At 39.8% G+C, this 144179-nt stretch overlaps 1 protein-coding gene across 1 annotated transcript; it reads left to right on the plus strand.

Moving 5' to 3' along the window:
- Positions 1–10453: 10453 nt before the first annotated feature.
- GPC4 (glypican 4) lies at positions 10454–119949 on the plus strand. The gene is made up of 9 exons (XM_045852266.1): positions 10454–10617; positions 84508–84666; positions 98866–99257; positions 111334–111499; positions 116286–116416; positions 116510–116656; positions 117527–117663; positions 118298–118473; positions 118568–119949. The coding sequence occupies exons 1-9, from the start codon at positions 10458–10460 to the stop codon at positions 118768–118770; spliced, it is 1671 nt and encodes a 556-aa protein (XP_045708222.1). The 5' UTR covers positions 10454–10457; the 3' UTR covers positions 118771–119949.
- The last annotated feature ends 24230 nt before the right edge of the window (positions 119950–144179 follow it).

Raw genomic sequence — 144179 nt, forward strand, 5'->3', positions numbered from 1 at the left:
GTCCCATGTGGGTCAGTTGGTTGGGGCATCATCCCATAAACCAAAAAGTCTTGGGTTGAATTCCCAGGCAGGGAACATGACCAGGTTGCAAGTTCTGCCCACAGTTGGGGTGCCAATCGAAGTTTCTCTTTCACATTAATGTCCCTCTCTCTCTGTCTGTCTCTTTCTATTTCTTTCTCTCTATCTCTATCTCTTTCTCTCCTCCTCCCTCTCTCTCTAAAATCAATAAACATGTCCTTGGGTGGGGATTGAAGAAAAAATACTGGTAAGTGGCAGAGTTAGGACTCAGAGATCTCTGGATTCATAGCCAATGACATCTAACTATGCCATTTTCAATGATCTGCCAAAGAAAGACTATTCAACCAATGTCTCACAGAGGACAAGATTTTAGAGCTTTCTTTTATAATGCCTGGACACAATCCATGATAAAGAAAATATATCAATACCCAAAAGAATTGGAAACTGGTGCTCCAATATACATGCATGCATGTTCATAACAGCATTATTCAATAGGTTTATAGTATAGCTAAAAGGTGGGAAAAGCCCAAATATCCATCAGAGGTTAAATGAATTAGTAAATTCTTGTATACATGCACAATGAATATCCTTATAACTAATTATTTATGCATTTCCTTTGTTATTTCCTTAGGATAAATTCCTGGGCATGCAAAACATGGAAACAATGCAAATGTCCATCCACTGATAAATTGATAAATAAGATATGTATATCCATATAATGGAATTGAAAAGCCATGTAAAGGAATGAAGTACTGATACATGCTAAAACATGAGTGAACCTCAAAAACATTATGCTAAGTGAAATGAGCCAAATGCAAAAGGAACAATATTGCATGATTTTACTTATATGAAATATATAATAGGCAGATGTAAATGCAGAATAGGCAAATTTATACAGATAGAAAGTAGAATGGAGGTTACCAGGGACTGGTAGAAAAGGAAAATGGGGAGTTATAGTTTAATGGGTGTAGAGTTTCTTTTTGGGGTGATGAAAAGGTGGTAGTTGTACAACATAGTGCATGCACAAAATGCCACTCAATTGCTCACTTTTAAATGGTTAATTTTCTGTCAATTTCAACTCAATTCCAAAAAGGAAGGAAGGAAAGAAAGAATTTTAGCATTTTAACTGATGAGTCTTAGCCATAACTGACTGCTGGTGCCCAACACCAAATGGGGTCTCTTTGGGATGCCAATAGCCTTGTATGGAGAGCAAGGTGACCAAGAGCATGGGCTTCAATGTCAGAAATGGGTGCAACTCTCAGATCTGCCACTGATCAAGTGGGTGCCCTTGGGCATGTGATTTAAATCCGTGAGCCTCTGTTTATTCATCTGTGAAGTGGAAATAACTTTAGAACCTACCTCATGGGATTGCTGCAAAGATCAACATATAGCAAGTGCTCAAGAGGTGATAAATAATATGTTCCGGGAGGGTGTGTAGATGAGAAGAACTCAATAGATAGTAGCTGTTATCTAGGATAGGGCAGCAGCCTGGAAGAAACAAACAACAATAACAACAACAAGCAAGTATTGGGCCTTAAAAGTGCAACATTAACAGTATTCAGTTCAGAGAAGCTGACAGCCTCACCCTATTACATTTATACAGTCTGACATCCAGGCACCCAGATTCTTCTGATTAACAAAGATGGGACATGGACTTCCAACCAAGTTTTGCACTTTTCACCTGGCTTTCTATTTTTGGCTCTGTCATTGGTAATGCCACCTGTTTGGCCCTGTGGTGCTTGTGTGGTCCTTGTGTACGTACAGTCACTTACTCTTCATCCTCAGATCTCCGTCTAGGACTTGGCTGCATTCATGCTTCCAGCTCTTCTAGCTTCTAAGCATCCTGGGCAGGCCTTGATAACCCAGCACAGAATTTTAAAAAAAGCTTTTATTTCTTTAATTTTTAGAGAGAGGAGAAGGAAAGGAGAAAGAGAGGGAGAGAAACATCAATGTGTGGTTACCTCTCATGTGCCCCCTACTAGGGACCTGGCCTGAAACCCAGGCATGTGCCCTGACTGGGAATAAAACTAGTGACCCTTTGGTTCACAGACCCGCACTCAATCCACTGAATCACACCAGCCAGGGCCCAGCACAACATTCTAATCATCACCCAGCCCCATCCCACCTGAGAGCCCCAGAGTGATGAATTTGGAGAGTAGCCATTTGGTAAATGTTTGAGAATCATGCAAGAAGAAAAAAGACCTTTGTTTAATGAGCTGAGATACGATATAATTATAAATAGGGAATATTAGGGCAGAAAAGAAAAAGCAAGTAAGAAAAATGAGAGTTTCTCTTCAGCAGGGCAGTGAAGTTCATTTAAAAATATATATTATTTTTAACCATAAAAGTCACATATATTTACTATAATATAGAAAAGTCTTCAAGTCATATACATATACATTTATATGTATACACACATACACATACATTGTGTGTATATATACTCTACCCCTAAATTCATCCACTGAAAAAATATTGTGGTAGTTTTCTTGTATCCCCCATTTTGTATAACATACATTCAATAGAGTGCATAAATCTGAAGTGTATAGCCTGATGAATATTTATACATACATATACTCAGGTAATTACCACCTGGATCAAAATATAGAATACACACTCCCAGAAAGTTTTATCAAAATCCTTTATTCATAGTACTAAAATATTGACTAAAACCAGCACATTTTTAAAATCATATTGTTTGTACATATTTACTACAGACAGACAAACTCATATGAATCTATATTTTTAAAGGAAATAAAGTTAGGAGTCACAGAAATTAGATTATTCAAAATAAAAAATCTGCTCTGGCTGGTGTGGCTCAGTGGATTGAGTGCAGGCTAAGAACCCAAAGGGTTGCTGGTTTGATTCCCAGTCAGGACACATACCTGGGTTGTGGGCCAGGTCCCCAGTGGGAGCCACAAGAGAGGCAACCACACATTGATGTTTCTCTCCCTCTCTTTCTCCTTCCCTAACCCTCTCTCAAAAAATAAATAAATAAAATCTTTAAAAAGATAAATAAATAATCTGACTTATAAAACTTTTCTTCATACATTTTTGAGCTGCCTACTTCCCTTGACCCTGACAAGTCAAGGAAAGGAAGGCAGGGTTCTTTTTGGGGTAATGAAAGTGGAAGAGCATGGAAGAATCTCTTTCTCACTTCTGTCAAGTTTGTGCATCTTCCCTCCTCCCTGACAAGCCTCACGTATGCTGCAATCCAGTACTGTGTACTCTGAGAATTAAAAAAATGTGAGTTAAAATTTTGGGAAAGTCAGTCTGGGTAAGGGAAGCTTGTAAATGTCAGTAGAGAGAGACATGTGAAAGGCTATGCTCTCTGTGCTGTGTATGCAGCCTGGATTCAGCTAGATGCTCGGGATGTCTGTCCAGGTTTAATAGTCTTCTTGATTGTTTAAATGTTTTATTGTTATAGCAGCAGTAACAGCAGCAGTTCTGTAGACATCACCCATCAGTGGGTAGAAAATGACAAATGTCAAACTATGTCTGACCCTGACTCTCTTCAACTCTTTATCTGTGGTATCTCTTTGGAATAAAAATGCCTACTCCCTGCTGTGTCTTCTTAAAAATGGACATTGTCTCTTTCACATAAAGGCAGAGATGATGGTGCTATGGAAAAAGAAGAATAAAAAGAAGAGGAGGAAAAGAAAAGAGAAAAAAGAAATTCATTGAGGTTTCTCAGGTTTGAAGTGCAAGTCCAAAAACCTATCAGGCTAAGTTGGTAGTTCATAAAGAACTTTCTTATGTTGCTTAAAACATTTTTTCCTTTTTCAATGAGGCCTTGATTTTGCAGCTCAGATTCCTGATAATCACAGACAAGAAACAGATTTCATAATATTCATGGCCAGGGTTGGGGAGGGTGTCCTTCAGCTCCTTGGAGGCCTGTGAGAGTGAAGCTGACACCAGATAGCTTGTCTGTTTTTCCAAACAAGGTAGAGAATGAATGTAAAATACAATATTCAGTACCAAATGTCACTCACTGGTTGTCCTCTGCAACCTTGCATCACGATATGTCTAATACCAAGGAAACCTTGTTCTCAGGTAAAATCCTGAGTAGAAGCAGCAGAGTTGCTGCTTTGCTACTTTAGTACCACCATTACCACTGCTACTGTTCTAGCCTCTGACAGTCTTTCACATGCTTGAAATTTCAAAAATAGGAAAGGTCAAGTTTAAGGTAGATTGACTAGGCAAATGCCAAGGTCTCTTTTAGATTTCACATTCTCGTAGTGTCTGCTCATACAATGCTAGGTTCCTTACCTCCACCCTGTCTTTTTGCCGTGTGATTATCTCATCAGACGGGTGAGATGTGGAAGAGCAATATAAAGCAATTTTGAAAAATGAATGTTCCAGAAGTACCTTCACAATGTAAGTGTCAAACACAAAGTATCAGTATTTTTATTTAATCAAAAGCAAGTGAAGAAATAATTTTCTTTCCAGGAGTAAACCATTTATGCACAATGGGTAAATTAGAAAAGGACTCTCTCCCAATTATATTGAAATGCATGTTTTCCATTTAAAGCTGTAGGTCAAATCATGTGCAACAAGCTAGAGTAGTAACTATCTCTGGCAACTGTTTGCCATCACGTGGAAGTGTAATCACTAAAAAGTGGGCTTTTTTCTTTTTTAGTAACTAGAAATACTCTTTAGCCCTCATTGGTGTGACTTGGTGGACTGAGTGCCAGCCTGTGAACCAAAAGGTTGCTGGTTCGATTTCCAGTCAGGGCACTTGCCTGGGTTGTGGACAGGTCCCCGAAGGCGGCGGGGGTGGGGGGGGTGTGCAAGAGGCAAACACACGCGGATGTTTCTCTCCCTCTTTCTTCCTCCCTTACCCTCTCTCTAAAAATAAATAAATACAATCTTAAAAAAAAGGACTTAGCTGAGAAAACCTGACTGGGTAACTCAGCTGGTTAGAGCATCCGCCTGATACACTGAGGTTGCAGGTTTAATCTCTATTCAGGGCACATATAAGAATCAACCAATGAATATATAAATATGTGGAACTAAAAGTCTCTCTCTCTCTCATCAATGAATTTTTAGAAATTAAAAAATTGAAATCTTAAAAAAAAAAGACTTAGCTGAAATATCACCTCTTCTGAAAAGCCTTCCTTGATTCCCCAAGCAGAGCTAATGGCTCCTGCTTCTAGGCTTCTGAAGCACTATCTATACAAGACAACTACCACACTTGCCATTCAGCAGAGGTCTTGCTTTCTCTGAGGATTCCTCTACCCCTAGTCTCCAACAGCTCTCTAGACTTTATTTTTACTTGAATGTCTATGCCTGCCAGTGTGCAGGTCTGCTCAGTGTGCAGGAAACTGCACAGTGGGCAGTTTCCCAAGGGAATAGACCTAGGATTAGATCTGAAATATACTGATTTTAAAAAATTACTTATTTATTTTTAGAGAGAGGGCAAAGGAGGGACAAAGAGAGGGAGACAAATCTCAATGTGAGAGACAAACATCAATTCCTAACCAGAAATCAAACATGTGACCTTTTGCTTTGCAGAACAATGCCCAACTGGTCAGAGTTGAAATCTCCTGATTTTTAAATATTAATGAGTAGTTCAGAACACTTAAACGTTTACTGGCCCACAATCCAGGCACATGGCATGTACCCTAACTGGGAACCAAACCAGCAACCCTTCGGTTTGTGGGATGACACCCAACCCACAGAACCACATCAGCCAGGGCTTGATGGATGAATACAAAGTTTTCCAAGGGATGGAGAGGAATGGAAAGGTGTTCCTAACATGGTCAGGGTAAGGTTGCAAGGAAGGGCATGGCATGATGGAGAATGATGACATGTTCTTATGGGACTGAGTATAAGATACAGAATGGGAAGGATCAGTTAGAAAGCTGGTAATATAGACTACGGCCTGATAGCAAGGATCCAGATCTATTGAATGACTTGGAAGTTGATCTGGAAAGCAATGGAAGCAATGGAGTACTGAGGAGGAGGGAAGGCCATTGTTCAGGTGATGTTATGAAAGGCATACTCTGATGGCTATGGCACAGATGGGCTGAGGAGGGGAGAGACTGGAGGGCTGCAAGACAACCACTTATTCTAAGGGGGGAGGTAATTTCTGTTCCTCACCCCATATTTGGCAACTAAGGTAAGTCCCCAGCAGGCCAAGAGAAATGCCCCAATAGCTGAGACAGAGGACCTGACTCAAGCAGTTCTTGGCTTGGATGTTAGCAGTAGTGAGGGCCTACTTTGTTCTGTCTGCCCATCAGTGAATGTACCTCAGTGCCACATCAGGGGAAACACCTCACTTGGGAAAACCAATTATATCATAAGTGCATTATACATAGGCAAGCCTTTACATATAGGTCTTACACAGTACATTAAACTGTAAATTCCTTTTGGCTTGTACATCTTCCTCCTAGGTCTGAGCAGCTTCTGGCAAATAGTATGTCCTCAATGAAATTTATTAATTTGAAACAGGGGCATTTTTATAAGATCTGGGCAGATGCACATTCATTGCTGATCCTAAATGTGACCCAGAGAATTGTGTTTTCTAACAAAGAAAAACTGCATGGGATTTAGTCAGAGACCTTACATTTTTCAGTCTTGGTTTAGCTACTTAAGAGCCCTGTGGTTGTGGACAAGCCACATAAGGTAGCTAAGACTCAATTTGCTTATCTATTTTTGAAAAAATCCTCATCCAAAGATATAGGCACTGACTTTATTTTTTATTTATTTTTATATGAGAAATTATTTTCTCTTTTTAAAAGAGTTTATTTATTTTTAGAGAGAGGGGAAGGGTAGGAGAGAGAGGGAGAGAAACTTCAATGTGTGGTTGCCTCTCAGGTGCCCTGTGCTGGGAACTTGGCCTGCAACCCAGGTAAGTGTCCTGACTGGGAATGAACCATGACCCTTTGGTTCGCAGGCCCATGCTCAGTCCACTGAGCTACACCAGCCACGGCTGCGTTGACTTTAGAGAGAGAGGAAAGGAGAGAGAATCATTGATATGAGAGAAAAACATCAATTGGTTGCCTTTGTATGCACCCCAAACCCGCAACCCAGGTATTTACCCTGAACTGGAACTGAACCTGTGACTCTTCAGTGTACGGGATGACACTCCAACCAACCAAGCCACACCGGTCAGGGCTTGCTTATTCGTTAAAAACAAACAAACAAACAAACAAAAAAAACAACCAAACATTAAAATTTTCTAAGCACATGAGAGTACACCTGGAAGCACTTTGCAAACTGTAGAGTACTATGTGACCAAAAGTGGTCTATCCATAAAATGGAATACTATTCATCCATAGAAAGAAAGTACTGATACATGCTATCACATGGACAGATCTCAAAAGCATGATGCTGGGTGAAAAAATCCATACACAAAAGTTCACTTACTGAATGATTCAATTTATATAAAATGTCCAGAATAGGCAAATATATAGACACAGAAAGATTAGTGTGGGGGGGAGGGGATGAACTTTGATTGCTGACTGGGTATGAGGTTTCCTTTTGGGAGGATGAAAATGTTCCAAACCTAGAGAGTGGTGATGGCTGCACACCATTGTGAACGTGCTAAATGCCACTGAATTGTATACTTTAAGATGATTAAAATGGTAAATTTTATGTTCATGTATTTTACCACAATAAAAAAAGCAAAAAAGTGCTAAATGAGAGTTAATCATCCTGAGAAATTGATTCTTGCATTCTACATGCAGCCCCAATCCTTTTTTTTTTTTTTTTGGTGTTCACAAAACTGTACTGAGTGGGTATATCTCTACTAAGAAGCCTTTTTGGAAGAGGAGCTAGAGAGGGGTGGGGGAGGGAAGGTGTAACTACAGGCCATCTAAAAGGGAAGCTGGATGGTATTTGTTTCGCAGATTGCCAGTTGTTCACCCTGTTTGTATTTAAATGAAAGGAGGCTTTGAAGTGGGAACCGCCTCTGAGCAGAGCTTGGGGTTCCTGCCTTTGTGTGGTAAAGTTCAGACTTGTCCAGATATGTTCTTAGCCAGAGGTTACTGTTTCTGGTGGAAAAGTCTCAAGTTTTGGCTAATAATACATGAACAGAAAGAGCAGGAGTAAACTGGGAGGACCGGAATGACTTCCTCCTGGACTTGGTGTGAAAAGAAGCTTTCTGACTGGGGCTTCATGGTTTGAAAGTGTCTTTTTCTCATTTATGGTCACTGGATTTTATTTTAATATTAATCTTGGGCTTGTGTCAGATTATATTCTCTTTGGTAAAGAACATGTTTAAGTAAATGCATCAATCAGTGAAAGTTAAAAGTGCTGGGCTAAGCCAGAGCAATGCCTTGAGGACTTGATGGTTATCAGTTTGAAGGAAACCTGTACTATTTGAAAGTCCATTGGAAATGGCTGGAAATTCATTTGTCGTTAAGTTTGCATGTTTAGAAAAACTCCTTTCCTTCTCTTAGAGTTAGTGTTCTGCCAACCCACAGAAATTCTATTCTAAGTCCCACTTATAGACAGGTCACAATCTGTCTGTTTGTGCTGGTGATCTCCAAGAGCTAATAAAATGTAGAAGAGCCTGCAGTGGGCATTCAAAACAACAGCTATGCTAGTTTCTACATCTCTTCATAGCCAACCTTGTCAACGTGGTTTGCAAACAACAGTGGAGGAAGTTTCAACAAACCCTAGGAGGATGATAATTGTAATGATGGTTCATATCTTCACCCTATGTAATTTTATGGGAATCGAGAGTCTAGCCAAATAATAAGTTCCAGCCCCTTTTATCTGCCCAGTTCCCAGCACGCTCCCGAGGTGTCTGATGCACTTCTCACTGCAACCTCTTAAAGCAGAGTGTAACAATAACAACTGTAATGACAAGTTCCCAATCTGCACAGTTCCCTTCATTAAAGGAGCCCTGGGAGCTTCAGAAACACTCATTAATGGAATATGACAAAGCTTGGAAGGACAGAAGACTCGCCCATTTCCATTTTTCTGACGGCTAAAGGGAGACTGGGTACCAGAGTGGTGAGAATAGAGAAGAATTGGGAATCTTTGGCTACCTTTATTCCCTGTGGCCCGAGAGCTGAATCCGGATTTTGGACCCCCCACCCTCTAGCTGCATGCTATTAGCAAGTCGCTACCCTTCTCTTGGCCTGTTTCCCTATGTGCAGAAGGTTGGTTTGGGCCAGGATTCTAAGATCAACCCTAACTTGGTTTCATAGCCTCGCAGTTGATCCTCATCCCCACTTCAGGGTTTAGAAAACCAGGGTTCAGCAGAATTAGGCATGGTGGAGAGGGGTGGAGGCAAGCAGACAAATGCTAGCCAGGGTTCCAAACAAGGTGGTTTTCCAAGAGCGCGGTTTGATGCTGCGCAGGTTTGAAGAGGCCAGGTGAGGAGGCTTTAGGGCTAGCTTTGAGTCTCAAGTCCTTGAGGTACTTGCAAGAGAAACAATGCGAGTAATACCAGCGTTTTCCCCTGACCCAGGTACTAAGTGGTTAGGAGCGTCCTCAAGGCAGCTGGGCGGGGGCGCGGGGGAAAAGGCGCAGATATCAAGGCTAGAGGGTTTTCGCCGGGCTTTGACCCACAGGCAGCGGGTCAGGTGGCAGCGCGCAGAAGGCCTAGGACTCGATCGTGGGCTTTAGGCCCCAGCTGCTCGGTACCCCAGGGACTTGGCGCCTTTATCCCAGAGAAGTTAGCCTTTCCTCCACGGTGGGGGGCGGTGGGCAGGCTCCCCGCCTTCCCAGAGGAGAGGAAGAAGGAGGAGCCCGGCGGGGCGTGTCTCTAGAGGGAGCACCGCGCGCCCGGTGCGGCCCCCTAGGAAGTGGATTTAGCTACTCCGGATCCAACCCCGCTTCCAGGTTTTCTCCTATCCCGACCTTACCAGCTCCCGCCTGTCTCCCGCCCCCCGCCGCCCGCCCCCACCCCCTGTGCCGCCCGCAGGGCCAAGTTTGCCGTGCGTCGCTGTGCACGCCGGCCAGTCAATCAGCCGCGGAGCTGAGGAGGGTACAGCCGTGTGGCCGAGGGCAGAGTGAGCAAGCCGAGTGGAGTCAGGAGAGCGGAGCAGCGCCCGGCAGCCCGAGCCGCGCGCAAGGAGCGCCAGCCGCCGCCGCTCACACCCTCCGCGGTCCCCGCGGAGCCTGCCACCTTTCCCTTCCTACCCGCGTCCCTGTCCCGTCGGCCGGCCAGGTCGTTCCCGCTCACTGTCCTCACGGAGCTCCGAGTTACCCGTCCACGCCTTCGCTCCCTTGGGCTACGCACTGCCTCTACAACCTCCTTCTTCTTCTCTCTCGGCTGGGCGCCTGGCACCGGGGACCGTTGCCTGACGCGCGAGGCCCAGCTCCACTTTTCGTCCCGCGTCTCCTCCTCTTGCCGTTTTCCCCCTCCTCCAACTCCTACTCCAACTCCCACGCCCTCTCCCTTCACTTGTGAGCCCGTGGGTCCGCGCCCGCCACTTTTCATCCCGTCGCGAAGGTGAGAGCGCTACCGTCCTGCCCGCACCATGGCACGGTTTGGCTTGCCCGCGCTTCTCTGCACCCTGGCCATACTCAGCGCCGCGTTGTTGGCTGCCGAGCTCAAGTCGAAAAGTTGCTCGGAAGTGCGACGTCTCTACGTGTCAAAAGGCTTCAACAAGAACGATGCCCCCACGCATGAGATTAACGGTAGGTGGGATATCCTGAGGGACAAGCGCCGAGACCAGTACTCAGAGAAGGGGCCACAGGAGCCCCGCGTCCTGCCGCTGCCCCCCGCCCCGGACGCAGGTTGCCTAGAGGGAGAGCTAGAGAGCGAGCCCTGTCAGCGTAGAAGGTTCCCGTGGAGCCGCGGCCCCCGAGGCGCTGCAAGTGGCCGGGCACGGCAGAATTGCCCGGTGCCACTCCTGCTGTTTGCTCCCTCGCCCCCTGTAGTCTCCGGATTCCTAGGAAGCCCCAGAGGACTCTGGTCCGCAGAGTGCACGTCGCCCGTTCCGTCGCCCTTTCCGGGTTGAACTTCTTACTGGGTTCCCCCGCTTTGTTTTGTGGGTGAAGAGAGCCGGTTGGGGGGTGGAGGTCACCAGTGGGGTGGTGGTGAAGGATCTTTTAGAGGTTGCCAGATTCCGGCGAGCACAAAACGTGGAACTTGAATTGATGTTTCATTGATATTACTTAAAAACCCTATCCCTATTTCTTTTCCACCGTTGACACGGACTAGTCCTAGTAGATACAGCGGTTTTAGGAGTCACCTTTAAAAAAAGACTCCACGACTTCAAACCTGACTTTTGGAAACTCTTCTATTTTCCGGAAGGTGTTGGACGAGAAAGGGTATTTCCTCCCCTTTCTTTTCTCACCTCATTTTAAGGGTTAATTGCACATTGAGTTACAAACCTTTGAAAGGACTGATTACAGGAAACCTGAGTCTCTGCTAGGAGATGGTTATGCAAATAGGACTGTTTAGCCTGTGAAAAAAAAGTTCACCGGATTTCGGCGCTTGGGGGCTCGTGGGGGTAAAGCCTTGCTTGGAGTGCCGGGGAGGTAGCTTTCCAGCCGGTGCCCTCAAATTTCTCCTTGCGAGGCCGGCTGAGGTGGTAGGACCGGTCCTATCCCTGTCTCTCTCTCCTTCTCAGAGGCTAACCGTTGCGTGCAGCCCCGTAGGCCAGCGGCGGCGCAGGTAGCCTGTTCGCCTGGAGGGTTCAGAAAGAACCTCGAATCTAGCTGGCTGGTGGCCAGTGTAACTTAACGTTGAAGTGAGTGATTTGAGCCCTGGGGCCCAAACCTCCATTCCGAACCTTTCATGGAAGTGAGCAGAGTACGCCTTTGCTTCTAGGTGTCGGTCACTTCGGTGGGGCGGGCTGGGGGCCGGCAGTTGGCAAAGGAAATACTGTAATTTCAACCAGGCATTTCCAACGGTTTAGTTTAGGAAGACTTGAGGGTCATTTTTTGGAAAGACAATTAATAACCTCGTAGATTAAGTGCAGTCATCAATTACATATAACTTGCAAAGGTAATTGAGGGAAGGTGCTGGGCATTTTCAGAGTGTAACTGGCAACTGTGTAGAAATAGAACCCCAGAAGTTGTTGGTACAACCTAGAAGCCCACTGCACCTTTGCAGTTATCAAATAACTCACACACTATACTGACCAGAAACTGTTTGGTCTTAGCTGCTGGTCTTCTTGGGAGCCCAAGTATGTCCTCATGGAGGCACGATTTTATTGGTTGTATAGCCCTGAAAAGCCCTCTTTCTTTCCACTCTTCCTCCCGCCCAGACAGAAAAAGTGAAGTGAACCAACAGTTACTGAAGCTTGGGGGCTCTGCAGGTCAGACCTGGGGTCTTTGTGCCCTGCATGGTTTGGGCCCTGGCCCAGCGGAGATGATTGGCGTGAAGGTTACAGTTGTCATTCCCACATTTTGAAGGGATAGATGCAGTGATGCACTTAATGGGAATGTGACAAGTTTTCATCTTCTGCTCATGCAAACAATATGTGCCTTTCAGATGGACTAGAGGCATTCGGGGAGTAAGTTGTGAAACGGCCCTCCCTACTTTCTCCAACTTTGTGCAGTCTTGCAGCCACAGGGTATCTTCCCTAGCCAGCTTCTCAGGGAAAAGGAAGTTTGATGGGTGCTCAATGGCTGTTACTAGGTGTTCCCTTTGATTGTCATATGATGTCCAGAAAACACCTGAGGAATATTTTTGCACGTGTTCATCTGGATATTTCCCCCCAAAGATAGGAGAGTTATTAGTGACGAGCAGCAGGAAATGGAAGCTAATGTGCTCACACCCAAAACATTTTATTCTTTTTGTCTTGTCCTTCATCTCCCTCCCAGGGCTGCTGCTTTTATTTCCCCTTTTGAATGACCTACTGGACTGCATTCTCCTGAGGAACAAAGGAAGTGCCTTTTTAGCTGGAATCCTTGGAAGACCACCAAGGATTTTAGCTCATGCAGTGCAATTTCGCACCACTTTCAACAATAACAAAAATGCATGACTGAATGGCTCAAAAATGTGGAGTGTTAGAGGCATTCATTTGAGTCTAGGACACTGTCACAACACAGACAGACCCAAGTAAATACCTTTAGACGGCCAGTATAGAAACAGGGGTAATCTTTACCATTGGCCTGGCCTCTCAAGATGCATACATTAGCCTTGTCTTCCCTGGGCTACACTCAGAAAATTTTGGCCATTTTGGGGAGTATAGTCACTACAATGACTTGTATTCAGCTTATGTCTGAACTAATTCATTGCCAGGCTTTTTCCCTGGTGGTGGTGGTGATATATAAATGCAAAAAGTCCAGGGTCACAGTGTCTGGGTACCTAGCCTCAGGCTTAGCCCAAGTTGAAGGTTTTGTTCCTGAGGGCCTTTCACTTGCCTTCGAAAGGTTTGAACAGGCTTTAAGAATACTCCATGTTCTTAAGTGCTCTCAGTCTTTTTAGATCATAATTAAGATAATTTGATATTCCCTCAAGGGCTTTGGTGGGTATATTATGCTGACAGGGCTTCTGGTTGAAGTCCTGCATGTACCCTTGTACTTATCAAGTAATGGGTAACCCAGATGCTGTGATCACAAAGGGTCTTTAACACAAAGGATAGGTTTTTGTTTAGCTTTCAATGGGCATGTTTTTTTGGAGTTCCTACTATGCGCAATATTCCATGCTTGGCATAGTGGAGGAAAGAAAGGCAAGAGGGGCCTCTGCCACCTGGACCTTTCCAGGTAGGGGAGAGACAAACCATGCACACACATAATAGGAATACAGCAGGGTATGTGATAAGTACCGTGTGAGTGGTGGCAGATGAGGAGAAAGGAGTGCCCAGATGTTCCAAGAGAGAATAGATTTGGGACTCAAGTAGTAGCTAGGTAATGCTAGTTCACTAATACTAAAATAATATTTTTTAAAGATTTTATTTATTTATTTATTTTTAGAGAAGGAAGGGAGGGAGAGAGAGAGAGAGAAAGAGAAAGAGAGAGAAAGAAAGATCAATGTGCGGTTGCTGGCGGCATGGCCTGCAACCTAGGCATGTACCCTCTGGGAATCGAACCAGAGAGAGAGAGAGAGAAAGAGAGAGAAAGAAAGATCAATGTGCGGTTGCTGGCGGCCATGGCCTGCAACCCAGGCATGTACCCTGGCTGGGAATCGAACCTGTGATACAGGTTCGCAGCCCATGCTCAATCCACTGAGCTATGCCAGCCAGGGCTAAAATAATATTAATAAATTTCAAAACCTAACAATTCTCCTGTACCTTTCTCCATAAAGACAGGATAATTGGCTTTTTATTACTAATCTAATTTTTGTTGAAATTGTCCTTAAGAGTGAGGCAGTTGGTTAGAAATGTTCTTAAGCTTGCCAAAGGTCCCTTCCATAGTGACATTCAATGATGTCAATAAGAACTTTGTGTCATAGTTGTGATTTTGGAATTGTTTTGTTCCCATTTATGTTCATGAGCAATGTGCCTGTGAGTGCACTCATGCATGTGCACACATACACAAATGTATACCCCGAAGGATTCTGGGAATGACATAAACTATGTTGGGATTACATGGCAAAATGTGTTAGCGGGGAGAGGTAGGAATACTTTCTCATACTGAGTTGATGATTACATGTAGGATGCACAGCATGTCTTCAAGATTTGCATTCCTTCTTTTTCCCAGTTTATTGCAGAGAACTTGTGATCTATTCTTTTGACATCATCAGTTTGGTTCCTTGTGTTTCATTTAAGAAGAGGTGTAAGTGAGCCACAGGGCCTGTCAGTATAGAAGTTGTCCCAGGTAGTAGTATAGGAACCACCTCCTGGACATGCTTATAAAAACAAAACAACAACAAACCTCAGTAAAAAGTTCTGGCTTGTGCAACTCAATGTCCAGTTAGAACATACAAATATAAAATGTTTGATTCAGCTTAATTACTATTTTCCTTTTTTATTAAATCATGTTGGGTTGCATGTAATTTCAGGAGTAGTGGAAGACTAGACTGAGGAATTAGAAAGGAAGTTTTTGTTGTCTTTACACGGGGAACAACATTGGTGCTAACCAAAATCATTTGAAAGTGTGAGTCTCTGGCTCCCCAATAACAGTAACTGTTTTACTACTGAGCTTGTTTCCATATATGTTCACAAAAAGTACATTTTGGTCTCATGAAAAGAGAGTAGCTATTCAGTGCTTTCTCTAGGCCTGGTTCTACCCTAAGGGCTTTACATAAGACCATTTATAATCCACAGCAACCATATGATGGTCAGAATTATTAGCTTCATCATCCCTATTTTACAGACCAGAAAACACATCCCAAGGGATTTATACATAGATTCAGTCTTGGCTGGTGAATGGTAGAGGTGGCATTTGAATCCAGGTGTTACCTGACCCAGAGTATAGCTTATGCTATGTTGTACAGATAGTAAGACAAGAAAGTACCTTCCCAACTCCCATGAGGGCTGATGTTAGAAATATAAGCTGTGAGAGGATCATCAATTAACTAGTAAATGACCATCATCATATCACTATTATGATACTGTAGTAGAGAGGATTCAACCATGTCCTTTGCACGCAACATATTAGACCCAGACATAGACAATCTAGTGTTAACAGTAGAAGCAATATATTGTAAATTGTAATTTATGGGCCATGTGGAGTCATCGATGATTTCTGAGGAGGTAAATGTAATTAGTCAAGCTGTTTCAGGAAAAGAGCTAGTGGCCCTGCTAGTTAAGGTTGCAGAGGCAAGTGGTGGGGGGGATAAAGCAGAGAGAGCTGTTAATGGGCTGTTTTCAGTCATTCTTAACTGGTCTACCCGCCATTGTCTGTTATTCTCCCATTCCATCCTGCACATTACCAGCTTCATTTCTTTTTATTTTATTTTTTTAAAGATTTTATTTACTTGTAGAGAGAGGGGAAGGGAGGGTGAAAGAGGGAGAGAAACATTGATGTGTGGTTCCCTCTCCCATGCCCCCTACTGGGGACCTGGCCCACAGCCCAGGCGTGTGCCCTGACTGGGAATCAAACCAGCGACCCTTTGGTTCAAAGGCCCACAGTCAATCTAGGCCCACACTCAATCTAATGAGCTACACCACCCAGGGCCTCTTTTTTTAAATATATACTTTATTTCTTTATTTCCAGATAGAGGAGAAGGGAAGGAGAAAGACAGGGAGAGAAATATCTGTGTGGTTGCCTCTTGCACACCCCCCACTGAGGACCTGGCCTGCAACCTAGGCATGTGCCCTGATTGGGAACCGAACTGGTGACCATTTGGTTTGCTGGCTGGCACCCAACCACTGAGCCACACCAGCCAGGGCACCAGCTTCATTTCTTGACAGCAGTATTTTCTTTCTTTTCTTTTTTAAGATTTTTTTTTATTTATTCACTTTTAGAGAGGGAAGGGAGGGAGACAGAGAGAGAGAGAGAGAGAGAGAGAGAGAGAAACATCAATGTGCAGTTGCTGGGGGTTATGGCCTGCAACCCAAGCATGTACCCTGACTGGGAATTGAACCTGGGACACTTTGGTTCGCAGCCCTCGCTCAATCCACTGAGCTACGCCAGCCAGGGTCGGACAGCAGTGTTTTCAATGGAATCATTCCTCTACTTTGGGCTTCAATGGCTCCAAGTATTTCAAATGATACTTTTGTTGTCAGAATCCCCCAGGGTTATGTATCTTCTTCCTAATTCCCTGCTTGAGTTAGGTCCATGATCTTTGCACATAACTGTGCTGTATTTTAGTTAATTTTGTGTTCAGGCACATGTATGTCTTTTTTAACTTAGCAATCTGAGAACAGATGGCAGCTCCTGGTGTGTTGTGTGTCCAACAGTAACAAGTGCAATAGTTAAAAGGATGTGGGGGGGAGATGATAGACAAATCCTACTACATTCATTTCCATGACACCAGTGCTATGATGATATACTGCTTTGATGATAGATTGTCATCTTGTGGTCTCTTGCTTTCCTGGGAATCTTTTGGATCTCAATTTCTCAAGTGAAATAAATGCAGGGTTAAATATACATGATATGTTGGTGTAATGTAAAGAATATTTTTTTTATTATTTATTTTTATTTTATTTTTTTAAAATATTTTATTTATTTATTTTTAGAGAGGGAAGGGAGGGAGATAGAGAGAGAGAGAGAAACATCAATGTGCTGTTGCTGGGGGTTATGGCCTGCAACCCAGGCATGTACCCTGGCTGGGAATTGAACCTGGGACACTTTGGTTCCCAGCCCGCGCTCAATCCACTGAGCTACGCCAGCCAGGGCTAGAATGTTTTTTTTTTTTTAAATAAAAGATTTTATTTATTTATTTTGAGAGGGGAAGGGAGGGAGAAAGAGGGAGAGAAACATCCATATGTGGTTGCCTCTTATGCATCCCCAAACTGAGGACCTGGCCCATAACCCAGGCATATGCCCTGACTGGGAATTGAACCAGTGACCCTTTGGTTTGCAGGCTGGCACTCAGTCCACTGAGCCACACCAGCCAGGGCATGCGGAAAATGTTATATCCTTTGGAGGGAGGCAGTTGTCTTTACCACTGCATTAATAACTGGCCGTTATAGGAATTTTTGAGGAAGATTCAGAATTCTGTTTTTCTTCCCACTTTGAAGAAAATACTAAGTAACAGTTGAGACTTTTGTGACTAGGCAGTTTAGAACAAATTTAGAAGAGTAGTTTAGCTCTGGCTGGCATAGCTCAGTGGATTGAGCATGGGCTGCGAACCAAAGTGTCGCAGGTTCTATTTCCAGTCAGGGCACATGTCTGGGTTGTAGGCCACAGCCCCCAGCAACCGCACATTGATATCTCTCTCTCTCTCTCTCTCTCCCTCTCCCTCCCTCCCTCCCTCCCTCTCCCTCTCTCTTCCTCCCTTCCCTCTCTAAAAAATAAATAAAATCTTTAAAAAAATTACAAAGATTAAAAAAAGAAGAGTAGTTTAACACATTAGATTCAGTATATAGAGCTGTTGAATACACACTGGTTAACTTTAAAAAAAAATAAAACTTTGAGTTTATTTTCCTTACCAAACAGGAACACAGGCTTAAGGATATCAGAACATTTTATATAAGCAGACGTACTAAAATACAAACAAGTAAGAACTAGCATTTTCAGTTCCACTTGGTTAAACATCTGTTGCTTACTACAGAGCACATGAAAGTTCAGAAATTCATGAAGTGATTCCATCCTGGAGGTAATTTGAAATATTATATTTAAGTTCTGATGCATTTAATTCAGCAATCTGGTGGAAGAGAAAAATCAAAGAGATCTATCAGCCAGGTATTCAACTTTTGAAAAAGAAACTCTAACAAATGTTAGAAATTAGGAAAAAAATTGAATGGAGGAGTTAAAAAAGTCAATAACCTCCAGGAAGCCTGGAAACTATGTAAAAACATCTTATTGGAAGCCCAGATAAATGTGTGCCAGACATCAAAAAGACCAGCTGCTTGGGGGAAGAAAAAAAAAAAAACAACCCTGCATGACTAACTAACTGGCAGAGTAGAAGAGGCTGCTTCAGGGAAAAATGCATCTTTCACAAAATGGAAAGAGTTTAAGCCAAGAGAAGATGGAAGTCCACAAAGTATGGCAGGGCAGGTACAAACTGGAAATTAAGTGAGGCAAAAGAGAATCAGAGGTAATAGAAATTAAGTGGGCTGAAAGAGCATTGGAGATAAAACTGGCAAGGTATTTGAAAGAAGACCCATGTGATGATAATGGTGAAAAGAATGGGTGAACTGATTGTAACTTATCAGAGGAAAAGCAGTATGGTTCTTTAAGGGGAAACCATGCCTGATTAACCTCCCAGAGTTCTTTGAGAAAAAAGAAGTGGATACTATATTGACACAGACATACATAGTTTAGGTTTTCTAGAATTATGCAGTGGGGTTCCAAGGCAAAGAATATTCAGAAAATACATTTGCTTTGGAATAGGTGGGGATGTTGGTTTATTGAGGAGAGAAAACGATAGAAAAGAAACACCACTGTCCTATAGTAGTTTACATGGAGAAGACATGGTTTCTTGGAAAGAGCAGTTCTAGCTTGCTTTTGTGACAAATTTGTCACCTCATAGCTTTGGTAAGGTTTTTCTCCTTTGTCTGAAAAATGTGAGTGGGGTGTTAAGAGTGCTGAATTAGGTCAGGGATTCTCAACCCTGGCTACCATTAGAACCACCTGGAGAGCTTTTAAAATCCTGTGTCTGGGCACCACCCCAGACTAATTAAATCATACATTCTGACAGTGTGACTAGGTTATAGTAATTTTCTAAAAGCTCCCCAGTGGTTCTGATGAGCAGCCATGGTTCAGAACCACCACTCTAGACGACCTCTGAGGTCCCTTCCATCTCTGAGATTGTGATTCTAAATTTTTCTTTTTTTATTTTTAAAGACTTTTTAATTTATTTATAGAGAGGGAAAGGAGGGAGATATAGAGAGAGAGCGAGAGAAACATCAATGTGTGGTTGCCTGGGGTCATGGCCTGCAACCCATGCATGTACCCCTACTGGGAATTGAACCTGTGACACTTTGGTTTGCAGCCCGCGCCCAATTCACTGAGCTATGCCAGCCAGGGCTGATTCTAAATTTTTCAATCAAATTCATTACAAAGTTTTATCTTCATAGAGAGCTTTAATTTGGACTCAGTACAAATTAACACTTAATTGTGTTAATTTCGGCTAACTTGGACTTAAGAGGAAGGTTTGTTAAACTTGGAAAATATTTTTGATGAGGATACAGTATATACTATGCAGTGATGCTTTGCCTGGTAAAGAATTAAGACTAGGGCATTGAAAGTGCTTTGGAGAGAATTAGATAGAAAATAATCCAGTCTTGTTGTCATTTATTGATTAGGTGTCAGTATTCTGGGTGATATTTTCCCTCTTTGTCTTTATTGGTAAAATAAAAAAAATCCCTTTATCCCTTACTTTAATGTCCTCTTTGCCATGTGTTTATTCTCTTCAAGTATCTTATCAAGAAATAGAAGTACGGTAAATCCCTAGGCTTCTGGCCGGCACAGCCATCCAGAACACAGCTGGGAATGTGGAAGCAAGCAGGAAAGCTAAATGATGGAAACAGCTGTCATAAAGCCCATGCATTTTATCTGCTTGTAGAAAGAGCCTTCAGAAATTTATCATCTGCAATCATTGATTGAATAGTTATTCCCTCAATAGCAGAATGCTAGGTGCTGAAGATTCAAACAAGTTTAAAACAGAAACCAAGCTTTTGAGGTGCTTACTTACACTCAAATTAGGCAGATAGGGTTTAAAAATGGAAGTTAAAGCTCAGGTTATCTGGCTTCCCAGGTCCTGGCTGATTAGAAGTTAACAAGTAGCACTGGTTGTGGAGTGGAGGGATTAGAGGAAGGGGTGGTTTGAGAGGCGGGCAAGGTGACTTCTGGGAGAAGTGAACAATGGCACTATGAAACAGTGGGGAGGCCAGAAGCTGAACAGTAGACCCAGAACTTGGCTTACCTTGGCAATTTGAGACCTTTTAAGATGGGGAATGCTCAAGAGGCACCTCTGTAACCCTTGAGAACACTAGTACATTTCACAGCAGTATTAAATAATTGTGTTTGGTATATTCTGATTGCAAAGTTTAGAAAGTTACACATATTTAAAATGCAAAAATTGCTCTTGAAAGAGAGAAAAGTCCAGTTGACTTACATGTTTATCTGTTTAGAGAACCTAGTTTGCCAACAGTGGTGGATCAATAAGGAGTGAATTCTATGTGCCACTTTCTCCTTTTCTTTGTACAATATCTTAAAGGCTGTACATTATAAGTTCTGAGGCTTAAAAGAACTTATACGCATGATCCATGGACATAAACAGTGGTGTCCATGGGTCACTCCTGAGTCACACAATGGGTCACGTCCATAGGGGGATTGCCTGAGGGAGTGGAGGGTGGGGTGGAGGGGAGCAAAGGGGGAAAACAGGGATAACTGTAAAAGCATAATCAATAAAATATAATTAAGAAATAAATTCAGAGGCTTACTTGCTTGAGAGCTTTTGGTTGGTGATTTTGTTCCTTAGCACCTTCTGTTCTAAGCATTCTAGGATATCTAAGGTACATGTAGTTCCTAATACTGTTACTGTACACTCTGCTCTGATTGGGAAATGGACACTCTGACCTAAAGTCACAGGAGGCAAGAGTTGGTTTTTAGTTACAGTGACAGGTTTAAATATTGGAATATTGGTTTCCCTTTTAAACATTTACCAAACTAAGTAAATGTATAATCATAATTTAAGCAACACTAGAAGTTAAGGATTGTACTGTATTAAAAGTGAGGATACATTTGATGGTCCTTGTCTCTGACCTTGTGGCTATTTGAACTTAAAAAAGAAGCCCTTCTTGCCCAATCATGCCTGATCCAAGAGGCACCGTATCTCTAATTTCTATCACATGGTGTGGTACGAGGTAGGTGTTTGAGAATGTTTTCAACTAAAAAAATAACTTCAAACATGATTTTTGACTTTTGTATTTATTCCAGGAATGGATATTTCTATCCCCATTTGATTTAATTAATGTATTTTAAATTTTCTAATATATTGAGCCCTCAGTGGCTAAGTAAAAAAAGGGAAAGGAATCTTTCTTTTATTTTTATTTTTTAAAGATTTTATTTATTTTTAGACAGAGGGGAAGAAAGGGAGGGAGACATCAATGTGTGGTTGCCTCTCGCATGCCCGCTACTGGGGACCTGGCCCACAACCCAGGCATGTGCAGACTGGGAATCAAACTGGCGACCCTTTGGTTTGTAGGCTGGTGCTCAATTTACTGAGCCATACCAGTCAGGGCAAGAATCTTTTTTCAAATCTAGAATATAGTGTTGTTTATTTCTCGGCTTGCCTAGGGGTAGGATCTGAGTATTTCATGTGGTTCGTTTTAGTTCTGGTAGACAGATGATCTTTTCTTACATTGTCTATTCCAGACATGAACAAGAATTTAGCTATACCTGCAGAGATGCTTTTAGAAACAAGAGTCTGCCTTTGCTCCTGTTCCTTGCTTTAGCCTTTCTACTAGGTGCTTACTGTCTCTTCCCCAGGAAGCTCAGGTCAGGCCCCAGGCAGGATTGCTGTCTTCGTCTAGAGTAGCTCCTGGTCACCTGGTTTCAGTGTCATTCCAGCCATTCTTTTCTTGTTAGTCCTTTCTTCTCACAGATATTTTGTCAGTTGGCTTTCTTAAAGCCTCTTTCAGCCTTGCTTCATTCTTATATGATGAGCATCTGTCTGCAGGACCAGACTGGAAGTGGTTTCTCTTGGACCTCAGAGGTTTTCTTAGTTCTCCAAACCCTTGACGTAGGCATTCCAGCAAGCATTTAGCCACAAAACATTTTTTTTCATTCAGTTATTGTTTCTGTTCCAGCACTGGGTTTGTCTCCATTGAGTTTCCAGTCTGGTGTTTGGGTAAAGATGAAAACAAAGCACTGTGTCCTTGCAAACTGCAGTGTAAAGCATGTGGTTAACAGTTACTACTTGCAGTGGTCCAGTCTGAGTGGGAGTATCATTTTTCTTGGCAGTCACTTCACAGCAAGTCCTGCTTCTTTGGTGCCAGAATAAGCAGTCATTACATTCCTTACAATTTATAGTCAAATTATTATCTACTATTGTTAAAATTGCCTTAATTATAGAATATTTCCCCATGCTAGGATTTTAAAAAGGAAAACAGGACAACTTTTCACTGGTGTACTTTAGAAATAGTCCTTAAAAATCACTGCCTAGGGTGTTGAAGGCTCTGATGAGGAATACTTTCTGTGTGTGTGTTTATGGGGAGAATTTTTGAAAGGGGAGGGATGCAGTGGGTTCACTTGAAACTGAATTTAAACTAAATGCCTCCAGATGGCTGGATGGTTAATATTCTGACTTGTTTATCCCCACTTTGGAATTAACTTTTTTCTCCCTGCCCCTTTTGGTCTTCTGGGAGGAAGGTTCTACTGGTAGGAGGTCCTTTGATCATTAAGGAGCATGACAGTCTTAGAAGATGGTTTTGTATCTTTCAAGTTGGAGGGCAAAAGAAGAAATCACCACCTTCCAAAATAAGGGACTGTGTCAGTTTTTTTTTTTTGAGATCTGAACAAAGATTGAGGTGACAGGGTGGGAAATGTTCTGTTTACATGTTCTCTCATAATCTCTACCTTTGGGTTCTGCTTTCAAGATGTATCTAGCATCTGTTCTCCTCTCTTCCCACCTTGGCTACCACTATCCTGGTCTCATCCCTATAACCTCTTGCCTGGATTACTGCAGTTGCCTCTAGCTCATCTGGTCTGGCTCTTGCTCCCTGCTCCAGGCTATTCTCAGCACAGCAGCCAGCACAATCCTACTCTGTTAAATCTGACTCAGATCATATAACTTCTCTGCTCAAAATGCTTCAGTCAGTGGTTCCTCTTGCCACCCATAGTAAAAGCCAAAGCTTATTAGGCCTTACACGATCTGCCCATTGCCCCCTCCCATGCCAGTTTGCACTGGCTTCTCCCATGTCATTCACCCCACTGGTCCACCCCATATGGTGGTATCTCACATCCTCAAGCATACAAGGCACACTCAAAGGGGCCTTTATACTTACTCTCAGTACCTAGAACATTCTACTCCTATATAGCAAGCAGCTCGGCTCACTCCATCACATGACTTAGGGCTTTGCATACTTGTCGCTGTAATGGAGAAGCCTTTCCTGACATGTATAAAGTTGAACACCCCACACAATTTGCCAATCTCCTTTATTCTTTGCATCTGTAACCATCTGACTGGAGGGCAGAGACTTTGCCTCTTTTATTCACTGTCCTATACCCAGTGGCAAGCATAGTGCCAGAAATATTTGTTGAACAAATGCATGAAAGAGTACTCCTTGCAAATAGGATGATCTTAGATAGGAAGAAACCTTCAGAGGGCACAATTGACTCTTTACAACTTTTGAGTGTGAGGATACACATTTGAACCTCCATCTGTAGAAAGGGGGTACTTCATAAGTAGTTGCCGAATTCATTCATTTAGCACCTATTTCTGAGTGCTTACTAATTGACATTGTGCTAGGCATTGGGGATAATGCAGTGATCAAAAAGGACAATAGGCCACACCTCACATTCATGGAGCTCACAGTCTAAATAGTACAGTGAGACATTGACTAAGGGATTCTTCAAATAAGTATTTAGTTACAGTTGTGATAAGTACTTCCAAGGAGCAGTACTTGGTGAATGATGATCAGGGTGCAGCATAGTGTTCTTGGAAATGTAGACTCTTCATTTTTAGGCCCATGCAGTTCTTATTTCCCAGGAATAGTGCTTTTTACCGGATACTTGAATGGCCAGCATCTGTTTCTCACAGTGTGTCCTAAGGTGAAATCTGGAGTACTTGGTGGAGCACTTCAAGGGAGATGGGCCTAAGTTTGTGAGGTTTATACAGAGTGCTCTTCTCTGGTTATAGACCTTGGCCTCATTTTAGGAATTGGGCTTACACCAGAAAATGCAAAGTAAACTCATGTGCTACTTTACACTATTGTTTTCTCTTCTTGGAGTGGTCTGCAGAGGAACTACCACAGTACTATGAGTATGAGAGTCTTGTAGCTTTTGTAAAAAGTTGGCAGCTACTCTCATTTCCATAGAGACCATAGAAATAATAGTTGTTCCCCGCCCCCAGTGGTAAGTAGCTCAAAACAAAACCCTCCATTCCAGCAATAATTGTTACAGAAGTCTGGTTCAGCAAAATATGGACCAGGTGCACCTGTCGATAGGTAGGAGGATTCCTTCTCTTCCCCAAGCCTTTATTAATGGTGACCAAGTGTGCAGGTTGCCAAGAGGAGAGGAGGACCCTGGCTGTGGGGAACAAATGCAGAAGCTGGCCAGGGAGATAGGACTGTAAGCAAATGCAACCCGAGTGATAAATGTTCAGCAGTTATCATAACAGGATGGGAAGGATCCTTCCTTGCTATATACTGAGGCTCTGAGAACAGGGTTTTCCCTGTTTCAAGTGAAGATTATTTTTCAGAATTTTATTTTCTTCTTAATGGAAATAGAATTAATGATTTCCCAAATTTTAGATGTGTCTTGCAGATAAAAATAGGGTCTTATTTTTTGTTAATTTGTTCAGAAATTCAAAGCTCTTATGAGAGACTTTGATGTTACAGTATAAATAAGCACCACCAGTTTAACCTAGAGGTACATGAGCAGTCATGAGGTCCCAGTATTCCCAGTGTTTCCTGGTTAAAACCCAGTGTTGTTAGGCATCTTCTAATCCACACCCACCCCTTGTGTTACACCAAGGATAGAGTACATTGCATTGCAATGACAGGCTGAAGCAGCAAGTTCTCCGTTTAATGCAATAAACTGACTGCATTTGTGGTAAATTGAGTACATATGTTTGTATGCAGGTGCCAGGTCTTGCTTAGATATGCAGATTAAGGTGTGCCCTATCTTTTAAAAAGATTTTATTTATTTTTAGAGAGGGTAAGGGAGGGAGTGAGGGAGAGAAACATCAACATGTGGTTGCCTCTCACACTCCCCCCCACTGGGGACCTGGCCTGAAACCCGGGCATATGTCCTGACTGGGAACCTAACCAGCATCCTTTTGGCTCACAGGCCAGCATTCAATCCATTGAGCCACACCAGCCAGGGCCAGGTATGCCATATTTAAAATATTAATTTAAATATGAACATGGCATATGCTCTTTTCAAAAAGATTTTATTTATTTTTAGAGAGAGAGACAAAGAGATGGTGAGAAACATTGATGTGTGAGAAAGAAACATTGATTTGTTGCCTCTTGTACACACCCTGACCAGAGACCAAATCTGAAACCCAGGCATGTGTCCTGATCAGAATCGAACTCTGAGACATTTTGCTTTGTATGATGACATCCAACCAACTGAGCTACCACACTGTTCAGGGTGCTCTGTTTTTCATTTTTGTTTTTGTTTTTTAATCCTCACTGGAGGATATGTTTATTAATTTGAGGGAGAAAGAGAGATATGAGATGAAATGAGATATGAAATGTGAGAGAGAAACATTAACTCTGGGATTGAACCTACAACCTAGGTATGTACCCTGACCAGGAATTGAGCCCCCAACCTTTTGGTATATGAGATACCGCTCCAATAAACTGAGCCACGTGGTCAGGGCCATATGCCTTGTTTTAAATACTGTTATTAAAGGGATAAATTGCCCGATGAAAAAACAGAAATCAGCCATGGCTGGTGTGGCTCAGTGGATTTAGTGCCTTCCTGCGAACTGAAAGGTCAATGGTTCAATTCCCAGTCAGGGCCCATGTTTTGGTTGCCAGGCAGGTCCCCAGCAAGGGGGTGTGTGAGAGGCAGCCACACATTAATGTTCCTCTCTCTTCCTCCCATCCTCTTTCTAAAAAAAGTAAATAAAATCTTTTTAACAAAAATAGAAATCAGCATTTTGTTTGTTGGCTAATTGATCTAATGGTCCATATGCTATCCAGTACTCATGGTGTGGACTAAGATATATGAGTTCATGAAAGGACAAGCCAATCCTTAGCTATCTAAAGATAGCTTTAAGTTTAGGAAGAAGTGATTAATTTGTCTTTGCTTTTATTTTTAGAGAAGGGGAAGGGAGAGAGAAAGAGAGAGAGAAAAACAGAAATGTGCCAAAGATACATCAATTGGCTGGCTCTCACATGCCCCCAACTGGGGACCTGGCCCACAACCCAGGCATGTGCCCTGGCTGGGAATTGAACCAGTGAGTCTTTGGTTCACAGGATGGCACTCAACCCACTGAGCCACACCAGCCAGGGCTCTGCTTTTATTTTTTAAACAGACACTATGTACCATTTTCACCAGTAACCTCTTTAATGTTTCTTTTGGAGCCCCAATATTTGCTTGGTTGCTACTAAGCTCAAGAATGAAGTAAATAAGATATGACATTTTGGGGTAATGGAGCTGAGGCTGATGTTTTATCTGTGCCAGTTTTTTAATAAAAGGTTTTGCTGAGCAAATGAATGCTGCAAATATGATATTAGGAGATATTTAACATCTACATAGGAGAAGTGCATTTCCAAACACTTCAGGAACAGCCATTTTAATAGAAACCATTGTGTTAACTACAAATGTGTGTTTATTAAAGTAGTCTTGTAAGTTGCTTTAGTTTACAGTACTTCTGGTGTGTGTGTGGGGGGTCAACTTTGTGTATGAAAGTCATAACTTTTGCATTTCTTTAAAAATATTCTATAATTCAGCCCATATTCCCTCCTGTTAGTGAGATTTGTGGAAGACATTTCTGTAATTGACCATGTTAACATGAGAGACAAATTAATGGCAGGTATGCTGTTAGTAATGGGGTATTTGTGTTCCTTCTTGAAGTCCCAGCTGCTGTTGTATCTTCATATTTTTCAGGAAAGAAGAACAACCCCCCAAAATTGAGATGTGTTTTTAATGTGAGAGGAATGCCAGCTGATCACTTAGAATAAAGGGAATGATTGCATTTGGCTCAGTTATTAATTTAAGAATGCCTTTGAATCTGTGTTATGCCTGAGAGTAAAGCCAGTGCTTTGTGCTTCCTGGGGTGGTATTTCAGAAATGTATATTTAGAGTCTACATTTTGCAAAATATAAATTGCCTCAAGTATTAAGTATTTTCTAAACCAAAATTGGTCGTGAAGGAGTTTTTCATCATTTTCAATAGTTAATTGATGTGAGATCAGAGTTAGGTCAAACCATAAATTTCATAGTATTGTATGTTTAGTCGTGTATGCCCTTAAAGAAAGTATAACCCCAACTGTGGACAGTTTTCAAGGGACAGTAACAATATTCTTAAAATATTTTGATTGTGATAGTCATTCTTCGAAAAATGGAGGTAAATTTTGACCCTTTATTTCAAAAAGGAATAATAGCAGGTCATTTGATTCAGGTTAGAGCAAAATGTTGGAGATTTCTTCAGATGCCATCTACCTTAAGTATATTCCTTAGTTGTATTGAATTTTGTCCACTGAAACAATTGATTTTATGCTCATGCTTCTTTTTATTTTTTATTTTTTAAATATAGTTTATTGATTATGCTATTACAATTGTCCCATTTTCCCCCTTCACTCCCCTCCACCCTGCACACCCTCTCCCACCCATATCCCCCCCTTTAGTTCATGTCCATGTGTCATAAGTTCTTTAGCTTCTATATTTCCCATACTATTCTTACCCTCCCCCTGTCTATTTTGTACCTACCATCTATGCTATTTATTCTCTGTGACTTTCCCCCTCTCTCCTCCTCCCACTCCCCTGTTGCTAACCACTCCATGTGACCTCCATTTCTGTGGTTCTGTTCCTGTTCTAGTTGTTTGCTTAGTTTGTTTTTGTTTTTGCTTAAGTGTGGCTGTTCATAATTGTGAGTTTGCTGTCATTTCACTATACATGTTTTTTATCTTCTTTTTCTTAGATAAGTCCCTTTAACATTTCATAAAATAAGAGCTTGGTGATGATGAATTCCTTTAACTTGACCTTATCTGAGAAGCACTTTCTCTGACCTTCCATTCTAAATGATAGCTTTGCTGGATAGAGTCATCTTGGATGTAGGTGCTTGCCTTTCATGACTTAGAATACTTCTTTCCAGCCTCCTCTTACCTGCAAGGTCTCTTTTCAGAAATCAGCTGACAGTCTGATGGGCACTCCTTTGTAGGCAACTGTCTCCTTATTTCTTGCTGCTTCTAGGATTCTCTCATTTTAATCTTGGGTAATGTAATTATGATATGCCTTGGTGTGTTCCTCCTTGGGTCCAATTTCTTTGGGACTCTGAGCTTCCTGGACTTTCTGGAAGTCTATTTCCTTTGCCAGATTGGGGAAGTTCTCCTTTATTATTTGTTCAAAGAACTTTTCCGCCCTGGCTGGCGTAACTCAGTGGATTGAGCTCGGGCTGGGAACCAAAGTGTCCCAGGTTCGATTTCCAGCCAGGGTACATGCCTGGGTTGCAGGCCATAACCCCCAGCAACTGCACATTGATGTTTCTCTCTCTCTCTCTCTCTCTCTCTCTCTCTCTCTCTCTCTCTCTCTCTCTCTCCCTCCCTCCCTTCCCTCTCTAAAAATAAATAAAATCTTTAAAAAAAGTAAATAATGACAATGCTTTAAAAAAAAAAGAACTTTTCCACTTGTTGCTCTTCCTCTTCCCCTTCTGGGACCCCTATAATTCGGATGTTGGAACGTTTCAAGATGTCCTGGAGGTTCCTAAGCCTCTCCTCATTTTTTTGAATTCTTGTTTCTTCATTCTTTTGGGTTTGGTTGTTTCTTTTTTCCTTCTGGTCCACTCCATTGATTTGAGTCCGTTTCCTTCCCATCACTATTTGTTCCCTGTATATTTTCCTTTATTTCACTTAGCATAGCCTTCATTTTTTCATCTAATTTGTGACCAAATTCAACCAACTCTGTGAGCATCCTGATCACCAGTGCTTTGAACTGTGCATCTGATAGGTTGCCTATCTCTTCCTCACTTAGTTGTATTTTTTCTGGAGCTTTGATCTGTTCTTTCATTTGGGCCTTTTTTTTTTTGTCTTGACACGTCTGTTATGTAGTGAGGGGTGGAGCCTTAGATGTTCACTTGGGCAGGGCAACCCAGTAGCTGCGTTGTCATAATGTTTCTTTTTAAACAATTTATTATAACCTTGAACAGACCTTTCTCATCTCATCTCTCGCTTTTCTTCTTTTCCTAATACTTCATTTGTTTAATCAGTTAATATTGATATTTTTCCATTAAAAAGGAAACAACCAAGAAGAGACTACCTGGTTATTTCTTCAGCCCTCTAATTGCTATATTAATGGAAATCTGTTGATCCCTAAAACATCGAGGATGCAGTTTTAAAAGGAAGTAGGGACTGATTTTTCAACCATATGTCTTGAATTTTTAATACTGAAACTGTAAGGAGTCACATCATTTTCCTACAAGGTTTTAAAAATTTAATTATAATATAAACCCTACGTACTGAAAAATTTTTAATCCATATTCAATAAGATTCCTATAATCGTAGTAATGACCGTTACTAATTATTATTTTAAAAATAATAGCTAGTAGTTACTGAGCACTCACCATGGGTCTTTTTTGAATACATTATGTAGATTGACCCATTCATAGAAACAAAAAAGAAAAGGGCTCATGGAAGAAGGATGGGATAAAGACTTTTAAACATGAGGCTATTTCAGTGAATGAATGAACCATCATCAGTTGTCCGGTAGGCTTCCAGATAACTGCAGTAATACAGGATACCAGACTGGCTTGGTTATGCATCTCTCACTTATCTGATGAAAAGAAATATAACAGTTCTTCAGGCAAGACATTTTTCTTGTTGTTGCTGAATCTGGAAAGAATTTATTATATAGGTTTTTATGTAAAAGACATAAAACAATGTAATAGTGTCATCAACATGATTTTATTTCTTGTACTATTCTCTCACAAAACCCAAAGAAATAACATTTGAGAAATTCAGTGAGGCTTTCGGGTCCCTTGCATTGTCTTCAGGCTAAAGAACCAAACTCCTGTCTTTATCGGCAACTGCTTCCTTTTTGTATGTGAATTCATATCTCTTGGTCTCTGGATTAAGAGCTCTCCTGGTAAGTAGCTAAAAACACCGTAACAGTAATACAGCTACCTGCAATGGCCAGGAAACCAGGAAGACTTGCACACCAGGGGAAATGGGAGCCTGTGGGCTGAGGCTACTTCAGATCTAAGAATCTATTTGAATCTATATTGAAACTATTTGGGGGCTCTGGATCTTTGTTTCTTCACCCATTTTTATTCTTCCTGCATTATTAACTCTTACCATAAGGACTTTGTACCTGGCACTTAGAATTGTCAGAGTGTCCTTTGGCCTGCAGAAATTTTGGTTTATGGTAGGTTAATATGTTTTCCAGTTGAAAAGATGATATAACAACAATCGTAAGAGTAACTTCTATGTCATTTGCATATCATTGTTTGATCCCTATTCACATGTATACATTTCCATGTGGCTTGAATTTTACTATATACTTCTTGGTATATCTGCTATTTTTAATAACATAAAATTATGAAAATGCTTTTATAGTTCTATACACTTAGTGTTTTCAAATGGCTGCATAATATTTCCTGAAGTTGATGTGCCATAATGTATTTTATATACCCCATATGGACATTTAGATTGTTTCTGGTGGTTTGTAGAGGTGTGTGTGTGTGTGTGTGTGTGTGTGTGTGTGTGTGTGTGTGTTTGGTTTTATATTGAGCACGACAGTGATCATCTTCATTGCTAATGAGTTTGGTTTCTATTGAATAACTTCCTTAAGGTAAATGTTATGATAAGTTTCTTGTTTTGTTTTCACAATGTTTAAAAGAAGGAAACATTCATCCTCCTTGTGCCTAAAGCCTAATCTGACTATAGCACACAGCAAGCTCCTCTATTCCAGGTATGGTATGCAGGGATGGGAAATTGGCATAAATCTGAAGTTTAACCCAGGAAGTTGGTCAGCTTTAAGAGTTCAGTTTTCCCCCCAGCTTTTCCCTTTTTACGACAGATGCACCGTCTCTGACATCTTACCAGGAACATCCATCTAAAAACCTAGTATAGCAATATTCATAGAAATAGTGAAAATATTGGCTTGTGGGAGTGGGCATTAAACCTGAAGGCAGTACAAATTAGTTGCTTGAAGGGTGGTGCCTTTCTCTGTGGTTTGTCTGCTCTTTGATTGGAGGAGTTTCCCACGTCTGTGTGTTTCACTTTAACAACAAAACAAAACAAAACAAAACCCTTTCTCAAACATTTGTCATCTGAACAGAACTTCCTAGAAAGCAGTGTCATTGTTTCTAAAAGGAGGGGCTCATAATATCCCTCAATGTCCCACCTCTCCTACTTATTTTACAATGAAATGATTTTATGACTATTAGTTGTGAAATGGCTTAATTCAGCTTCTTATTCTTTATGGAAAATAACTTTGCTATGCCTAATGTCTGTCTCTGGTCAAAGGGTGTTTCCTGAGTCACTGGCTTCCACGGTTTATCTGTCTTCATTCAGCTTTGTGATCCAGAGGGTACAGTCTCGCCTTTTAAATTGTCTGCTTCATCTTTTATCTTTCAACAAGTCCTGGAAAGAAATTATCCAATGGCTTATTTCCAGTGTCAGTTTTTGAAAGATCCATGGCTTGTTTTATTTTGACAGGTGGCTGGTGAAAGAGGTGCTTATAGGGTGGGGTAAGGGAGGGGCAGCATATAAGTGGAGGAAGAGGAGAGAGGCTAGCTGCTTCTTTGGGGGCTTTCACCAACAAATGGTGAGTGATTGTTCTGCTCTTTTTCCTCAATGAGACTGTGAAAGAAGAGTTTGCCAATCAAGGCCTGCAGTTAGAAGACAGCTATAACCTTTTTATGAACATTTCTGGGTATGTGTCTGTTACTGGGGTGTCCTCTATGGGAACAGAATTAGGGTATAGAAGATGGAACTGTGTAGATTTCCTGATGATCAGGAATGATACATCATTCAAAAGTGTATATAACTTACTCAAAAGGAGCTGCCCCTTTGGATCAACCACAGAGTCCAGTCTAGCATAGCATCTCAGATGGTCCCTGGGACTCCCAGAGATATCTCCCAATAATCCTGCTTTGGGTTAGCCATGTTTTCTTTTTTTACATTTTATTTGTTTATTTTTAGGGAGAGGGGAAGGGAGAGAGAAAGTGAAGGAAACAATCATGTGAGAAACACACATTGACTGTCGACTGTCTACTACCTACTGCATAAGCTAGTGCTTCTTTGTGGGAGCTGAGATCACTCCCCACCTCTTTGAACCTTTGGTTGCTGGTAGCTTCTTGAGATTGTCACTTCTAGGGTTAATGGGCTATTATGATATTTTAAAAGTTAGAACTATGTATGTATCCCTTTAAGGATTTATAGAAGACTCCCCCTGACTCCTCATCCCACCTTGCCTCCTGATTCTTCATAGTTTTAGCTGCCCTCTTCTGAGCCTTCAATTTATGTCTTGCTTCATGTACAAGTCAACATTATACAACAATATTCCAGGTGGTTTAAAAAAAGGTAGGGGAATGTTTTCTAATTCCTGTTGCCTCCTTTTGTGTGTGAATAGTATTTTTTGGTATTGTCAACTGCAGTACATTTAACATATTAAAGCCTGTTAATAATTAAGAACAAGATATAAGGTTGAAACAGACGTAAACCATTAACCAGTAGAAACAACTTAAGCTATAATAGTACATAGCTGAAAGAATTTGGGATCAAGGCTATTATTTTGTAGGCCACTTTTCCTCATGTGGTCCCGATCCTGGATCACGAGTGTCCTCTTGGGAGGAAACAGTGATCATTAAGGGTCAAAACAGAGAGCAGAAAGCAGTCCACATTGGATTTTTGTACTAGAACTCTGTTGTAGCAAAGACAGCTTGGAAAGAGGGCCATCTGCTGAGGTAGAGAAAGCTTTTTGTCATGAAGGGATGCTTGTTGCATCATGCTTGAGTAATTCCCTGTAATGAAGACAGCCCTGTTATTAAAGATGATGTCTCTCTCTCATAAGTGAAGGTAGACGATAGCAGTAACAACAATAATATCAATAAACTTTGATTAGGAATAGGTTTCTAGAAACTTGACAATATGCAAAGCTTTAAATTCTTTGTATTGTCCTGCTATTTCCTTTCCAGTTTGATGTTATTAAACTTCAATGTTTATATTACACTCTAAGACTATTTTTTTGGTTTAGTTTAGTCTTTTTGTTCTTTAAGTCAACATAAGCTGTAATGTAAATACATAAATGTTATCACTGATGGGCAGGAGAAAGAGCCTTGGATGCTGCTCCCTGCTCTGCCACTGGCCATCTGGGTGATGAGCACTCACTATGTAATTATATCAGGGTCTTGTTCCTGGTGTTCATGAAATGAGGGCATTGAACTAGATTATCGCTAAGATCCTTTTCAGCTCTGATATTCTGTGTTTCATGGAAAATGTGTTGAGAGCCGATGAGATGATCTGGAGACATAAGAGGAATATGAGGAAAGCCCTTTCTTCATTGCATATGTATTCTTGTATACAATAAAACTTTGAAATGAGCAGTTCTGGGTAACTGAGCTTTCTGAATGGTTTTTGTCTCCTTCCTTGCTGTCAGCTGTCATTCTCTACTGCTATCAGCATGCCCACTTTTAGCAACTCCTGTCCCTTTTGGCTGCTTCCCTTGTGGTCTTAGAAACCATAGCATTAACCTCACCTGAACTCTTCCTCAAATAAGTGTATATAAATGGTGAGCAAGGGCCTCTCCAGCCTATGGACTTTGGTTGATCGGAGGAGACTTTTGGGGTTTATTTTTAGGTTCCAGATAGTTGATGTGTCATTATATCCCCATTTGTCTTAAGCTAGACATTAGTGTAGTTAATAAACACATTTCTTCTCTATGCTCATTAACTAAGAAGAAAGAAAAAGTAGGTGGGTGAGAGGAGGCAAGGAAGGAAGCACTTAGACTAGGGAGGTGTCCTGCGAGGCAGCATGTGTAGCCCATGTGTAGATGTACATCTAGCCAAATAGCTAGATGTACATCAAAGGAGATCTCGTTTCATTTAAGATACAAAAGAGCAGTTTTAGGTGAAAAGGTAGGCTAAGGAGCTTTTTGAGAAAGCTGAAATCACCCTTATTTGCTTGGATTGTAAACACAAAGCTGGATTGGGTGTGCCTCTCTGCCTCAAGAAGGATGGAAGTGCAAGCTGCCTCAGCCAGTGTATGTTTATGGTTTGCTTACTGGCTGGTGCCTGGAATGTTGCACATGAACTTCTGAAAGACCACGGAGACTGCTTCCCATGTCTCACTGCATAGTCCCAGAGTAGAAATTTGAACCAAGTTATTCTTTCAGAAAGTTAAATATTCCAAATTTTATTTAAATTGTTCCTGCATGAAATATAACTCAAAGGATCAATTATTATGTTCAGAATACAGTTGACACTGAAAAACATGGCGGGGGCGGGGTTGGTTCACTGACCCCTGTGCTGTTGAAAATCCAGGTATAATTTTTGATTCCACAAAAACTTAACTACTGATAGCCTACTGTTGACTGGAAGTCTTACCAATAACACAGTTGATCAACACATATTTTGTATATTATATGTATTATATACTGTATTTGTACAAATAAAGTAAACTTAGAGAAAAGAAAATGTTACGAAGAAAATAATAAGGAAGCCCTGACCCAGTGTGGCTCAGTTGCTTGAAGTGTCATCCTGAGACCGAAGGGCTGTGGGTTTGGTTCCTAGTCAGGGCACATGCCTAGGTTGCAGTTTCGATCCCTGGCCTGGTACACACGATCGCAGGTCTGGGCATGTGCATGAAGGTACCAGTCAATGGTTCTCTCTCACCCTCTCTCTCTCCCTTTCTCCTTAAAGGCTGTGCAAAAATGTCCTCGGGTGAGGATTAAAAAAAAATGACAAGACAAGTACATTGACAGTATTTATTGGAAAAATGCACATATAAATGGACCCAAAAGGTTCAAAACTGTTGGTCAAGGGTCAGGTATAGTCTTTCTGGCCATCAGACCAATAGCAGTACATACCATCAATTTGAAGCACTGGCCACATGTGTATTTTGTGGTCATAACACAGTCATCTGGGGTAGAGGCCCCTTACTTACTCCTCCAACCTTTCTACCCTTCCTGGCTTTGTGTCTCCTTTCCACACCCTGTACTCCATAAGTAGGTAGGTAGCCAGATCACACTACTTATTCCTCAAGAATAGCCCCAGCTGTTGTGCAGCACCCTCATAAGTCTTTTGCTTATGCGTAAATGTGCCCCTCTGTGCTTCTGCTGATTAAAAATTCTGCTCATCTCTCATAGGCCTTTGTATCTGTTTTGTGTGACATCCATTGTTGGAAGTCTCTCCTTCTTCCCATAGCATTTTACTATGAATGAATAAAAACATGAATGAATAAAAATAGACAAGTGAATGCACAGAATGGTGAGTTGTTTATTCATTTACCCCATTAAATACTCATTAAGCATCTCTATGCTCAGCTAAGTGACCATTAGTAGGGTCAAGAAAAGTAAGACATAGTCCCGAAGGAAGTAATAATCACCTTATATTAAAATTGACTATTGCTTTTATTATCTCTACAGGGTTGTAAGCTCCCTGATGTCAGGTGTCATGTGTTGGCTCAGTTTTATAATCCCCCATCATCCCTTGCACACAGTACAGGGGCTCGGTATATGTTTATTAGCTTGATTCAAAAAACAACCAACTTCTTCCCGTGAATAAACAGGGCATGTATTCCCAGAATCCCTTTCCAAAGCATCACCTTTGATGTTATGCTTTGATCTAACAACATTGGCAATGTTACTTTGAAAGCATATTCTTTCCTCCACAGTAAGTGGACTAAAAACACAGAGGGGTAAGATGGATCACTGTCAGGTACAGGAAGGGTCATCTTTTAACTGTGAAGCCTCAGAAGTAAGGACGTCTGCCCATTTGTGCTAATAATTGCAGGTACTGTTAAGGTAAGTGGACATCTCAGTCTGCCATCTATCTTGTTTTGCCCAGCATTGCTCAAGTGTCTTTAACTACAAATCTGCGTATCAACTGAAAAGATTGGATGCCATCTACTCAGATCTAGGAGAGCCCAGCAGAAGAATTTTCCCAGGAAGAATAAAGCTTTTGGATAGCACAGAGATGTTGAGGAAAATGGCTTTCTGATAATCTAGTTCTCGAACTTAAGTGGAACATGAAAGTAATTTAATTTATACTGAGTGTAAATGGATGTTCAAAGTTAGAAACCAAATAACTTGGGAAAGTCAGTTCAAGCATTAGAGCCCTTATGTATCAGTGTTGTACTAAGGTTAGGGAAATGAAGGGCTGTGGCCACGGAAGTTCGACATACCATGTGATTAATAATTAACAAACATTATGAAGTACAATGATAGAATTAAATCCAGCTCTAACTGACAGGAAACCCTGTCTCTAGAACAAATTATAGACTTATTAGTTTTATCTGGCAATGCCTGTACTTTTAAGTGCTATATAATTACTCCTAAACCTTTCAGGAAAGAATTTGAGAATATATTTTAAACCCGTAAGCTGCAATTTACTAACAAGGTGGAAATCTCATTGTCCTCTGTGCATTTTACAGATTTTATTTATTTATTTGATATTCAAAAATTAACCTTTGCTCTCCCTGGTTGCCATGGCTCAGTTGGTTGGAGTTAGATTATGGTCAGGGCATGTGCCCAGGTTGTGGGTTCAATCGCCCAGTTCAGGTATGTACAGGAGGTGACTAAAGCAATGAAGGAATGCCCTTGGGTGAAGATAAAAATAGAAATACAAATACAAAGGGCCAAATTATTTTAAGAAATTAACATTTGCTCACCAGAATTGCTTCCAAATTCTCTGCTGTTTTCACTTTGGCAGACATCTATAAATAACAAGGAATTGATATCACTACAAAATGCTTCAGGACAATTCTTTGTAGCATATAATTGATATCCATTGCCCTTTTCCGTGCATTATTACTACAATAGCAGGAAATACTGAGACCAAAGGAGAGACTTTTAGCCCACCTCAAGGATAACTTTAGACCCTTGCCCATAAAGCTGCTTTGCATTTGTGACCTGAGGCTGATATGTTGGGGCCAAGTGAGATTTAGTGGACATATATGAAAAAAGGATCCTGTCAGGGTATGGCTGATTTTAAGTCATTGAGCAGATTTAAACAGCCTGTTCACCAGTGGTTCAGGTACTCCTCTCCGTTTTGCAGATCCCGGCTTCTACTACCACTACTATACGAAGTTGCATGAAATTCCCTAATTGACCTTTTAGAAGGAGAGACTGGGGTTGGGGGGGGGCTTCTGGCTACTGGCCCCTTCAAGTATTAAGGCAGAATCTGGCCCCTGATGGCCATGAGAATTAGCTTGGGGTCCAGAAGGACTAAGTGGATTAACATATGAGTGCTCCCCCCCCCCAAAATTGAGTTCTGCATAAAATTAGCTCTAGTTTGAAAAACAAACTAAACAGGCTAGAAAATGGAGTTGGGAGGGGATAGTCCTTTGTACTCACAGAATAGGTACTTTTATTTCAAGTGTGTCAGAGTGAATTAGGACTATTAATACTTTAATAACTGTGCTAGTTATTGAGGTGGTTGTTAAAACAAGGGAGACAGGGGGATCTGAATAGACAGATCTGTGACTTAATAGCCACTTCTCAGGTTGTTCTTTAGTTTCTGAGTATATGCACCTGCCTCCCATTTCCATTTATACCATTAAGAGCTGCATATTGTATGTAATACAGGATCATCAGGGTCTTTATTGCTGTTCTTTGAAAGGGAATAAAATCATGTCCCTTTCATTCTCTTTGAAACATTACATGTTAAAATTAAGAGCCCTTGTGCTTTGCTCAATTACTTTCCAGACAAAGTTTCTTGATGATGTGCCTAGAAGTAATTTTAATTTAAACAAGCAAATATGAATTCTTCATTTAAACATTTTCCAATTCCATTTGTGTCCCTGGTAGAATCCTTTGAAAGAACTGCTTACATTAAAAAAAAGAAAAGAAAAGAAAAGAAAAACTGAAGTAAAATGGACTCCAGTGCTGTTAATGCTATTTAACAGCCTCCTCTCCAACCTCCAGCCACAAGCCCCCACATGGGGAAGCTGATGCACAAAGAACAAGTATCAGTGTTCTCAACGAAGCCAAAATCCCAGTTCTCCTGTACAAAGTTTGTATTATTTAAGTACTGTGCTTTAATTTTAGCATTAGCTTAATAATACATACACATATATAATCCATCCACAAATCAAACATTAGTTTGAGCTTCCTCTTTTTTCCAGATGTAGATGTGGGACAAGAGAAAGAGCTTAGCAGTTAGATGGTCTGCATTTTAACTAGTACTGGAGCTTAGATCTAGGCATTTTCTGTACTTACTCCAATGAATCTTTTATTGACTTCACAAGCATCTCGGGAGAGGAATTTTTTTTATTCCTTTTAAATTGTATTTGTTCCATTACCATTTATCTCACCTACCCTCTTCCACCTCTGCCCAACTCCCTCACCCCACAATCATCTACACTGACATCCATGCCCATGAGTCCTTTTCCCTTTTTGCTCGATCCCTCCACCCCTAAACCTCCTCCACCCGTCGCTGTCATCCTGCTCTCCCATCTATGAGTCTGTCTCTATTTTGCTTGTTAGTTCAGTTTGTTTATTAGATACAAGGGGATTTTTGTCTCTGTTTTTCTGACCAAAACTGAGCCTTACTTTCTGTGACTAAAAAATGGGATAATACCTTCAGGGCTTATGGTGAAGACAAATGAAAATAGCACGTGAAGATGCTCTAAGCAACATATAAAAGAGAGGTGTTGCCATTATTAATACAATTATTAGTAGTGTTCTGATTCTAAATACATAGTTGCAAGAGAACAAAATCAAATGGGTGAGCCTCATTTTAACTGTTCTTGACATTTAACAACTGAATTCTTTAGTGTTTCTGACATTTCTCTTAAGACCATCTCAATTACAAACATTTTTATGTTCCTTTTCCTCAGACCTGCCACCCCATAAAAATTGATTTGCAGATGTCACTTTAGGTCACCCAGTTTGCAAGAAATACTGAGCCCTGGAACTAGATGCTGGATTACAAAGTCAAAATGGACATGTTCCTGTGAGGCAGAGACTGTGTGGTGCATAATATTGAAATCATTTGTTTTATTCACCAACAAGTTGGAAAGGTGCAGGGAAATAGTAAGGAGGTAATACTAGGCTCTTGGAGATGTCAATTACTTGTATTAAGATGTATTTTAATAATTTTATGCAAATAGATGTGCTCTTATTGTGAGTCCTGGCTGAAGGTTCTCTGGCCCTGATCTGAGGCCTCTAAGTCTCAAAGGGCTTCTCTTCTACAGGGAATCCTGAAGGGCAGTGCTTTCCAGCGTGGTTAGAGACTAAACAGAGAGGACCTTAGTTTTCAAGCTGAGTTCAACTTCACAGCGCAGGTATTCTTTCTGTTTTGTTGGGAGTGGGTTGTAGGACAGAAAGGAGATTGCTGGCTAGTAAGAGATTTGCAGGGGTGTGGGGGATGAATGTGCCTGAGATCTCCTGGTTACTCTTAAGGTCTTTGACATCTTCAGGGAGCCTGACCTTTCAAGGTGCCTGTTTGTACATGTAGTTCATGTAGTTCGATAGCCCAAGGACTGAAGCCTTCCAGAAATGCTTTATATGTGCCCTAGACAATGCCCAGAGTCTGTGTTTGGCTTGGGCTCTCACTCCTACTTAGGTAATTGCACATCCTTAAGTAACCTTTCAAACTGAAGACAGACATTTATACTAACCATAAAGTTTTCTCTCATCTCTTCACTCTTTCTTCTTTCAAAGTTTGAACTTTGAAATCCTCAGGAAAAAAATATTAAAAAAAAGAAATGACTTTAATTCACTACAGATTTAACAACAGGGTATGGCTTCACTCCCATCTGTAGTTGAAGGACTGGCTTTGTTTGACAGAGGTTCTTGAGACTTACTAACCTTGGGAAAATTGATAGCAATATTCCTTTCAGGAAAAAAAAATGTATGGCTCCTTTTTATTAGAAAGGAGTAAAAAGTATCAAAGTTAGTTAGGGTTTTTAAATGTTCACCTTGTACATGGCCATTTGCTCTAGGTAGTAGATTCATTTGGACACAATAAAGCATAATGTTTAGTGCATTTTTAGTTCCCCATAGAATATTTTCCATTTTGTATTGTCACAATAATCATAAATGTTCTTGACAGGGTTTTAAAACTTAAGAGCCAGCATTAATATGTTTTAATAGACTATTTTTAGAACAATTTTAGGTTCACAGCAAATTTGAGCAGAAAGTACAGAGTCTCCATATTCCTCCCACCTCCCCACACAGGCACAGTCTCCCCCATTGTCAACATCCTGCCTCAGACTGGTGCATCTGTTAGCTGATGAACCTATAATGACACATCATTATCACCTACTGTCCATCACTGCATTAGGATTCACTCTTCACGGTGTACGTTCTATTGGGTTTGACAACTGTATAATTACATGTATTCACCTTTATAATGTCACACAATAGTTTCACTGCCCTAAATATCCTCTGTGGTCTAGCTATTCATTTCTCCCTCCCAGCCCCTGGCAACCACTGATGGAATCACAAAGTATTACATATAGCCTCTTCAGTTTGGCTTTCCTTCACTTAGTTATATACATTTAACTTTCCTCCATGTGTTTTTGTGGTGTGACATCTCATTTCTTTTTAGCCCTGAATAATACTCCATTATCTGGATGTACCACAGATTTATCCGTTCACCTACTGAAGGACAAATTGGCTGCTTCTGGGATGTGATAAAGCTTCTGTAAACACCTGTGTGCAGGTTTTTGCATAGATACATTTTCAGCTCATTTCGCTAAATATGAAGGAGCGTGAATAAGTTTATTTTTGTAAGAAACTTCCAGACTGTTTGCTTGTGAACATGGGGGTAAAAGAATTGCAGTTTGTGATTTGTGAAGTGGTAGAAGGAAGGTGATCTGAAATCAGATGGAAAATTGTTAATACTAAATGTGAATGGGTGTGACTCATAACAGTGAATTGGTGGATGCTAGATGTGTGTGCATTTTTTGTGTTCCTACATTTGTTTCAGATGGTTGAACTTCTGCTTTTACCTAGTGTTTCTTGAAGACAAAAGCGTGAATAAGTGAATGTGAAATTCACATTATGCTCAGATTGTTTCCTAATATATCAGTTGCATTGGAACACATTCACATTTCCAAAATAGACTATAATTAATACCCTAAGTTGCATCCTTGAGAGTTGATTTCTTTTATCCTCATAGAAGCTACTCATATATGACCTGTTCTGTATGTGCTGCCAAGAACTGCTGCCATTGAGGGCCCACCGACCAAAACTTTTATCACCAATCTGTCCTTTCACCAAAGGGCCTCTTGCACTGCTAGGGAGGGTCAGTTAGCATGCAAAGAATTGACTTCTGGTTTTAGATTTAGGATGTTTAACATCTGTTGCTTATTCATAATTACTGGTATTGATGAAGCATTGGTCACGACTGAGTGGTGAGATAGAGCAAGTTTAGCTAGAGCTGGCTGCATACTTGAGCCCTCAAATATATTGTCTTCATAGATAAATTGAAAGCATATTGGGCCCTGGCTGGGTTGCTCAGTTGTTTGGAGTGTCCTGTGCACCAAAAGATTGCAGGTTCAATTCCTAGATGGGGCACATGCCTAGGTTGCGGGCTTGGTCCCTGGTCATAGTGCCTATGGGAGGCAACTGATGACTGTCTGTCTGTCTCTGTCCCTTTTTTTCTCCCTCCTTATCTCTCCCTCCCTCTATCCCTAAAATCAATAAACATATCCTCTCTCTAAAATCAGTAAACATATCCTCAGGTGAGGATTTTAAAAAATCATATTGCAAGCAAGTCTTCTTTTCACTCTCTGGGCTTGGATCTTAATAATATTTAGTTGTGTCACCATCTCTTTTCTGTGCACTTCCTTCTTTGTGGATCACAAACTCTCCCTTCCTGGGAAATTTTTAAAAACAATTTTCAATTATTTTTGGGGGGTGGCATGGATTAATAAAATTATATGGCTGTCAGGTGTACAATTCTATACTACATCATCTGTATATTGTATTGTGTGTTCACCACCCCGAAGTCTCCTTCCATCACCATTCATCCTCCCTTTACCCTTCTTCTACCTCCCCCACCCCCTTTCCCTCTGGTAATCACCATATTGCCTGTGTCTGTGAGGATTTTTTTCCAATCATGTTAAAGACTCATTTCAAAGGGAAAACAATACCTTAAGAGAGGATATTATTTTCATTAATAGACATTCACTTTGCATATAAATATTCAGACAAGTACTCTAAGAACAACAACATGCTGCCCTTCTGTTGTAGGAAATAAGTGTCTTATTTTCAGTTTGGAGAGAGGGATTTCTTACAGAATATAAATGCTTTGCTCTCTGTATTTTTCCCTACAGTCCTTCCCACTAATGATGCTTTGGACTCAAGAATGGCACTATTATTTTTGAAAAGCTTTAGTTTTTTCTGTAGGTTATCTGACATAGATAGATCCTTAGCCTTAAAACTTCTTGTTGTCTAGGAGCTACATCACATTTGTGGGGCTGCTGTGTTTGATTGGGAATGGGTCTTTGCTGACATTTTAAAAAGGTTTTGTAAAGAAAATTCAGGACTCTCAAATATGCAGGGCAAAGCAGTCCAGTTTTCATGGAGCCGCAGATTTCTCTATCATTTGCTGTTTAGGACCAGTCTATTGTCTCTAGATACTTCATTGGTTCAGGTGGAGAATAGGAGTGGGTGAGGGCAGTGGTTTCAATCCTTGCCTTACCAGTTGCCTCTCTTACTTGAGAACTTCCTGTGCACCAGAACTGATTTTCATGTGTCACATTCTTTAATCATTGCAAAACATTGCAGAATTAATCCCTCCTCCCTCAGTTTCCACTTGAGATGTGTCTGAGTCACTTGAAATAGGGTCAAGGAGCATGGAATTTGAACCTAGAATAAATTTTAAACTTGTTTGTTTCATTTTTTATTGAGGTGAATTTCACATAACAGAAGGTTCAGCAGTTTAACCATTTTAAAGTATATAATTCAGTGGCATTTAGTATATTTAAAATACTGTGCAACCATCAGCACTCTAATTCTAGAACCTTTTCATCATCATAAAACTAAAATCTTATACCCATTAAGCAACTACTTCTCATCTCCCCCAACCCTTGGCAAGCAGTAATCTTCTTTTTCTGTCTGTGGATTTAGCTTTTTGTGGATACTTTATATAAATGGAATCATATAATATATGACCTTTTGTGTCCGACTTCTTTTGCTTAATATTTTTAATGTTCGTCCACATATGTTGCACATATTGGCACTTTTTAATGGCTGAATAATATTCTATTGTATGGACATACCAACTTTTTGTCCATTTGACATTTGATGGACATTTGGGTTGTTTCCTTATTTTGGCTCTTGTGAATAGTGCTGCTATGACCATTGTGTACAAGTTTTTGTCTGAACACCTGTTTTCCAATTTTTAAAAAGATTTTATTTATTTTTAGAGAGGGGAAGGGAGTCAGAAAGAGAGGGAGAGACACATCAGTGTGCACAGAGATACATTGATTGGTTGCTTCTCACATGCCCTCAAGTGGGACCTGGCCCACAACCCAGGCATGTGCCCTAACCTGGAAATCCAGCTTCTGAACTTTGGTTTATAGGATGATGCCTAACCCACTGAGCCACAGCAGTCAGGGCTGTTTTCTGATTATGTTGAAAAAATATAGGAGTGAAGAATATATATGTATGTATGTTGTGTATGTATGTGTGTATATATACACACAGATATAGTTGCTGGGTTATATGATAATTCTATTTTTTTTAAAAAAATTTATTTATTTCTAGAGAAAGGTCAAGGGAGGGAGAGAGAACCATCAATCAGTTGCCTCTCACACGCCCCCAACTGGCTCACAACCCAGGCATGCACCCTCACTGGGAGTCAATCTGGTGACCTTTTGGTTCACAAGCTTGTGCTCAACCCACTGAGCCACACCAGCCAGGGCTCTATGTTTAACTTTTTGAGAAACTGCCAAACTATTTTCCATCATGGCTACACTAATTTACATTCCCATCAGCAGACTGTAAGGAGAACACAGGTCTTTCTGATTCCAGGGGCTGTGCTCATTTTCTTCAGCTGTACTCTCACCTAATAACTCCCCAAAGGCTCCAGCAACCTCTTGCCAAGTCTTACCTCTAGCCAACAGCAGAAGCATGTTGCAGGGTCTCATGTTGTGAGGGGGAATTGTTGTAAAATGACTTTGGCTTGGGTAAAGAACAGGTGTTTAAGATTTGTCAATGAACATCCAATTAATTCTTCCTCCTCAGTATCCAGTAGTGGTTAAGAGTTTAGGCTCTGGAATTGTATATTGTATGATTCTAGTTCCAGAAATGTCCAGAATGGACAATTCCATAGAGAAAGAGAGAAAGATCAGTTGGTGCCTAGGACTTTAGGAAGTGATGACTATGGTTTGGGGTTATGAAAATATTATTTTTAAAAAGAGATTTTATTTATTTATTTTTAGAGAAAGGGGACGGGAGGGACAAAGAGAAGGAGAGAAACATTGTAGTGTGGGAGAGAAACAGTTGAGTTTTACATGCCCCCAACTGGATACCTGGCCTGCAACTCAGGAATGTGTTCTGACTGGGAATCACACCCATGACCTTTCGGTTCTCAGGCCGGCACTCAATCCACTGAGTCATACCAGCCAGGGCTAAAAATATTCTAATATTGATTGTGATGATGGTTGCACAACTCAAAATTATTAAAAACCATTTTTGGGTACACTTTAAATGGGTGAATTGTATGGTATAAGAATGCTATCTCATTAAAACTTTTAAAAATGTCGTGTAGGCCCTGGAGACTTATTACTGCCACTTAGTAGCTCTGATCTTGGACAGGTTCCTTAGTGACTCTGCTCAAGTGTTCATATGTGCAGAAGGGGTGAAATAGTAGTTCTGTATCCACCTCACTGAGTTGTGTAGATCAAAGGACCTAGTACAGATAATATAGTGCTTCACATGGCACCTGACATGTAACAAGTGCTCCATGCATGTTGCTAACAATATTAGCATCATAAAATATTTATTTGAAGATCAACTGATAGATGGTGTTTATGATAGGGCAGTACAGACAGGAAATAGGTAGAATTCCTCTTAAAATTTCAATTCTTAGTTCAACTGTGTTACCAAGGGAAATGAGCAATATGGGACAATGTAATAAGCAGTAATTTGGATAGTAATGGGAGATGAGGTCAGGTGGCAGGGACTCTTGGGTAGACTTAGTGTAACTGAACAAAAACAGAGGATTGGCTGCCTGCTGCAACAAAAGCCAAACTGGTGAGGCAGGTGCTGGTGCAAAGGGAGAAAGAGGTTTTATTTAGGTGCGTACCAGCCTGGGAGAATGATGGACTCCCATCTCAAAGACCCACCTCAGTCTTCCTGCTCTAGCTGGAAGGGAGGGGATTGCTTATTTTCTCTCCAATTACTTTTCTAGCTTTTGGCATGCTCAGTGTAAGGACCTCCCCCTTTTGCCATTTTGGCCAATGGTGGAGATTCTTCAGCACTCCAGACTGTCTACAGGTAACTCTAGGGGCCAGGAAAAGAATATTGGTGCTGATGTGGGAGAGGAAACTTTGTTAAAAAGGTTACTCTGCCCTCACTGACAACAGATGTAGGGAGGTCTTGAGCTCTGGACTTCATGGCTTCTTGACCCCCTTGAGATTCTGTCCCATTCCTTTGGAGCTCACCATTCCATGGTTACAGGAGTCCTGGTGTAGATTAGCTCCCCTATTTATGTTTTCCTCTCTTTCCCTAATGCCTCCCATCCTTGGAGTCTCCAGGTCCCTGGAGGTAGGTGCTCATACTGGTAAAGAAAACAACAGCTTTTCAAAAGAAATGTAGGAAAAAGCTGGGATGGGATGGAAGGCAGGAGTCTAAAAGATATGGATCTATGAGTGAAAAGAAAAATGCTGAACAAAACACTAAGTTGCTCTGCTGGTCCTGTTGCTTTCAGGTTAAAGATACTCCAGAAAGAGTATCCCCACTATTGTCTGTGTCACTATATGCAGGCTCCAGGCATTAAGCATCTGCTCAGGGCCTCCCAGTCAATGTCCCGTGTGAGGGGCAGACAAAAGCAAAGATGGTCAGCCCCCTCCCCACAGCCACTTGAGACAGGCCCAAAGTAAACACTTCCAGAGAACAAGCTCAAAAGTGCAAGTGGATAGGCTGTAAATGAAGTGTGTAGAATGCCGAGGCAATATAGGTCACGGTTTATTTTCACAGAGTGCTTTTCTGCCATCTCTGTACCTCCTTTCAATATCTTGGTGCAATGTGTGGACTGGTTCTGTTTTACAGCTGAGAAAACCCTCAGCTACCAACATATTAAATAATTTGTCAGTGAGAGAACATTCAGCCTTGATGTCTGCTTCTGCGAGGATATTTGTTTTGGATTCCATCATGGAGATAGGTACCATTATGCCAGTTGAAGCTGCACACCCCGAGCACACCATGCCCAACACATGCCTGGGTAATCATGGCAGATACGGGGATTTCATTGTGACAAGTCTGGCGAATATGAAATTGCCATTGGCAAGGACTGGAAGCCAGAGTGGGCAGCCCTCTTGCCCTGGGGAGTTTTTTCTGGGCAGCAGGAGAGAGCCTGGGGTCAGATGGATAATTTGTGCCTGAGTGTGCCCACCCTCTCCCCAGCCTGCTATTTGTCCATCAGATGCAGGGCCATGGGCCTGAGCACACAGGGCTGCTCCTTGGCTTTGAGCCAGTGGCGAGCCGGGAGCCTCTGACTTTGAGACTTGGCCCTTTTCAGTTCTCTTTGTTCAGAAAAAAGTTTCATCCTGGCTCTCTTCAGTGGCTGCTGAGGATTAGGGAGAACCCTGGGGTGACTTGGCTATAGGACAGGTCTCAAATCTGTGCTGGGAAATTTGAAGAGGGGCCATTTCTCTCTGTCTTATTTCAAGTTACATTCTTCTATCCCTTTCTAATCGAGTTTTTACTGTTGCAACCCTACGACATAATCCCCTAGTGTATTTTTGTGATTCTGTAGCTATAGAGGGGGTTAGATCAGTATCTGGACCAATAAAATATTTTAAGGACTGTTCAAATGGACAATATGAAGGAAAGTTCGAATCTAGGCACTTGTTTTTAATAGTTGTACCAGTTAGAGCCACTACTTGCTTTCCTTGGTTAGCATTTCTTACTGTTTTATTTTTAAGCCTGCTTTTCAGTGGCTGGAAAGAAAAAGGGAGCCTTTGCTCTCCTGAACAGAACTTCAGAATTAGGTTGCTAAATGGCCAAAGGCTGTGGCATTCCCAAGTAGAAGCAGGCCATTTTCAAGAATGTGTAGCTAGCTACGTTTAGTTTCTCCAGTTTGGTATTTCTAAGAAATGGAAATTGTCTCAGTTGTAAAGTGGTTTCCTATAGAGCTTTTTCTCCTTTTTGTTTTTGTGTTGGTGGCTTTTACCTTTAAAAATACTATTTATTCCAAGATTATGAATAAATTGTTTTCAAGAATCTGTATATTATAGTACATGGACAGATATTTTGCATTTTCTATATATTACTTCCCTTTGATGTAAATCTACAAAATCCCTCTATCCATCTTGTTATTATGTTTCTTTTGGTACTTGGGGAGAACTTGACTGTGAACTGCTTCCATTAGATTTCCTTGAGGACACATTAACAAATCAAAAGGCTGTAGACTACTACATATACACATACCAGGGGTGTGTAGTTCAGTTTCTGTAATTCCACAATTCACAAACGTTGGCAGGATTTCACTGATTGCATTAATCCTGTGAGATACTTTGTCATGCATGATAGATGATATTTACAAGTTGAGGTCTGAAATGGTCAGAACCTTTGAAGATGCTTTATTATGCAGTATGTGGTAGTGGAAGTATTTATATTACTTGTTTTAGACTATATTGGCCAACCAGGCAGCAAAAAAAATAGTTTCATGATAGGCTGCAACAATTTAATAACAAACCAGAAGGTTCCTGGTGAGTTTTTACAGCCTAAACCAAAAAGGTTTGTCAGTGGTTTTGCCAAGGCCTTAAAACTGTATGGATACTCAGAGGGTTTTTTGTACTTCATGTGAAATGCTAGCCCATTTATATGTAACCCACATACCTGTTGAATGACTAATAGTAAATTTCTATATTGTGAACTTGGAATGCAATGTGATAACCCTGCTATGAGGAGCTTCTGGTTCTTTAAGGGCTCTACTTGATTTGGGCATAATTGGGAATCACATTGCCTTTGAATTCTGAAAGTGGAAGCCCAAGAAGGGTCACTGATTTGTTCTCAAGGTCATAGAGTCAGATTGTCTCACTAGGCCTTCTTTTCTCTCAACGGCCTTCTTTTCTCTCAACATGTGTAACAAACTATATGTTGTTTTTGCCCTATCCCCCACTCTTCCAATTGGACACATTTAAGCTTTTGAATATTTCCATAATCAAAGAAGTTCACCCTGGCCAGACTCGTTATGACTGCATGTTTCCTTTTTCTTTCCCCTGATCCAGTTTCTGTCTTTAGCCTGTTTCTTCCATTGGGTTTTCCCTCCCTCCCTCCCTCCCTCCCTCCTTCCCTTTCTTCCTTCCTTCCCTCCTGTGCCCTTCTCCAAAATGTCTCTTGGTATAGTATTCATGAGTTTTAGAATAACATGGTATTCTACACACAAATTAATTGCCTTTTTGTATAAAGAGCACACCTGCTTTTTCCTTTGGTGGCTACGGGAGGGAAGATTTGTTTTGGCTTCATTAATCCTTCCCCATGATACCAATTTTTGCAGCCACAGAAGTATCATAGATTGGGGTCCCCCCCTGATTTGTTGTCATATACTATAAAACTCACCTTATTAAAGTGTACAATCCAGTGGTTTTTAGTATATTCACAGAGATGTGCAACTATCACCATCGTCTGTCTTAGAACAATTTTATTACACCAAATGAAGAAACCCTGTACCATTTAGCAATTAGTCTCATTGTCTATCTAACAGCCCTACACAAACACTAATCTGCTTTGTGTGCAGAGTGATGTCTTGAGGGCCCAGGCTACCTTCACTTTCCTGTGATAGGAGGAGTCACTTGTCTACCAGTGGCCTTCCAGATTTTTGCCCATTTTCCCTCATTACCTTGACATGTCATTAACTACTTAAGAGTTAAGTAAACTTTGAGATGAGTGTATTCTGCACACCATTCCTTTTCTATAGACTCTAGAATGGGACCTTGGAAAACCTCTATGTGAACTCCCTTTCTTATGTCTGAGGTTCTGTAGGCAGCCTCATTTTAGTCAAATGATCACTTACGGTTTGTCCCTGAGTCCAGGTGGATGGGAAACCCCATGACAACAAGCTTTCTCAAGGCAGGGACTTTGTAACCCTAGCTCAAAGCCCAATGCCTGTCTTCCATGTAGTAGACACTCACTGTTCACTGAGTGAGTGAACTCATGCACTGTTACTGAAGATTAAATTACCCTAGCTTTTTGACACACAACTGTCAGTGTTAGCTAATTGAGATTATTTATGCTGCTGTATTTTTAAAAAAATAACTGTAGAATCGCCCTGGCTGGTGTGGCTCAGTGGATTGAGCACCAGACTATGAAGTAAAGGGTTGCTGGTTCAATTCCCCAGCCGGGGCACATGCCCAGATTGCAGGCCAGGTCCCCAGTGGGGGGTATGTGAGAGGCAGACACACACTGATGTTTCTCTCCCTTTTTCCATCACTTCCTCTCTCTATATAAATAAATAAATACATAAAATCTTAAAAAAATAACTGTAGAATCGTTTTAAAAGTAATATGTAAAGCTGACATCAGAATAACTTACAGGTGTTCCTGTTGTATCCTATTTTGTATACTAATTAGAAATGTATGTTTTCCTCTTTACCTTTTGTTTCTTGTGAGTCTGGTTCCTATCTGGGAGAAAACAACATGATGCTCTGTTTTAAGGGGGAAAATAAAAGGCTTAGAGGATACAGTTATGTTTATTCTTTCCTACTAGTGCTCTAGAAATTAGCTGCTTTGATTATTTTTAGCTCTTTTTTCTTTATCTGAGGATGAACATGTACTAAGGAATGCTTTTCCTTGCAATCCAGGACCTGCCTGTTGTACAGTCAGAACATAAGTGGGAGTGTAGAGATTCTATCTCAAATTCCTTTGATTGCCACAACAGTGGGCCTGGTGTAGAAGTTGAAAAAGTGTCAATAAAATGTTAATGGGGATACTCAAAGAGTTCAGAGCATTTTGAGAAATAGCACATGTTCACATACCTCTGGTACTGGTAAAAATTCAAAAGGGAATGCTGTAAGGATCATTTGCTTTTAATGTTGTCCAACAATAGGATATTAAAAGCCACACACTAAGGAGCACAATATTGACATTTGCTTTGCACTATCAAAGCTTGCTATCTAAAATCCCAGAGACTTTCAAAAAGTGGTAAGCAGGAAGTGCAGCAGTTTGTAAGACATGTGCTTGCATGCTTTTAAAGTATGTTTGCTTTTTAAGTAAACACCTAAAATGCTCCTAATTTGTACCAGAGACCTTATCAAAGGGTTTTGCAAAGCTTCCAGTTCAGCCATTGTGAGTATTAGTTGAGCTTAACCTCTGAGTCATGAGTTGGGGAATGGGGAATTTTCATTTCATTCTACTTTCAAAGCAGGTAGACTTTTCACAGAGGACATGGGTGAGCTAGTGGAAAAGGAAATTGATAAGGAAAGGGAGGGAGTTTGAGAGGATCCTCTTTTTGGAGCTGGCATATCTTTTTCTCTAAGCACTTTCCCTACTGTGCAGGGTAGACGGGTGAGTTTGTAATAAATATTAACTCCACCAGTAAAAACTGGTTTTATGTTAGCCTTTAAATTTCCATTGCTCCAACCACCAGGCCCCATTTAGCTATGATAATAACTAGGAATTATGCCTTTAGAAAAATTGCTTTCATTGTTGATTCTTATAAAGAATTTTTAACAGTCTAGAGGACAAACTCCATATTAGGACAATAAGTGACACATATCTTGGTGTGTGTGACCTTAAAGTAATAACTGATTTTCCCAGCTTTAGAATCTGTATTTCTTGAGAAACTTTTAAGTACAGTTAACTCTTGAGCCTTTGAGCAGTGCTAACCCCCACATAGTCAAATCTGCATATAACTTTTGACTTCCCAAAACTTACAGATTGTAAATAAGAGAGTCAGAAATATTTTAGAAGATGTGAAATATCTAACCTTGTAAATATAACTGTTAATAACCAGGATATTTTCATTGAATTAATTGGGGTGACGTTGATTAATAAAAAAAGCAACAGAGCCCTGGCTGGTGTGGCTTAGTGGTTGAGCACTGGCCTGCAAACCAAAGGGTCGCCAGTTCCATTGTCAGTCAGAGCATGTGCCTGGGTTTCGGGCCAGGTCCCCAGTGGGGGGCACGAGAGAGGCAACCACACATGGATGTTTCACTTCCCCTCTTTCTCCTTCCCTTCTTCTCTCTCTAAAATAAATAAATGAAATATTTTTAAAAAGCAACCAGGTTTTTTAAATAACACAATCTTCTTTAGGGAAAATGAAGGGATAGTGGTTTATTAGTAAATAGATATCACAGTTGTTTGTCACTAACTTGGAGCAGTAGAGCAAAAATATTTTACTATATTTTGGGTTTAAAAAACTGTTACAATTTCCCCTGGCTGGCGTAGCTCAGTGGATTGAGCAGAGGCCTGCAAACCAGGGTGTCACTGGTTCAATTCCTAGTCTAGGGCACATGGCTGGGTTGCAGGCCAGGTCCCAAGTAAGGGGGCGCATGAGAGGCAACCACACATTGATGTTTCTCTCCCTCTCTTTATCCCTCCCTTTCCCCTTTCTCTAAAAATAAATAAAGAAAATCTTTTTTAAAAAGTTATAATTTACTGTGTGTGATGGGGGGAAGAAGAGAGAACACATTTTTCTTTATGCCATGTGTCTTGATTTTTAATCATTTCCAGAAAATGTTAAAATCAAGAAGAATTCTGAAGGAGCTAGCTAGTTAAGAAGATGTTCTTTTTGAACCAGAAACTACATTTTCTGGTGTTTTCTGTGAACACCTGAATTGTGCTTGTCAGGAGTAACCCTGAAGCTGATTGGCTATGGAACGGTCAATGGTCACAAATAGTTGTAGATGACTCTAGAGAGGGCTCAGAGTGTGAAACCTCAGAGAGGGGGTCAGGAGATTTCTTTCTGGAAAATGAATACCAGCATGTTATGATTACCCTTAATTTATACCCTTAGGGCCTCCTTACAAAACAAAGCCTCTCTGAAATTTAAAAGCAAAATTTGGGTATCATGTAACCTCTTTCAAACTGTTGAGCCGGTGTTGGTAGAGTGGCTTGGTTTTTGGGCAGGGCCCTGAAGGAATAAATGCATTCATTTATAGTAGGAGCAGTACTCATTTGTATGAAATCTCCTGCAGCCTCTGATTCAATTTTAGAATAACTTTTAGAATATTCTTGAAAGTAAATTGCTTATCTTGGGGGCCTCAGTTTCTGTTGGGTAAGTTCATTGTTTCTCCCTGTGAGAAACATAGTAAGTGGCATAATGACCTAAGGTTTATTATATTTCTGTTAACCAATTTGGAAAAGAGAAATCAACTCAAGCATATTTTTTCCTGTCAAATACATGGTATGCCCATTAAGGACAAGCTTATTGTATAAAGGTGGCTTTACTTCAGAAGTGATGGCTGCAGACTGTTATTTGATATGTTTGCTTAGATGACAAAACACCATATTTCAGCATTGGGCCATGGAGGATGCTGACTTCACTCAAAAGACAATAGTTATTTGAATAAAGCAAAAGAGTGTGGTAATATATGTGTCTTGAATAGTTAGTCCTGAGGCTGAAAGTAATTTAAATAATAAACACTGTGATATGCAGGACTATGTGTTTCCTTTAGGAATGTAAGTGAAGACAAGCAGTTTCTTAATGATTTGAAGTTATATCCTGTTTGGTTTGTTCTAGTGGTTATGACAGACTCTAAGAGAAGAGATACTGAGGCTAGCTTAGGCCTGGATGTCAAGAATTAAAGTAGGCTGTTGATGAACAGTTTTTAAATTTGCCATAGTTTCCAATTACCTTTATATTTGAACAGGAAGAATACTTAAGACTTTCCTTAATTTCCTAACAGTGTTCATAAAACACTGAATGGGAATTTGCCTAAAAATTAATTTCATATGGAAGTATACACATAGACACATCCAGACACAGAGCATCTATAATGGGATGCCTTGGTTTGGTGAACTTTTCAAATATTTTAGCAGAAGTTTCAGAGCACTAATGAAACAAAAGCATTAAGGGTTGCTTGTCATAGCTAATAAAGTTTTCTTGGATCTCACTTAATTTTTCTGCTTCACTTCACAAAGTAATTGAAACTTCCTTTTTGCTTCCGGCTTTTTCCCTCCTCTCAAGAGTACAGTTTTAAAAAGAACATTTCTTTGGTTAGCAAGTCTATAGAATTTTTCTGAATGTAGAACTAGGTCCTCCAATAGTTACTGAACCAGTGGTCATTCAATCCTTAGAAGGGAGATTAGTTAAATATGTAAGTGGCTTCTAGAGGCTGAAGGACATCCAAAGAGAAAAAAGACTTACTACACAACTGGAGCATTTAAAGCATATCTTGTAAGCCTGGAAATGTGATCTAGGTTGAAAAGTAGAGATTATGGAACTGTCTCTCTGGAACAGTCAAAGTATGAAAAAAAATGATCCCTAATCTACAAAAACCTGAAGAATTTTTATAGGTATAGGAACTGCCAATTGATGCAGATTAGCCAAAATGGTGAGCTTTTCCTATGTTCCACATCTAGTTGTTTGCTTTTTTATTTCAGGTGGTTCTCTAGAAAATTGTTTCCTACCCCCACCCCATCAAATAAAAGAAGCCCAGAACTCTTAAGTATCTCTTGCAAAATAACTACCTCCTCCTTCCCTTCCAACCACGTTTTGTTTTGGGTTGACAGTAAAAGACAAAACAGATTGTTGACTTTGCCAGAAAATTTGGGGGACAGATTTTGCTGCTGAGGCTGCTGAGGGAAACAAAAACCTCAGATTGCATATCGTGTATTCTCAGGACAACAGTTTATTTTTGGATCAATGTTGGGTGGGTTGTGAGGAGGTCTTCTGTTTTTGTTTTAAAGTATTTGGTAAGAAGACATTTGCCTTTGAAATTTAATTTTCATATGTACTGGCCTGAAAAACCTGACCTCCCACCTCCATTCACTCTAACTTGTCAACTTTCATTTTTAACTAAGTACTCAACTAGTTGACAAAACTTGCTTATTTTAAAAGCAATCATATGGGAGTACTTTGGCCTTTTTAAACATTAAGCTGAGTTTAATTATTTTGGTCTACCTTTTGAATGGTAGGTTGTTAATAGTAATATTAGTCACAGCTGGTCTGTGAGTACTGGACTTCAGATTTCTTGGTTGAGTGTTTCGTAGGTCACTAAACAATTTTCTGATGAAAATAATATATTTAAGCTGTAATTCTCAATCTCCATCTCCTGCCTCTGATCCCTTAGGAAAATTAAATGCCCAATATTGTACCTCTAACTAGTTACTTGCTGTTCAAGAACTCTCATTTGAAATGTTCATGTGTAAAAAGTATTATTTATCCTGGAAAGGAAGCTTTGTAAATGCAAAATGTTTAATTTAATTTAAATTCATTTTGAAGAGAATCATACCATGGGTTGAAAAACAAGCATTATAATTCACCATGCAAGCGGTGCATAAAAAAAATACTTTGACATTCTTGACTAGGTTTTCCTGTCATTCTTTATCAATTGCATCATATTATTATATTACTTTTCTTCTTTTAGCTCAAACTGTCTAATGGGTACAAGTTTAATACCATGTAACATACACTCTGGTTATCTTATATAAGTGACAGTGCTTCTGTGAGAACTACAACGTTACAGGAATATAAGAAAAACAGGAACTAGGGTTAGGAGCCCCACAGGGTATGAAGGGGTCATACCTTTCTCAGAGGAGGCAAATTTAACTGATATACTAGTTTTTTAAAGAGCACTTGATTGCATAAAGGAATGCAGTAACAGCATTGAAAGCAAATGTAAAGCAGTAATAAGGATTAAATTAATTGTATGACCTGCTTAGAGGGAGAATTAAAAGATTGGGTTTTATATAAAATTAATTGTAAGTAGGATAATATTAATTTCTGGTTTTGCAGATTGTAATGTACTCTAGTTTATGACACCTTCCATGTACACATCTGTGTATAAGATAGGATCTACCCTTGGATATATAAACAAAATAAAGAAGCCATGTCAAAGTATACAAAAGTGTCACCTAATTTTATATTATGTTGAAGTAATTTTCTCAGTATTTTCTTAGGTAGAAAAATTACCATGCCCTTCAAAATTTTGAGAGTGAAGCTCTAAATCAACAAGATCTTTGGATGGTAAGTCATGAGAATACAACACACATTGAAACATAGTTAATTATTATTGACAGTGTTTTGTGAATTGGAAACAACCCTTTGGACTTTGGTGAGGAGGATGGAAAGGATGCAGTCTATAGGCAGGTCAGATGTGTGGAGTATTGTAAAGTGTGCCACATTGCCGTCTCCAGGATGTCATGTTCAGGGAGGCCTCCTAATTGTAGGTCCTGGAATGTCCATCCAGTTAATTGAGATTAAATTAAGACTGCATAGGCTGCCAGAAGAAAAAAATAGCACGTCCAGTTTATCTCCAGTACTGTTTCAAGATGATTCACAGTTGGAAGGTAGATGACATGGAGTTTAAGAGTTACACATTTTTTAACCCTTTCACCATTTCTTGAACCCTTTTATTCAAAAGAATTTTGGCAAAGAGATACTTTTCTTGAAAGATTATAGGTAAGGGAGAGACTCATTGTTCCGGTTTGTCCAGCACAGTCCAAGCTCACACCTGTTGTCTCAGCATAATTGCTAATAGCACCTCCTTTCACTCTCAAATGTGTCCTGGTGTGGACTATAATTTATGGTCACCCTAAGGACAGGAAACAGTATATTCTGAAAAAGAACTTGATAATTAAAAATGATTTAAAATACTTTAGCTTCAAAAAAATCTTAAGTGAACTTGAAATTCTTTGCTAGATATAACTTAGCCTAAGGTTGAATAGTGAGGCACCATCAGGTTCATCTCCTGGTTCAGCAGGTTCTGCATAGGTTGGAAGAGCACTTTTCAAACAGGCAAGAATGTCATATTAAAAAAAAGTCATATATGCCGATGTCTTAGTAGGAACGACAGAGAATAGAATTGAGTCTGATTTTGTTTGCACCTCAAGACCATCATTGTGAACATTAATTCTCATTTTCTTGGCTACACATATAGATGAAGTAAAAATCAGGGCTCACTCCCTAGGAGGAGTTACCTACCTATTCTTAGAGCATTGTGCATGAAAGTTGAATGCAAAAAATGTCAGCTGCATTCTTCCAGGTCCTGTCAATGATTTTGTTTTTAAAATGACCAATAAAGCGAATTTTTTTCTTTGTGTACCTCTTCCCAGGGAGCAACAAGACCAGCAAAGTAATGCTCTTTTCTGTTTTATTTGTACATTTTGTTTTTTTTAAACTGGTTGCAGTGCTATAGGCTGAAGTTTGAATTATGGTTTTGTGCCCAGTGATGAAATATCGTCAGTGTAGGGAATACCATAATACCCAAGTTGTACAGAAATGTCCAGCTAGTATACACTAGGTGTTTGGAATCAGATTTATGTGTTTATTATGGCATGTGGTTTAATGGACTTGAAACTAGGAGACTGATTTCTGGGATATCTTGAATGACCTTGGGTAAGTCACTTAATCCATCTGTGCCTTAGGTCCCTTTTCTACTTTCTAAGGCTTAACAAGATTACAGGAATCCTCTTCTGGGGTTAAATAAGTGAATTGCTTGCTTCTAGGAGATGTATTCATTCACTCTGCCTTGTGTCTTACTTGCTAAAATAGGAGAGGTCATGGAGGGCTTTCTAAGTGCCTTCAGCTGCAGTCCGTGCCCTAAGGATAATGAGATTCAGAGTGTGGAGAGTTCTTGTCAAGAATGTGCGCTGAAGAGTAGTGGGAGGTAAGAAAGCCTGAAGCTTGCTGGGGGCACTAGGGTAGGTCAGCTCCCAGTCACAGGGCACTGTTTTAAATTGGAGTCTTGAGGCGAAGCTCTAAGTTGGGCCAATGAAGCCCTTTAGTAAAACAGTTTATTTGAGTGCTAGTGGATAAAACAGTCACAAGTTACTTACCAGTAGAATATCTCAGTTGAGATAACTGGATTACCTTGTAGCACTTGGTAAGTGCTTCTTAAACAATCTGGTTGAGAGAGATCACGATGGAGGGTCAAATAGGGCAAGTACCAAGGATATAAGCACAGATCCCCTGTGTTTTAAAAGTACATTAACTCATAAAGTCCAGATTCAGTACCAAGAAGTTTCTGGATCATCTTACCATGCTTTTCATGGATCCTTTCTATAGTAAGAGGGCTTCAAGTGTGACCCTTTATGGTACTGTGAATAGGTTGTATTAGTCTTGCTTACTTTCATTTCGATGGCTACTGGGACACTCCTTAGGATTTTAGTACCTTAATTGGTTGCAAGTGATTTTCTCTGGATTCTTTTAAATGGGAAATTAGATAGGGAAAGATTATAATACATTAGAGCTGGAAGTATCCTACAACACATTAATTTTGATAGAGTAAACTGACACCCCATTAGATAAGTACTATATTTTCAGGATATAAGATGCACCCCCCCATTTGGGAGGAATAATGGCGGTTAATGCTGCTATTGAGTTCTGTTTACATTTACATTGGTGAAATACTATGTTATTTATGTTATTAAGTATTTTACCACATTTTTTGCTTCAAAATTTTTCCTATTTCCCTCTAAAACATAGGTGTGTCTTATGGTCCCAAAATACAGTGCTTTGATTGAATACAGTTTATGAAGTTCCTCCTATAGACTTCATTTATGTCCTGTCAGGCCTGAACTGAGGGTAGCTGAGCCTGGCAGTGGCCATGGAAGAATGTTTTACTTTCTTTTATTACTGTTTAATTCATTACTGTGTTTCAGTCCTTCACCTTTGGATAGAATGAGAGTTATTCTGTTTGTCCATGGTGGAAGTTTAAGTTGGCTTCTAAAGCAAATGTCTGCAAAGGGACCCTGTTTATTTTGTCTGCAAATGCCCCCCTCCCCAATGAGCTTTGGCAGGCTTCCAGCCTACAGACGTAATGGACTTGCTGGTCCCCAGCTGTTGGCATTTGTAAAGTAAAATGTACAAACTGAACCACCCTGCAAAGATAGACGGAGTGTTTGTGTGTTTGTTTATGAGAGGGAGGATGGAAGGGAGGGAGAGAGAATGAGAATGAGAATGAGAATGAGAGAATGAGAATCATTGGCCTGTTGTTCCACCCATCCATGTACTAATTGGTTGATTCCTGTATGTGCCTTGTCGGGGGATCAAACCCACAACCCTGGTGCATCAGGACGATGATCCAACCAACTAAACTATCTGGCCAGGAGTCAGTCTCATAATTTATAAAAAATAACTTACTTTATTTGGCCTGCTACTCAATGCAGAATATAAGAATCGCCTTTGAATTTGGAGATGCGGGGTTAGGGGAGAAAAAGTACAGTGCAGAAGGAATCAGAGATGATCAGAGGATCTTCTTCCTAAGAACCTTTGGATCTCAGTTGACTAAGAAATGAGAGATTTGGTCTGTGTCTTTCACTATGAAGGCACTTTCTAGCCCTCACATTCATCTGACAAGTATTTGTTTTACATTTTTATTTATTTTTTTATCCTCAACCAAGGACATGTTTGCTGACTTTTTTAGAGAGAGGGGAAGGGAGGGAGAGAAACATCGATGTGAAAGAGAAAAAAAATCTGTCAGTTACCTTTTGTATGTACTACAACTGGGAACCTAACCCACAACCTACATATATGCCCTCCTGATCATAACCTTTCAGTTTCTGGGATGACATTCCGAACAGAGTCACACTAGCCAGTGCTTATCTGACAAGTATTGAGAGTATCTCACCCACATACTGTGGCTCTGAGCATGCGCAAGTGAATAAAATAAACATGGTCACTAGCAGAACTCAGATCACATTGTCGGGGCTGAGGATTGTCAGGCCTGCCTTCCCACAGGAGGCCCGTGGGTGCCCCTGAGAAACAGAATCTTGGTAACATAGGATATTAGAGCTCCTTTGACTGTTGGAGCCAGAGTAGAGGTCAGAGGTCATTTTACAGATGAGGTCATTGAGACCCACAGAAGAGGGGATACTTGCCCCAAATCATTCTGATGCATTGTGGCAGAGTCACTTGGAGGACCAAGGTTTCTGATCTTTTTCATCATTGGTCTTTAAATGATGCTGTGTGCTGTGCACCTTTGTACTCTTTGTTTTTGGCCCCAAGTGAACATTGGTTTGGTGTCATCTGTGGTGACCATTTGCTGAGTAAATAAGTGGTAAGGATTCACCATGATCTTATAAATCATTTTGATAACTTATTTTAAGTGCACCAGCTCACTGAAGTTTTTTACCTGCCTCTTTTTCTGCCCTCATAGTAGTACTTAGTTGGCTGCAGTGGATCCCAACCTTTTGTAGTCTGAGAAAAAACAGTGTGTTCTGTAAGTGAGACAGTATTCTGTGTTCTGAAAGTCCTTGGTAGACATATAAATCTATAGATTTTTGGAAGTATCTCTAAGATCCTCAGGTTGGGAACCACTGAACTGAACCATTGAAAATGTGTGTGGTTTTATGTAATGATAGCATTTGGAGCTTTGGTCTTAGAACTTGATATTATGATCTGAAATGCTTTTAAACTTGAATCATCTCAGTGCATACCTGATTCGTGCTTTTATTACATACTTTGGACCTGAAATCTATGATGCTGATAAGGCCTGGAGAAGCCTGTACTGATAACATGTAAACACTTGGAGGGCTGATGAATGGTTTGCTGTATAGTATTATGCCCTTTCTCTGCAGCTCTTGAGGGATTGTGTAACATTTCATTATTCAAGTCATTTGCCATTTCTGATCTTAACTGTCTAAAAAGTATGCCCTCTAACCTAACATCCAGTATAGGATGTTGCTCCATCTTTTTTCAGAAAAAGCATGTGAAACAGCTGCAACTATTTAGGAAGGATGAGTAATGCAGAAAGCAGTGCATATTTGCAGGTTTTAACAGTCTTGCTTCCTTTTCTACCAGAAACTGAAGGCAAAAATCATAGCCTGTAGGTTTGAGATACCTTTGGAAATAAAATCCTATGGTTTATTAATTGAGAGTGAAGATTCTTAAGATATTCTTGGTTTAAAGAGGTTTTTCTATCAGTGTTTGTGTCCAGTTTTACAATAAACATGGAATAATTTGAGTAAGAGAGAGTTGTCAGAGGGTTTCTTGGGGGCAGGGAAGGTTAAGACAGCCAGGTCTCACACTCAACAGGCTCTTTAATAGATCATTTGGACATAGAAGCCTGGCAAAGTATGATCGTACTGGGATGGGAATGGAAACAGGAAGGGATGGGTTGTTGGAATAATCCATACTAGATTCTGAGCTCCTTGAGGGCAGAAAGTGTGCTTTTTAAAAGAAAATCTTCTGCATTTGGCGCCATGCCTGACATATGCTATGTACCCAATAAATGTTCATGGAGCTACTAGAGAAAGAAAAATTAGCTAGTGTGGATATAGGTAAAGCAAGCATGGGTGGTGGTCAAAGGTTAATGAAATTTGGATAAGGAGATCAAGTTTTAAAAATCAGGTAGAAACAGCAGGGTTTATCTACAGGCAGTCACTAACACTATAGGTGAAATAGAGTAAAACAGTAAGAAAAAAGAAATTGGGGGAAGTTGCAAAAAATTGCTTGGCTTTGGGGCTAAAAAATCTGCAGCTGTGATCAGGGAAAATGCTCTGGCCAGCAGCCTGAGTAATGAATAAAAAAAAGTTTCAGAATGAAGGAAAATCAACGAACTCTGTGACTGTCCACAAAAGGGCCAGTTGGCTGCTTCCCACCATCTTTGACAAGAATGACATTTTATCCACCCAATCTATTCTCCTAAAAATTACTTAATAATGTTTACATTAGTAAGGTCTCTTGATAGAGAATGAGAGTGTCTTAAACGTGTAAGTTACTATAGAAGCATTTTTTTTAGCTGTGGTAAAAAACAATGAATATTCTTAGATTTTCAGCAACATTCATATCTAGATATCTTTGGGATAATTTGTTTTCTGATCCAGAAAGTTGATTATGTAATTCTTTAACTATTTCTGAAAGATGTAATTTACATGAGAGCTATTAAAGAAAAGGGAGTATCTGATTCTTATTTGCTATTTTATTCCCCTTTTATAATTGTGTGTGTATTGAGGTTCAGAATGCCTTGTCTAAATTTTAGGATGAAAACAGGAAGTAGTGACTAAATTTAAATGTGTTTTCTTATTTGAGGCATTAAAACCCATGTTTTGGAGTTTGTTTTATTTTGGTCATCACTCCCAATTTAAATGTCATTGTTGTTTCTCATGGTCGGAGCAGTTTGTGGATACCAATAACTTGTGTTAAGCTTATATCTGAGGCCTGTCAGATGGAATTTCTAACTCCAAAATTAGAAAAATTTTGGAGTTAAAAGGGGTGGGAGACTCTCAAAAAAGTTCAATGTAGACCTGTTGGCCTGTATTACTCAGAGATTCCACCTCTATGTATATACATAAGAAAATCAAAACCATTTGGGTAAGAAAAAAAAAAGGAAAGCTAAATTTGGAGACTACCATGATTTTAGTGATATATAAAGAGGGTTTCCTATCAATACTTGCCTCCAGCATCAAAATTCAAAGAATTTAAGTATGTTTGTAGCAGCATGATTCAGTTGCCAAAAATGGGGAAGTAACCTATCTGTCCACCAGCTGAGATGAATGGATAAGCAAAATACGGTATCAATGGACTATTATAGCTGTGTAAAGGAATGGAATACTGATACGTGCTGCAACATGGATGAACCTTGAAAACTGTATGCTTCATGAAAAAAAAAAGCCAGTACAGAAGGACTATGTGTTGTATGATTCCTTTTATATAAGATGCCCAGATTAGGCCAATCAGTAGACACAGAAAATAGATGAGTGGTTTCCTCAGCTGATGTGTGTGGGTGAGTGAAGGGGAGGGAGTCATGACTGCTAATAAGTATAAAATTTCTTTCTGTGGTGATGAAAATGTTCTGGAGTACATAATGGTGATCATTGCAGAGCTCTCTTTTTCTTTTAACAATTTGTTGAATATACTAAAACCCAATGAATTGCATACTTTAAATAGATGAATTGTATGATATGTGAATTATAATGAGTTGGCCAAAAAGGGCGCTTAGTGTATTCTGTATTCCAGCTCTGGTAGTGCTTAGTTGTCTTTAACTTCATTTGAAACAATTTTTTGAAAAAGATTTTATTTATTTTTAGACAGAGGAGGGGGAGGGAGGAAGAGGGAGAGGAGACAGACAGACAAACATCAATGTGTGGTTGCCTCACACATGCCCCCTACGAGGGACAGGGACCTTGCCTGCAACCCAGGCATGTGCCCTGACTGGGAATTGAACTGGCGACCCTTTGGTTTGCAAGCTGGCACTCAATCCACTGAGCCACATCAGTCAGGGCTGAAACAATGTTGTTAGAGTGTATTGTGACAACTGTCATATCAGCGTGCATTTAAAAAAAGCTTATCAAATTGAATTTTTGTGCAACCATTTTTAATATTGAAGATAGGCAGCATTTTTGCAGTTTTATGCTTTATTATTTCAAGAAAGGTAAAAACGTAACTAAAATGTGAAAAAAATATTTGCACATTATATAGAGAAGGTATTGTGACTGATGGAATGTGTCAAAAGTGGTTTATGAAGTTTCTTGGTACTATTAACATTCTGGCCCAGTAATTCTATGCTGCAGGGCTGTCTTATGCATTGGAAGATGTTTAGCAGCACCCCTGGCCTCTACCCACTAGAAGCCAATAGTGGGAGATAGCCTACATACTCAAAATATCCATATCAATAAAGTCATTGGTGAAAATGAAAAAAAAAATGTGTCTTTTATTTTACTGAAAAAATATAATAAACTTTCTGGCCAACCCAATATTTTGATTTTTTTATGATTAAGCAGTATTTTATTTAGTAGTCCCTTTTTAAAAAAATATTTTATTTATTTATTTATTTATTTATTTATTTATTTATTTAAGTGGGAAGGGAGGGAGAAAGAAAGGGAGAGAAACATCAATGTGTGGTTGCTTCTCCTGTGGCCCCCACTAGGGACCTGGGCTGCAACCCAGGCATGTGCCCTGCCTGGGAATCGAACCTTCGATGCTTTGGTTCGCAGCCCACGCTCAATCCACTGAGCTATGCTAGCCAGGGCAATATTTTGATTTTTAAAAAGTAAGGAAAATGCCTATGGGAGGGCAAGCAGCATGTCTAATAGCATGTTGGTCTCATGAATTTCCAATTTGCAGTTCTAAAGGCTAACACCAGTGTTTACCTCACTGATAAAAGACAGAAAAACCATAGACTGGACCACAGTAGACCAGGGTTCTAGTCCTTATGTAATAAGTTGATTCTATGCTACCTTGGACAAGTTCACCCACATTTGAAGGGAACTTCATATCATCTTGTATAGACTAAGGAAATTAGATCTCAAGATCATAGGTTCCCGACAGTTCTTAGTGGTTGGAATCTTTGATAGCATTTGCTTCCATGCAACTTGTGTGCAACCTTATTTGACTGTTTCCCACCCCTGGAAAATGGGGGAGGGTGATGTTAGGAGGTGAGGAGTGGGAAAATGGCATATTCCTTTCATAACAAAAGTATTGAGGGTATTTGGGGAAGGGTGAGAGAAAAAGGATCTTGTTTTAGTCAGTTTGGGCTCTAACAAAGATACCATGGACCATGTAGCGTAAACAATAGAAAATTATTTTTCTGGTTCTGGAGGCTAGGAAATCCAAGATCAAGGTGCTGGGAGATTCAGTGTCTGGTGAGGAGGGCCTCTGGAGTGTTTTCTATAAAGGGACTCATCCCATTCATCAGCGATTCAATATCATGATAATCACTTCCAAAAGGCCCTACCTTCAAAAACCATCACATTAGATTTCAAATAAGAATTTTGGGGGGACACAAACATTCATTCTATAGCACAGCTATATTTTTTTTAAAAAATTGTTTTTAGAGCATGGGCTGCGAACCAAAGTGTCGCAGGTTCTATTCCCAGTCAGGGTACATGCCTGGGTTGCAGGCCACGACCCCCAGCAACCACACATTGATGTTTCTCTCTCTCTATCTCCCTCCCTTTCCTCTCTAAAAATAAATAAATAAAATCTTTTAAACATCTGTTTTTAAAAGATTAAAAGGTTTTAAAAGAAAAGACTTTAAAAAGATTTTTAAAAGATTTTACTTATTTACTCTTAGAGGAGAGGGGAAGGGGGAGAGAAAGAGAGGGAGAGAAACATCAATGTATGGTTGCCTCTCGCATGCCCCCTCCTGGGGACCTGGTCCGCAACCCAGGCATGTGCCCTGACTGGGAATTGAACTGGTGACACTTTGATTCACAGGCTGGTGCTCAATCCACTGAGCCACACCAGCTAGGGCAAAACATTATTTGTTAATCCATTGGGTGAAGGTATACATGTATGGTTAATTCTTATTCCTGAACTAGGCCTAGAATTGACAGTGATTTACCCAGGCATCCCTTGGCTTCTCTGCCATGGCATTCTCAGCATTCATGCCCCAGATTTCTGTCAAAATAGCAAACCATCACGACCATTTCTTTTACCAATCATCTGTGCTCCTCCTCACCCCTTTTCTGACCTTAGCCTGGATATTCTGACTTGACTTACCTGTTCTTTGTAGTGGGAGACAGCTATGTAATGGACAGGAGTTTGAGGGGGTCCAGAACCACAGCAGCAGTCATTCATCACTCCGGGAGGAAACAGGGAGTTTACAAAGCTTTCACTGAAAAGTCATCTTTGTGTCAGTTTTCATGAAATAAAGATGGAGCAATCACAGAGGGCTGTTTTCAGAACAGTCCTCACAGAGGATGTTTGTTCCTCTCAGAAATGCTGGTAATATTGTAAGCTTTTCCATCCCTTCTTTTTAGCAAGACATTACTCGGGTGCTTTTGGTGTCTGATCCTGCTAAGAGGTAGGAAATGTTAACAGGGCATTGTTCTAAAGAATTGATCTCCGAATATCAGTGCTAAGTGCCATCTAGGACCACACATATGTCCATTTATAAAAACATCCTATGAGACTGGAAGCAGTGATGGATGTTTATCAGTTTCAATCTCCAAACTAATGGCATTCAAATTGTAAAACTGCTCTTGTGCTTTCAAATGTAGAACATTTGTATTGTGTTTGTGTCACATATATTGGACAGGTATGCATGCAATTTTTTCATACACTGGCATTTTTGGAGGGAAAAAGTGAGCCACTCACGGTTTTTTCCTACCTTTTCTCTATTCATTTTCTTCAAGGACTTTGTTTCCATTATTTTATGTATTGAATAATTTGTTTTGGGCTCTTTTCCTTACTCAGAATCCTGTATTAGTTCTCTTTTGTAAGAGATAAGCAACTTTTGCACTGGGATAGTCTAATGTACTGGAGAATGAACAATATAATTTATGTAGTTTTGTTTTCCAGAAAACTTTGTTATTTTGGCCTTCAATGTTACCCAGGATTTTGTCCTATTTCATTCCCCTCGGGCACTTCAAGACCAGCAGTGATACCTCTCTGGCTTGTGCAGTGGCTTGACTTTCTCCCTGCATGTTTCAGATCTGTGCCTTTACCAAGCACAAATTGTCTTGAGAGAAATAAAGAATGGTGTGAAGCACAGTTGGCAGAGTCCCTTCTGAAATGGGAAAATATGGGTTTGAAGAAATAAATAAGGCCATTTTGAGAAATAAACCTCATTTCCATGTTTACTTAACTCTTGCCTTCTAAATCTTCTGGGATTATTTTTGGTAATATGAATCATCTGTTTGATGCCTTTTTAAAGGAAAAATAGCCTTGCTCCATGGATCAGCTCTCTACGCAGTTGTGTCTCTGGCAAGGGCACCACACTAAGGTTGAAGGGAAATGAATGTTATTTTTTTGCAACACAAATTCAAAGAACCTAAATATATATAAAACAAGCCAGTTTTCTTAATAGATCACTTCATTGATCTGCTGTTTCTGAATACATGAAGAACTCTTCAGAAGCACTTGAGTTACAGCTTGTAACAACTGTTGACCTTACACTTGTGGCTTTAAAATCATGTGTTAGTTATCTTGCTCCATGTGATAAGGATATATTTTCAGTAAGAGATTTTTATGGAGATCATTGTCCTTTCACATGTCAAGCAGACTTTTAAAAAAATGTTCTAAACATTTAAGTGGAAATATTTCTGAAATATTTGTATCCCTGCCTTATTAAACAGAAGGATAAAAACAATAATTAATCAGTTAAAGAAGACCCAGAGGCATCATCATGAAAATTATTTAATAATTTAATAATTAGGTGCCATAGTGCAGTAATGTCCTTAGGGTTCTTTGAAGTATGAGGAACAATTTGCCTCTAAACTAAATGGCCCCAGACTGTTCTGCTGCTGTTGCTTTGGTCTCCCTTTTCAGCTGTCACTTCTGCTGTCATTGATTTGGGTTCACTCTTTGTCCTTTTTAACCCAGGGCAGAATTGAATGTCTAGAAATCAGACAGAAGAGTTGGTTAAATATGCAACTGGAGTATTTGTGTGCAAAATAAAGGCTATGTCCCAGAGGGTGGCTCCAAAATCCTACAGTAAATTTCACAGACTTTCCATGTTTCTTTCTTTTCCTTTCTGTTACACCACGGCTTCCCTTGCTTATTATAGGGTTATCTCAAAAGTTGAAGCAGCGCATAAGGGAGCCATTGCTACCTTTCTCAGGTTTAGTGAGTAAGTTTAGTATATCAGCAGGCTATAAAAAGAACACTTTTAAAGCCTTTCCATATATTTGATTAAAATAAATAATATTCCCATCTTCCCACACTGAACTTTATCTCCTTTGTCTCCCTGACTTCTCTCAAATAATTACCCTGATCTTTTTATCTAAGTTCAGAATTTTGCTTATCTCCTTTGTATCTTTTAAGATATATTACAGGTACACAGTAGCATAGGTACATACTAATGCTTTCTGTTGTGTTTTTAGCACCTCCATAAATTTTATCTTCAGGGTCCAATGCTTTTTCTCCTTGCCCCAACCACCCCACAAGCTCTGGTTTATTACATGACCATGATTTTTCTCCTTTGCCAAAATATTGGTTTTCCTTCTTCCCCATAGGCTTCATTTTTGTGAATATGCAGTGATTTCAACTTCATTGTGAAGTTGGCCAGCCTGCTTGATATGGAAATGAGTTTTACTTGTTTTTACTTCCCAGGGTCCCTTCTGGAACCCTTCTTATGAATAGGAATCACATTGACAAGCACCAGTCTCTCAGGCACAGTGACTGTTTGTAAAGACAGCCTACACATGTTGGCCAAAACAATTTCACCCTTGAGTTACTTCAAAACTGGCTGGTGGATACCATCTGGTCCCAGTGATTTATCTACTCCTGGTTTGTTGATTAGATGCAGAGCATCATGTTTACCACTATTTGATCTAGTACCTCTGACCTGCCGACTTCAGAATTCTGGTTTGGGAATGTGAATCTCCTTAGAAGACAAAGGATTCATTCAGTGTATGGACCATCTCCTTTTTAGCCCTGTGACTGTGATTAAGTGGGTCCTCGGATGCTGTAAATGGCTTCCCTTTGATAGAGCGAAAGAGCCTCTTATTCTATTAACTTTTGGCAATCTCTTGCAAGTTGCTCCTGCCTAATTTTAATTTTTGTGTCTACCGTGCTATGCCTTGTGGCTTTTCTCTATTCCCAGTCTGGAGTAGCTTTTTATTTCACCAAAGATATTTTCGCTTTTTTCCATTTTGCCCTTTAGCCAAACTGAAGGTCCTTTTCTCTCTCTCTAGCCCTCTCCTCAAAATGTAAGTACTTGGGAGCACTTAACCTGAAGTAACAATAGGTAAGGTTGTTTTTTGTTGTCTATTTTTAAGTCAGTCTCTAGGCAGCTTGCATGTTGTTTACTTTTTGAATTCTTTCTTTGTCCTCCAATAATGCCTAGTTTTGTCAAGTGTCTTACTCTAAAATAGAAAAAACACGTGATGAGTTTTGAATTTTTCTTTTTCTCTCCCATCATGTTAAATTTAACAGTGCTCTGATCACCATTTCACACTTTTAGTTACTTGGTGCCTTAAGTCCAATGTACTACTTAGGACCAAGGCCAGAGTATCTCTCAGGGAGCCTGTTCCTCTCTCCCTCCCTGCACACCCCACCCATCCCACAGAAACACTATTTCAGGAAGCAGTCGTTTTTTATATTTCCACACCTTGCCTGCACATCTTCATCTTGGCAGGTAAGTATTATGTTGATGAGCTTTATCTTTCTCATTCAGGTTTGTGAATCTTTCTTTTTTAAGATTTATTTATGTTTAAACAGAGGGGAGGGGAGGGAGAAAGAGAGGGAAAGAAACATCTGGTGTGTGGTTGCCTCTTGTGTGCCCCCTGCTGGGCATGTGCCCAGCAACCCAGGCATGGGCTGCGACTGGGAATCTAACCAGTGATCCTTTGGTTCACAGGCTGGCACTCAATCCACACCAGCCAGGGCCATATCTGTGAATCTTACGCACAATTGTAAGAGGGTAATGGAGGGAAATCTATGATACCAGTGTAAAACCAAGTAGAGGAGGCTCTATTTGACAGAAATATTTCAGAAATAGACTATAGGACATGATCAGGTGACAAACTTAAAGGATTTGAAGTCGATATATTCTCATCAGAAACATCAAAAACTCAGGACTTAAATGCATCACAATTGTGCAGAGAGCTGTCATTTCCATCTTTGTTCTCCCTTCCTTTGATGTGGTAGGGAGCAAACTCCCTTCATCTCAGGGTGGTTTTTCTTTGTTTTTATTTGACATACATTTATCCTCAGATATTCTAATAATTTCTTCATTATCCACCTTTATTTTATAAAGCAGAGTATTCTTTTAACAAAGTGATTGTTAGGAAGGAACAGATCCTGATATCGCAGTTGGTTTAATAGTGCATATTCTAGGCGCACAAATCTTTTAAGAAGGTAAGATACCTAAAATAGGCATGTCTCAGTTCAGTCTTTTGAATTCTGTTCATGAGTGCAGGAATTCTACAACACAAATTATTTCTCTCTTACCTGTACAAATATTTGGATGTTGATGTAAACTTGATTCCTCAAAATATTAGGCTAGGCTGTGAAATTGCTGATAATTTGACATTTTTTACTTAAAATAATGAGAATTGCCTATGAATCAGCCTTTACTACTTTGTTTTTCATTAATCTCCAAGGTCATAACAACCATTTCAGAACTAAAGAAAGGATTCTGAAGACAAACCCCACAGCGGTATTGCTAGGGCCTGAATTTTTACCAAAGGGCAGATTCTGTTTTGTGTTTTGGCTACATAAACCTAAATTGATGTTTGGTCTGTAATTTTTAGAAATAAATGCTTCCTAAGAAATAATAATAATAATAATAATAATAATAATAATAATAATGTTGGCAGCAGTAATAATAATAAGAAAACAAAGCTCTTCCTTTGATTAAATGTAGCTGAACTCTGAAAGCATTCCCTATCTGACCAATATACAGCATCTTCAGATATCAGTATTCATTATAGTAATCACTATAACGAATAGTGGGGCACTATAATGAATAATGAGTGAGTCACTATATACTATACATTTAATGCTTCCAATGACTCTGAGGTAGGTCCTGTTTTTGTCCCTGTTTTACAGAAGATGAAGTAGTCTCAGAAGTGAAGAGAGTGACTGACCCAAGGTTGTACAGCTAGCTAGTAAGGAACAGAACTCAGTTCAATCCCAGGCCTATTTAACCCCAAAGCCCTATGCTTTCCTTATAACCTAGTACCTTTGTGCCTCAAAGATTTAGCTCGACTACTGAATGTAGTAAGTTTTTCTGTTCTATTTATTGAGTTTTCTGCTCGTTGTGACATTGTTTGTATTGAACTGGTCTGTCTGAGGAACCTTGGTGATTCTGAGTAATATGAAGTTCATGGTTTCTCAAAAAGCCCGACCCTTCCTTTGTGAGTTGCTATTCACTGGTAGGATAAAAAGAAGCTTGGGTTCTGTGTGCTCTCCCCGGACTACCAACTTTGTCAATGCTATCATAAGAGTTTTAACCAATAAGCAAAACACATCATGATTTTTTTCTTAACAGAGACTCATTTTGTAATAATTCTAAACATCATTTCTATTTACGTTTGCAGCCACAAATGATGGCAACATGAAGATTCATGTCACAATAGTGAAACAATGCCTTTTTTTATAAGAGCATGCCCCACACTTACCCATAGCCACTGGTCATTTGGCCAAATGAAAGCTGACTTATGTTACCAAGCAACTCTTCAAGTACATGTTTATGAAACTTGAGACAACTGTGGCTCCTTTCTGAGCTTATTTAATTGTAGTGTTGTCATTTTATATGATTGAATTTACCATAGTAGAATTAATCTTGGGCCTTTTTGTACTGGGCTGTATTCATTGTCATATATTAAAAATAGAAGCACCCATGGGCAAAAAAATATTATTTTCCAGATAGCCTAGTTGGAGTTAAATTGTAATTTAGGCAGTGCTTTTGCAAAAAAAAAAATCAGGGCTTTTAATAATGGACTTTTTGTTTTGCTTCATCTTTTCATATCCTCTTCTCCCCATTGAAACTGATTCCAGAAAATGATTTAAAGTCTTGCACTGTGGTCATGTATGTGCTCTTGTAACAGTGGATATAATTTGAGATTATGCCACCTTGACTCAGTTAAATCATAAGATTAGGTATATTTAAAAAATGTGGTCTTGTACCATTTGTTATCTAATGAAAGGGAATTAAGGAAGCTATTCTTTATTCTTCTATATTTCCAGTTACCAATACTTAAGTACACTAAAATGTTTACTGATGCAAATGGATAAGCATAGCACTACCTCTTTAAAACAAGACCAACATTAAATGTTAGTTGTCATTTGTTCTCATCCTACAGACAGTTTAGAAACTGGTTGCCAGAGGAGAGGGGTGGGGGTAGGGGGTTGAAAAGGTAAAGGGGAATGCAGTCGATAATAGTAGGATAACTGCACAGTGACAGATGGTTACTAGACTTACTGTGGTGATCACATTGGAAGGTATATAAATGTCCAATCAGTATGCTGTACACATGAAACTAACATAATATTATATACCAACTATACTTGATAAAAGGTTTTAAAAATCACCTCTTCTTGCTTACTATGGGATCAAGGAAAACTAGGAGCTTGTGCAAATAAGGCATGTCTGCAAGGTTACTTCATTTTTTGTTTTCCTTTGAAGTACATTTAAGTATAATCTTAAAAAAACATATCCTGAGCCACATGATTATTCATTTTCCACATAAGATAAAATATCTTCAAGAAGAGGAGCCGAAATCAAATATATTAAAACGACTTATTTTCTGGGAGAAGGTCCTGGTATGAAATTGGGTCCTTAAATTTTCCAAAGGAGGCTGTATTTATTGCCCTTCTTTTCTAAGAAGGGCCATTTTAATAATCTCTGCTATCACATCAAAGACTTTTCATGATAATTATAGTCAATAATTGCCGTAGTAATGCTGTGTGCCATCTGCAGGCTCTGTGTAATGGAAACTGGAGAGAAAAACATGTCCCTTTGCTTGATGAGATTACTGTGGAACCTGAGGCCCTGGTGCCAGATTGCCACTCACATCAGTTTTATGTGGCCCTCCCACGATTCAGCCCCGGGTCGTATACCATACCATCTTTTATTTCTCTCTCCTTTGGCCCATTTCTCTTCAGTTGTTTCTCATCCCTGCCCCTTAATAGCTGTAGCCCTGACCCCACCCCCATGGTTTTTGTTCATCATGAAGTAGCTGGTGGGCCTTGATGGGGGTGGGAGTTGCATTCTGGGACTGGAGGGGAGTAATCAGAACTTCTTTTGGATCAGGTATTTGACCAAATTAATTGCTTTATAATTCAGCAGTTGGCCCTTGACCCAAAGATTTATGGAAGGCAAGTTGGACGTTGAGATATTCGCCCACTTATTCAGTTGCTGTTGGCCATGGAAAGCTGTCTGGTACTTTGAAGTTTGAATATCAGGTCTCAAGCTTGTCTTTTGGCCAGATTTCTGAAGTTCTGGTACCTCTCTTAGGTTCTGTGACAGACAATACCATTCTATAGAGACTCCATTGTTAGCCCAATGGCAGCAAACTTCTTTTATTCTTAGAGGCTCAAGTTAGAAGGCCTCTTTCCTTTCATCCCTGCGCAAAACAAAAATGGTAACAGGCAGCCCCTTCATTCTTGGTTATCTGACATTTCTGCAATAAGGAGGATGAGTCTACCTCCCATGCTACTTGCTTTCTGGAATATTCATATCTATCTATGGCCCTGGGGTGACTCAGAGGCCTCTGATCTGGCAGATCTGTATCTGAGGATGGTCAGGAATTGCATAGGCCTGTAGGGACATGAATGTAGAGCAAATGACTGGTTTCTCTCTTTTCCTTGTCACTTTCTGGCAAAGAGGCAATCATTTTTCCATCTTCTATGAGGAAGTAGTTTTTCCTGTCATAAATAATTTATTACATTAATAATTTAATGTAGTGCCCAAGATTTGCCTTTATTTTCCCCTCTCTCTGATACTAAAGAAACCAGAGGAAAATGGTAGGTGGCTGGCATGGCAGCCCTGCTGAAAAATTCCCTAAGTGATGCCTTACATTTAACTTCAAACATCTTTTTATTGGAGTTTCAGACCCCAGAACAAATAGGGATTATTCCTAGTGTGATAGAGAGGAATTGTGTTGTATCTCAATTCCTTCATTGTGTGGTGTGTCAGTCACTTGAGGGCTTAGAAAATCCTTCCCTGAGATCTCAGCTGCAAACATTGAATGGAGCCATGCCAGTGATTTATTGACTATTGGAATATAAGTTTATGGAATTTCCTCATCAAGTGTCCACACTTAGAGACTTTAAAAAATCAAAGCATTGACACCATCTGAGAAGTGCCTTTTTTAAAAAAAATTATTTTACTGTTTAGTGACCTGATTTATCAAGCTAAATAACTAAAAAGTATTTGTATGAGAAATTTTTGCTTAGTGGATTTTGCTTTGCTGACCAAGTAGCAGAACTAGGTCCCCAGGGTGTTTGCTCCTTTCCCCTCCTTATAACGTCTAGCTTTGAGTCCAAGCTAATATCTTCTGTTAGTTATGAGTGACTCAAACAATGGACCTGGCATGTCTTGCAATATGAAAGTTATATTTGAGTGTCTCCCAATTTGTCCAAAGGCACCTCCTAAGGCACATCTTTTGAAGACCCAATGCGAACAGCATGGGTTGGGTGGATTTGCCTGGAATAGTATCACCTTTCCTCCTGTTTTTGAACTTGAGTTGTTCCAAGACAAGATAAGAAGACCTAAGGTATCTTGTGGTGTGTATGTATGTGTGCAGGGATTCAGATTATAGAATAAGGAGAGAGAAATAGCCTATAGAACAGCAATAAAATCCATGTCTGTTCATCTTATAATTTCAAGAAGGCAGAGACCAAGCTTTTTGTATTCTGCACTGATGGATGGCATGTGGCACATTAAGAGGCACTTGATAAATACTGCATTAATCACCAGAAATGTTTCATGTGTGTGTGTGTGTGTGTGTGTGTGTGTGTGTGTGAGTGAGTGTGTTGCCAGATCCGGTCAAAGGTTAGTTTGGGGGAAGTGAATTGATTCTTTGATTTAGACGTGGGGAAAATTTTAGGGCAGGCTACCATTCCCAGATAATCTTTTGACGTGGACTGGTTATATTAACTAGGTCAAGGAGGAGTAAATATACTGGACTTTTGAATTCTAATGAAGAAATCACATTTAATTAATCAACAGGCCTGATCCTCAAGGAAAGATTCCAAAAGGTGACATTGGGAAGTGGAATGGTGCCAGAGAGCTGGTAGATTGCCATTAGGATAAATTCCAATCAGACCTGGGAAGCCTCTCTTACCAAGTGAAGGAAACTTAACTGGCACCACAAAACTGTGGGACTGCCCCATCAAATACAGAGTCTGGCACAAATAACGCCCCTCCCTTTTTTTTATTTAGGCACAAACATGTAATTCTGTAACATCATAACATCACACCCAAACACATCAATGGCATTTTAGGTGAAATGTTCGAATTAAAACTGCAAATTAGTACATCCAAATTATTACCCTACCAACCACACTCAAGCAGGTGTCACTTCTGCTGGACCCTGTGTTATTATTGACTTAGAGACAAGGAAGTAAAGGGTAGGGATAAATAAGTTAATTCTGTAGGTGGCATCATTAACAGTGGCATTCTCCCCAAAATTAGCACCGAGACAAATTTTGCTTAAAGGCCCAGTCAGTGACCTAGAAAAGGAAGTGCCTATATACATTGAAAACTTGACTTCTGTCAACAAAAGTTTCCTAAATAGCAAAGTGCCCATTAAATGGAAATAAATTCTAGGGTGTGTGTTCCAAGGGTGACAGGCCCAGGTGTTAGGGTACAGAATAATGGCAAGGAGAGGAGCTTTTATGACGGTTGGGGAAATTCAGCCTTGCAAAAGGAGGACACTGCCTGTGTTAAGGTTCAGAAGAATTTTTCTCTCATGTTATAAAAATTAACTCCTGTTCAACTATGGCTCCTGTCCACTGGAACTGAGACTAATTAAGAATCCTCCCATGCAGATCTGTATTAGAGTAAGCTGTAACTTACTATGACCTTCAATAAGAATTTTGTGGATGTAGATTTTAAGGGATGTAATTAAGTATAAACATTGAAAATGTGAATGCTTCTTTCCCCTTTGCCATTTCATTGATGTTTGGCTAGAATTTTAAAGAATGGTTTGTGTGGCCTGAAATCCAATGTTAGAGAGTGACTTTTCATTATGGGAAGCAGTGGACTTTGCTTTCACTTTAGCATAAAGGCTTTTTTACATAGCCATTTGGAGGAATATCTTTGGAAGAACTCATGAGTGGGTATGTTCTTTAGGTATATTTTTCCTAGAAAGTAGATTAACTGAAACCCTATTCTCATACTGTACTTTGGAGGGAAGAATTTGAGGTATGTTATGATGGGAGCAAAGAGAAATTGAGGGTTTTTTTTTTTTTCTGAGTTAACCCAAAATGATAACACTTATAAAAAGTGTTGGAAGATTTTCATGACCTACACAACCCATGCAATGTATACAAAAAGAAATGTATTAATATTTGTATTAGAGCAAGTGTCTGGTACCTGTGAGTCTCCCCATTCCCAGCCCCATTCTCTTGTACATTTGCAATGAACTGTAGTTAACTGCTGACCCTTTCCGATCTTGTGAAACCTAAATGGCTATGGCAGGTTATCTCAGAATTGGATTCCTGGGGATTTCTTTAGAGATTATTTGGAAATAGTAAGGAAAACTACTACTTGTTGGTAGTTCTGGTGTTCAGTCAGCCTCCTAGTGGGTGGAGGAAGGGCATGTCTTCAATGTTTTTCTGAGGATACCTTTCTCCTTTCACTTTCTCTAAGGTCTTATGTGGTTACCCACAGGAGACTGCCCCAGGGGCAATCACAAGACTTTAGCACACTAGGGGTGTAGAAAAAGGGCAAGATGCTGCTGGTGACCAGCATTCTTCCACCCTGGGAATCCCTGTGACTGCCCAAGCCTGGTTTGATTAGCTCTTTTAGAGATAGTCCTACCAGTGTTTTGGTCTATCAGGATCTATGATCCATAGCTTGGGTATACAGGTTCCAGAAGGTACTACTGTGTACCAAAGAAAAATATGTTGTAGTCAATGGTGTTTCCTTTCTGAGGTGCTTTCTATTTGTAGGTAAATGTGTAACTGAGTTATTTGTAATCATTTATTTATCACTAGGCATTGTGTTAAATTGTGATCCAAATTAAAATTACAAATTATTATTGGAGAGAATCTCTTGAATGATAAGATGGCATGTGCACCTATATTGACAGGAAAGATTTTCTCCTTTGTTAGTTGTTAAACAAGAGCATCCCATCTTTTCCTGCCTTTCCCCAGCCTACCCCAACACATTTCCAGGAACCTTATATTAGCACTGACTCCTGAGGTAGTATTTATTGGCTCTTCAGACTTGTTGAAGAGTTTTGGGTTAATTGCCAGTATTATTATTTCTTTTGAGCCCTGGATCTGGATGAAGTGGTTGAGAATGTACAAAATAGATGCAGTTGCACTAGCTGTTCTAAAGTGTTGGTAAAAATAGGTCAATGTGTGCATTTCATGCCATTCACTCACTTTGGGTGATGTGCCTTATGTTAGAAAACATTTGATACAGTTCAGATGGGCTTCTAAGAGTGCCAGACATAAACTTTGTTTTGGTTCATAATTTGTTTCTTTAAAAATCAGGCCTCACTGGTGTGGCTCAGTGGATTGAGTGCCAGCCTCCAAACCAAAGGGTCACCAGTTCGATTCCCAGTCTGGTCACATGCCTGGGTTGAGGGTCAGGTCTGCAGTAGGGGGGTGTGGAAGAGGCAACCACACATTGATGTTTCTCTCCCTCTCTTTCTCCCTCCCTTCCCCTCTGTCTAAAATAAGTAAATAAAATCTTTTTAAAAATCAACATGCCTGGCTTGATTTCTACCTGGAGTGGATTTTAAAGCTGTTGCAAGCTCACTCAGATGAAGTATGGAGTTTTAAAGTAGCAACCCTAACTCTTCCAGCTACATTTACATGAAAGGTATTCTTAGAAAAGAATATAATGGAACTGATTTTCAAAATATATGTGTTTCTGGTGCCCTTATCTATCTTACCCTCAGGATTAGTGCACCTAAAAATAATTGGTAGTCTTAAGCCCTCGAGATATATTTTGTTGGCAAGTTTTTACAAAATGCCAACTAGCTGCATTTGTCCTACTGATTGGTAGGTGATCTTAAATCATACATCTACAAAATGACTGTAATTTATAAGCTTTATTATTAAGGTTCAGGTCAAATGACTTTAGGCTTTCAAGGTACATAGCACATTATATGCAATAATTTCACTCCTTTTTGCAAGGGAGGAGGATGGATTAATGTATATGGTCCCCTACTCCCTGGGATTATTACAAACCTTTAGAGCTTTTCCCCTCTTTGTTCCCAAGAAGCTGAGCATTGTGTGTCCCCCTCCCGGGGCTCTGAGGTAACTTAGAGGGGCTGGAGTTCTATAGCAACCTGTGCTTTAGCTCAGTTTGTAGCCTCATGAATCAATATCTAGAAGGTTGAACAGAAAGTCTTTTTGTAATTCTTTGGACCAATGGCAAAGAATTGTTTTACTTTAGGGACAAATACAAAGTAGAAAAAGAATAAAGTAGAAATGAGAGATTAGGAAAAGTACACCAGCCATGAATAGCTTAATGTAGCTCCCAATATTAGAATTTCATCAAGTATTTATATTTTTGAAAAGACTGTTGAAAGTTTCCTTCATGTATTCCTTTTACTCTGTAAACTGCTTTTTAAAATAAACTTCATCCTAGAAGAGTTAGATTTACAGAAGTTGGAAGGATAGCAGAGTTTTCCTATACCCCACACCCAGTTCTCCGTATTATTAAGATCTGACATTAGTGTGGTATATTGTCACAAAAAAACCAATATTGATGTGTTATTATTAACTAAACTCCATACCTTATTCTGATTTCCTTAGGTTTTTTTTCACTAACAGCTTTATTGCAATGTAATTCATGCCCAACAAATCCACCCATTTACAGTGTACAATGGCTTTTAATGTACTCACAGAATTGTACATCCTCACCAAAATCTATTATCGAACATACTAATTACTCCAGAAATAAATACTGCCCATTCCCATCCTCCCCCCTTAGCCCTAGGCAATCACTAATCCACTTTCTGTCTCTTCTAGGATATACTTGGCATTGAAGTCAATGGAATCATATAATACGTGCACTTTTGTGACACAGTCTATCACTTTACATAGTGTTATTGAGATTTAGCTGTGGTGTAATGTGTATCATAACTTCTTTCTTATGGCTGAATAATATTCCACTGCACCAAATTTTGCGTATCCACCCATTGTTAGACATTTGACTATTATGAATAATGTTGCTATGAACATTTGCATGTAAGTTTTTATATGATTTCCTTAGTTTTCCTATAATGTCTTTTTCTGTTCCAGGATCCCATCCAGGATCTCATGTTATATTTCAACACCGCCTCCTTAGGCTCCCAAGGCTGTGCTTCTGATGGCCCTATAGATCAATGTATCAGCTCAGTTGTCATCAGCCCACCACACATATGCATGCTACTCAGCAACTAATTGATCATGTTTTCTTTTCTGGCTGTCTCTACTCCCCTAAATTCTATCTTCAATAAGGTCCCGAAATAAATTTCTGGCTACAAGAGAAAAGATGCTGCTCTCTTGGTCACTCTCTCTCAGTACAAGTTGTCAGAAAAGTTGCTTCATGAAGAGCTTCCATAGCTTATCAGAGTATAATAGATGGTTTTCATTTCTTTGTTTTTCAATTGCAGTGTTGTACGTAGACATAATGTTTCCTTATTTACATAGGACTTTTTAAGCTCCAGTGGGTAAGAGACTTCCCCAAGAGCCTACAATAAATCAAGTAGAGCTGGGACTCAAACCCATATTCCTGACTCTCCAGAGCAGTCTCCTCACCCCTAGACAACCATTTGCCTTGCAGAATGAAAGATCCACATAGTGTTAAGTGTTTGGAAGCTTTTAGATTAACTTCTTAAAAACCCCTCTTAAAGAGCTAAGTTTCCTTCAAAACACAAGTGAGGCAAGAAAGGCCAAATGCAAAATCCTAGTCTCGTATCATTGCAATTTACTAAGTGTTTTTCAGTGTGCTCTTGTCAAATGTTCCTCCCTGCTGCCCTTACCCTTAGGGTGCAGTTTGTCTTTATTATTTACCAAAGGCATGTGGTTGCTTTATTGGTAAAATCATTTGGGATTTGCCTTATAAATCATGTGGGTGCAAGCAAGCCTGGGTTCTCTACCACTGTGTCCCATAAAGGTTTCTGGCTGCTGTTTCCTCCATTTAGGACTCTGGGGGAGTAACCTGTAGAGACTTTATCTCCTACAGGCCCAGAAAGTCAACATGTTAGTGATGGCTACAAGTATTCCTCTATTGCTACCCCACCAAATGTGTGAAAATCTGAGAGACATTTTTTTTCTTGGCATCTACTTGGATTTCAAAATGAATTTTCTGAGAGAGATGTAGAAATGGTTATATGTCATAGGTAAAAATTCTCAAGTTGATAGTAAATAAGCTGAGGGCTGGCCTGAAAACCTAACACCATTTACAGAATTTTCTATGGGAAGGTGAGTTATGAGCAATTGGAAATAAATGGACATTAGGTGCATCCCATTTATACATCAGAGCCACCCTTTGGTGAGATGATTAAATGAGAAAACGAGAAAGCATGGTTCTAAAGGATGGAATAGATTCCTCATATTCAATGCCTACTTCTTTAACCATTGATTTGAAGTGCTGCAAAAGGAAAAAAGAAGAACCAATACATACTCAGTAGGATTGAGTAGTAATTTATTGTGATTGTCTTTGTTCAGCTTTGAAAACTCAGACCTTGATATGAAGACTAAAGAGAAATTACATAGAGCTTGTGTGATTGAAAAAAAATTGGCTTTTTTGATTTTTTTTTTTAGCGCCATAGAGTTAAGCTTCAAAAAGCACGCTTCATTGAATCTCATCCAAGCCGCCTAGAACAAGGGGCTAGGGGACCTTTTTTCTTTTGAGGGCTACTGACCCACAAGGGAAAAAACTGATCAAGAGCCATGTACAAAACACAACTTAATTTGGTTGTTTCCTTAGAGAACCATAAAGCATTCAATTCACCTGCTTTTTAAATTAAGAACAGGGAACTCTAAACAAGTATGACAGATAAAAATCCTTTGGTCTCATGTGATGTGCAGTTAAAAGAGGTGGAGTAGGGTAAGAAAGAACAGTATGGGTAGACTAAAATAAAGGAAAACAGAAGAGTTTTAAGGAACTAGAAGAGGTACATGGAGAATCTACACATAGCAATGACCATGGAAGCAGGAGGTTGAGTTAGGGAAATATAGGAGACAAATGTTAGGTGTGGATCATAAGCCACTGTTCATTGGAGTTTTGGAGTAATTGGTTAATATTCCCTGCTCTTCTGTGGCTCTAATGCTTAAGTCTGTAATAATTTTATGGAAGGGTATATATAAAAATCACCTAGGGCCCTTAAAAAATACATGTGCTCAGTGCCACCTCTGCAGTGGCTGTCTACCTGTTCCATATTGGATTCTGTTGTCCCTGTGCTCAACCCTCTCAGCCTAAAGAAAAAAAGTGAAATCCTTAAATGAGAAGTATATAGGATCACCAGGTTTATAAAAAAAGAGATCTCCAGAAGAATTTCTCACTCAGACATAGCATTTTAGAAGCAGTCTCAAACATAATGTATTATGTCTTTCAAATTATATGTATGCCCTGGCTTTTAATATAAACCATTTTGGGTGCTTAAAGTAGAAATAGTCATTTTGAAAATCAAATGACTTACTTGAATTCTTACCAAAATGTGGAGCTATAATTCCATTTTTAAATGCACCAACACTGTCTCCCTTTTCCCTCCTTGTACTTCTCAAGAGCAAAACCTGGTTATGGCACTGAATCCCAGTAGCCTGAGTGTGTCTTGGGATTTAATTCACAAGTGTGTCTTGGACTACATGCATCTCAGGCATAGCTTTTGGCAAGAATGTCAAATTACATTTTCAAGTAATGCTTTTTAGAAATGCATACAGAATAAGTGGTGCATTCAAGGCTATATGGGCAAAAGTGGAGTGTTGGAGTCAGCTTGTCAGCACTGCGGGGAAGATGACTTTGCCAGCAGAAACAGCCAAGTATCTGACCTGTTGTTGTCCTTTACCAGGGCATGTCTACCACCACCAGACAAATTCGTCCTGGAAAGTTCTGTCTAAAATGAAAGTGGGCTCTTTCTTCTTTTTTTAATTAGTATTGCCAAAACAGTGATGTACTCTAGTGTTCTGATAGAAGCAAGTCTCCATAAGGTCCTGCTGAGGGCCTCTGGTGGGTATGGAAAGGGCAGAGCACATGGGCCCTGCTGGGCTCTTAATATGTGTTAGTATAAATGGTGCCGTGTCCTTTCAGCAGGTTATCAGTAAAATTTTTATTGCTGTTACCTGTTTTTAAAGATTGTCTCCTCAATGTAAAATTCCTATGGGTAAGTTTAAACCCTTCAACGTCTAGCACCTTCTTAGATGTAGAACATTATTCTTTCCTGCTGTCTCTTAGAATTTGCTGGCTTCAGGGTGTGTGTCTGTGCATGTATGCGTTGGGTATGAGAAAAATGGTATTTTCCCTTGGAATTTGAAGTCTATGTTTATAGAATCCAATAAATGACCCTTTAGTTGATGTGTGAACTCTGCTAAGAGTAGGTGAATAGATTATTTTCCAAATTCCTGAATTGTTTTGCCTTGAAAATTCAATACACTTTTAAACAAAATCTTTGCGGGGGCTTCAAGGTCAGTCTGTGATGTATTTTAGCCTGTGACAACTTTAAAAAGTAGTTTCTCTCTTATTAGAATTCATTTAAATAGCCCCGTGTATCTGAAATTCTTATTCTGAGCATTCCGATTGACTTTCTTTTTTCATTTTCTTTTTTAAAGATTATATTTATTTTTTTAGAGAGATGGGAAGGGAGGGAGAGAAACATCAATGTGTGAGATACATCAGTCTGTTTCCTCTCACACAGCCCCAAATGGAGACCTAGCCTGCAACCCAGGCATGTGACCTGACTGGAAAAGGAACCCACGACCTTTTCAGTTCACAGGCTGGCACTCAATCTACTGAGCCACACCAGCCAGGGCCCAATTAATTTTCTATGTGGGCATAAGTCAGTATAGGTTTTTAAATACAGCTACAGCAAGCACTGTATTACATGGGACCCTTTGTATTATTTTATGTATTCAGACTGCATTGGGGAAAATCCTCAACCTTGGAACCAGGAGACAACTGGATATCTCTATGTTAATTATGGGTGCCAGTACCAAAGGCGTGCTGTGAACTTGTTAAGCCAGTGAAAAGGGAGTTTTGTTTTGGTTGTAACAAAGGTGTTTCCAGAAAACTGAGCCTTAGCAACCCTTCTTGTTTCACTAATGAGATCTAAGATATTCTGCAGCTTCACAGCTCCTAAACTCTTCTATACAATCTTCCTCCCTCCTTGTTTTTTTTTTTTTCCTGTTAGAATTATCTGTTGACCAAGGCTTTCAAAAATGCCAAAAAGACTTTCAACAGTTCTGGATGAAGAAGTTATTTGAAGATTATTTCCTTTACCCTCTTTCTTCAGTAGTCCTTTAATGCTGTATACTCTATTTTGTCTGACAGTAACACTTTCCCTACTTTTTAATTGCCAGGAAGGAAAAATGATCAGGAGTATATATGATTATGTAATTATTTGCATATGTGCAATTGCCAGTCCTAGTATTAGTCAAATAAGTTGCCAAATCAATTTTATCTGAGGTAACTTTCCCCTGCCCGACCACTTTGGTATTTCTTTAGGTAAAGACTTATTTTCTCTAAGCACATGCAGCCAAAAAGCAGCGAAGCCCAGCTCATAGCCTAGTTCAACTCCCATTATTATTAGCATTGTTAGAAATTTTTGCTCTTCATTCTCCATTCCTTTATTTATTGTACACGCTTACCATTGACAGGCTCATATGTCTTCAATATACTCATTCTTGAGTTCTTGAGATCTTGATTCTTGTCAGATCTTGTTTTTCTTACATGGAACATGGACAGTCATAGCAGAAGGAATGGTGAAGGTGAATCCTTGTAAACATTCTATGCAAAATTATACCAGCATACCTCTACCATACCAGTTAATACAGGAGTGACTGAAGTACCTAGTGCATTTATTTTTGAGTGGCACTACATCTCTTGGTCATTATGAAGGAGAGGTATGGCCTCTCTAAAGTATGATGGGAGGAGCAAGATGTGTGTGAACTTTGGGATCTGTTAAAAAAACAACAACTCCACACTCCCATGGTGAAACCACAAGCAAAATGCAGTTGTTGTAGATGAGGGATATACTTTGTGGATTTGGCTGCTGTGTAGTGATATGCCTTTGACATTACTCTTTACCCTTAGGATTCCTTCACTACATAAATATTATATTTACCGGAAACCATTAGTCTATATTGGGATGTGTGGCTACATTGCACAGAATCATACAGTCAATACAGTGTCTAACATCTGCACAGAAGATGCTGGGTGAGAAAATCTTAAATAATATCACCCTTTATCATATACTCAGATTATCCAGCATGAACTCCCTTTGTTTCTACTTGGATGACAACTTGAAATGCGCTTATCCTGTTGTTCATAATTTGGTCAGTTTTGGGGGTATTGGTCACATTTTATCAATCATTCCTCATTAAGGGTACTCTCCCTTGGAATTTGAACTACCAAAGCTAGAAAAACTGTCTTATTTTTTGTGACTTTAGTGGAATCTTAAAGAATTAGAGAAAAGCCCTGACTGGAGTAGCTGAGTGGATTGAGTGCCAGCCTATGAACCAAAGGGTCTCTGGTTCAATTCCCAGTCAGGGTACGTGCCTGGGTTATGGGCCAGGTCCCCAGTTGGGGGTGCAAGAGAGGCAACCACACATTGATGTCTCTCTCCCTCTCTTTCTCCCCTTCCTTCCCCTCTGACTAAAAATAAATAATATTTATAAAAAGGAATTATGTTTTAAAAAAAGAATTTAAAAAGAGACTTGTGTTGATACTGAATAATACTCTGTTTACTGACCACACTGATTTTCCTGTAATGTAGCAGACTTCCTGATTGGGGGGTTCTTTTGTCTTTTGGAGATGGCTTTATTCTTTTATTTTTCCAAGAAGGGAATAAGTGTTTTTAGTTAAAGTTTCTGTTCATAAGATGCCTAGGCTTTTGCCAGTAACCTTACCGATAGAAATGAAGCAAAGAGTGTGCTTCATCAAATTCTTCCCTTAAATCAAATTCTGCTCTCTTGAACTTGATGAATGATGATGGAAATTGAGTGTGTCCTACATCTTATCTTTCAGGTGATCATTTGAAGGTCTGCCCCCAGGGTTATACATGCTGCTCTCAAGAGATGGAGGAGAAGTACAGCCTTCAAAGTAAAGATGAGTTTAAAGCTGTGGTCAGTGAACAGTGCAATAATTTGCAAGCTGTCTTTGCTTCCCGTTACAAGAAGTTTGATGGTATGTATTGGAAGTTTGGTCCAAGTAAGCACCCACATTTGCTTCATTCCTGAGATTGTTTTACACCTTTTATTCAAATGACACAAGTTTAGACCATTGCTTTTTCAGAGTTCCTCTGTTCTCTCAGTGTTCAAGTTTTCTCCCAAGATGTTCTTTCTTGTTGGATCCCAAAGGCAAGTTAGCCCTACAGCTTTATTGTTAGACTCCTTGTGGATGCATTAGAATCTATATGGCAGGCATTATGAATATATGGTCACAAGCAGCCAAAAGGGCTATTAAAGTAGTTTAATGCTTTTATTTCTTTTCTTGGGTGAATTCAGAACAATGTTGTTGATGCACATCACTTAAAAAACAATCTTCCTAGTAAAAAGCAGGCATCTGAAAATATAGTCAAAATAACTGTAGAGATTCTACAGATGTGTGACTTCAAATTAAATTTCCAAGTGGATTCCCCAAAGACAAATAAAATTCATAGAAGCTCTGTAGAACACAGACAGAATCAAAGGTCAATTCTTGAGTTTCTATGCAGCAGCAACTCAGAGGTAGCTACTATACTGTAGTCTTCATTACACTGGCCTCCTTCCCTGGCCTCCTTTTAGTTGGTGCTCTGGCTTAGTCTATCCATGTAAAGCTACGACCAAACTTATTTCAGTACTCTGTGCCCAATGCCACATGCACACTTCCTTTTAATCATGAAGAAATAGTCATTACAGGCCAACTGAGAAGCACTTAAGTTGTCTCTAAAGCAATGTTACAGATAAATGATTTTAAAAACTAGAGTATCGGGTCCCAAACACCTCAGGATTCTTTTCTTTGATGCTGTGCATCCAATTTGAAGATTATTATAAAGTAGATTTAATTTTAATAGGAATGATATAAGATTTTCTTTGTGCCTGTTTTAAAGGCCATTCTGATTATATAGGACCTTTGAAGCATGCTTTTCTTGACATTATGTGTGGTGAAGAAGTACGAGGAAAATTTTTGAGATGTGAAATGTCTTTTGAGTATTTTTGCAAAAGGCTTGTTACCATGGTGAGAAACTGGACTAAATTAGATTTGATATAGAAGACAGTCCTGCCCTGACTGGTGTGGCTCAGTGGGTTGGGTGTTGTCCTGCAAACCCAAAGGTCACAGATTTGATTCCCCGTTAGGGCACATGCCTGGGTTGTGGGCCAGGTCCCTGGTTGGTGGGGGCATGTGAGATGCAACTGATCAATGGTTCTCTCTCATACTATGATATTTCTCTCCCTCTCTTTCTCCCTTTCTTCCCCTGTCTCTAAAAATAAATAAATAAAACCTTTAGAAAGAAAAACAGAAAGCAGTCCTCAGCTAAAGAACATGTTGTATTTCTGATATTGGTTTTGGGATTTGTTTTTGAAGCTTATAAACAATTTAATAAGCATTAGTTAGATTCCCAGGCTAGACTGGGAAAGCGTATTTTATTTCTAATGTAGTTGACCTATTTTTTTCTATGTAGCATGTCACATATTGTACCCATTTCTTCTAGCACTTTGTATGCAGATTGTATTCAAAGTTATATTTAGCCTTAATTTAATCTCTTCTCCCTGGATGGATGGAAATAATTTCTCCATACCCCCAAACACACATGCCTGTAGAGTGTATTAACAATGTTAGCACCACATGAAGATCAGTATCATTATCAACAAACACCATTAGACTGCCTGTCTCTTAGTCACTAAATTATTAGTGTGATTATTGAAAAGAATAGTGTTCTTGTGACTCTAACACTCCTCATTCAAGGCAGTAACCAAAGCATTTTCTTTTACTTTGAGGAGAAAATTTAGAAAGATAATCAGATGGTCATCTTTAAAAACCTGAGATGCTGGTATTTAAAAATTACTACTTGGAGGATTAAGAAGGAAATTAGATGGAATTTTGAAGGAAAAATTCCTGCTCTTTAGAAATGGCTAGTCTGTTGGTAGCATGACAGGGTGCAGATAAAGCTGTTTTAGGTTCCAAGACCACCTCCTTCCAGTCACCTCATTTATTTTATTTTATTTTATTTTTCTTTACATTTTAATTTTATTTTTTACATTTTTAATTATTTTATTGATTATGCTATTATAGTTGTCCCAATTTTTCCTCTTTCCCCCCTGCATCCAGCCCCTCCCTTCTCCATCAGGCAATCCCAACACCATTGTTCATGTGTATGGGCCTCACATATAAGTTCTTTGGCTATTCCATTTCCTATGATGCACTTTACATCCCCATGGTCATTCTGTAACTACGTATTTGTATTTCTTATTCTCTTCACCTGTTTTGCCCATCCCCCAACTCCTCTCCCATCTGGCAGCCATCAGAATGTTCTCTGTATCTGTGATTCTGTTTCTGTTCTGCTTGTTTATTTTTTTATATATTCATTTGTTGATAGATATGTATTGCCATTTTATTCATATTTTTTATCTTTTTCTTCTTAAAGAAGACCCTTTAACATTTCATATAATGCTGGTTTGGTGATGATGAACTCCTTTAGTTTTTTCTTGTTTGGGAACTTCTTTATCTGTCTTTGAATTGTAAATGATAGTTTTGCTGGATAGGAGAATAATCTTGGTTGTAGGGCCTTGCTTTTCATCACTTTGAATATTTTTTGCCAGTCCCATCTGACCTGCAAAGTTTCTGTTGAGAAATCAGCTGACAGTCTTATGGGGGCTCCCTTGTGCATAACTAATTGCCTTTCTTTTGCTGCTTTTAAGATTTTCTCTTTCTCTTTAACCTTTGGCATTTTAATTATGCGGTGTCTTCAGGTGGGCCTCTTGGGGTTCATCTTGTTTGGGACTCTGTGCTTCCTGAAGTTGTATGTCTATTTCCTTCACCAAGTTAGAAGTTTTCTGTCATTATTTTTTCAAATAGGATTCCAGTTCCTTGATCTCTCTCTTCTCCTTGCAGCACCCCCATGATGCAAATGTTGGTGTGCTTAAAGTTGTCCCAGAGGCTCCTTACAGTATCCTCATTTTTTTGGGGGGGGGTTACTATTTCTTCTTGCTGTTCTGATTGGGATTTTAAAAAATTTCTTATATTCTAAATTTCTGGTTTGATTCTTAGCTTCATCCACTCTAGTATTTATTCCCCGTAAATTGTTAACTTTTAATTAGTGTATCCTTTATTTCTGACTGTTTCTCTTTTATGGTTCCCATGCTCTTTTTTATGCTGTTGAAGTTTTCACTATGTTCACTGAGTGTAGTGAACATAGTTCTCACTATGGTCGTCCCTATAACCGGTATTTTGAACTCTATGCAGTAGCTTACTTGTTTCCATTTTGTTCAGTACTTGTTTCTGGAGTTTTCTTTTGTTCTTTCATTTTGGTCATGTTTCCTTGTCTCCTCAGTTTGGCAGCCTCCCTGTGTTTGTTTCTGTCTATTAGGTAGAGCTGCTATGACTCCATGTCTTGGTAGTGTGGCCTAATGTGGTAGGTGTCCTGTAGGGTCCAGTGGGACAGCCTCTGCCATAACCCAAGCTGGGCCCTCAGGGGGCTGTCACTGTGTGGTTTGTTTATACTCTCCTCTTGTTGTTGAGCCTTGATTGGTGGTGGCACATCCAAGGAGAGCTGACTGTATTCTGTCCAGGGTCAAAGAGCATTAGCTACACAGTGATTTGCAGATGGCTGCTACTTGTCCTGGCCTTGAGGCAACTTAGTGAGAGGTGCAGGGCTTGCTGAAGCCTGATGCTGCTCATTTCTGATAATCTAAAGCATGGGTCAAGACAAGCCACTGGTATGGAAAAGCCACTGGAAACAGCTTGGATGGGCCCAAAAGTTGGGTCAGGCAAGGCATCAGGGAATCACCAGGTTGGGACAAACAGTGTGAACCTGATTGATGGAGCCTTAGATACGGTTCCCAGAGCTCTGTGGCTCTGTATGGGGAGGTCTTAGAAAAGGAACAGTGCCTATGACAGTACTTCTGTCTGGGAGAAATCTGCATACCCCCACCCGTGTAACCCTGATGCCAAATACTTCAGTTCCTTCTGAATGTCTCTGATGCCTTTCAAGCAGCTTCCTTGGTGCTGGAACTCGGAAGCAATGAGTCTGAGTAAGTCCATGTGTGGGTCCTTTGAGAGGAACTGCCAGGGAGTCCAGAAATTTCATGCTTTCCCATCCTCAATGCCCCATGGTTTTTGGAGCCAGAAGTTGCAGGGACTTATTTTACTGGCACTCAAACCATGCACTGAGGGACCTGGTGTGGTGCTGGGACCCCTTACTCCTGAGATAATTCCTCCTGATTGTTATCTACCACACATGGAAATGGGACCAAGCTGTTCTGTGTCTGTGCCCCTCCTGCCAGTCATAATGGATGTAGTTTCTTTAAATCTGTACTTGTAGAACTTCCATTCAGCTCAATTTCTGATGATTCTGAAGGGTGGCTTTTCTGTAGATTAGTCATAATTTTGATGTGTTTGTGCAAGGATGTGAGTACTGTGTTTACCTATGCCCCCATCTTGGCTGGAAGTTCAAAACTTAACCTAGTTTTACCAGGTTACAACTAAGCTTGTCAAACTCACATTTTTGGAACTCTTCTTTTAGCTTTACAACAATATCCTGTTTCTAGGTGGTTAATAAGTAATATCAAGTATTCATTCTTAGACTTCAATAAAGTTCAATTATATACTTTACACAAGCTAGAGAAGACATTCAGATACAAGCGCAAAATTTGGTGTGCAGAAATTTTCCATAGAGTTATGTATCTCAAAGATACATAAGAACTCATAAGTGTCGGGTATCTTAAAGCCCTTATCATCTCTGTAAAATTGTTTAGGTTGTGGAAAGACATGGCGCTCTGGTTCACACTGCCTGGAGTGTCCACTCTCCACTCAGCAACTCTCATGTTTTATTAGACATATCTCCTAGTGTGGATCCCACAGACAGTGACTTCTCATGTCTGTGAGCCTGCTGGTATAGCTGTTGTTTTCCATTCTTGCTCCTGGTGGTTCTATAGCATTACTTGTATAAGATGATTTCAATGTGTACTTTTTAAAAAGCCATATAGTAAGTGTTAACATATGTTTTTTTAAAAAGGACAGAAAAACAGTTTTTCTTGCCCTTTACTTTCAGGCTTCACATTCAATAAATGTGTTAACACTGTTTATCAGTTTCAAAACTGGTCACAAAAATGAATGTGAAATGCCAGTTTGTTTCTTCAGATTTTAATTTAAAACATGACATAGAGAAAAAGATAGTGAGCACAGATTAATTTTTTTGAAGTAGTTGCTGAAATGTGTTCTGGAGATCAGAACAGAGCTGGGATATGTTGTATATTTCCTCCAAGTTAGGTTTTCTAAGACAATTAAATGCTTTTATGGTAAAACCTCAGTTGACTGGTATCCAACAAACCAATAATCCTCAAGTGGGTGCTGCATTTGTTGATTGATTTTTTTTTTAATCCTCAAGGCTTAAGGAAGATGTTGGATAAAATTGTATAGGGGATGTCTTGACTCTCAGAAATCCAATGGCAGAGTGCTTTGGTTAAAAATTGTCCAAGCCATTATATATAAAAGCCAAATCACAGTTTATTGCTGTGAACGAAAAGAGGAAGTTGGGCAGAGTAACAAGTTGGCAACTGGAGAACAAAGATGGAGGGCAGTAGACACCACAAAGAAGGCTCAAGACAAGTAATGAGGAAATATCAAAGGGACACATGGAAACCTATGGGGTCAAATGACTTCAAAGGGGCGTCTTTTGCCATCTCCAAGATTACCGTATAAATTCAAAATGTTGACTCTGAGCCCAGGCAAATTCTTCTGTCACCAGAACTCGAGTCATGTTTATGACATACCACTTTTTTTCTAAGGCAGGAACAATTAGTTTTTAATAAACTCTTCAGTAAAGTAAGCTTGGGAGGCTTTTAGGGGATTAGCCTTGTTTAACCAGAAATCATCTCATTTTCCCAGTTTTTCATCATTTGGCCCCCATGAGCTTCAGTCAGCTCTCAGGTTTTGGAATCCAAATGCCTTATATTCCTTATCTCTAAGGTCGTATTTTTGTTCTATGTGTTTAATTTTCTATTCTTTGCACACCTGAAGAGACTATAAGTCTATGAAGTAACCTTTAAAAAATTTTTATTTGTTTATTTTTAGACAGCAGGGAAGGGAGAGAGAAAGAGGGAGAGAAACATCAATGTGTAATTGCTTCTTGAACGCCCCCCACTGGAGACCTGGCTGGCAACCCAGGCATGTGCCCTGACTGAGAACCAAACCAGTGACACTTTGGTACACAGGCTGGTGCTCAATCCAGAGAGCCACACCTGACAGGTCTATAAAGTAGTTTTTAAGTTGTAAACTTCATGTATGTGTGCATGCATTTTCAGACCTGGGTGAATTACAGAACACTTCTTTAGGCAGCAACAAGATTCTCAGGTTTCCCATATTTTAAACCTGTACCTCTGAGTTTAAGGACTTGCCTGTTTCCTACCCAGCAATCTTATCCATATACACTTTAACTTACGTGTTCAATGCAAGAAATCTACCACCCTAGGCTAGAGACATAGAACCTGAAAATGGTAGTGACAGAGCTAGCAACTCCACCTCTTGGCCAGTTCGGGGAATTTTTTTTTTTTTTTTGAAGTGGAACCGCTAATTAACATAGCTGAATCAGTTGTCTCATAAATATGCTAATCAGATACTCAGTTCAGGGGACTTTGAAAGAAATGCTTGGCAAAGGGAATAAAAATAATAGAAGTGGGGCATAATCCGTGTTTTGGGGACCACAACATAAAGACCCACCCCAAAATGTTGAATTTTGTGAGTTTTTTTTTTAAAGAAGCATAGTTATATCAAACAGCCCAAATAGATTAACATGAGCACTGCCATGTTAAATATATTTCTGAAGTACATAGTAAAAATAGTATAACAATTTCAAAGATATATTAACTGTATAAAAACTCCCTGATCAAATTATTTGGTATATATTTTGCATCTTAAAAGAAATCTTAACAAAATAGAGATGTTGTCTGATTCTAGTCTACTGGGAAATCTGTCATTTTGGAAGCAAATGTAGCAACTTTGGTCTGGAAGCAGAGCATACTAAATTATCAGCCTGCTTCTGCTGTGAACTCACAGTGACCTGGGGCAATTAACTGGTCTCAGTTTTCCCATCCATAAAATGAGGGGGTTGAGCTAGATGCTCTCTAAAGACGCTTTTAATTCTAAAAATTCTGTGAATCTTCTGAACACGTGACTACACCAGCTGCTTTAGTGAAAGGTCTTACAAGATGTTAATTAGCTGCGTGTACGGTACCCTCTATTTTCCTCCTATCATTTCTGGGCCCTCTGCTACTTTCACCAGGTCTTTGAAAACACTCCTATGAGCCTGAAGTGTGTTAACTTGCATAATAGTAGAAATTTTGTGAATTAGCTTATAACACACACAAAAGAAATAATTGTCTCTTCCATCTATCTGCATGAGCCAAGTGTAAATCAGAGTGGCCACCCTTTCCTTAAAGGCCCCTTGTTTTCTGTCATTTCACAAAGGCAGGACATGAAGCATTCTTCAAATTTAGCTAAATCTGTGTTTTAATCACTGACTGAAATTTTTCCATGGTTCATACTGGCCATTACTTTATGAGGCCACTAGGAAACCCAGTGTGGAGCCTCAGCAAGTTGAAGGCATTAGACTTCACATGCCCATGAAAGCAGTGACATCACTGGGGGTGAGCTGGCCAAATACCTTAAAAGATAAACATATCCAACTAAGTTTTATGGCCATTTGCTAAGCCGGAATTTGTGGAATTTTTCTGACCCCTGATCTTATCTAACTTTTAACTACATAGTTTTATCATTGTCCTTTGCTAGGTCATAGTGACTTACTAAGACCACCTGGGTAATATTCACATTAAAAAAGCCTTAAAATAGCCCTGGCTGGGTGGCTCAGTTGGTTGGAGCATTATCCCATACACCAAAAAGGTTGTGGGTTTGATCATTGGTCAGGGCACATACCTAGTTGCGGATTTGAGCCCTCACATACCAAGGCTCAAATCTGTAACTAGGTATGTGCCTGCACATACTGGTGGCAACCAATTTGATGTGTCTGTGTGTGTGTGTGTCTCTCTGCCTCCCTCCATCCCTCTCTCCCTCCTTCCCTCCCTCCTTCCTTTCCTCTCTGTGAAATCAATAAAATCATATTCTGGGGTAAGGATTTTTTTAGAAGTCTTAAAATAAATGTTATAGAAATGTATAGCATACATACAACATAGGACTGGTTTTCAGTCCTCACCTCAGATTTCACTCATTAAGACATCACTTTAAAATTTGTTGCTTTTTTAAACCTCCACTACAGTGCAGCAGGCAACATTTCACAGGACCAGTAGCTAGGATGAAGTGTAGAAAAAGACATGAGGCCTTCTGGACTTCCAGCAAATGTATAGTGTTCTTTCCAGACCATGCTAATGTTTCTTTGATTTAGTTGGAAAGCACTGCTACCCTTTCCTTTACAATTCTCTTTTCTTTTCCTTCCATGTGAAGAATAAAATGATGGGTATTTTTGCTAATTCTTTTTATAATCTGTGAAACTTGTTAAGAATGAGACAATGCCAGCTTACTGTAATCAAATCAAGAGCTCAGACAAAGCACACATTTCTGTATTGACAAAGGTTTTCTCCCTTTTGAGTTGTTATCTGAAGTGTGACCAATTGTGGCTCTAGCATTGGCTATTTCATAGGATTGAAAATGCTTCTGCAGCTTCCAGGGAGCCCTGAACACTTTCACTTTGGGCCACTGCTATTAGCTTTGACTTCTTAAGAAGAGATGGCATCAGCAAGAAGCAGCTGATCTGTTTGGACGCAAGTAAATAAATAGAAGAGCTTTGGCTGAACTGCTTTTATTTACTTTGTTGGTTCATTGCTCTTTGAGCCTGAGAGTTGAGAATGTTGTTGTTCATCTCTGCCCACCCTTTTCCATGTGTCTGTCTGTGTAGGCAAAGAAAAGGGCTTATTTGATCTAGCACTGACTCAGACTGATTGATTGATAGAATTCCCAAGCAGTCAGGTCTTTCTTGTTCATTGTCTCCGCCCATCTCCATCACTTCTCTCTTGAAAGAATTAGCAGAACAATTGAAACTCTTATAATAAATATGACTCAAAAAGGGAGGGTGATACATGGGTCCATCTTTTCTGGAGATCAATTTGGCAATGTGCCAGAAGTCTTGAATATGTTCATACCTTTTGATTTAGTAATTCTACTTCTAGGTATTTATCTCACAAAAAGAAAGATTTACATATAGATTTATGTACAAGGATATTTATCACAGCAGTGCTTGTAATAAGAAAAGTAGGAAATTAGCCTATATGTCTTATGATGATTACATTCTGATCTGATATGGTGTCGTAGTTGCAGTTAAAATTATGTTTCTGATGAACTTTTAATCACACAGGAAATGCTCACCATACAGTGTTATATGAGAAAAAGTTATAAATACATTATGATCTTAACAATGTGACAGTACATATCTTCATAGGAAAAAGACAGGAAGAAAATTCAATGAACCATTGTTGTTCTTTTTTAATGGTGGGATTTGGGATAATTTATATTTTTGCATACATTTCCATACTTTTCATATTGTTACAATTTGAGTCCTTTCTATGAAAATTATATTTTTAATAAAATATGAAAACTGCTTTGGTTTTAAAAAATGTTAACACTTTTTCTTAAGTAGCACAATGCTTATTGTAGAGAATTTTTAAAAAGTATTAAATACACTGAAGTGCTGGCCAGTGTGCCTCAGTTGGTTGGAGTGTCCTCCCATACATCAAAAGGTTGTGGGTTTGATTCCCTGTCAGGGTACTTGGCTCAGTTACGGGTTTGGTCAGGGTGCTATGAGAGGCAGCCAATCGATGTTTCTCTCCCTCTTTCTCTCACTCCTTTCCCTTCTCTCTAAAATCAAAATGGTGAGGATAAATGGGGGGAAAATGCACTGAAGCCTATAGAAAGTTGAATGAATGGAATAAAGAGAAATACTTTTTGAAAACAGGAAGGTATATATTTTTGACTATATAATATTACTGGAAAATTTGGGTGAACAAAATTAAAAACAATTATCTCTGGTCCCCAACACTCAACTCATCACCATTGCCTCGGCATTTACAGAATCTTTTTTTGTGTGTGTGCATGAAGATAATACATATACATACATATAAATTGGAATCATAACTTATCCTGTCTTCTGTCCTGATTTTTCTCTTAATATTAGATTGTAAGCAGCTAGACTGTATTATGAGGTTTGTATATGAGGCCATATAGCAGATCCACATACAGTTTTGTGTACAGAACATTTGCAATAGCTGCTTCAACCTTATAGGTTAAACATGTCCTCAGCTTTCTCTGGACATTTCTGAATGACAGGCAATCTGAGTGTGCTAAAGTGAATTAATTGACTAGCTGGTGCTGGAAGTATCCCTATTAGAAATGGAATGGGGTACAGTAAAAGGGACCTTACAGTACCGAGCCTGTGTCCCTGGCAATTTTATCAAGACACAGGAGCCATGAGATACAGAGATTGTATTTACTCATGAGGAGCTTCAACATGCAAAGTGCATTAACTAACAAAATTAACCTTGGCAAGTAAAGGCTGTTCCTATTTTGGCAGGATCCCCTTGTGCCCTTTGATATGTTAAGAACTCCAAATAAGGGCTGTAGCTGGCAATTGTCTTGTCATCCTAGCAAAGGTCTATTGATGTGCTATCAGTTGATGAAGGTTAGTCAGCTACATGTTCTTCTAGTACACCATGCCCTAGCAGGTGCTTTTGAGGATTGAGATTATGCCCAAATGAAGGAAAGTGTGTGTTAAAACTTTCTACAGAGTTTACCGGAAAAGCAAGACATTTGTAGATACTTGTGTTAGCTGTTCTTCATTAAGTTCTTGATCTTGGGTGAAAGAATGGTATAACTCTTTGAGTTTCCTTAACAGTGCAAAAAGTACGATTTGTATCATTTATAAGGAGGCTGCTTTTCTCAGGAATTTGTTGTTGTGGTTACTTAATGTTTGCATACCACACTAGGACTGTGAATTACAGCCTTTACAGTAAGTAAAGAGGAAATTAATCTTTATATGTAAAAGGCAGCTTCCTAATAATGTAAACACAAGGTGGTAATTTATAGCACCAAGCAAATGGGTTGATTAGAAAGAGCTCCCAATCTCTTAAGGTCATGGGTTAATTCTAGAATGCATTCTAACTCATTAATCAATGGCCAGTTGATTGTTTATAAAGGAGTAACTAATGGCATTTAATAGCAGAACTGGGGGACTTGACTTGTTTCAAGAATTTTTAATGTTTATTTGATGCAAGACAAGTAGCTGTGGATAGAAGTTCCAGGAGTATGTGATGTTTTTCTTGTGATGTTTTTCTTTTTTTTTTAAGACAAGATATTTAAATAAACAACTTTTATCTGGAAAGTTTTGCCTTTTCAATCTAGTTTTTTTTCATGTTAAATTAGTGCTATTGACATTAAGAATAATCACCTTTTAGAGCTGGAAAATACTTCCAATCCCCTAGCTCAACCCTTGTACTGAGCTGACTTTGGTAAAGAAGGTAGTATGCAAATGAAATGTGTGGTGAGGATTGGGGATTGACCTGCTGTATAATTCTCATTTTTCCTGTCCCTAATTCTTTGCTTAATTTTTTGCCTTGGTCTTTTATATGTGTATATGTGATATATATGATACTGTCTCTCTTTTAATGTACAATAACATACAATCTCTGGCCCGGGTTGATGTTTCTTTATTCTGTGTTTTTTCACTCAATTGTAACTCTCACCCTCATAGATGTCTGGGGCATTTCACAGCATTGGAAGCAAGAGCCATTAAGCATTTCTTTTAGCTAAATTGCTCCCATTTTGTAAGGCCTTGGGTCTTCTTAACTGATCTCCAGCAGCTTTGGGTTAATTTATGTTCCCCTCTGATGGATAATATTTGACTCTGCCAGGAAGGATAAAAAACCATTGTTAAAAGATTTTTTAAATGACTGTAGATACAAAGAAACTCTAAAGGTAGCAATATCACCTCAGGTATTATAAATAGTATCCATTTATTGAGCATCTATTGTGTGCCAGACCTTATCTATATGAGGTAAGTTAGTAATAGCTCCATTTTATGGATGAGGCATCAGAGAGTCAGAGAAATTAAATCTTTTGTCCAATCAGATAACAGAGTTCATAAATGAGAGATCCCATCCTTTCCCACTATGTCATTCATGCTGCTTTAGATATGTAGCATGCTACGGTGTTTATTTCCATCCCTACATTAAGTGCTCATTCATGAGCCCTAGGAGTAGTGGTTTCTTGATATTTAGAGCATAAATTCTTAAGCCTCCAAACTGAAAATTGAAAGGGAAAAAAACCCTGATCACAGACACCATATTTCAAATGCTTGCAAACTATTTCCTTTCTGACTCTCTTTTCAGACACCAATAGCGTCACTTAAAACAGACTCCCTGAGCAGCATTTTTCATGACTACAAGCAGTTGCTGTAAGGGAGATCTAATTTCCAATTAACTCAGCTTCTGATCGTCGTGGAATTCTGGTTTACACTGCTCCTGGCTGAGTTCTCTCTTAGTCACCATGTGTCTTATAATTGGCTTCAGGCATAATGATTCTGAAGGGATGATTGCTAGGTGTCTAAGGACTACACAGTGTTTCTTCAGCAGTGAAGCCCTGACTCTAATCCTGAATTCTGAATAACGGAGAAAAAGTGGAGATGAGCATTGCAGAGATTAATGAAGTTGCTGTTGATGGCTATGGACCATGACCTGAATGTCTTAATTTGTGTTCTATTCCTCACTGTAGAAAGAAATGTCATAGGAAGAAATGGGGGAGCAGGATGTGAAAGAATCACACAGCAACATCAGAGCTGCTTGTTTGTTAGGAGGAACAGATGCAAACGTTATTTTCCCTTTTTCCTTACAGCAAATTATATTTCCGTTGATGTTGTACCTAATTGGTTTGGATTTTAGAATTTAAATTATGTCTGCCATCCTTAAAATGTCTCTGAGGCAAAAAGCACAGGAAAATAGTGCCATTTAACAGGGCCAGTGAGAATAAGTTTAAGGAGAAACATACTTAAGAGATTAAAATCTTTAACACTTATGTTGTGGGTGTGTGGCGGACAAAAAGTAAATCTGAAATAACCTGGTATTCTTACATATTTTCCAGTTATTTTTCTGTGTTGTCTTGTAAATATACTAATTATTTGGTTGAGTCTGTTATACATTTCATCTCTATCTCTGTCTTCCCTCCACCACCCCCACTGGAAAAAAAAAACCTCGATATTACTGCATAAATTCCTTATGAACTTAAGGTCAACTTGTATATCCCAATTTGTACCCATGGCATAAGGAACACCTAAGAACTGATTTTCAGAAAACGTGTGTGTTTACCTCTTGGGTGTTTCATTATTTTTCTTGGCCTCAAGCATTTCCTAGGCAGGTTTTTTACTTGTCATGTAGATATAAGGAAGAGAAAAGAAAAAAAAATTGTTTCCAAGTAAAACAACACCTTTTGAAATACACCTGTCCTGGTGTCAGCTTACAGTTAGGAGGCATTATTAACATTGGTTTAGATTCTTGCAGCAGAAAGTTCTGAGTAACTTCATATTGTAGACTTCATAGACCCATTTTTTTTCCTGTTCTGTATTTACCTTGACTGCAGGAGAGACAAAAGTGAGTGTATACATGTGTGTATGTTTATTTTGTACTGACTCTTGATAAGTTGTTTGTTTAAAATTTCATTTTTCCATCTCTCTGACATATACACATATGTAAGTGACTTTGTGATGTAGATTACTTTTTTTAAACAAAGTGTTTTTTTTAAAGTTGTATTTATTTTTTTAGAGAGAGGGGAAAGGAGTGAGAAAGAGGGAAAGAAACATCAAAGTGTGGTTGCCCCTCGCACACCCCCCCAATGGGGACCTGGCCTGCAACCCAGGCATGTGCCTTGACTGGGAATTGAACAGGCGACCCTTTGGTTCACAGCCCACGCTCAATCCACTGAGCTACGCCAGCCAGGGCTGTAGATTTCTTTTCATTGACAAATGACCACAGATGCCAAATTCACCAAAAGAAATTCACCCTATTTCCAAGCATGTTTTTCGATTTAATTTCATGATTTTTGTTTTCAAATTTGCCTGAAAAACACCTGATTATTTAATTATTGAAAACCCTCTTTTTCTCCCTCCCTCCCTCCCCTCTTTCTTTTTTGTTTTAGAATTCTTCAAAGAACTACTTGAAAATGCAGAGAAATCCCTGAATGATATGTTTGTGAAGACATATGGCCACTTATACATGCAAAACTCGGAGCTTTTTAAAGATCTCTTCGCAGACTTGAAACGCTACTATGTGGTGGGAAATGTGAACCTGGAAGAAATGCTAAATGATTTCTGGGCTCGCCTTCTGGAGCGGATGTTCCGCCTGGTTAACTCCCAGTACCACTTCACAGATGAGTATCTGGAATGTGTGAGCAAGTATACTGAGCAGCTGAAGCCCTTTGGAGATGTCCCTCGGAAATTGAAGCTACAGATTACTCGTGCATTTGTAGCAGCCCGTACTTTTGCTCAAGGCTTAGCAGTTGCAAGAGATGTAGTAAGCAAAGTCTCTGTGGTAAGTGCTATTTGCATTGTGTTTTTGTTTTATTTTTTTAAAGATAGTTTGGAGGAGGTAGAGAAATAAATCAGTAGAATTCTATTGGCTCAGTAACACTCTTCTTTCCTTTTCTCTTCAATTCTTTTGCCTCTTTTCTCCTACACTTTGTGTTTATACTTGTACCTTATATAGTTATAAACAATACTATGATGAACATCTTTATATATCATTGTCATTTTTTTTCAGTGGATTTTTGGTAGCTATTTTTAGAAATAGGATATATGTTCAGTTTTGAACCTTAATTTAAAATGGGTTTAATACCTCCATACTTTTTTTTAAATTTATAGCTCATATTCCAGTTCCCTTCCAGAGGAAGTAACATATACAAGCAGGCTCCCCATTATGTTGTTTTGAGTGACTACATTTGAGTCTACTAGTTACAGTCTAGAAAAGCATTGAACATCCATTACTGCATGTTTCCTTGCTATGAGGTGTATCCAGAGTCTTTAACAACACAGCTTTCTGTGACAATTAATGTGAACCACCAGCTCTTGACTCATGTATGGCTTTGTTTATAGTACTACCAGTAGGGAAAATGAAATTGCAATATGTGGGCTAACGCAGATCACATGAGCCACATTTTCCTCATTCATAAATTAAAGGAATTGGACTAGACTCATATTTTTCAGACTCTGTTCTTTGGAGCCAACAAAGGAGGTAATTCAGGTGCCTCCTTGAGGAGAGAAGCAAGGGAGATGGGTGTCTTCTAGTGGGTGAGAATCTGCATCTGTGACCTAACCTCCTGGCTCCACCAGAGAAGCTTTGCTTTCCTCATTTTTATGTTTGTAGGGTTTTGAGTAGGACTTCAAGGGGGGAAAGGTTCTGTGATTCCTTCACTCCCCTAACTCCCCAAGGTGAAATTTTAAAACTTGAAGACCTTTCCACTTCTACCCTTCCATCATTCAATACCAGTGAAGAAATAGAATATACTGGGCCAAAGTTATCTTTGCAAGATTTATCTTGCTGCTATCCTTTAGGTCCTCAAAGGAAAAGCCAAATTTTAGTCCATTTCTAAAACACGTGGGGACAAAATGATAATAACTTATATTGGGTTGGCCAAAAAGTCCGTTACCTTTTTTTTCCATAAGATAAAAGACACAGTTTTTATTTTCACCAAAAATTATTGATTTGGATATTTTGAGTGTGTCTGTTATCTTCCACTATTGGCTTCTAGTGGATAGAGGCCAGGAGTGTTTCTAAAAGTCTTCCAATGCATAAGACAGCCCTGCAGCATAGAATTGTTTGGCCAAAATGTCAATACTACCAAGAAACTTCACAAACCACTTTTGACATGTTTGATCAGTCATAGCACCTTCTCCATACACCGCTTAAATCTTTTTTTGCATTTTATTGTATTTTTTACCTTTTTTGAAATAATAAAGTATAATATGCCCAAAACGTTGTGTATCTACTTCCATCTTCAGTATTAAGATAGCTGTACAAAAATTCACCAATCTTAGTAAGTTTTTTTTAGATTTTATTTATTTATTTTTAGAGAGAGGGGAAAGGGGAGAAAAAGAGAAGGGGAGAAACATCTATGTGTGGTTGCCCCTTATGTGCCCCCTAGCAGGGACCTGGCCCACAACCCAGGCATGTGCCCTGACTGGGAATCAAACTGGTGACCCTTTGGTTCACAGGCCAGAGCTCAATCCACTGAGCCACACCAGCCAGGGCTTATAATGATTTTTTTAATGCATGCTGATATGAAAGCTGTCACAATATAGTCTAACAAAATTGTCTCAAATGAAGTTAAAGACAACTAAGCACCACTAGAGCTGTAGCAGGGAAAAAACATAATGAACATTTTGGCCAACTCAATACTTGCTTTGAGGACTAGGGAAAGGTCAATAAAAACTGAACAGCAATGCAAACACTAAATTAACAACCTGATTGCCTATCAGAGAATTCATTTAGAGTTAACGTGATGATACAATGTATTGCCCAAACTGAAACACTAATTTAGATCAGGAGGTGCTTATTGATCATTATACCCAGACAACATGTGCTGCTAATTTTTAATAAGGAATCAGGACTGTCTTGGATAGACCAGGATGCATGGTTACCCTAGTTAGAGAGGAAACTAACATTCACCAAAGTGAAGATAGAGATGCTAAAGAATTGTGTGTTGTTAAAAAAGTAGGTGTCCATGGGATATTTTGTATTAGAATTGGGTGATAATAAGGATTTGTTAATTAGTTACATTCATTATTACTGTTTTACTCCTCTCTCATCTCTGAGTCAGTAACTTTCAGGAAACAATTATTTCCAGCATGATTTTGTTTACTTTTTTTCTTCATGATATTTTCATTGTGAATTGCAAAATGTTGGGGCATATAAGGTTGGGTGGGAGCAAGTAGGGAGATCATGGCTATAATTGGAGGAATAATCTGGTTCCTGAACTTCTGCCAACCTCAGCAACCATTATTCATCTTAGAGATGCTCTTGTCAGAGTCCTTCAACAAAGGTGCAATTAACCCAAATCAGTTATTTTCAGTATAGTTCACTGAACATTTTCCCTCTTGCAATAATTTCTTGTGTTCATCCTAAGCTGAAGAGGTGGAAAAGTACCTCTGTGTGCTTTGCATGTCTGTGTATATGTGTGTGTGTGGTCACACAAGTGCAGAGAGGAAAATCAAGGGGGAGAACGCCCTCCTTGCAAGCATTTGAATATTTGTGGTTTGTTTACATTAACCACCCACCTTCCTTTGAGTTGATTCTTAGGAAGAACCAGGCAGCTGGCTGAAGACTGTCTTGTTGTTAGCCTTATTTTGCAAGATTGGAACCCCCTTAGGGAACTGAGATTCCAGAAAACCCAGGTTGGGGGGTGGTTGATGAAACAAGGAAGCAGTTTAGAGACAACTCAGTGCAGTTTAAAAGATGAAGGGGTAGAAAAGCTTGCCATTGTCCATATCATCCCACCCCCCAGAGCTTAGAGAAAAGTAAGAAGTTGTGGCTTCTCTGTGTAGTATTCTTGACATGGTTCTCAAAAATAACTGTGGAAAATCAGGAAGCTTGACTTTTGTTTTTAAGTTTCATATACCCTTACCTATGCAATAAAGAGTATGTGACCCAAAATGAAATAGTCACAATCAATTTCTGATGGTTCTTTTGGTATTTTTTTAAAGGAGGAAATAGATTTCTTGTTTAACATCATATTGTTAAATTGTTTGAGAAAATTACTTTCTAAACATAACTCTAATTTTTAAATCATCTGTATTCTATATTCATTGCAGTTTCCTATCTGCCTAAGAAATATTTGCATAGTTATGAGAATATGATGAATACAAGCTATAGAGGTTATTTACTTTGAATAAACATTACTTTCCAATTGTTTAGTTGACAACACTGTTTTATGACTACTTTAAATGTTGTAATTGAAAACTTTTAAAAATATTTTACTTCAATACTGAGTTTCTTCTAGACTTAAGGACTGACTTGAAATCAAACTCTTCAACTAAGTTGGGTTATCAAAGTTATACATACAATAATAAGCTTTGACCAGCATGGCTGAGTTGACTGGACATAGTTCCACAAAGCAAAAGGTTGGTGATTTGATTCCTGGTCAGGGTACATGCCTGGATTGTGGGCCAGGTCCCCCATTGGGGGCATGTGAGAAGCAACCGACCAATGTTATACTTTTGTACATCAGTGTTTCTTTCCGTTTCTTGCTCCTCGCCCCTCTCTAAAAATAAGTAAAATTGTTTTAACAAATTATAAAATAATAATTACTCAGGAATTTCATCAGCTTTTAAAGGTGCTAAAACACAAATTAGGTAAAAACATGTCAACTATGTAATATTTCTGATTAGAAGAAGCATGCAAGGAATACTTGGAAACATATTTCCCATTTGTTTCCCAGGCATAATTTTTGGAGTATGCCTACCAGTTAAACAGATTTTGTTTTGGACTTTTTGGGGGGTTTCTTTCTTTTCTTTTCTTCTCTTTTCTTTTCTTTTCTTTTCTTTTCTTTTCGAATGTATGGTGATAGAAGTAAACAGATTTTAAAATTTTTATTGAATTTAATGGGGTGACATTAGTTAATAAAATTATATACATTTCAAGTGTAGAAGTCTATAGTACATCACCTGTATATTGTATGATTGGTTTACCACCCCAAGTCAAGTCTCCTTCCATCACCGTTTTTCTCCCCATTACCCTCTTCTACCTCCCCCACCCCCCCCCACCTCCCTTCTCCTCTGGTAATCACCATGTTGTTGTCTGTCTGTGAGTTTTTGTTTTGTTTTTTTTTTAAATTTGAGGTACAGTGGTATGGGGAAACCAATAAATGATCTGGCTCTCAAAAACATTTCAAATTGAACATGTCAAATAATATACATTTGATTAGTAAAAGATGTAAGCTTGTCTACCAGTTTGGGTACCCAAGCAATGTTTTTTTCGTATGGGTTCCCACTTCTGTCAACTGCTCTTCTAAACGTACAGTAGTTTGCAGGTGAAACTAGAGCAGCCTAAGAGATGGATGTTCCTTCTTTCGGTGTCTAATAGAATTAATTACCTTGGGTCTGAAAAAGACCTTTCAGAGTAGAGAATGTATATCCTAATTAAAGAGAGCCACCTCACCTACTTCATATATAAAGAGGTCTTTAATTTCAAATATGAAAAGCATCACTGCCTTGTGGCTAGTTATTGCATACTTAAAGATGTCTCCACTTTCTTTTTATGAGTGTATGACCTGCTTTTCCAGCTCACTTTTGTAACAAAAGGGTTGCAGACATACATTGAACAATGATTTGATAATCATTAAACTTTTTAAAACAAGCTTCACCGGAGGATATGTTTTTATTCATTTTAGAGAGAGGGGAAGGGGTGAGGGTTGAGAGAGATTGGTTGTCATACATGCCCTGACTGGAAATCGAATCCACAACCTTTTAGTTTACTGGACAGTACTCCAACCTACTGAGCCACTTATCCAGGGCTGATTATCACTAAGCCTTTTTTTTTTCTTAAGATAATTTATTAGGCTTATTTTGAAAGTCCTTAGACATTAACTATGTATTATTTCTTTCTGTGTAGTTTTTAAAACTATACTTTATTGATTATGCTATTGCATTATCACTAAACTTTTTTAAAGGCCATTTGTCCAAGCAAGCTTAACTAGCTTCAAGGTAAAGTCACTTCTTAGCTGAAGTATATTTGTCTTGCTTCACCTTGTCTGGGCCCACAACATCCAGTGGTTTCAGCTTACTCCATTGAGTTTTACAATTCAAACTACAGAAAAGTCACGTTAATTAGTAACAGATGGTTCACTAATACCCTGGTGCTACACATCTTTGTATTACTTATTCCATCTTTACTTGTCATGGTTCATGACACATTTTTATTTACCTGCTTGTAGCAGCAGTTTTGCCTGGAAGGATGAAGTCTCTTGTGGTCTTTCACAAATGCACAAGTGGCTACATGTACCATGAAAATGAACAGATCCTATGCCAGAGAGAGTTGCATTTTCATCGTTTCAGTTAACACTGACATAATGGGACTATGTCTACACCCCCTCCCCAAACTATAGGGACTATAATTAGAAGTTGGTACCTTATCATTGTGATGTCTAAATGACTGTCCTGCCTTGAAAACAATTTCCATTGCTCCACCCTTATTTCCATCTACTTACAATTCCCAACACCTACAAATTACTACATGGATGATGTTGCCCCTTCTCTGAATCATTATAAATACAAATTTTATAAATTTTCAATGTAAAAAGCTTTTAGGATGCAAAGTGTAGACATTTCTTGAACCATTAATATTCTTTTTCACTCACAACCTAACAACTGGAATTGCAGGAGGAAGGTGGGACTCTTGCTATACCGGGGCTGTAGATGGTGATGGTAGGAGTATGGAAAGAAAGTGTTAAGGACTGAATAAATGGAGATCATACACTCTCAAATAGAGCACTCTACAAGGGGGCCATGCAGTGATGCTTTGACTTCTAGGTCATAAGAGAGTCTAATAATTTAAAACCAAAAACAAGACAAACTTTCAAGTATTTATGCATTTTGAATTTTAACTACAGTGTATCTATGGACATTCTTTAATGAATCCTAGTTTGTACATTTTTTTAAGATTTTATTTATTTATTTTTAGAGAGGGAAAGGAGGGAGGTAGAGAGAGAGAGAGAAACATCAATGTGCGGTTGCTGGGGGTTATGGCCTGCAACCCAGGCATGTACCCTGGCTGGGAATCGAACCTGCGGCACTTCGGTTCGCAGCCCGTGCTCAATCCACTGAGCTACGCCAGCCAGGGCTTTAGTTTATACATTTTGTTATGTTTTTAACATCCTGTTATTGGGAAAATAGGAACAGCTCCTCCTTTCTTTGCATATGTATTGACTTCAAACCTAGTTAGGAAGTTGTCGAATAAACTCATCACATTTCACCACATGTTTGGGTTCCCTTTCTCTTTCTTCGACTATCATTTTTGGAAATATTTCCTGTTAGTGTTATTAGGTGCTTATGTTACCAAGGAACAGATAAAATCGAGACCTTTTTCTGTTTGTTTGGTACTGTTGGCTGTGCAGGACAAAAATGTTGCATTGAATGTATGTTAGGAACTGAAATAAACTAAAAGGAAATGTGTTTTTAACTTCAGTGTGGCATGTTGACTGCCATTACTTTACAATGTAGCTTAAGGCTCATTTTAAATTACTGATATGAGATCTAGGCTACAAGAAGAGTACTGCTTGAGTCCTTTTTTCTTTTTTTCAGGGTGCTTGCAGTAGTTTTTAATGTGGTATTTGGAAAATGCAGATTATTTTGTAGAAAGTCTCAATGCATTTAGAAGAGTCTTTGCAGAGAAAGGGACTTTTCTGCAAAGGCTTTTTATAGCAGAAGTGGTGTGCATATGTCATATTAAATGTATATCCCGAGGAAGGCAGAGATGAGTATTTTTAAAAAAGATTTTATTTATTTATTTTAGAGAGGGGAGGGGAGGGAGAAAGAGAGGGAGAGAAACATCAGTGTGTGGTTGTCTCTTGTGCGCCCCCTACTGGGGACCTGGCCTGCAACCCAGGCAGGTGCCCTGACTGGGGATCAAACTGGCAACCTCTCTGTTCTCAGGCCAGCATTCAGTCCACTGAGCCACCAGCCAGGGCAGGAATGAGTATTTTCAAAAGTCTTAGTACGTTAAATAGGAAATAAGGATGCTTTTCCCAACTGACTTTTATCATGAAACATAGATAGTCTCCTAAAATCTAAGTTCTAAGGTGCCTCCTAGAATTATCTTCACATTTAGAAAGAGCTAGGTAAGTCTTTGATGGATTTTATAAGGCCTGAAAAGTAGCTTCTGATAGTATTGTAATTTGTAAGTCAATAACACATCAATTTTGTTAGTATACAATTACTGAAATCACATAAATTTCTCTTTTATTATACTGCCTCCTGAAAAGTAAACAAATCAAACCACCTCATTCTTAGATAATAATGTCAAAACATTTCTCTTGCATAAATAACTCCCAACTATCTAGTAGAGATTGATAATCACCGAATTATCAATTAAAAATGCTACATTTTAGCTGAATTCTTTCAAAATGTTAAATATTTGGTCATATATGTTATTCTGTTTTATTCAAGTGAAATCTTTCCATCTTGAGCAGTGTTTACTTGAGCCTTTGACTTCTGTGAGCAAGTGTTGGTGAGTGATGTGATATATCTATATCTAGATGTATATTTGTGTATATGTTTCTATGTACATATGTATTCATGTTTTTATCATCCCTGTAGCATATTGAACCTTTTGAAGGAGAAAGCATTGGCTGAATAAGTCATTATTGTTTATTATTAAAGTATTCTGTCAATATATTGTTTTACATAAAACAGTTGCATGCCAACTTACTCTCCAGCATAAAGGCTGATTCATTTGGTCAATAAATTTGACAACCACAGATTCTTCCTAGAAAACATTCAGCCTCATAGCTGAGTGTTCACTTCACTGTGTGTGGATACCCTGTACTAGGTCTAGTAGCTATGGAGAAGGACTAGCTCCATGTGCTTCCCCCAAGGTTCCCATAGTCTATCACTGACAAGAGACCATTCAGATAACCATCAAGGGAGTCCGGTGTGCCTGCACTAGAACCAAACTGCCTGGGTTCATCTTGGCCACTTATTTATTGGAAGACCTGGTGTGAGCACCTTACTCTCTGTAGGCCTTTGGTCCTCATCTGTGAAATGAAATGATGAACTCATTCCATATAATTTTTAAGGCTTTATATGAGTTAAAACATGTAAAGCACTTAGAACACAGCCTGGTACATATAACTATTTAAGTATATAATACAAGTGAATAAAATCCAATAAAAGTTATCAGTACACAAGTTATTGTGACAAAGAACAGAATATTTTTCTTTTGATTCTTGACATCAAGATTTTCATGGTAATAAAACCATAGGAATTACAGAAGCATTTTCTCTGAGAACATTAATTCATTCTTTGTGTTTGTAGTTTAAGGTGGGGGGAGGGAGGAGTGTTCAGTTATCCTTTTTCCTGTTCTTTCTCAATATCATTTTGAGAAACTATTCAATCTCTGAGAGGTCTGAAAAATGTGACTCTCATAAAAGCAATCAGAACTCTACCTGACTCCTACCTGAGCCCCAAGGGTCTGGAGGTCCCTCACATCTGGGTTCAACTGACCCTTCAAAACAAGAAGAAAATATATCAAATGCTGGTCAGGAGCTGTGACCCAAGGGAATAATCATTGATTATTTTCAATGGCATGTCATGCCATAGAGAATCAGTACATAACTGAGGATTATAGTAAGGCCTTGGAGTATGGTTACTCTTTTGTTAAACCCCATATGGCATGATCTACCACTTAGTCTTAAGTCTTCTGGAATAAAACTACTTCCATGCATTGCTTCTTACCAAGAAGAAAGTATAGGCAGCCATTTTGTTTAGCCACTGGGGTAGTCTAGAGCCAGAACGTAGAACTAGTCTTTGGCACTTTAAGTATACCATCCTGAGCTTGGGCAGGTTGGCAGGGTACGGACCCAGGGTCTGAGGGGTGGTTGCATTATTGGCTTTTTCTCTGGGTTTTGTGACTGCTTTATAACTATTCTCTTATACTAGTGCCTCATCCCACATGAGGGGTTTATTTCCCAGGTTCTGAATTTCCTTCATGCAAAATACTGCATGGTGGTCTGATTAGTGCTTGTGAGACAAAAGACAGATTTTCTCCAACTTTGGTATTTCATATGTCTTTTCTCATCCCAGCTTTCTTATAACTTCCCTGTTTCTCTTCTCAGTTCTGGTATTATTTAGTGTTTCTATAGAATGTTAGAGCTGAGTTCCTTGTGATCATTTTAGGAGTTATACAACAAATCATGTGCAGAGCAGAATGAAATGGAAAAACTTTGCCTAATCCAGTTTCATAATCTTTATTTATTAAATGTCTACTGCGTCTTTTAGTGTGGTCTCTGTTTTTAAATCTTGAGCCATCAACGTTTTTTAGGACCGGGTACTACAAGATCTGCATAAGTAATTTAGACCTATAAGAATACAATGGACCACTTCCTCGAGTTTAAAAAGAAAAGGAATGGGAAAGAACTTATTTGAAAAAAATATTTCTCAAATATAACTATTGAGTTTTGAATTTTCACTTATTTCCTAAAGGCCTATAGTTTTTTGGAATATCTTCATGTTTCCTAGAACAGGTTCCATATTCTAAAATGGAAATTCCTACTTGCCTTGTTAACTAATCGCAAATACATTCCAGAATAATCCCTGGCAAATAGCAGGTGCTCAATAACTACTTGTTGACACTTTCGCCTTCTACATTTCTTCTTACTATGATGTTGTTCCTCTTAAACATACTATTCAACAACTGTCATGTGCTATTGTATGATTTTTCATAGGAATTTACATAGTAACTCTTTATCTCTCTAAAATCCAGCCATTTAGCAGTCTCACCAATGTGGATCCTAACTAAAGTAAAGAAGGAAACTAATGCCTACTAGTATAGTTTCATATATTCTGTTTAAGAAGACAGGGCAGCATCCATGTGGGAAATCTTCTCATCACAAAGGTTTCATAAGGTGTGCAGTGCTGGAATCAAATGTATCAGAGTGGCTGTCAGCCAGTTGATTAATCTCTTTGGCTTTGGTTTTCTTATACCTTAAATGTGAGATCTGTACCCAGTGAACTCTGAGGTCCCTTCCAACTCTAAGACTTCTACGATCCTGTGATTCTTAAGCTGCCTCTTCTTTCCAGGCCTTCTTTGCTCATCTGTAAAATGAGGGAGTGGACAGTATCAAAGTCCTTAACTATATGTGACTTATTTGAAGGAATGAACTATCTAGAAAATCTAGCTCTCTAGAGTGGCCATTCCTCCAGGACTGGTTAGCTAAGATATTACTGTACAGTAATATGTAGTCAAAAGGACTAATTTAATGCCTAGGAAAATATTTGGGACTGTTTTTTTTTCTGAGAAAATCCTACTTATTCATAGGGAATGTCAACTTCAGTGTGTATAGTTACCATTTTGTGTGTTTCCTTTTACCCCCTTTTAGGTTAGAGTTCTGTTTGAGATAAGAGGGAGTTTGTGTGTGCATCACATAGGAGTCTAGCAGGGTTAAGTTTTTCTCCTGACAGTACTAGGCACCCCATTCCTTTTCCTCAGGGAACTGTTGATAAGTGGTATCCAATGCCACAACCAGAGCAGGTGAAGTGCACTGCTGGGCTGCCCTGCATCCCAGCTTCTGTTCTCTTGCAGTGGTATCTGCCATAACAAGTCTGTTTGCAGAGCTGGCTGGTACTGATAGAGAGGAATGCACTAATGCTCTGATACTGACTCCAAAAGAGGAGGGTGGAGCAGAGAGGATGAGAAGACCAGAACATTTGGTTAGCTGTCCATGTGTGACACCTAGCCATACTCCTTTCTAAGTACTGATGGAAATGAGTAACAGAGTGAATATCAGCAATTCTATATCCAAGACAATTTTACCTTATGGAAGTAGGAAGATGAAGCTAAGTCTCATTTCTCTGCAGAGGATGGCCAACCCAATGTAGTTTAGTGTTCTTTTTACTCTAGCCACTTTCTTGTTCATAAATTTTTAGTAACCCTGTCATATGTTGTCTCGTTTCTGCTTAGTGTTGAAGCCCCTTTCATTCTGTCCATGCACTCCTTCCTATGCAGCCATCCTTATTTCCCACAATTCCTCAACCCCATTCTAAGATGCCACAGTATATTTGGTACATTCTCTTGCAGCTTTTATTCATTTAATTCTTTCTAACTCGGTGTTCTTCCTCATTACTTAAATTCAACCCCTTCTTCAAAATTTAATTGAAGTCCCATGTCTTTCATCAGGTGTTCCCTGAGAACTCTGTGCTTTACTGCTCCCAAGCCTTAGGAGGCCCTCACATAACCCCAAATTTAAATTTATTCATGTTCTTCCCTATAGAATACATTCATTTTGCCTCCTGCACAGCTGTAGGCGTAGAATGGAGTACATACTAAATACCTTTTTAAACCTTGACGGGGGGTGTTAAGTTTCAAAGACAGTCTGTACTCAGTGTTGTTGTTGTTTTAAAAGGAAGATGCAGTCATGTTTCAATCCGGCAAGGCAAACACAGTGATGGTAGAGGCCATAGTTTACCATGCATGGAGGGCAGGTAAAGGTAGTCTCTACTACTCTATCTCATGGATGATCCTGGGAAATTATTTGTAGGACTTTGAAATAATTGAGTCATTTAACATAAGAGTGAGTGTGTATGTGTGAGAGAGAGAGACAGAGATTGAAAGACAGGGGAAAAGAATGAAAGTTTACAGGGTGGGAGATACATGGAGCTTGGTTATTTAAGGTAATACAACATTCATTCTTACACCCCCTTCCCACCACATACCTTTTTTTAAAAAATCTAATCTTGCTCTATTTCACCTCTTCAGGAAGCAGGCCAGGCCTACTAAATGATCCATCACAGTGCATTCTTAACTAAAATTCATGGCCAAACCTTCAAGGTCAAATTGATAGACTTGCAATTTCTGTGTCTGTCTTTGCCCCCAACACTGTCTCTTTCTTGTCCCAAATTAGGTAAATCCCACAGCCCAGTGTACCCATGCCTTGTTGAAGATGATTTACTGCTCCCACTGCCAGGGTCTAGTGACTGTGAAGCCATGTTACAACTACTGCTCGAACATCATGAGAGGTTGTTTGGCCAACCAAGGAGATCTTGATGTTGAGTGGAACAATTTCATAGGTGAGCAAGCAATTAATGTATTTGTATCACTGAAAATAGCTCAGCTTCCTGCTACAAGGAATATTGTAATTGTCAGGTATGAAATCTTTGTTCGGTATTTAATGTTTGCCAGTGTTCTAAGTGTACTCAAAGTTCATACCATTCTACAAGTAAACATTCTCTAATACGGTGGCATTTCTGAAGACATTAGACACAGTGACTACCAAGTTTGAATAATGAAAAAGTGACTTTCTGACATGTCTCCCCTAAAGGTCAGATTTGGTTGTGCATCATAGGCTTGCATCTATGTACAGTAAATGCTGGTGTACAATCATTACCGTGCTCTGGAAGTGGCTTTTAAACTGTTGTATCTGTTACACTGCACCCAGATGTTCTGCAAACTGGCCAGATGCCCATTGGATATTTGCACCAGGTGAAATCTGACTGTAAACATTCAGGGGTTCTCTTTCTGTGGAGGATTTAATAATAACGGACTGATCTGGTGAGAATGGAAAAACTTTTTGCCCTGTGATCATTTTAGAGGTAAATATTCTCGCACATACTTAAAACCTACAAAACCATCACTTGAACCCAGACAGCAATGTAAGTTAAGAGGCCAGATTCTGAGAGGGTTAATTATGACTTGTGTGGAAGGACAAATTAAGGATGATTTAATGTCCAGTCATCAAGTCCCTTGATGCCTACCTAACACATATGTTAGTCCTGAACCATCAGTGCTGAAGCTCCACATGCAGAGGGTCTAGTGAGGCCACACACACATGCTAACAACTCACACAAACTAATGCAGATTTTTCCCCATACCCCAGCCACATTTGGGTAGTTGCAGAATTTGATGGTGCTCTTTATGAGCACCTATTTTTCACTTATTTGTCCACATCATGGGAACATGTATGCAATTTGCTAGCTTTTTTGGGGGGGGAGAGGGGAATTGGCAGTGGGGAATGCCTTTTTAGTCTGCATGAGAGCTAATTACCATATTAACTCTGTTTGAAAGTGCATCAATAAATTGGCTCCAACAGATTCTTGAGAACACTGACACAAGAAAAAAAAAGATGTGAATATTAAGCACTTCAACACAATTGTAGCCTAAATAGCTCAAAGCTAGAAGACCTGAAAAAAATCTTTTACACACAGAAAAGCAGAATCCCATGAAAGGGAAGGCGTAAGACCAGCAAAGACACACACGCATAAATGGCACATCATGCCCAGAATGAAGCCATGGGAGAGAGTGTTGCTTTAAAATATTTCCCATGGAAATAAAAGCCCATGGCATTTGCAGATCTAAAGTTGATTTTTTTTCTTTCCCTTTTTTTAATCCCGTTGTCACTCCACACCCAAATGTCATGTTTGCAATTTGTTTTTGCTAAATTTATTTTTTTAAGTCACTTAACTTTTTAACTTCACCCTGTATAACTTCTATTGCAGTAGTTCTCTCGGCAAAGGAGTAGAATTTACCACATGGTACCAAAAAAAAAAAATGTATGGTGATAGTGATCTAGTGTTGCTTGCTAAGTCTTCTACAGACACATCAGGAATAAGGTGCAGAGCGGCATACCCCTTGTGTTATTCTGGTATTTTTATATTCTGGCCAAAACTGTAACTCTTATCTGTGTATTAAAATAAAAGTTCTACATATTTTTCCCAAGATTATGCAGGTCCACCCTCATTAAATCAAAGCCAGACTTGGCTTGCTTGATAAACGTTTTCAACAAGGTACCCTAAAACAAGGAGGACTTAAATTGCTGTGCTGTTCTTGTTGTGTGTTTTAAAAATTACATTTGTTATTTTTCAAGAAATAAAATTAAACCCAAGTGAAAATTGATAGGATTTCTGAATCAATTTTCCTTGGTTATTTTAAATGATACTTTTTGGAGGGTTGAGGTGTATAATTGTATCTAAACTTGATGTTTAATGGTTATTTTACTCTTTATTTTTAAAAACCTGATATAAAAGGCCAGGAATAATAGACGTCACTTTTCAGTGCTTTTCATGAATTTTCACAATGCTCTAATTGATTTGCTCTGTGACTGCAGAAATTGGTCCCAATTTACATACCTCTGCTACATGTGCTATAAGTTATTGGGTTTTTTTGCTAAGAATTTTTTTTTCTTTAAGTGATAGCAGTTAATGAATGGTTGAAGGTCCCCCCCACCAGTTCTTTAAATCAGATCTTGGGGTTAAGTCAATAAACTGCCTTTTGTTCTTCTAGTCCTGTCGTGAGGCTGAAGATGTGGGTTTCTGATTATTGGAAGCACAGTGCAGAAGGAATCACTTTCCCTCATGAGAAGGGATGGCCTCATTGCTGGGGGGATGGGGGGAGGAGTGCTGAGATCCTGAGCCCTGGAATCCTGCTGTTGAACTAGATGCTTTCAGAGACTCAAGGATGAGTTTTCAAATCTGCCTCCTAGTTGCCATGCCCTCTCTTTCCTCTCTTTAACTGCATCTATTCAAGTATTGTCAGTCTTTATCAGGGTGGATCCAAATATTTGAAACACCGTGGGCTTGGTTTTGTAGTCACTTCTATGAAACCTTTAGTTTGAATATACTCCCTGCCCACCCCACCCCCAACCAAAAATAAAACACAATTTCTGAAGAGTCATAAGCTACACTCAGGTGCCACTTGTTCTCTGTCACATACTGTAGTAGTGCTAGCATTGTTGGACTTGTAGCCAACCTTATTAATGTCTCATTTTTCTGCCAGCAGGAATTTAGTGGTAGGATATTGGGGTTGCTGGTGGAGACACCAGCCAGTTCCTGGCAGGAGGCAGACAGTCAAATGACACCTTGTGGTTTAGATGGACCAGAATAAAACCAAAACTCCAAACCCCCTGCCTTTGGACTTTGCTTGGCGCTTCTGATCAGGGCTGGCTGCTGTAAGGAAGAGCCCAGTTGATAGCCAATCACGACTTTTCCCCAGGGGTTAGGGGCAGCTTTGGCTCCTGGGCTGCAGGCCACATGCAGAACGTGCCCTCATTTGCATTCTTCAGCCGTGCAGCACGCAATGCCATGGCACCGGCTCCAACAAAGGCCCAGCTTCACTCTCCATTCCCAGGCCCTTGTGTATGCCGGCCGGCTCAGAGTTTACAAAGACGCCAAACAGCCAGTGAATTGGGGTTTATGTTTCCTTTCAGTCTTTCACAAACACATTAGTGATGTGGCTTTTTCCTCAACACTCAGGGAATAAGTAGTTACAAAATGTGCTGTTTTCTGTTGTTTAAATTCTGCATTTTTGGATGTTTATTATCTATTTATTCATAATATTTTTATTTGGAGCAAGGGCTGACTTCTCAGCTACGAAGGAATGTGCTTTCTGTACATGGCAGCCCTGCTGCTTTGACAGTGATGAACACAGTGAAGTTGTGCTCCACTTGTTTACAAAAGTCTGCTTTTGCTAGCACATCAAAAGCATTTTTTCTCTCCTCTAGTACAATGGTATATTCATGCTGGCAGCCTTTACTTAGAGGTTGGAAGCATCACTTTATTGGTGCTTACCACAATGCAATTTGAAACTTCATTTGTTATTACTTGTAAAAAAATTGCATTTCACGGAAATCTATTTGTGGTTTGTGACATCGGAATTGTAGTTCAGAGAAATGACCCTGTGCTTTAAAATGCTATGCTGCATTTGTTCTAGGTTGAAGGTGAAAGGTTGATGACCAAATTTGGTTTCATTGATATGCTGATGTTGAAACTCCTTTTCATTGGAAAGCTTACGTGTAGAAGTTCAGCCATGGCCTACAGTGCTGTTTGAGTACATACATAATCTTCTGGAAATTAGCCTTTCTTTCCAGCAGCTGTCCTCAGACTACCTGAAGGCTGTGGATAATGTGGGCCTAACTCTCCTTTTCCTGCCATGCTTTAAGCAGTAAAGAAGAAAGGGGAGAAATTATGTTTCCAGTTTCTTCCAATTTTTCAAAATATCTACAAGGCCAAAATACTAAATCTCATAATCCCAACAAACATGAATGACAAGAAAACGAGTAGAGCGTATTTTATTTAAGAGATTCAATGTGTACTAACTAAAAAAATTCCAGACTCCTCCAGCATGTAAAAGTGACTTACAGAGTGATCCATGAAAATGCACTGTGAGTACATGGTTTGTGTGGACCCCTTGTGCTGTCTTTTCACTCAGAGAGGAACATATTTTGCTTTTAAATAAATCAAGGCCCTTATACTTGAAATGGGCAGTTTTTCTTATTCCAAAAATTGCAGTTTTCAAAATTTTCATTATTTAAAGTCATTAGAATTTGCTGGAATACTTCTATTTGTGTTTTCTGTGCACTCAGGCATCTAGGAGAGTTTCATGGGGGGGGGGGGCGGAAGTAAGAGTTGGTATGCCAGTGTTTTCACTGATGTATATTTTTGACTCTTGTAAATGGAATCTAAAATGAAAAGCTCCTAGGAAGTCTGGGAGAACTACCATGTTATTCTACCTCCAGCTTTAGGTTTGTCTGCTGGGAGCTAGCTCAGAGCCTTACAGTGACAGCCACTGACACATGAAGGAATGCCTCATCAGTATAATAGAAGTTTCCTGATTGGGTTTCCTTGCTGCAGAGTGAAACATTCATCTGGTCACCATACATTTTAGCAAGCTGGCGATACATAATGATGCAGTGCAGTTTAGTGTAAATAGAAATAGATATAAAAACATGAATTAATTATGATGCATGCCTTCCCTCTACCTCCACAACAAACAAGAACAGTAAAATGATCAGCCTGATTACCTAAGGATGAACTAATGATTTACTTTTTATGCTGTATTATTCTTCCCCAAACCTCACGTTAGATGCTATGCTGATGGTGGCAGAGAGGCTAGAGGGCCCTTTCAACATTGAATCAGTCATGGATCCCATTGATGTGAAGATTTCTGATGCTATTATGAACATGCAGGACAATAGTGTGCAAGTGTCCCAGAAGGTAAAGAGGGCAGGATACTGGAAAGGGGAAACTCAGGCCCACTCCAGCTTTTGATGTGACTTCCCTAATATGATCATACTTGCTCTAATGCAGGTTTTCCAGGGATGTGGACCCCCCAAGCCCCTCCCAGCTGGACGAATTTCCCGTTCCATTTCGGAAACTGCCTTCAATGCCCGCTTCAGACCATATCACCCTGAGGAACGCCCAACCACAGCAGCTGGCACTAGTTTGGACCAACTGGTAAGCACGCTGTTAGGAATGGCCATTTAATGACAAAACACAGAAAACATTTGTTCAAAATGCAGTTTTAGTTGGAAGGTTTACAAGTGTGGGTCTTACAGGTAAAACTTTTTAAGCACATTGAATGTGAGTATTGGTAAATCTCCCTCTTTCAATTTTCTAGCTCAGCAAATTCATACATATTTGAGGGAGTGTGTGCAATAAGTCTTATCTCAAACCCAGCTGCTGTTTTACCATGTATTTACTAAGCAGCTACTATGAGCCCATCACTGTGCTAGTTACAGGGTCACTTTGAGGAATAAGACAGGTCCTTGTTCTGAAAAAGCCCCAACAGAGAGGGACATGCAGACAATCCAGCTTACTAAGATGATAACTAGTAAATTGATAGGATGGGAGAAGGATAAGGAAATGTAAGCAGGCTGCTTTATACACAGCAATATGCTTCAAATATAGCAGTAGGAAGGAACATAGACAAGGGGAGGGAGGACAGTGAAAGGCAAGTTTCACAGAGTGGACAATATATAATCTGGATCCTGAATGTAAATGGCTTGTGATGAGAGACCATGTCTTATTCTATCCACAGGGTATAGAAACTGGTAAGCCTCAGATGGAAGTTACAGTGAAGAGGTAGAGTGGGCAGTATGTCCAGGAAATACCTTCAGAATATTTCAACTATTAATTTATTTGAGTAATTCTATAGTTCTAAGTGTAAATTTGAGAAAACTAAATTTTCTTTAGTTTTCTCTAGTGACTAAAATTGGAAGTGAATTGTGTATCATTCTGCAGATACTTTAGAAATGGTCAAAGGCACATCTGTAAGGTTCTTTGGTATTGTTTTACAGAGGTCTCTCTCCTGCTTCCCCTAATCAGGTTACTGATGTCAAGGAGAAACTGAAACAGGCCAAGAAGTTCTGGTCCTCTCTCCCTAGCAACATTTGCAATGATGAGAGGATGGCTGCAGGAAACGGCAATGAAGATGACTGCTGGAATGGAAAAGGCAAAAGCAGGTTAGCCTCCGGTCCATAGATCTGCAGTCTCTCCCTTCCTAGATGTCTGCGTAACCTTCAGAGAGTGTTTTTCTCCATTGTCATTCAAGAAGCGATTCAAAGTAGGTAGTAACAACAATGAAGGCTTCCATACGTACATTCTTAAGAATGGGCTTTACCAGTGAAGTATTGACAAGATACCCAGCTACTTGTACTGGGTCAAAGGTCTCTAATAGTCATATTCCAGCATTAGGGCTGCAGCCAGGGATCAGACTGTTCAAATAGTGCTGTTTAAAAAATCATTTAACAAACACCTGTGGTTCTTCACCCAATGGTTTGTCCTATAAAGTACCAGAGCCATTCTCTTATTTGGTGGTGCCCTGTGTCCCTCCCCTACACACTCCATAACTGAAATAAGTACCCACTTTATCAGCAGTTTACTCTGACCCACCAACCTCTGCAAAATGGGTAACTTTCAAAAAGTCCTAGTCAAATTGGAGAAAAAAGATGGATACCCAGGAAAAGGAGAAATTCGAGTTTATTTAGAAATGGAAGTTCATTGTACTCAGTGTATGTGCTAGAATCCAGGAAGAAATCTTTGATCTTCTGTAACTTGTTTTACTGATAATCTCACTGGGGTCATATGTCATCTCAGGTACCTGTTTGCAGTGACAGGAAATGGATTAGCCAACCAGATCAGTAATCCGGAGGTCCAGGTTGACACCAGCAAACAGGACATGGTGATCCTTCGTCAAATCATGGCTCTTCGGGTTATGACTAGTAAAATGAAGAATGCTTACAGTGGGAACGATGTGGACTTCTTTGATATCAGTAAGCATTTGTGGTTGTAAAGTACCAATTTTTCTCGTACACCCTGTGATAAGAACAAGTGGAAATCTCTATTTTGTTTTTGTTTTTTAAATAGCTGATGAAAACAGTGGAGAAGGAAGTGGAAGTGGATGTGAGTATCAGCAGTGTCCTTCGGAGCTTGAGTATAACGCAACTGACCACTCTGGGAAGAATGCCAATGGCAAAGCCAGCCGCGCTGGTGCCCGTATTGGGGCCCAGCCCTGCCTCCTCACTGTCTCCTGCATCTTGTTTCTGGTTATGCAGAGAGAGTGGAGATAATTCTCAATCTTAGAGAAAATGTGTTCATCATCAGAAAGTTTAAAAGGCACCGGTTATCACTTTTCTACCATCCTAGTGACTTTGCTTTTCAAATGAATGGACAACAATGAACAGTTTTTACTATGTGGCCACTGGTTTAAAAAATTCTGACCTTGTTTTTTCATTCAGTTTTGTGGGAAAAAGGGACTTGTACGTAAAGTAAGTTCCTGCTTCCCCAGCATCTTGTTAAACGTGGCTAGCGGTATAGGTACAGAACTGTAGTTAGTTGTGCATTTGTGATTTTATCACTCATCTTGTTTTTCTTTATTGTTTGTTTTTGTTTGTGGGTTTTTTCCTTCAGTAATGATCTCACCTTATTTCTTACAAGAAAACCAGGGTTCTTTCTTGGCATGTAACATGTACGTGTTTCTGAAATATTAAATAGCTGTACAGAAGCAGGTTTTATTTATCACGTTATCTTATTAAAAGAAAAAGCCCAACAAGCAGTAAAATTTACATTTATCCCTGTTGTTTTAGTTGCCTTATCTGGAGAGGAGGTGATTTTCTTTTTTATAATTAAGTTAGGACAGAATGTGAAGGCACAAGGGGGTTTCTAATCCACTTGTCAGGTTGTCTTCTAGCATCAACACAAGGAAGATGATATATTTCATTGCTAGCTGGTGACTGGAAGAGACTGCAGACTACCCATTTTGGTTGAGTTGAATTATATAAGTTAAGATCACATAGGTTCATTTCTTGAACCCGCTTAAAGTAATCCATTCAGAAGATTCTTGATGCATTTTCCCTAAAAATATCTAAGACCATACAGGATGCCCCAGTTGCCACATGTTCACACTTTGTTTACAGGTGGGGTTCGTTTGTTTCTTCGTTTTGTCTTTATCCAGGCAAGTTAGTAAGCCACTGTGTGCTGGTCTTCATGTCCACACCTGACCCTCTCTGAACTGATATCCCAGTGCCAGAAATAAGTGACCAACCATATTTCATTTGGTCCCCATTGTTACAGCATTTGAGATTTCAAACCCAGCCATGCAGAGGAGCTGCCTGGAGGCTAGTTAGAATTGGGGTGGGTACAGCCAGTGCTCAGGGAATTGCATTAACACTTGAGCAAAGTTTTTGTCTGTGCATTTGTATTTGCATTCATTTTGTCATCCCAGGTTTTTAAAAGAAATTCTAAAGTTGTCTTACTTGAGTCTTTTTCTTGCTCAGCCTGCTCTGATCAGAAAGGCAAAACATTTTCAGTGGTTCATAGCTGTGTGCTACCCTATCAACCAAGAAGCCTACTTGGGGGAGACCTGGGTGTCCAAATCTTTTTCATTTTTTTTGGATGGGGAGGGAGTGGGAGTAGGTAGAGCTGAGAAGAGAACGTCTTAGTGGTGACCCTTAGCCACATGGGTGAACTGGCAGAGACTGCATCTTTTGTCCCAGGCCAAAGACTAACAACTGTCTTGTCCCCTTAGGAGACTTTTCCTTGTGCCCTTACCCAATGACAGCTCATAAAGTTATAAGAATGTGACAAATCACTTTAAAAGGAGTTTCCAAAAGTCCTCAGAAAGAAGAAAATTCTGCAAGTCTCTTCCTGCTTTAGACAACCATTAAGATCCCAAGCATTTCTACAGAAATTAAAACCCACAGAGAGGTTGTTTGTGTTATTGTTCAATCTTCAGTTGTAAGAGTAATTCTCTATTTTTATATTGAAACATAATTACTTGATAGCTCAGGGTCTACATTTCAGTCGATTTTTTTACACCAAATTCTGCAGAATGGTCAAAATGGAATATTGGGGGCTGTTGTAAACAGAGGCTTAATTTTATTAGAAGTAGCCAGTTATTTATTAAAGCATGATGTTAATAAAATAGGCATATTCTGGCTGGTGTGTATAAGTGGTTTTTAAAAAACAAATCACAGAAGACATGAAATTGAAAAGGCAGTCCATTTATGTATGAGGAAAAATGGATTGTAAATAGCTAAGCTGCCTTGTGAGAACTTGGAAAATGTGCTGATACTTAGTAACTACCTCAGTTGTGAGGAATTTCCTTTTTAGCTTAGACTGCTATTACTTTTACTTGGTAGAAAATGAATCTGGTCTCCAAAATGTGGCTCAAAGAGTTATCCCCATAGACCTTGTTAGATTGTTTTTAATTTAAAACCTTGAACTCTACCCAGCTGTTTTCTCTCAGTCAAGTTCTCTAAACCAATAACATTTTCCGAATTAAATATTCTTGAAGGTTCTTCTGGACTCTTAATGATTTGTTTTCTTTCTTTGCATCTTTTCTATTACTCTTTTATTATTTAAATTGTCTCTTGCTTTTGAACTTGAACTATGAAATAAACAAAATGTAGATTTTTTCATTCAGGTCTGACTGGATAACTCTTGGCTTCTAACCAGCTGGCAGGCTCCCGCCCCGCCCCCCCCCCTCCAAAAAAAGAATAAAGGCAAGTTGAATATTTTAAAAATGTAAGGGTTCACAATATGAGGTAGAATAAAAGGTATGATAGAATTGACTTTTCCAAAGCCTCAGTTAATAGCATGTGAAGGGTTTGTCACTTGTAAATTATTTTTTCTTTCAAGCACTTCACCCACTCTCTACTTTAAGAAAACACATTTTGTGACTCTTAGATTTATATTTTCCTTCAAAAATTGTATTTAGCACCTAAGAATTCACTCGCATCTTTTAACTTTAGTTCCTGAGTATTAGGAATCGTACAGTTTATACATGAAGTAAAATTTATCGTTTGTGATTATAAAATCAAAATAAAAATAGGTGTAGATGGTGCTGCACAAAATTCTACTTTGCCTTTTGTGTTAGCAAAATATGTGTATTTGCATAGCCAAAGGGTTGTATGTTAACAGGATCCACTATAGGAGGCCTGTGTGTATGTGTGATCACTCTAGCAAATGCCAAATTACCAAATGCAACTTTCTATCTTTTTTGAAATAAGAACAAAAGCACTGAGGAAATTCTTCTGTCTAAATGGAAAAAAAACATAACTCAGCGTTCTGTGATACACTTTACAAATTTCTAATATTTTCTCCTAAAAACCCTGGTCATATATGTGAAAAATATCTCTGAGGTTACATATGGTAATATAGGAATTCAAATCCACCAGTAAGGCAAATGCTATATAATGTTTACTTGTCTAATTCAGGTTTCAGAGAGGGGGCAGGGGAAGAAAGAGGATAACATTTCCCTTTCAGTTCTGCCCATCTGCCCAGTTATCCCCATGTCCTTGATAAACTTATTAGTTATTTATATACATCTTCTTCCAAAGTTTCTTTATATATAAATGAGCAAACGGGAATATTTTCCTTTTTTACCCTTTTTAAACATGGAATGTAGCGTTTTATTCCCTAAAATGTTTTATTTTAACTTAAAATATTTAGAGGAGGGGTCTTTCGAGATACACATGTCTATTTTAAATGCATGGCTTCTCAGGGATATGACATTTTGTTTTTTTACCACGTTTTGTTCAGATTAGGTGATTTTTTTTTTTCAAGAAACAAACATTGACTTGACTGAGGAGCAGTTTGGCTTTACAGTTCTATCATTTCAGAGCGCACAATTAGGATGCTCTTTTCATGTTAAGGTTAACTTTTGGTAATTTTTCTTATTTTCCCCAGTGAAAAAGACATTGGCCAAACCCATTGGGAAGATCCTCTTAAAACCCAGCATATTAATACCACTGTTAATGCTTGTGGATGGTTCAAAGGAAAAGGGCCTTGGACTTTACTCATTCTATTAGAATGAAGTACTTTTAATGTTTTATCAGTCCCAAATGCCTTGAAGCAGCATTAGCTGCCAACACCGGGTAAAGATGAAATTAGCATTAGGAGCCCTGGCTGGCGTAGCTCAGTGGATGAGCGTGGGCTGTGAACCAAAGCGTCGCAGGTTCGATTCCCAGTCAGGGCACATGCCTGGGTTGCAGGCCATGGCCCCCAGCAACTGCACAATGATGTCTGTCTCTCTCTCTCTCTCTCTCTCTCTCTCTCTCTCTCTCTCTCTCTATCTCCTTCCCTTCCCTCTCTAAAAATAAATAAATAAAATCTTAAAAAAAGAAATTAGTATTAGGAAAATTTGTAACTAGGTCTTGGTTTACTGCATGAGTTATCTGTCCATTGATGAAGGAGTCATTAGCATATGTTAATAATTGTCCAAGTTCAGTTTTCATGGAAGGTTGTGTATTTAGTCATCAGTGTTTGAAGAGACTTCTAACTTCAACACTAGTCAGCAAAATCTGCAGAAAGCCATTTCTCAGCACGAGTGTCCATGTATAGGATTAAATGCACTTTTCAGTCTGCTTTTGACACTTCTTAAAGAAATGTTAGGAATTGTGAAAAGAGAACAGGGTTGTTGGAAAGAAAAAGGTTTTCATGCATCAATCCTACCAGGTAAAAGTTGATGGTGTGCTTAAAGAATGAAGATAAAACACATGAGTGGTAGGTGACCCAAGGTATTTCTCTAAAGGGTTTTATGGTCTTGTTCTCTGGGCTTTGGAGAAGTTTTGCAACAACTTGCTTGCCATCTGTGTTACCATGTTTCTTACATGCCAGGATTGGAAGGGGTGTGTATACCCACAGTCATATCTACACACAGATTTATTTGTGTAGTTTCAAACACTTAATCCCAGGTGGACCAGGTAGACCTTGACCTGTCACTTATGGGCTGCCTTCCCCCTGCTGTCAGTGGTGAGTGTTTAGGGAATGCAGACTAAATTTAATGATAGCCTAAGGGAAGCATAATTAGGAAGGTAAGTCTCTTGCCAAGAAAACATACACACATGCACATATAAAATGCATTCCAGATAGAATTTCTTAGATTTACCACTGCCTGGAATTTTGCTTTTATTCATCTCTATAAATAAGCTAAAACTGATGATAATGTGGTGTTCTTGGTGACTCACCACTCAGGGCAGTTGGTATCAGCTTAGCCACAAAGAAGTAATCACGGTCTCTCGGTGATTTTCTGAACACACATTAGGATCTCAACCCTCTTTCACTGCTTTTGCCTTCAAGGTTATTGAGTACCTTTCCTCTCACTTTTGTTTTAAAGTATAATGAAAAATTACTCCTTTGCAGTTTCAGTTCTGAATACTTTGCAACAAGCTCTGGCTGCAGGAACAGTTATTTGAACACACTATTTACTGTGAAAGAAAAGTTATTTGTTTATTCACCTGTTGTCTCTTGACCGAGTAGTGAGGTTGGATAGACTCATGTGCCTGGCAATAAGACCAGGCCACAGTGATCATCCTGCACTCCTGCAGCATAGAGATTGTTCCATTTTTGTAGATGTCCAAGGGGACTTGAAGTTAGGTCATTTGTTCGAGGGGTGACGGGTAAAAAATGCAAGAAGCAGATTTGGAACAGAAGTTGATCTGCCACCAGAGACCATTTCAGGTGCCACTTTCCCTTTGATTGCTTTTCCCTTTGTTCCACATGGTCTGAATAATTAGTTAGGAATGATCTTGTCAGCCATGCCACATGTCAGCTGTCGTGCCACTGGTTGACTTGGCTTACCTGATTATGGGGAAGGAGTCAGGGACCACCTGGAGATATGAAAAGGTTTTCTAATCTCAAATAGTGGCTCCTTCCTCAGTGCACTTCAATGGAAAAATAGCTCAGATGATTGTGCATGAGGCCTATGCCACCTCTGATAGTTCTGGAAGAGCTGATATTAAATCTAGGGATCCTGTCCTTCCTCTCCAGTACAGCTTCATATGATCCTATATGGAAGGGCTCTAGGGGTGTCCTGGAGCTGCATTGTTGGGAAGGGCCAACTTGCTGAGTACTCAGGCAAACAATCTGTTGAGAAAAACACTATGGTTTACATGGGGAAAATTCATACCTGCTTAATCTTATGGAGCTTTGTGAAGAGGTAGATACACCTTGGGAGCCATGGGACTCAGTGAATATAACGGGAGTTTCTTAAAGAGCCCTGGACAAGATTTTACCTTAAAATCACACCTGGGTCAGAGATCGGACATACAACCCAAATAGGCACTGCTGTAAACGAGATGTCTGACAATAGTTCTCTCTTGCTGGACTGGTCTTAGTGCACATTAGGAAAGACAACATCTAAAGAGAAAAATCTGTGCTTTAGGGACAAGAGATTCTGACGTTTTCTACTCAGGAGGGGAACCTAGGACCTTTTGTTGGTGGTTTTTCTGAACACATGCCCCAGCATGCCTATCAGGCAGTGTATGTTGGGGAAAAAAGGGAAACATCTTGATCTAGGGGTATACAGATTCTTGTGTCTGACCTTCACACATACCCTTGATGAAGTCCAAAGAGAAACAGCTAAGACCAGCAGGGACTGAAGTTTCTTCCTCCATATGAAAAGCAAATGATGCCTCACTAGTCTGCAAAGAGTGATGCTGAGAGGCAATGTAATTAAAACTATGGAATTGGTGGCTGTGAGAAGGGTGGATTCCTACAAAAGACAAACTATCCCCTTAGATTGAGTAAATGATCCATTTTGAACAAGCAGGAGTTCTACTTTACTCAAAGGGTAGGGACTTACATAGTTGATTAGACAAAAGGTGCTGTAGGCTGATGGTGACCAGCTGATGGTAAACCATGTCCTGAACTCTAGGTGGGTCAGAGGGGTATGGGGGAAATGAAGCAGCATCTGGAGATAGACATTATTCTTTGTCAACCTGCCCCTTCGGCTGTTGGCCCATGAACATGTCAGGGCTAGATGGACCCTTGTGTGCCCCACAGTGCATAATTTGTCTAAGTTCCCTTTTGGAGAACTGTCATTTGAGGACAACCAAAGAAGTTGAAGGTCCTTATTTTTTTTAAACAAATTCCAAAGATCAAGTGCCTAGGAAGGCATGCCCGTGGTTACCAGAGGTCTCTAATGGCAGTCCTTCTGGCTCTGGATGTGTGCGCCTCCAAAAACACTTGGGATTTTAGGCAGTAATATGATTTGTGATGCATCTGACCTTTTAAAAAGAGATTTTATTTTTTTTTAGAGAGAGGAGAAGGGAGGGAGAAAGAGGGAGAGCAACTCAATGTGTGGTTGCCTCTTGTGTGCCTCCTACTGGAGATGTGGCCCACAACTCAGGTGTGTGCCCTGACTGGGGATCAAACTGTCGACTCCTCAGTTCACAGGACAGCACTTAGTCCACTGAGCCGCACTAGCCAGGACATGACATGTCTGACCTTGATCTCTGCATGGGAGGACAAGAGTGGACATGTAATGAAGATGGGGTCCTTGTCCTCAGGAAGCCCATAATTCCACTGGGGAGACAACACTTACTCAGGAAACATTAGAGAAATGCATCATTCTTACCTGATCTCTAGGTCAAAGGAGAACAGTGCATGCTGCAGCTGTCAGGGTGACTTCCAAGCAGAGCTCTACCTGGTTTTGCCAGGAGGGAAGAAGCAGGAATTCTTTTGTGAGCTCCTTGTGGGCGGGACTTCTCATTGGCTCCTCTTTGAGTGTTATAGGTTGCCTCAGGAGTGAGGGCAGGGAGGGAGAGTAAAATGTGTAGGGATGGTAGTGGGGTAAGTGTGGGTAGTGAAGTGGCAGAAAGAAACATCTGAAAAGCAGAGGGGATACGTTTGCTACTACAAGACTAAGGAAGGGTGGGATTAGTGTATGAAGCCTTCAAAAAGCCAGGCAGGTAATTTAAAATTCAAGTCAGCACTATTTAGTGCAAATTCTTGAATAGGACTTGACATGATGCCCATGGTGTATAAAGAAGATGAACTAAGTAGAAGTATGCAGCATGGGTTGTATGGGTTTGCCCTTGGTTGACAATGTGCACTGTAGTGTGCAAACTGAAGGGATTCTGCTCCCTTTATGTCCTATACATTCTAGCTTCCTCTAAATGACCTTGATTTGGAGCTTTCTGGTGAACAAAATCCAGTTCCACACAAGGGGTACTTTTTGGACATCCATGCTCATAAGGCCATCAGACATATTAAAAGTTGCTCTCCCTACCTTCCACCCCATCATGCCCTTGAATTCTGACCAGCCACTTGCATATATCTTATCCAGAATTTTTAAGCATTGCTTCCAGCTCACCTACACAGCTGTGCTCACAAAGACACTCCAGAGCTCCCAGGCATTTCAGGCCATTCTATTTTGCTCTGGCTTCCTGACCCTGGAGAGAAACTCACAGAAGGATGCCTGGAGTCTCGGTCCCCAAACACCATCCTACGGGGACCTGAGATTACGGGGATGTTGAAAAACCTCTTCAAGCATAAGGCAGCTAGCTAGTGATATGAGTGGATCAAATATTTATTGAGTTAAGGAGTAGCTGCTGCAATGAGAGGGTTAGAGGGGGCCAAACCTCTATCTGCTTGCCTCCTGCTGGTGCAGTTGACTTAAGTCGTGTTACCTACATCACAGTTTGAAAACTGCAGAGCAGCTGCTTGACTCTTTATGGGCTTTTCTCTTATTTAAGAAATCAGTCCCTGCCCTGTCTACTTCAAAAAAGTGGCTATGAGGAAATACTGGGAAGATGCACACATCAGGACTTTTGGAGCTGGAAAGCACAACAATGATCCAAGGTAAGGAGTGCCCTTTAGGGGACTAGGGTGCCATGAGCTGTTCCATCAGGGCTTTAGTCACCAGGCACCATGTTAGTTTAGGCCCCTGGATGAGGGATGATCGCATTTCTGAGGTCTGGCTCCACCTCTGGTAATGGGCACAGGTTGGAGCCTGGGCAGGAAGAAGCTTCAGCTGTAGGGACTCTTGAAATGGACCCTGCCCACGTCTGTACTCTTGGAGTCCTCTGTGTGGGCTGCACATTTAGAGTGGAGCTTGCCTCTATACCTGCCAGTGTCAAGTGATAGCAGGAAGGCTGCTCTTAGGTCAAAGTCTCATGGCTCGTTTTACTGAAAATGAGCAGATGGGAGTGTAAAGCTGGGTTCCTCCCATCAAGAAATGATTCTAAACCTCTAATAATAACATATTCTGATTTGAGTGTTCAACATTGGAGAAGCTCCAAGTAGTCTTTACCTGCCTGCCCTTTCATTGTCTTCAATTCCTAAAACACAACTCTAACTTTTCTCTATTGATGCATCTGGGGGAGCAAAATTCCACATACTAGGCCTCTTTCCTAGGAGACATGTAGGTAGGACACTCAGGTGAGCACCTCTCCATCCTTTTGTGCATTCCGTCACTTCACTTACTCCACCTGTCTCACCAATTTTTGTTCAGTCTCTGAATTCCTGGGGAGTTGCCATTTCCTTCATAAATTAAAGCTCTTCATTCCTGGTCACATAGTGAAGGTACAGCAGATTCTCTGCTTCCAGAGTTGACAGGGAGAGGGAGAATGCTATGCAGAAGCATTTCCCAGTGTCAGATTTCCATCTGTATTTTCCCTGAAGATCCAAATGGGCCTTGGAAGAGCAGGGACTGAGTAAGGATGGGCTGATACTGACAAAAGCCCAAGGACCTTTTAGCCAATTGCATGTTTCCTCTTAAACTGGCTGTGGGGTCTTTAATGTTCTTCAGAGTCAAGGCTCTGGCAAAAATGAATACAGGAAAGCGTCCTTCAAGTCATAACCTGTAATGGACAGTAGCCAGTACCCGTGGCTTTTTAGCGTGGAAGTCACATTCTGGAGTAATTTGAATTTGTCTTCATTGCTGACTTCAAGTTGGAAAAACATGAAAATCAGTAGACACAAAACACTACAATTTGAACATCTTAACTAGATAATTACCTTAGGAATTTGCTGAATTTTGTAGGGAGCAAAATATGCCATCCAGTAATTTATGTGGCCCACAAGGACCCCTCTTCACTCATTCCACAAACATTGAGGGTGTACATACTATGTGGCAGGCATTGTGCTGGGCGCTGGGGATACAATAACAAAGCAAAATACACTTGGTTTCATTGTTGTGGACCACATCACTAATGAGGGAAATAGATAATCACATAGTGACAGCTGTGAAAGTATAATTACATAGTGAGATGAGATCGTTGCAGTATAAAATAATCAAGTTTAGAGCCCCGGGAAGCACCTCCACCCTTCAGTTACCAGTCATGGCAGTACCAAAGTCTAGGGCAGTGGTTCTCCAGTTTGACATGTTTTGCAATACCCTGGATGGATTGGTAAGTCATAGATGGCCAGGCCCCAGCCCCAGAATTTATGATTCAGTTGAACTGGGGTGGGCCTGAAAAAGTGCATGTCTACCAAATTCCAAGGTCATGCTGATGCTGCTTCTCTGGAGACCACACTTTGAGAATCGTTGGCTTAAGCAAAGGGGTTTTGGGTCAGACCTTTGATGCAGGGCATGCAGCCCTGTTGGCCAGTTGGTCAGATTTACTGCTACCTCCAGAGAAATACTAGGGAGAAAGGAATCGGACACATTGCTTAAGAGTACAATCATCTTGTCACACTGACAGGTTAGGTTTTAGTATTCCTGGATGGAGCCCAAGCTCTGTCCACCATACCCAAGACTCCAGAAAAGTCCAGGCAAGTGTGGGGAGTCAGTGAGCTACATTCACTAGAGTTCACATTTTATATGGCATCAAGGAGTTTCCTGAGCATGATCGCACCAAAAGAGAAGCTTCAGTAAGGATACAAGGTATGAGGATGCTTACAGACCAGTGTTAGGAATAAAAGGCGGTTCTGAGTACTCCCCTCATGTGTCTTTTCTATAATATACTGGCCCAGATGATATGGATGAAAAGAGTGGTTTCACCACATCTCTAAAATATGTTGAGAGAACAAGATCCCATCAAAGACTGTGGTATTAGTTAAGATGCACTTGGCTGCAAGTAAAGAGAAATTCAACTAAAAATCATTTAAACAAAAGGGATTTATTTATTTTATATCAGTATATATCATATCATATTATATTATATTTATTATATCCAGAAGTGATGGTGTAGGAAAACTCCAGGGATGGTTATTCCTCAATTTTATTATCAAAGTTTCAGATTCTTTCCATTTTTCAACGTTTCCAACTTCAGCATGTTGGATAGCTTCCCTCATGGTTGAAAGATGGCTGTAAAGCCTAAATAAAGCTTAAAAAAAACATGGCTGTAACAGTTGTAGTAATAATATATCCACACATCACTTTCTGTTGGTAGCAATAAGAGACTATTTCTTTCCTTCATACTCTTTTGAAGAGCTAAGAAGTCTTTTCTAGAAGGTACCCTCTTCTAGCAAACATCTCCTCACCTCTCATTGCCTAGAGTCAGCTCACATTCCCTAAGCTGTTGAATATGAAAGCTAACCAAGATTTATGCCCTGGTCTGAGGCCAGTCCTATATGACAGATGTGGCTGCACAGAGGAGGATGGACACCAAACAAATTTAGGGGATGATTGATAAGGAAGAACAGAGGGATGACTATTGGGTGGGTGCACAGCTGGGTTGGCTATCCCTGTGTAGTACCAGAGGATAACACTAGTAGGAGTATAAGGCACTGTTGCTATAACTGGGAGGGAGAAGTGGAGCACTATATTAGCATATTAGCCAGCAGCAACTTTGGCAGGGATAGGGAACTTCACTGAGCTTCAAGGATTCTGGAATGTAAAGCTACACAAAATCAATTCATCCTTCTAGACATATATCAGCTCAACTTAATTCCTACAGTCCCTCAAAAGTCACCCAGGTCAATCTTATACTGCTGATGACTGAATGATTATCCTCAACAATAATAGTCCTGCCAAGTGGTTGCTCAACCACTGCTTAAACACCGCCAGTGACAGAGATCTCACTACTTATGATGGTTTTCTATCTCCAGGCAGTTCTAATTACTAGAAAGGGTTCTCTGCCAACTCCAAAGTGTACCACACATGTACTGTTTGCTCAGTAGTTAGGTAGAGCCTTTGAAGTAGTTGTTAGTATTTCCACTGATAATGGAAGTTTTCAGTTGTTTCTAAACTTCAGTTCTTTCTAAATTAAAATTTCCTTGTAGATTTATATGTGTTGCCAAGAGATATTTAAAAAAATAAACAACCAAATAATTTTGGGAAATTTTGGCTTGTCTGTGTTAACATCTTTAGATATTTTTCACAATTGAAACCCTTTTTTGGTTTGAAAGATTTAAATTTTAGCAAGAGATTAGACCATAGCATAACCTAATAACTAACATTTTGGGGGGAAATGTTTTCAGGAAATGTCTTGCGGTATGGACTTTGAAAGTAAATGTTGTACCTGGGCCCCACATTGCTCCTTCTTCAGTTAGATTGGAGAAGCCTAGCTGAATTCCTGGTTGTCCCTGTGGGAGGAAGGGATTATTTCTCTTGGTGCCACCTCACAAAGTGCAAGTAGGATGGTGTATTTGGTATGTTCACATGAATCCAGATAAATGGGGAATATCAATGGCTCTCACCTTGGCAAAGGGAGTCCAGGGGATTGGTAGCATTGCCTGCTGGGCTGCACTAGGTAGGGTTTGCGGGCAGTGTTTCAGGAAGGACCTAGGGTAGAGATCAAGGGACTATTTTCATCCCAGTGACTCTGTTCTTCTCTGACTATGTGGATCACCACTGCCTGACCAGACCAAAAGGAGTTTCCCAGGTTCACCAGAATCATAGATACCAGTCAATTGATTTCAAATCTCAGTATTATGCCACAGAAGGATTTTTTTTTTCTATTACCAACTGGAAAGAGTGTCTATAAGGATGCCTGCATTGTCAGATCATTGTTGCTTCATTAGAGACATGATATTCTTATTTCATGGTTGATTTCATCTATAATGTGACCCTCTCTCTTTACCACTTTCTTGATTTATTTTCTCTTCCTCCACCAACAATTCTGAAGTCACTATCCTTGCAGCAGCTCCATCCCCCACCTCCATCTCCCTTCTTTGGGCCTGGATGCCCCATATTTAGAAAGGGGCTTTGGATTTGCTTTTGGCTTTGTAGAATTATGGTTAACGCAGAGTCACGTTTTTCTAGCTATGGCCAAGAGCCTGCTGTAGCTTATGGGATCACCCTTCAGAAAATTGCTCCCATTTCCCAATAGTCACACTTGGCCTTTCTTCTTCTTTAACAGACTTGCCCTCATTTTTCCATTGGTGTCTGTTTTGGTCATAGGTAGCAAACACAAGCCCTCTGGGCTGAATCCAGCTTTCCACCTTGTTTCATCAAGCCCAGCACCTTATTTCTACCTGGCAGCAGCACCAAGCTCTCACTTAACTGTTAACGAGTAGCTACATTTAGTTTTTTAAAAATTCTTTATTGTAAACATTCATACAGTCCTAAAATTACATTCAGCTCTTTGAAAGCAACTGTGAAACTGATGTGGCCCCCAGTGAAAATGAGTTTGACACCCCTGGTTTAGGTCATTCCCTCAAGAGGTTAGCCACTGCCCCTGCAACTCAGTAGGGAATGCCTTACTGGCCTGCAGCATACTTGGAGTCACCCCCACTTTGGAGCATATCTCCTGCCTTTGATGAATATATTTTTTAAATAGCCAAAAGTTAGTGAAGGCCAAGTTGGAAGTACTGGCCAAAGGGTTCTGTCACCAACCACACTCTTTTGCATGTAATGTAGGTGCCAACAAGCCAAGTTCTCATGGGATTCCTTCAGTCTTGAGGGAATGAGATGTGATATGAGATGTGATATGAAAGGAGGGTAATTTTCTCACATGGCTCAGAAATGGGTTCCAAAGGCAGGTCATGTGAACGGTGCTTCAAGTCATACGAGTGTGCCAGTTTTGCTGGAGGTAGCCAATGGCCTCACAAGGAACCCGTGGGACTTGGAAGAAGCCAGCACTCTTTGGGAGTGCAAGTTCTGCTCTTTTGTTAAAAGCCATCTGTTTTGTGACTGTATGAACACATAGTGGCTGAGGTGAGGCTGCATTGGGAAGTCCTACCAGCCTGGTGGTAAGCCTCATTAGCTCTTATCCAGCTGCCTTAAAGGTTGGGCTCTGTCATCCTCTCACCCACGACATACTCCTCCAGCAGTCACCACTGGCATGCTTAGACCAATCAGAGCTGCAGTCTGTGTGAACTCCCACTGACAGATTCTAAAACTCTGGGTAAAAAAAAAGTGAGGAGAACCAAGTTTATTCCAGGCATCCCACATATCAGCCTCTTCCTACCTCCTACTCCCCAAGCCCCAGAGGCTTATGGTGTACTTACCCTTCTGCATCATCTGCATTTTTTGACAGGGAGCAAAGTTTTCAGCCAAAGCAATGACATTGTCATTTAGAGATTTGAGGCAAGGGCAGAGAGGAAGGGCAGGGCACGGGAGGCTGCTTCCAAGTTTCCCAAATCACTCATTAGCTCTGTAAAACGCCAGCTGCTGAACTGTTTCACATGCCTAGGAGAACGTGCCACTGAGATGGTCTCCAGAACCTTGTCATGATGGGCCAAGAGGAAGATGGTTTCCATTTAGTTTACACTTTTGGCTGTTCCCCTGAGGGAAGGCATGGCTCATCCCATTCACTGCTTTAATAGCAAGCAGGAGTCTGTCTGGTGACATGGCAATACTTGTCGGGTGGCTATGTGAATAGCAGATAAGCTGAGTGAGCACTCAGATTTGACAGCATCATGAGTAGATGCCAGCCAGACCACCATGGCCCAGGCAAGCTGATTATACAGGCGGAATCCTGCTCTGGGGAGGGCTGGACTGGTGGGGAATTGGAGGCTGGTTCAGCATTCGACCTAATTTGAGGCCTAAGTAAAGATATGTGTTTGGTAATGGAGACATTCATATTGAAAACAGGTGGTGTTTGGGCTTTTGCCTGCTCTTGCAAATGGACTGTCTGAGGCCCACAATGCATTTCTGGCTCCAAAGTCTCAGCCTGCTGTGGGTTAGGATCTCCATTAAGAATAAGACCTATTTCAGCCTCTGTTCTGAAGGGACTCTGTGAAAGTCACCAAAGATATGGTCTTGTCAAATTGCAGTCCTTGCCCAATGTTAAAGAGTGGAAAAAGAGATGGGGGCTGCCTTTATGAGCAGCAGGAAGCTCAAGTTCTGTCTTGGCAGTCAACTTGTGTGACCTGAGCTTGTTGGGGGCAAGTTATTAAGCAGTTGCAAAAATTGCTTTGAACCCCAACTATATTCCAGGCACCATGCAGGTAACTGGGAGAGATAAAACTGGGTCTTACATCCCTAATGGAAGACTTAGGATGTACTGAAAATGGTAAGTGTAGGAGGTGACACAACTGCCAGCCAAATGGTAACAAGTAGGGTTTTTCAAACTGTTCCCTGGAAGCTTGCTATTTAATGAGGGTATCCCCCAAATAGAATTGATCCATTTGTGCATTCCTTGATGCAGTCATTCATTTCACAGACTTCTTACATGGGGAGAGATGTCACTCAGACAAGACTGGATAATTGTTTTTTAAGTGAGGGCTGGTTATTTTTTAAATAATGCATTTCCTTTCTTTTCCCTCAACAGACCATCATGTTTATCCTGCAGTGTGTTTATTTTCAACCACATCCAGAATAAGTCCAAAAGTGATCTGTCCAAGTGTTGCTACTTACAAACAGGAAATTTATTTCATTTTATTTGTATGCCCAAATAAGCCATAATAGCCTCTGCTAGTCCAAGTGACCTAATGTTTAATATATTACCATTTTTAAATAAATAACATTTACCATTGTATATTGGTTACAACTGGTCAGCATATGGTTTAATTGATGTTTTTGTGGGTTGGTACAGCTGACAAACTGGTTCCATGAATGTATATGTACGTCTCAGACAGGTTAGAAGGAGGGAATGGTGGGACTCCCACCACCACCAACCCATTCTGGAAATTTCATTTGGATCAAAAGTACCATTAGGTTTAGGTAATGCTTGGGTGTTTGAATATGATTTCTAAAGTTTCTACCTGCCCTAAATTTTAGTGATTTGAAGACATCTCAATGGATTACATTACTTCTATACATCTGGCTACTCAGCCAAGAGCTTGAGTAGCTCTTTCTGAGGTACAGGCTTCCAGATATAAAACACGTAACCCATGGGTATATAGTGTACAGCATAGGCAATGCAGTCAATAATATCATAATAACTTTGCACAGTAACAGTTATTAGACTTACCATGCTGCTCATATTGGAAGGTATATAAATGTTGAGTCGGTATGTTGTACACCTGAAACTAATACAATAATATATGTCAATTATACTTCAATTTTAGAAATTTGAAAGAGTAGCCTTTATTGGTAGCACCACTTTTGATTACAGTTATTTTAAGAGGCTTTGAATACAATGAAGAAAATAAATTTACCATGAAGATTTTCAGTGTGTTGGGGCATATTTGGCTATCTGTTAGAATGAATGGAATTACTAGCAAAATTACTTGTGAGATTTTACATAGCTATTGGTCTCAAATGCTTAGTTGAAAACAATGAATACAGAATCAGTGATATGTACAAGTCCTGACTAATTTACAGGTGGGTATCTGTTGGCATCTAGCAGCAACCTAGGTAATTCTCTGAATTCAATTCCAAACCTGTGTAGTTCTCCCCTAGCATTTTTACTCATGTAAAAATAGGGAAGAACTTGATGTGGCTTTCTGGTCCCATCAAAATGTCCAGCAGACTTTCTGCCTCTGTGGGTCTGTGGGTCTGAGCCTGAAGTTGTATAGCATAGTTGTTTAGCAAAAGGGGATCTGAGATTGGAGGCCATTTTACTTTATGACCATTTTGAGACCTTAAGTGCTCATGAAACTGAGCATATCTTTTTAATTTTGTTGCTGAGTTAGTTGGGTAATTGGTTCAAATTCCACTTTGTTTTGGCTGAGGGCTCATGCTCTTATTTTCATTTCTTGAGGACTGTACTTGATTTCTCACTAGAACCCCATGAAGGTGCTATCCACAGTTTCCCCTAGGGGACAATTCTTTGGCCATGTTCTCTGATACCCACTAAACAATTGGAAAGTCCCGCTTTCCGTCAGTGACTGATGGAGGGGGGATTTTGATCAGTGTCAGGAATCTTTTAATGGACTCTCATGTGAAGCCCACCCAAAGTGCTTCCTGGAAGACACCTCCTTTTTAAGGGAGGAACAAAGGTCTGAAGATAGTCTACACCGTACATGATCAGGAGGAAAACTGGGGTGGGAGGCTCTTCATCTACCTTTTGGGAAGATTTCTCTCTGCAAATATGTGTGTAAAAATATATATTGTGGATTTGCCTTCTTTAGCGTGAACTCACCAAAGTAACTTAAGGACCATTTAAAACCTTTTCTGGTTTATATATGCTTTGTTGAAATACCTGTATAATGAGCCATTTGCTTTTAAATCCAGGAGAAATTCATCATATTTGTAGGTGAAATTTTGAGAAATAAAGAATGAAAAGCAAGGGTAGAAAAACATCAGGTACTGGCACAGTGCATGTATCTCAATTTTTTCCACTGAGTTGAAAAATAAATGAAGATTTGTATTTATGAATTTTATTAGATTATTTTCTTTCAGAGCAGGATGCACTAACTAGGCTTTTCTTTCCTAATTGTAAGCTAGAATTTAGATGAAGGACAATCTCATCTTGGATTTAGAAAGTGTTTTCCAGGCAGAGTATTTTAAGGTACAACTTTCCTTGTAACTGATCAGTATATATAAAAAAAAAGTTTGAACAAATACAGCCTTGGTTCCATGGCAAATAAGGTGCTGATAAGATACAGGAATAAAAATATAACCACCTGTTTCACAAGGAGTTCCAGAGAGGAGGAGAATGTGTGTTCCTGTGTATTCAACCCAAGGACTTTCCTAGTCCAAATGACCTAAGTTACTAAAAGTGGGTGAGTCCAGTTGAGTATATTCATAATGTTTGCTGCCTTTTAAGCAAGAGGTTGCAACAAAACACTGGGCAGTGCTCCTTGGTTTGGATGGGCTTGTTCATGGACTGGTTAGCAAAAATAAAGTGAGTGAGTTGCCTGAATGTTCTTTGAAAAGTGCTAGGTAGGCCAAAGCTCAAATATATCAATGTCATTGAAGTAGCTTCAAAAACAAAGGAGGAAGGTAGCATCTACATTATATAAACCTAGAGCATTTGGGCTGGAAGGTCCTTGAAAGTGAAGCTTTCTTAGAGAAAGCAGAATTTTGCATTCATAGTTCCTTTGCCCTCTTTTGCCTACCTTCTCAGTAATGGATGTGTCAATGACAGGGTTGAGCTACAGAATTTCCTGAGAGCAATACAGTGGTATTGAACAAATAATTATAGTAAGAATAGTAAGATTAGTGCTTAAATTGTATTTCATTACACCGACATCCTTCAGACTTAAAGTATGGTATGTACAGCTTCAACATGAAATGATCTCTATGAAGAATTTCATTTTCCCAGGAGCTTAAGTGAAATGGATACCCATCCACTATTATTTCTTCCAGGGCTTACCTGGAGGGAGAACACAGGGGCTATACAAGTGTGTGCTCTTTCTTTGGAGGAGAGGTCAAGCAGATAAGAATGAGCGATCTTCAACCAGAAGGGACTCCCTTCAGAGCAGGAATGTGAGCAGGTCAATTCTTCCAGCTTTTGATACCCCAGTGTCTTAGGGTTTGGGGTAGGAGTTTTTGTGTATTAAAGTGTATAGAATTGAACAAGCCTGCCCTCTCTGCTTGGGGCCATGAACAAATGAGATCCAGGGACTCTATTTGCATCTTCCCTTGACAAATAATGTTCATCAGCACAGGGCTAAAGCTCTTTAGTTCTGCAGCCTCCATTAATTGGTGCCCTGGGTAGAGTTAGTCTACCAGATGCAAACTTCCCATTATCATCCAGCCCACCCACCATCATTTTATTGATGAGACTATCATCAAACACAATACTGTTTAGAGCACACAAAAGATCAGCACAACTTAGAGCAAGCAGGTAAAGAAGGACCAAAAAAACTTACTGGACCAAAAAATCTGGAGAAAGGGCTTGCCGTATTTTGCCATGTATAATGCACACTTTTTTTGCCCACATTTTTTGAGGGAAAACATAAACATGTGCATTATACATGGGTAGTACTAGTTCTGTATCTATGTAAACATTTTTAGTTCTTTTATTTATGCTTATGCTTTAAAAAGATAACTCTAGAAAGCAGTAACAATATTCAAATGCAAAATAATACCCTGGAATATGATCATTGATTTTGTTTCTAAATATAAATAAATAAAGCATCTAATTAAAAAATTAAAATGAAAGATTTTTTTTTCTGAAAGTTTAGGCCACAAATGTGGGTGCGCATTTTACATAAGACCATATTATTCACAGCAAAATACGGTAACTGTTTTGCGAGTGAGGTGGGAATTAGAGGTTAGTATCAGAAACCCACTCTAAGCTATTGTAGGCTGTTGTTTGTATTTTTGTTTAAATATAGTGTTGCAAAATCTAATCCAGCCTGTAGGTTCAGTCATTCAAACTACTTTTCATCATCTTCATGACATCCTGTATTTAAAACCTCCTTCAGGTATTGTTATAGAAATATAAACACTATGACCCTTTTACTTTCCTATCATCAAAAGTGTCTCCTTGACTAGAGCTGCTAAGAAGTTTCTTCTTTAACCTTTTCAAGCCCAATAGTGTGGGCTCCACATTCTTTTCTAAATATGCAAAAGCCACCTGTCTGATAATGTGGTCCAGATTATTGCTGGGGCTCAGTGTCAGGTTCACTGCTTTGCAGTTTCCGGAATCCACCCATATGCGTATCTATATTTAGTTGCCACCATCAATATTTTCCATGTCTTGCATGTTTAGCCAGCTTTTGTGGGGGCTGTTGCTTTGACCTTGAAGTAAAGTTCTTAGCATGCATAGGACTCGAAATAAGTAATTAAATGGTCACCTGTTCACTGCAGTCAGCAACCTCTTCAACTTATTTCATGTCAGCTAAGGTTGGGAACCAAGCCGAGCACATTAGGGAGAGGAACAGCTCCTCTCCTAAATGTCCACTGGTTTTTGAGTGCCTAAGTGTCTGGTACATACAGCTTTGGTTTTTGCCCCTCAGGAGAACTGCTTCCCCACAGATACACAACAGGAGCCCCTCCAAACTAGAAAGAATGCAAGCTGTGGGATGGGGACTGGTCATGAAAACCTGGACCACAGCATTCTAGAAAAATCCCAACCCTCGAATTGCTTGAGTGGGAAAGAGATCAGTGACAGGATCTGTTCCTGGGAGATCCAGAAAGATGTGTGTGTGTGGGGGGTGGGATCCACTGTGCGGATTCATGCTTTTGAATAATTTCCTCCACAAAATATGCTTAACATGAACATCTGGGGCAGATTAACAGGAAGGGAGGGTATTACAAAAGATGATCCTTCAGGGGCAGGGGAGTAAGGTGAAAAGGGCCTAAGGATATCTCCATGACAATAGAATTCTCAGCTTATTTACAGAGTTCTGCATATGGGAAGTCTTATATTAGCATCTGGTGCTCCCATTTAAGCAGCATAGTTGGACAATGTGTAATGGAGTGAGCCCTGAATTGTAAACTCCAGGAGGGAGGGGCCTATGTCTGTTTTGTTCATCATTGTGGCCCCAAGTGCCTGGAACAATGTCTTACACAGGGTAGGAGATTGGGAATTATTTGTTTAAATCCACGACAATAAATAGTGTCATAATGTTGCTTAAAGAACAAAATAAGAACAAAAATTAATAAACTCATTGCTCCATTTTGAAGATATTGGGTAAATAACTCATTTGAAAACTGGTGAATAGAAGGAAAGAACCAAGCATTTATCTTCCCTTCCTACATAAAGAATACCCCACAGGGGAACCAAATATATCATGAGGGGAAGATTCATTTTGTAGAAAGAATTCTAGCTAATAAATGCAACAAGACTGACAGGATTGGGATGCCAGCATTCTGTATCCTCTCACAAATCAGTGGGTCTAGGTGTTGATCATCAGTTGTATTAATATTGTAAGAAGAGTGACAACCGGTCCTGGCTGGTGTGGCTCACTGGATTGAGCACCGGCCTGTGAACCAAGGAGCCACCGGTTCAATTCCCACTTAGGGCACATACCTGGGTTTCGGGCCAGGTCCCCAGTGAGGGGTTCATGAGAGGCAACCACATAATGATGTTTCTCTCCCTCTTTTTCCCTCCCTTTCCTTCTCTAAAAATAAATAAAGAAAATCTTTCTTAAAAAATGAAGTGTGACAACCACACATTGTGTGCTTCCTGATGACCTACACACCACCACCTATGAAGTAATTTGGCCAAAATAATCAAACCTTAACCCGATCAAACTTCTAATTCTAACTTCCAGTTAACGGGATATCTAAGGAACAAACAGGTATGTCCAATTATTAAAATCCAGACTGTGGGCAACAGGACAAGACAAACACAATAGGGAAAGAGGAGAGAAAGAGGACAGGGGGACCTTATGGAAGTAAAATGGCTTAAGAAAGGTATTGACAGTTATGATTAATGAATTTGACTTTGATCCTAATTCGAGCAAATAAAATATTTTAAAATGTTTTTTTAAAGAAATAATGTTCATGAATGAATGGTGGGAAGTTGAATGGAAGCTGCACCTTGACAGGCATGCCTGTGCTCAAGGACTGCTCCAAGCCACATAGCAGCAGGACTAATTTTAGTTCCCACCTGCTGATGAAAATAGGGCTGTGAATATTCTGCTTGATGGAATTAGTATCTGCTCCATTTCAAAGATGTAAAAAATAGATGGGAAGGTACAAGAGAGCAGAGACCACCACATCTACCGTATTTGCTGCTATCTCCCCAGTGCCTAGGAATGGCGTGAGTCACATATCCAAGTTCTCTAAAATATTTGCTGAGCTGAATAGCTGGAGTCTCACTCCGCCAGTGCCACTAACTTGGTGTGAGATAAGCAAAGTATTGCTCTGTGTCTGAGCTTCCATTTCTTCACATGTGCAGTGAAGGGATTGGGCTTGTTGCTAACAGAATCCCTTTCCAGTTCAGGTATTCTGTGATTAGAGAAGAAGCACTCAATGTCCCAGAAATTTGGCCAAGATTAACCATAGATAGATCCATGGGAATTATTTGTTACAAGAATTCTATGACACTTCCTGCCTTATACCATTAAACAATCTTCCTTGACTGCAAGAGAAAAACAACTGCCTTTGTCTAATCATTGTGCACTGATGGAACTCGGCTTTTCTTGTGAATTGAAAATTTTCTTTCTGTTGAAAGGAAAGGTACCACACTGACCCAGAGTCATTTCAGTTTGTGTCCCCTCAGGGAGTCAGCTGAGTGAATATTGAAGTCCCACCTGCTTGGCCAGTGTGAGCTGGCTGGAGCTCATTAAAATCAAGGGCAGCCCATCAGAGTTTCCAGAACTGTTGAATAGCTGAGCAGGTTCTTTCTGACCCAGGGCGCATGTTCACAGGGATTTCCTTATCCAAGCCTCTTGTTCAGTCCAGTTGTATACCAAGCAACAGCTCCCTGGGTCTGAAATCAGAAGAACTCCCAAGGAAGAGTGAGGACCACAGAAGCCTGTGATAATACACAGGACAAGAGGTCCTAGTTTCCCAGTTGTGTACTTTCCCCCCAAGCCAGGCACCAGCTCCCAGCCCATGTTTTTTTCATGGGCTGGGAGGTAGAGGAGGGCACATTGATCTAAGCAGACTTCTTTAGGGAACAAGGATGCTGGTGATGGTGGTTTCACTTCCCCCTATGTGGAAGCTTATTCAGACCAGTCATCAAGTCACTCAGAAAAAAAAAAATATTTGTAAGATTCAAGGGTTCTCTTTGAGAATGGGTTATGGGATCTCCTTGCACCAAGGGTTGGGGAGGCCACAGTCTGCTGAGTGGTCCTAAGCTGGACACTGTTGGCACTTTTGAGAGCCAAGAGCAGTTAGAATTGACAGTCTAGGGAAGGAATATTAAAGTGGAAAAAGGTATCAACATGAGGTGGCTAAGTTCATCGGAGAGCTCATTTGGAGGTAGGAGAGACAAAATGTGAAACCTGCTTAGCAAGCCATCAATCCTGCCTTACCCCACTGATTGGGTATAACTTAGATATCGTTACCTTCTACTTTGATGATGGAACATCACAATAATTTTCTGAATTGTGCTGGTACCAAATTGATTTCTTACCTCATTTGCTTATTTCTGGCTTCTAATCCATCTGCTTCTCCCAAAGAATTGAAGGAGCTGGCTTCTTCCCTAGTTAAGTTCCTATGCAGAACTATGTTGAAAGACCTTTTCATGATGCTAGTAGCCGCAGGAGCCAGCTCCACTGTGGAAGGGCAAGGGCCCCAGTTCTAGTTACTGAACTATTCAGTATGACAAATATTTATGGGCACTTGTGCACATAGCTCTGTGGAGTGACAACAGGGAGAGAAAGGCTGTCCCTGTCCTTTCTACTTGGCTAAACCTTCTCCCAGGGCCTTTGGAATTTAAAGGGTGGGGAGCAAAGGTGACCTCAGAACAAAGGGGGACACGTGACAGATAGGAACTCAGGAGCTTCCTACAGACACAGAAAGATGACGGGGCCCTTTTAGAGGTCACTACCTGTGATTCCCAAACTGAGGTCTACAGACCCCTAGGTCTCCAAGACTGTGCTGGGGATGGGGTGGGGATTGAAACTACAGCACAAACATTGTCTTCTTACTTAAAGATATTGATTAGAGTGTGGAGTCAGGGAGAGAACTCTGTTTTTCTTTTAGACCTGTTATTTTTATATTTAAACAATCACATATTCATTTTAAAACTGAATTCAAAGACACTCCCAGCTTAGGGCAGGCTGCTTGGACCAGGCTGCCTCACTTACATTAGTGGCAGTTGTATAAGCTTTGAGTGACATTTCAATGGGAGAATTTACAAAGCTCTAAGACAACTGTGCAGCCCAGTGCTGTCTGGTAGAAACACAGTGTGCACCAAGTGGGTAATTTAAATTATCTAGTAGTCACATAAAAAAGGAAGACAAGGAAGAGGTGAACTTAATTTTAATAATTAACATTATTTAATATTTTAATAGTTAGCATAATAAACATTTTCGTTAACCCAATATAGTCAAAATATGATTTCAGTCTTTAAAAACTTGAGACCATTTATATCATTTTCTTCATACTAAGTCCCTGAAATTTGATGTGTATTTGATACTCACCACACATTTCAATCTGGACTAGCCACATTTCCAGTTTTCAACAGCCATGTTGAGCTCTAATGGGCTGTGCTGACCTCACCTTGTCACTTTACAAATAAGGAAGTATGGCCATGCTCTGGGGTTACAATATCTGGTCTGCCTGCCTAAACTTTCCCCACAAAACTTCGGATTCTTCTCCAGGGTCTTTTCTCCTCCTTTATGATGTGACTGTTCTCTTACTTCTAGAGGCTGGCAGACAGACAGACAGCCACACTCATACACTGCATGCATACACAGGTAATATTTGCTCATATGCTTTGCCTTTTACTTTCCATGCTCTCTTCACCACCACCTTCCGAGCCTCATGCAAACCAAACTACTCTAACCTGTGGCCAGTTGCTGAGGGCCCAGGCTACCAGACAATCCAACCCATGCTCAGAAATTTATGGGTGCTGAAAAAAATACAATAAAAATTTCAGAAAAATAACGGGCTGGAAAAAAGAGAAATTAATGGGTGCTAATGGGTTCATGTGTGAAACTCCTTTCATCCTTACTCCAGCTCATTTCACAAAAACTCATGCATTTTAAGAGGCTTACTGGAAATAGGAGCTTATCCCAACTCTTCAATGTGGGAAATTTTATGCACTGGGGGCTTTGGCAGTGGGAAGCTGCCTAAGGGTGCGGTTGTTAAACACTATTACAGGAGCATGAATAGTCATTGTTAAAATAAATGAGAAAATACAGTGACTATAAGTAGAAAAGGAAACGCACCCACAATCTCTTTACCTAAACATAGGCTCTGCTCCTATTATTTCCTTCCTGCCGGAGGCCTTTTGACTGGCCTGATACACTTACAAGGAGGTCCAGCTGTGATTGGGCCCATGGGCAGCATGCTTGTTGGGTACATTTCCCACAGCATGGGTTGCTTGCTAGTGTAACCCTCTCAGCCCCTTTCCACAGAATCCTCTCCTTAAAAAAATGAAATGAAATTGAGGCTGTTCCACTGTGCTTCCTTCTTGCCATATCCAGTGTAGCCTGAGGCCGTCCTTTCTTCTGCAGGCTGGGAGCCCCTCTCGCTGGGCAGTTGAATACAGGAGACCAAGCTGCTGAAGTAGGAAGCACTGCGGCTTTCATTGTCTGCCTTCAAGGCAGGGGTAGTCTGTGGAGGTTCCTTGACCCCGGTGGCCCCAAGCTGACCCCCCAACCAGAGGAGAGGTGCTGAACTGCCAAGAATGCAGTGGAATCCCGCTGAGGCTGGAGCCGCTGCCCGAGAAAATGTGCGGAATGCCACTTGTTAAAACACTCTGGCCTTTGCACAGAAAAGCTCTTTGGGCTTCAACAAAGGTAGGGTGCATGGTTTCAGACTAAGGGTCTAATCCAAGTTCACTTCAGTCTGTCTCAAAAGGAGGACACCAGCTCATTAAAAACAGAGCAAAGCAGTGGTGCTACAGAGATGACTTGAACTTGAAAAAGTTCCTACTCTCTCTCAATTTCAAGCCAGATATCAAAT

The sequence above is a fragment of the Phyllostomus hastatus genome, unplaced genomic scaffold (genome assembly GCF_019186645.2).
Source record: "Phyllostomus hastatus isolate PE091 unplaced genomic scaffold, TTU_PhHast_1.1 phas_contig_90, whole genome shotgun sequence".
Classification (NCBI taxonomy): Eukaryota; Metazoa; Chordata; class Mammalia; order Chiroptera; family Phyllostomidae; genus Phyllostomus; species Phyllostomus hastatus.

Bases quoted from the DNA above. Each gene is read 5' to 3' on its own strand.
- GPC4 (XM_045852266.1), top strand. From the start codon at position 10,458: ATGGCACGGTTTGGCTTGCCCGCGCTTCTCTGCACCCTGGCCATACTC. The intron at 84,667-98,865 runs GTATGTATTGGA...TTTTTGTTTTAG, and splicing joins CCGTTACAAGAAGTTTGATG to AATTCTTCAAAGAACTACTT. The intron at 116,417-116,509 runs GTAAAGAGGGCA...GCTCTAATGCAG, and splicing joins GTGTGCAAGTGTCCCAGAAG to GTTTTCCAGGGATGTGGACC.